Source organism: Tiliqua scincoides, chromosome 1, assembly GCF_035046505.1.
Source record: "Tiliqua scincoides isolate rTilSci1 chromosome 1, rTilSci1.hap2, whole genome shotgun sequence".
NCBI classification, from domain to species: domain Eukaryota; kingdom Metazoa; phylum Chordata; class Lepidosauria; order Squamata; family Scincidae; genus Tiliqua; species Tiliqua scincoides.
In genome coordinates, this window is record NC_089821.1 from 81,222,631 (window position 1) to 81,366,809 (window position 144,179).

The 144,179-nt window shown below is 44.1% G+C and overlaps 1 protein-coding gene, 1 long non-coding RNA gene and 1 pseudogene across 3 annotated transcripts; 1 reads left to right on the plus strand and 2 right to left on the minus strand.

The window, feature by feature from the left end:
- Positions 1 to 3,898: 3,898 nt before the first annotated feature.
- Positions 3,899 to 94,637, minus strand: ITGB5 (integrin subunit beta 5). Of its 2 annotated transcripts, XM_066632645.1 has the most exons (15): positions 94,130 to 94,637; positions 84,176 to 84,261; positions 72,527 to 72,731; positions 65,265 to 65,514; positions 60,432 to 60,600; positions 57,674 to 57,835; positions 55,239 to 55,334; positions 54,153 to 54,242; positions 50,351 to 50,485; positions 46,726 to 47,155; positions 14,779 to 15,001; positions 12,417 to 12,520; positions 7,233 to 7,349; positions 5,369 to 5,535; positions 3,899 to 4,473 (listed from the first exon to the last, which is right to left on the minus strand). In XM_066632645.1, the coding sequence occupies exons 1-15, from the start codon at positions 94,212 to 94,214 to the stop codon at positions 4,378 to 4,380; spliced, it is 2,415 nt and encodes an 804-aa protein (XP_066488742.1). In that variant the 5' UTR covers positions 94,215 to 94,637; the 3' UTR covers positions 3,899 to 4,377. The 2 variants fall into 2 exon arrangements, with proteins under 2 accessions (XP_066488742.1, XP_066488751.1); XM_066632654.1 differs by lacking the exon at positions 3,899 to 4,473 and having other exon boundaries at positions 5,421 to 5,535; positions 7,225 to 7,349.
- LOC136637557 (5S ribosomal RNA) lies at positions 81,688 to 81,806 on the plus strand (annotated as a pseudogene).
- Positions 94,638 to 107,843: 13,206 nt separating the features above from the next.
- LOC136634694 (uncharacterized) lies at positions 107,844 to 114,855 on the minus strand. The gene is made up of 4 exons (XR_010793351.1): positions 114,817 to 114,855; positions 114,120 to 114,207; positions 110,729 to 110,984; positions 107,844 to 108,529 (listed from the first exon to the last, which is right to left on the minus strand). It is a non-coding gene; the product is annotated as an uncharacterized lncRNA (long non-coding RNA).
- Between the last annotated feature and the right edge of the window lie 29,324 nt (positions 114,856 to 144,179).

Here is a 144,179-nt window from a genome sequence, read left to right on the forward strand (position 1 = left end):
TCTGAACAACAGTGCCTCTCCTGGGTTATTCTGTTCCGAATGGTGATAAGTTCCAAGTCTGAGGAACACATACAAAGCATGCATGTAACTGAGCTATAGATTAGACGTCATCCCGTGTGTGCATACTTTCAAAAACATGGGTTCTTTCCATTGCATGTGAAGCAACCTTAAAGTTTAAATTGTAAAAATGGATACTATTGAAAAAGACAGATGGAGATAATTAGAGAGGTTTTAAGGCTGCCAAGTTATCAACAATTGTTTGAATGAGATAATAGGAATTTAGTAGATGAAAACTAATCATGTTTTTTTCTTAAAAAATAAAAATAGGAGTGCTAGGCATGACACATTGATAGCAGTTATGCTGACCGTCTTTTACTGCCCATTCCAACCTCATTGTATATTCCAGAATTTCTTGTCATTAGAATGCTACAATAGCATTATACATCCATGACTGGCATAGTCTCAGGAAGTAATCAAGTGTTGCAGAAATAATCCTGTTCTTTCAACCACCTATCTATGAAGAAATCCATATCCCAGTGAATTCAGGGTTCAAGCCGCCCTGGGTCCCTTTTTGGGAGAAGGGCGGGATAAAAATAAAGTTTTATTATTATTATTATTATTATTATTATTATTATTATTCAGGGTTAATATCTCTGTGTCCCAACGGTTTACATTCCTTAATGCATGGTTCCAGCTGTTAGTTCAAACGGTCTTTGCAACATGGAAACTGGGTCAGAATTTATATTAAAACAAAAGAAAATCACCCTCATTTGCATTAGAATGTAGACATTTTAGGGCCCAATCCTATCCAATTTTTCAGTGCTGGTGCAGCCGTGCCAATGGGGCGTACACTGCATCCTGTGGTGAGGAGGCAGTCACAGAGGCCTCTTCAAGGTATGGGAACATTTGTTCTCTTACCTTGGGGCTGCATTGTGGCTACACCAGTGCTGGAAAGTTGGATAGGATTGAGCTTTTAGCTGAAACAGAGAACAAATCATGGGGATGCTTGAGATAGGCTAATATGGTAATCTTGACAAGTTTACAATATACTTTGATATTAAGTTTCAATGTACTCTTTGGTGAAATATGAGCATTAAAGAACTTGTTTAATTCTGCATGTTTCTTTTTACGGTTTTAGATTTACTGGAGTTGTGATAATCAGGTAATTGTTCCTGTGGACTGGTTATTTAAGCAGGCCTCCACCCTGAACAAATGCAGTAGCCCAGTGATTTTAAAATAGACACACGTGCGTGCGTACACACAGAGTAATAACTATAATAGACAGAGAGAGAGAGGAGAGTAATAACTATAGTAGCCTCTTTTCCCCCCCCCCTTTTTTTTTGCTGTTTTTGAAGAAAATCCCCTCAGATTTTTACTTGGTTTAGAACCAACTGAAGCCATAAAAAAAGCGGTTCTGGACAATTTACCATAAGTACTCATTACAGAATCTTGGAGAAAGCAACACAATCACAAGATGACCTTTTGGATCCTATAGTGCTGAGTGTGTTGATTTGTTCGTTCCTGATTCTCTGTCTTACTGTGTCAACGTGCTTACAGTAATCAGAAAATAAAACTGGCTTGAGCCAGTGTTCTCTCTGCTGCTTGGTGTTTCTTAAAAAGATTTTGAGATATTCTCCCCCTTTTGATTTGATTGCTGAGCTCTTTATGTTTGAGGTGAAGCTGAACAGTAAACCAGTAGTCTCTTCATAATTAAGGCCTTTGCATACAGTTGACTACAGTGTAATCTATTGTTGCTGGTAGTGGAAAAGAACTGTGTTCCATATATGCCACATTGGCTGTGCGGTTTAATGTTTGTGAGTAAATTGGTTAATGTGGTTCCAGAATGACAGGCAATTAGATGACACCCCTCCTCCTTCTGTAAATGAATCCTGGATTTGATTGGTGAGTGCTCTTTTTTTGATACTATGGGCTCTTTTATTGCTCATGTTGCTTTTAGGCCTGTAAAGTGCCTTGAGCCTAAGTAAAGGCATAAAAATGTTAACACTGCTGAGCAGTGCATGGGGAATAACTCATGCTTTCCTTCACACTAACACAGCTGAACATAAGCTACCAGCACAATCCTTCTCCAGCAGGGAAATGCAAGTCAAAACAATGAAAATAACTTTTTGTTCTCTCCTGGCAAATGGCCTGCAACAGATCAACTGTCCCATGTGATCCTTCCGGATTGTAGTGGGAGAATCAGTAGCAGCTAGCTAAGCAGTCTTTTATTTCATGCTGCCTTCTGCACTGGGCTTAATATGCAACAGTAGCTTTAAAAAATCCCAGCTCAGTGAGCATGAACAGGAGAAAGTGGGTTAATAAATGCCGTTAAGCTGCCATAAAAACATGACTTAATGTTTGAAATTAGGGCATCTGAAGCATGGGTCACTGAAGCCCAAACTACAGTTTGCTGCCATTGCTTTTAAAATGACTCAGGTTTATAAGCCTGTTGTATGATTCAAAGTGCTATAGTGGAAGTGAGTGCATATTCATAAAAAACTCCAACATTATGTCCTAAGGTCAAAGGTGTGAACTAGTCCTCAGCATTTTGAAGGTGATTCATTTGTGAACTATTGATGCAAAACTGTCCTAAGCGCTGCTGTTGTGATACTCATTTAGGGCCCAGTCCTATCCAATTTTCCAGTTCCGGTGTAGCTGTGCCAAGGGAATGGCTACACCAGCAGGGAACATTTGTTCTCTTGCCTCAGGGCTGCATTGTGGCTGCACTGGTGCTTGAAAGTTGGATAGGATTGGGTCCTTAGTGATCACCTGGGTGGGGGAAGGGGTCATGGCTATTTTAGATCAGCCATTTTCAATCTTTTTCACCTCATGGCACACTGACAAGGTGCTAAAATTATCAAGGCACAACCTCCCATTTCTTGACAATTGACAAGGCACACCACATCATCAGTAGAGGCCTTGTATCCATCAATGGCCCTATTAATAAATGACCCTCCCCAAAACTCCTGGACAAGTTTCTGAAGGAAAAATCCATTATGGGTTACAAGCCATGATGTATATGTGCAACCTCCTGATTTTAGAAATGGGCTATGTCAGAATGCCAGATGCAAGGGAGGCCACCAGGATGCAGGTCTCTTGTTATCTGGTGTGCTCCCTAGTGCATTTGGTGGGCCGCTGTGAGATACAGGAAGCTGGACTAGGTGGGCCTATGGCCTGATCCAGTGGGGTTGTTCTTATGTTCTCCCACAGCACATCTATAGACCAGTGGCTGAAAATCACTGCTTTAGATTATCTGCAGTATGATCATATGCTGCCCAATTGTCTTTGTGCCACAAGCTGGCTGGCTGACTTTTTCAATATGCAGAGACCCTCTAACCATTGCCATGTTACTTTACAACTGCTCAGGGTCTTTGCCATGCCCTGCTTCACTAACAGAACATCCTAAACCAGAAACCTGTTAACTCTCACACTTGGAGAAGACGATACAGTCATAAAGCTGATCCTTCCCTCTCTTTGAAATCTGATATTTGGCTTTGGATCAATTCTCTCCCATGAACTCACCAGCAGGGCTCAGGAAAGCCACTCTTGTTCAGCCTCATCTTCAGTAGGGGGACAATAGCAGCATATAGTGTTGTAGACAGGATTATGTCAAGCTGATCATGTGGTGTGCTTGGCTTACTCACTGTTATATGAATGCTTAGTATTATTCACAGTACCTTTGAGGGAAGTACAATACGGTTTGTCATGTAACTGGAGAGTTCACTAGTGTTCATCATACTTTTTATGTTCATTTGCAACAGTTTGTTCATCAATATACATTCCAAATTCTGATAAAAGATCTAAAAATGATCCTACTAAGCTTGTAGTACAACAGACCTTGGGGTGATAAATTTACTGAAAGAAAGAAAGGAAAAATGCTACTCATACCATATGTGCAATTGCTTTATTTTTTTTATAAAAAATTATCCTAAAGATGCAGAACACCTGGATGTTTAAAAAAATGCTTCCAACCTCTCCAATGCTAGTTTTATTCTAAAATCTGGCAATGTCACAATATTCCTATGAGTTTGGGCCTGCATACTGTTTTCCTACAGAGATATGGCTGAAGCTGCTATATGGCATGTTGTTCACTCTGCTAGTACTTCCAGGGCATCAGAACAGAGTCCTGCGTCAAGTAAGAACACATTCTGCACACATGAGCATGGCTTTGGGTTAGAGATCTGAAGAGCACACAGGCCATGGGCCACTTGTCCTTCATGTGCAATTAGAAGCCATCTCCAAATGTTCAAGTTCCATTTTAAGATATTCTTCCCCCCTGCAGAGGATTCTGTCTTCCATTTGAGAAGCCGCAAGGAAGCCAAGCAAGTGTCAAGCGTTCTATTATTTCATTTCTCTCAATCAGTTTCAAGCATGCTGTCAGTCAATTGTACCATTATAGGACCTATTGAGTTTGTTGAATGTGAAATCTAAGCTGTGCGTAGAAATCGGCTTGCGGTACAGAGGGTTGGAAGCCTTAAAAGAAAGGAGAGAAAGGATATAAACTGCTGTCCTCCTACAATTAAATGATATTTATACAACCAAGCAAAAGTTAGTTATTGCTAAATCTGCAATCAATGGAAGAAAAGGCAACACATTAATCTAACTAGCCCTTCCACACATGCTGTTTATGTCAGCTCTTCACAAAGGTCTCGCCTACTCATCCACAATCTGTATTAACTAATCTGCTGAACAATGGCCCATCAAAAGGAGTGTAACCAGCCCTTTCAGGATAGTTACAGATTTGGACACTGTTAATGTACAGCATATTTTGTTTATTCCACATTGGCCAGGGTTGCAAGAAGAGAGACTACTTGAGGGTATATGATTATGAAGTCAGACAAGGAGGTAGGTTTTGGTGATGAAAGTAAATTGGAGTTTGAAATCTAATATAGTAGTTCTCAAACTTAGGGAGAGTTTACTCCCTAAATAAGTCTTTGTGGGAGGGGGATGGTGGCTAGGGCTGCAGGCTGTCCTAGCAGCCTTCCGCAGGGCTTCCTGGTTGCTTGGCGACCAGTTTTTCTCTTTCTAACATTCTAAGTTAACATTCTAAGCATCAGGGAGCCCTGTGGAAGGCTTTTCGGGGCTCCCTACAGCTGCTTGCAGCCCCCTCAGTAAGTAAAAATAGCCCCCTTTCACCCCCTTTAGCAACATGATCCTGGTGATCATGTTGCTACCTCCTTCACTTCCCCTGGCCCTTAAAGGGACAGGGGAAGCTTTACACAAGCTGGTGGTCATGACCCACAAGTTTGAGAACCATTGTTCTAACAGACAAGATTTCTTTTATGAAAGAATAGCAGGTGACCTAAACATGAGTTAGGAGTGTTCTTCCAGCCATCAATTCTTTTTCTAAACCTGAGCCAATACGTACCACTTCATATCTGGCTCGGGACCGTTCGCTTTGGAATCTGGCAAATTCCCTCCTGTCATGAATAGTGACAAGCAGCTTCCAGATCCCCAGGAGGACAATCCCCAGGAGCACAATGCTGCCTATCACTGCCAGTAAGATCATCACAGCATCAGGGGCAGTGCCACACTCTGTAAGGAGAAGCAAGAGGAGAAGGCTGCTAATTGTGACCAATATGGATAATACCTCATTACCAATACAGATCCTGTTTCAGGTTGAAGCAAAAGTATTAATGGTGAAAATAAACCCCTGCACTGCTGCATGACTTCCAATTTGCTATGTAATTTTGCAAACATGAGACCTACATTTTTTTTTCCAAAGCAAATGATAACCTTGACAGACCATTAGTGCTGCCTAACTAAAAGTATAACATGCATGTTATGGGGATTGCAAGGCAATAATTACTGCCTGATCAGCTTTGCCAAATCATTTGTGTATACACACACACGTGAAAGAGGGTTGCAGAAGCAAAACTGACATACACCAGAGTCTAGCTATGGCTGCTTCCAGATACATATTCCTAGTTAGATGGGAAATATGAACAGATGTTTTATGAAAAAATAACACAGCCTGATTCAACAGCCAGGGCTGCATGTATGTATCTCTTTTAAAGGTAATATCCTGTTTGGGGGGGGGGGGACAGAGACTTGGATTCAGCTTTTTGCCCACTCCTATCTCCTTACCAAAAAATGTTTTTGAAAGGCCTGTGTTCACGTAAGTCATATTTGCTGGTTTTGTGGAGGAGTTGGCTGTGCCATACCCTTCACATATGTAATTTTCCATCCACTTAGGGCTATGGGCATGAAAGCAAAACCATCCCTCCCCATATTTGGGCACATAAATTGTGATTCTGTGCAGCAGCCCTCTCTTGGATCAGAACTTGAAATGCAAGTTTACAGCTATTAAATGCTCTTGCTATCAAGAGATGAGTTTTCGAATAGAAAACTCTTATTTCAAAACTGGGCCATCTACAAAGTTTGGAATAGTTTAAATCCATTGGGATTTGCTATGTATTTTCAATTCCTTAGGTCCCTTTGCTCAGTTCATAATTATATGTAAACCTAACTAGCATGTGGTATAAGTAAGAATTCTGGTGCACTCAATATACTCAATAACTTCTGGCAACTATGCTTGCAGCTGCAGCCTAGCTTCACCTCTTCTCACAAGTTCTTTGTGATATTCTGCAGATAACCCTTACTCTGTCTTCACACAGTCTCTCTCAGATGTCCTATGGGATGCTCCCACTGTTTAAAGTCCACTCCCCTGAGCTGACCTATGTATAATTTTCACTGATGAAAAATATTACCTAAATGTCTACATAGTGTGTCCTCCATTCTTCCTTCAATAACCAACTTATTGAAAATAATGCTGGCCGATGCATGTATGCTGACTCATGGAAGAAAGATTATGGAGGAAACGTCTATCGATGGTTATAAACTACCTCTAAGTTCAGCAGCTTGTGTGAATACCAGGTGCAGTGAGGTAACAGAGAGAAGTATGCCTTCCCATTTCTGCTTGTGTGCTTCCTTGTGTGCTGCACTTGGTGGATCACTGATGCTCAAACAGGATGCTCAGTTAGATGGGTCTTTGGCCTGATCCAGCAAGGCTTTTCTTATGTTCTTAAAAGCCTGGGTTCATGGGGTTTATTTCTAGAGTGTAATATTTTTTCAAAGCTACAGCCAACAAACAACACTAAAGTGTTTTAAAGGTAAAGCACATACTCTAAGGGAGCCTGCCTTTTCAGTTCTCCAGTCTAAGTTTACCTATTATTTTTCCAGAATATACATCTTAAATCAAGAAGAAGCAACAATCACACACACATAACAACCTGGTTCCTTAAGGACAGTGATATTGGTCTTTCCACTGGTGAGTTCTGAGTAGGTAAACTTCATCACACAGTCCTTCACTGGGTAAGCACACAAGACTGAGTTTGGGTCATCCGTTTCTGAAACAGGATTAAGAAAAGTCCTTAATACTTCTACAACAGAAGGAACCTAATGCATCACAACTTGTGCTGAAAATGGGTTCAAAGTACAGCATTTCTACAGCATTTGTTCTGTTGGTTTTGCTGGTCTACTATTCAGTGCATTGCAACATATGTTTACGATACCTATAGTATATTGGCCCTAGTCAATATAATTTACAATACTTATATTGGCACTAGCACAGGGAGACTACGTTGGGATTCTACAGCTCTTAGGATATAGCATCTTTTCAATATGAGAGGTTTTCCTGCTGGTACATATGGAGCACATTATGGAACCATTCAAGTGTTTTAAAAGTTCTAAAATAGGTGTCTTAACCCCATTGTCTCAGCCTCATATTTCCAGATATAGAAACTCATGGATCAATACAACTTCAAGACTGCACACAAAATGTAGATGTGGTTTTCGTTACCCTACTAAAAGGGGAACTGATATACATTTCTGAAAAAAAGGCCAAACAAAACCAACACTTGGGCAGATTTTTTTTTTCAAAAAGGAAGTTTCATTTCCTTCTATGTAGAGGAAGTAACTGCTTGGAAATGTTTAATTTTTCAAACTGTTTGGAGCACAGGGAGGCTGGAGAGGGGAATTAAAATATTCAACACAAATAAAGCTAATGACATGTATTGCAGAAACACATAATTTGATGGATACGTTTTGCAGAGAGTTAGCGGAGGACTTTAAACTGAGCTATGGTTTCAAAAAGTCCAGAGATCTAGGATAAGCAAGTGTCTTTCATCCTCAGGCAGGTCTCACTGATATCAGTGTCTCTTGTTTGATCATATAAGGTTGAGTTATAGTACAATTCAACAGTTATTTTCCTGGGAGTAAGGCCCACTACATTCTGTTGGACTTGCTCCCAGGAAAAGGTCTTACAAAACAATCTATGCATGTCAATTCAGAAATAAGTCTCACTGTGTTCAATGGAGATTTCTTGCAGAAAGTGTGCATAAGATTGCAACTTCTTTTGAGATTCCCTTTAGGAAATAAACCATCCGGTGTCTTCTAGCTCAGACAACAAGACAGTGGTGTTCTCAATGCAAATTACCTAACTCAGCAAACAACATTCAGGGCATAACACTTTATGAACCTAATTGTGGATTCAACATACAACGTATGGTAACTGCATATCTGTGATAAGCTGGGAATTAAAGTTCAATGAGGAACAGACTGCTGTGCAACACCCCAGTGTCACTGCTATATTCATGTTTCTTGACTTCATTTTTGAACACTCCACAGACAGCAGATCAATTCAGAACAGTATGGTTGTAAAGTGCTGACAAATGGAGAATTATCAAAACTTCAATCCCTTCATTAGGCTTGCATTCCACAAATGTGCTGAATGGTTTTCTCTCTGAAAATGTGGGAGGATAGGAGAGAAATGGGATATAACAACAGAGTGGGACTGGCGGGGGGGGAGGGAGAATTGTTTTTTGAGAAGTTTTCTAATAGATCACACAAGGCCACGTGCTCGACTATGAGAATGAAAAGTCCTGTCAGATAATCTGAAAGAGAAGCAACCATATGTACCATCATAAATATCATCACTGCATGCTAGAAATTGGTAGCCAACATAATGTACAAATAGAGAACCATAAGTGTGGGAAACTGTGGGTCATGACCCACCAGTGGGTCTCAACCTGATTGTTGCTGGGTCATGAAACTGACAAGCTAATAGCTGACAAGAAAAATATATTGAACCATATGAAAATGAAACTGAGCTGCATGTGCACATTTACTCATGAGTAGATGACCATGCCTAAGATCACGCTGAAGGGCAGGCGAAGAAGAGCGCAGTGCCACTAGAATCATCTTGATCCGATGAACACAGACCCCAAAAAACATTTGAGAAGGAAGTTGTCCCCCCAAGCTGACAAGGAAAATGTATTAAGCCCTATGGAAAGCGAAACTGAGCCACAGGTGCATGTTTACTTGTGAGCAGGCAAATGTGCCTCAGCTCCTATTGAAGGCCAGCTGAAGGGGAATGCACGGCCAGGAGAATGGCCTCAATCTGATGAACATGTAGTTCAACAAACACTCCAGAAGGAAGCACCCTGCCATAGTAAAAATGGTAGATACAGAAGCTTGAACAGCAAGCTGAAACTGTTTGTGTATTTTTAAAGTCTTGTAAAGCTAGGTGGGGCCCAACAGAGTGTCGTTTTAAAAAGCAGGTCCCAGTGATAAAAAGTTTTGGAACCCCTGGTCTAGGACATTTTTCCCCTCATCTCCTGCCTCATACCATGGATACAGCAAAATTGACTTTATAAGGTGTACAAAAGAGACTTCAGAGAAGATAAGTTATGAGTTCTGAATTTGTCTTAGGGCAGAAAGTGATCTCACACATTCCAGAACTGTGCTTTCATGGCCTCTTGTGATTTCTGCATTTCCTCTCTTGAAACCCATTTAGCTTAGCTTGAATATTATGGCCTACAAAATTAGCTCAAACACAAAAAGTGAATTTCATATTAGTGTATCGGACCAGCAAGACATGAGTTCTGGTTCCTGCTCAGGCATGACGCTTACTGGGTGACCTTGGGCCAGTCACTCTCTAATTCACCTCACAGGATAAAATGGAAGGAAGACGTCATGTGCATCATTCTGAGCACCATTCTGAGCTCCTGAAAAGGGGCAGTGTATAAATGTGGAAATAATGGTTGGCAACCTTCAGTCTCGAAAGACTATGGTATAAGCCTACAACACCCGGTATTCCCAAGAGGTCTCCCATCCAAGTACTAACCAGGCCTGACCCTGCTTAGCTTCCAAGATCAGACAAGATCAGGGATATGCAGGTTAACAGTTGCAACTTTTCCATTCTCCTGTAAAACCAAGCACCACATGTCATCACAATTTAAACCCCAGCTCATAGACAAAAATTTAAGCATTCTGTTTGCACCTCTGGATGTGTCACGTACCATTAGATGCCATTTTCCACTTGTGGTTGGTAAGTTGATAGATACCACACACAGGGAGAGTCAGTGGAAAAAGTCTGCTTGAAGGAGTTCAACACAATAGGTTCCATGGTCACTATGTCCTCAGAAAACTAGATGTTGTATTTTATCCAAAATATGGGGGCCACAGAATTCATGCCTTCCAGCAAACTTGCGCCACTGTGAATCCACCAACAGGCAAGACAGAGCTGAAAAGGTTCCTACCCTAGTCTTCCAACACTGGGGAACAAGAAAACCATTGACCAAATTTGGCCATCCAACCATTCATCATTTTTCTATTTTCACAGGAAGTGTTCTGGGTACAATTCAAAACAATATTTGGCCATGTTATCTCTGCAGTGCTTGGAAAGCATATGAGTGGGAAAGCTGGGTTAGTTGTCTGAAGTGAGTTTTTTGTGACAGGAAAGCATCTGTATTTGCAGGAGAATCCAGAAGGGTTTCAAGTGATATTTCAAAGACTGAATCGCTGCTAAAATATGCTGCCACAAAACCACTGCAGCATTTTTGGGTGCTCCTAATGAAAATGCTTGGAAATTTCCTTCCAAGGAAAGGAAATAGAGCTGATTGTGGAGTACCAGCAAAAGGAATCCTAGAGCAGATGACAATTCCCCCACAGGCGAATTAGAGAGGAAGACAAAATGAATAAAGGCTGCTTGCGCAACAACACTAGACACTGGCAAATAGTCACCCTTGTGAAATTAGGGGAAAAGACATTAAGCCAAAGCAGCTAATGCCACAAGTATGGCTGCACATACTGAGAGACGTATGCATGTTTTCCTAACCACACATCCGAGAAAAGAAATGTGACAAAATAGGTCACAATTAATTTTAACAGATAAACTACAATATATTATCATTGCATATAAGGTACTTTGAAGTAGAGTTGGACTAAGCCAAAAGATTATCCAGTGTCCCAAGGCCAAGCCATTCATGCACCAGGGACATCTCAGTCCCACACTGATCCATTTATTCAGTCCAGACCACAATGTGCTCCAAGCAAGGAGCAAACTGAACACATGAAGTTGTCTTATACTGCGCCAGACCATTACTCCATCTAGCCCAAAATTTCCAACTCCGGCTGTTCAAGTGGAGATCTTGCCCAGTTCTGTTGTTGCCTGGGATTCATTAACTGGGAATGCCAAAGATGGAACCTTAGGTCTTTTTCATATAAAGCATGTTTTCTACCATTGAGCAATGGAATTTCTTATGCACTTCAGAAAGTGAATCCTAACTTCTCTGGCTGATGGGAGTAAATACTGTAGTTTGAAATTGCAGATACAAATGAGCCAAGCCATACACAACATCAGAAAGACATTATACAATATCCCTTATCAATTATATCCAATCTGAGCTGAAGCCACTGGAGTTCTTTGCCTCCACAGCTGTTCCAGGAGTTTGGTCTATTAACTTCCTTCTAATTTCTAGCCTAAATATTTAAATCAAATAATCTGTAGCCATCTGAATACACACTCACAGCCCCCTTTAATTGAAATTGTTAATTCATGCACCTGTATATCTCCCTCTAATGTATGTGCAGAATATCATATCACCTCTCAGCTTCCTTTTGTCTTAGCTACACAGGCTGTGCTCCTTTAAGTTTAGCTCATGAGATAAATTCTCCAGTCCCACTGATTCTTTCAGCTGCTCTTCTTTGCATTCATTCTATTTTCAATTCAGTCCATCTAAATTTACATTTCAATTAAGGTTGCCAACTCCGATTGACCCCTTCCCCTGCATAAGATAATGTTGGACATTCCTGGAGTCACTGTTAAAATCTCCAAGATCAATTTCAATGGTCACCAGGAGATTCATGCTGATTCCTGGAGACTCCAGGGCAATTCTGAAGGGTTGGCAGCCCTAATTTCAATTCATGGTCAGAACTGGAGACAGGTACTATCACCAGTAGTTTATATCACAGATTCTTCCCTATCGCCACTGAATTAGAAGGTGTTTTTTTTATTTTCTGTTTCTTTTTGATAAGCAAGTTGCTTTCAATCTATCTTCTGTTAGTGATGCAGCTATTATTTTCAGCATTTGCTTATGTCCGAGTTCCATCTGATTCACCTTGACAGTACTTACTGAGAAAGTCCACCCGTGTAATGATCTCATCCCTGCAATGTTTTTGGCAGGTTTGGTTGTCAGCCAGTCTTCCTGAGTTAAAGAGCACACACTCAATGCAGTCCCTTTGAAAGATGAATGAAAGAAAATATGTATAAGCATATCTTCATGGCATGCTTTCATTTAAACATGGCAGTCAGACCTCTTCTCCAGAAAAAAACTTTTCTGCTGTATCCATATATCAACGCTGGCAAATTTAGTCTGGATGCAGGAGGGTATTACTAATGCATTTGCTTCCTATACAGTCAACCATCCAAGTCAGATGCTTCCAACTCAGGAACAGATAATCACTGTTAATATATTGTCACTGCATGTTAAACTAGACTCCAAGTGTATTTCTGCTTGAGCTCCTGGCACATTATGGAGATGGACAGACCAATCCTAAACTGCCTGGCACTCAGAGGAGCAACGGTGCCAAAATGGCTACCACTGAATCCTATGAGTGCCGCAGCAGCTCCCAGAGTCTCCTCGGGGAAAGGGGACATTTATCCCCTTACCCCATGTAAGGGTGCAGGTGCCACAATTGGTCTCCTTCAGTTTGTGCCAGCTATTTTGCCAGTGCAGACTGGAGGAGCTCTGTGTTGGGCTTTTCAGACATGGCGCATAGGATCCAGCAGAGACTTCCTCTGCCTGTCCCACCCCATCCTGGGCCTGATCCTCCCCTCCCTCCACCCCGTTTCACCCACTCTCCACCTCCCCCCCCGAAAAGCCTTACCACCAGCCTTACCACCAGCCTTACCACCAGCACTGCAGGAGTGCTGGCCAGCCATCCCTGCTACGCTGAGGCTCTGTGTCAGTGTTCTGTACTCCCAGGGTGCTGTAAACATGCTTAATAGCAATTTACAACACCCAGCACCAGTGGTACGCTAGTACCACTGGTGCTGAAGAGTTTGGGATTGGGAGTTATATTTCTCTTGCCAAGACTATACCCAAATATAAAGCCATCTTAAATTTTAGTATCAGCATTCTGAGCTCGTCTGTTATATTGCAATAATACTTCACATGAAACAAAATATAAACAATGGCTCTACAACTGAGAACCTTCTATTGCTCTTGAATCCATGGATTTTCATTTTTGTAAGTAGTGTTTATTTAATCAGTAGCTGACAACAACATCAGCAACACAAACAGGCTTAAGAATTAAGCTTAAGAATTAAGGCCTTAGGGCACAATCCTATCCAACTTTCTAGCACCAGTGCAACCGCAACACAACCCCGAGGAAAGGGAACAAGTGTTCGCTTATCTTGAGGAGGTCTCTGTGACTACTGTCCCACCATAGGATGCACTGCATGCCCCATTGGCACGGCTGCACCGGCACTGGAAAATTGGATAGGATTGGGCCTTTAGGCACTTATAGCTGTGTAAAATTGGTACAACTAAAGATGAAGAGTTGCTAAGTTAGTTTTGCATTCAGTAATTTCTCTTTCATATTATATGGATAATGAAAAATATTGTTACAATATACCTGCAAAACTAATGACCTCTATCAAATCAAACACAGATCATCTATCAGCTCTGTATGGGTGGCACCATAAATGATCTGCTTTTTATGCTGCCTGCCAGGGGCTGTAAATATAGGATTTCCCATGACTGGAACTGTGCATGTGTGCATGAGCATGTACATGTGCACATGTACAAGCATGTCATACATGGACTGGTGAGTCACAAACTGCACAGGCTTGAAATGGTTGGTTGGCAACCTTCAGTCTCGAAAGACTATGGTATAAGCCTACAGCACCCAGTATTCCCAAGCGGTCTCCCATCCAAGTACTAACCAGTCCTGACCCTGCTTAGCTTCCAAGATCAGACAAGATTGGGCATGTGCAGGGTAACAGTTGCTGTCACAGGCTTGAAAGAGCGTCAAATTAAATAAAAGTTAATAGTGTAAATAGTGAAATAGTGTCAAAATAAAATTAAATACTGTCAAATTAAAATACTGTCAAAAGTAAGAGCGAATTAAATTGCCATTAGACTATGGTTGTTTTAGAGGAGGTCAGTCTCTTGATCCATGAGCCTGAGATTGTTGTCTGACCATATGAGCTCTGCCAGTTCTCTCAAGCAGGGATCGTTCCCAGTTCTCTTGCCAATGAGCAACTGGAGATAACAAGAAGCAAGTTTGAGGTTTCAGACATACAAAGTACTCAGCTACGAATGTCTCTTCTACAGTCATGATGTCTGTTATGAAATGTCTGTTATGAAATGTTGTGTTATAACACATCGCCCTGAATCTCCATGGGGGTGGATAGCCACTAAGGCAGCTGAGAAACCACAGAATGTGGCACACAGTCATCAAGTCCATGAATGAAGCCAGCTGGCACAATACCTTTTAGTGCTGCAGACACCTGGGCAGGTAGGGCATTTCTCACAAGTCTCCCCAAAGGCACCAGGTTCTGTGCACTGACATTTCCCACAGATGCAGTTGCCTCTCCCGCTGCACATCTGACCATCATTGGAGAGACATTGTTCTGTCTCTGTAGAGCAGTTGCAGTTGTCCCCGATATAGCCACGATGGCATTTGCACTCACCGCAGTGACATTCTCCATGACCTAAAAGCAATACAAAACAAGGAGCAAATATCAGTTGTGCTGCCAGGGACATGGACATGGTTCCAGGAGACAGCTGAAAATCCAAGCCAGAGACAGTAAAGACAGATTTGAGCCTGGATCTGTGTTCAAGTGAAGACCTGCCACAGCTTCACCAGCTCACACCTTCAGCCCCCATTTGAACATGGGTATGAATACTAGTGACTCACCTCACAAAGCTGGAATGAGCAAACACAATAAAGTGGTAATAGCAGCAGCAGTTGCTATAAGTTGCTATAAGGGACAGGGCGAGAGATTGGTAGTGCAAAACTGAGGGTAACTAGTAATGCAAAATAGTGCCTGAAGACAGATGACAAAGGAAGTGTGCCATGGATACTGTAATGGGACAGGCCCTGCCGTGAGCTTGACCCAGAAAAGGTGGGGGAGAAAAGGTTGTAAAAAGGAGGGAATCTGAGGGATGGAGAGAGAAGCAGAGATTTACAGCCTGGGAGCAGGCTTATGGAGGGCTGATGAAGGCCCAGTGAGGAATTGGAGTGAAAACCTCTTGACTGGGCTAGGGTCTGGGTCTGTTCTGGCACAGGCTATGCAGAGCTATCCCCTGGAAACAGGGGCTTAGTATGCCACTGTGCCTAAGAGGACAGTTGTGAACTGGTGGCCACAAAGGCCTGGTTGAAGACGTTGTTTGCCACCCATTTTTGATCCTATTTTTGTGCCCCACACCAAGGAGATTGCCAGCTTTCCTGTCTTACCTACCCTACTAAGCCATTTCTTATTAGCCGGGTCAGTGTGACTGCTGGAACCCACCAATGTTGGCATGGAAGCTGCTAATCCTGACGTGCCTTCAGCACTTCCCTCCAGGCCTAATTTCACAGGCACACTATGATTTTTGCATACACTACAGTGTATGGTCTGTGGTCTTGTTCTGGAAAGCAGCACCTTTCCTTAGTCTTACATGTTACTGTATATTCAGTAACCTCTCTTGCCATTATTAGGTGTGCTCAGTTTGTTTCACCATAGCAGTTCACTGTTAAATACAACACAAATGAGCATATGAGGCATTGCCCTGCATCTCAGAATTATTCCACTTCAGGCTGTAAATGGAGGGTCATGCTACTGACCGCCCCCCCCCCCACTGCAGTCCTACACAGAAAACTAACATGACAGGGACAGGACTAGACTAGAACCAGGGTCAGCCCCAGCAAAAGGGGCCCTTGGCAAAGTGACCTCTGGCAAGACCCCTTACTGCCATGTGGAGACACTATATGAGGCACTGTGGAGGGGAAAAAAAAAAACATGGTGGGCAGCAGTAGCTTGCTAGAATGCTCTTGTTGCTGGCCTGCCAAGAATAAAACCTATGTCTGTGGTCTTGAAATCCTTTTTCAAGGATTTCAAGGGGGCCTGGCAAGCTGATAAGGGGGGGGGGAGAGTAGGGCTCAGCAGTACTTTTCTCCCCAGAGGACTTGAACTGATGCTGGCCCCAGCTACAATTTAGGGTGTGTGTGGGCGTGTGTGTGTGTGTGTGTTCCTTCCCAAGAGTAGGATACTCCATAATGCACCAACTTAATTGAGCAGTGTTTAATGGTATTTAGTAGCTTAATCGCCCAGTCCGGGGGGGGGGGGGCTTACAGCTCAAAGCAGGGAGCAGACTGGGCAGAAGGTGGTCCAGGGGTGGGAGGGGAGAATCCTGTCTGAGATCCCATCCCCCTTTTCCCACCACAAAACTTCCCCTGAGTCCAGGAACTACCAGCAAAATAGATTGTGTAAGTGTGAGTAAGTATGTTTTTTTCAATGCTCTTTGAGAAGTGGAAAGCGTTCACTTTAAAAATAGGTAAGCAAGTTAAGAAGCAAATACAGATCATAGATGCCACCAACAGACAGGGTGAGTCAACAACACTCTAAAAAATTGATCGATAAAGCACATGTCTCACAATGACAAAGCCAGCTTTGCCACACTCTACAGAGGAAAGGAATAAATCCAAACTTTACAGGTCTGAAAAAAAATGTTCTTTTGATAAGCTACTTTAATTATTACGTTTTTATCTCTCTCTTACTTTCAAGGCTAGGATATCTGGGAGTTACCTCATTTTATCTTTGTGTTTTGTCTTCAGCAATGCTGAGACACAGTAAATTGCCAAAAGACCGCCAATGGGTGATTTTATAAACTAGGGGAGGGTGTCAAACTTGTTCCATGTAGCAGGCTGAAGTTAGCATTCATGGCGCCTGCTGAGGGTCAGAGCCTTAGAGCCCAATCCTGCGTGAGAGCCCAATCCTGAGCATTTTAGCACCAGCGATAGGAGCATACCACTGGTGCTGGGTGTCATAAACATGACGAAAATGCATGTTTATGGCACCCTCCATGTAGGGCGCCAGCCCAGCGCCAGTCAGTACTGAACACAGCAAACAGAAAAAAGTGCTGTTTTTAATCAGGGAGTGATGTCATTAAGCAGGGAGTGATGTCATTAAGTAGGTGATGACGAAAAATAAGCACTTTGTTCTTTGCTAGGAAGTCATTACAGGTGCAGCCTATTTATCCACGGATTTTTTTATCTGCAGATTTGTCTCAATGCAAATAGGGTGGGGGAACTGAAAGTCACACACACCTTTGCCTCCTTTGCACTGTGCTGGCGTCTTGCTCTATTTCCAGGCAGCCCAAAACACTGCAAAAAGGCTCTGCCTAACCCAGGCAGGGAAATAGCCCTAGAAGAGGTTCCCCTTGCAAAGGAACAGTAACACTCCTGGAGCCCCTGAGCCAGCAAAGAGGCTGAAGAGGGGAAGGGGGGGCCGAAAATCTCTGTAGCCAGAACAAGTGCAGCAAGGTGGAGTTCTCTCTCTCTCTCTCTCACTCACTCACTCACTCACTCACTCACTCACTCACTCACTCACTCACTCACTCACTCACAAAGGGGCAGGTGTGGTAGCAACAGAGGGGATTGCTTTAAAAAATCCAGGGAGTGTTTGCCAAATTCCCCCCCCCCCCGTTGAGATGGTGTAGGCAATCACTGACACAAGCAACACCCCCCCCCCCATGGTGCAGGCTATCGCCGACACAAGCAAGCCTTCCCACCAAGCACAGCATGAGATTTAGCCTACAATCCTCTCCACACTTTCCTGGGAGTACATTTCCCATTGACTACAATGGGGCTTACTTCTGAGTAGAAACACATAGGGCAGGACTCTTAAAAGCTCAGCGGGTCAACTGGCAACGGGGAGGGCTGAGTACGGAGCAGAGGGGAGGGAACTGATAACAGCTGCCTTAGTTTCCTTCCATCCAGAAGTGTCAGGCTGCAGTGTATTTGCGTAACTCTATGGAATTTAGCACAATGCGTTTTTTGTTAATCGCGCCGCGTCATGGAACGGAACTAATGCGGATAAATAGGTTGCAACTGACAGAAGAGAAAATATGAAAATCTTGATCATATTTTCAAGTTATGGGAGAGTCCAGTTATCATATGGGCCACTCTTTCAGCAACTTCTCTTCTGCCAAGCTCTAATAAAGTTCCCTCTAATATTTTCCCTAACGTGGGGCAGTAGAGGGAACTGCAGAAACACTGGACCCTCCAGAGAGCCATAGCGACCCCCAGGTAAGTAGGAAAAGCCCCTTCCCTCCTGATCGTCCCAATTGCATTGCTGCCCCTCCGCCTTCCCCCTTCCCTCCCCAGCAAATATTTACCAGTTCCCAAACTCTCCCTGAGTTTGGTAACCACTGTGCTAGTACAACACCACTACAGTGGTCAGGTTATATAGAATTGTCATACATTATATACAGTGTTTCATGACCATTTGCCTCCACTATTCCAAACTGACAACAAATATCTTTCATCTTCTGAATGCTAGATATTCTACTAAAATGATAAAAACACAGATTTACAGCACAAGCCTATGCATATCCAGTCAAAAGTAAGTTCCATTGTTTTCAAAGAGACATACTCCTCTTAAAGTGTTATAGGATTGTTGCCTTAAAGCCCAATACTGACCTCTTTAGCAGTAGCAGTACAAGTGTACCACCAGCGCTGGGCGTCATAAATGTGCCATATATGGCACCCTCCATAGGGACCATGGTGCTGAGCCCATCACTGGATGGATGCCATCTAGTGCATCTGGAGCAAGGGAAGAGCTCCAGGTAGCGGTAAGGTTTGTTGGGGTGGGGGGAAGTAACTGGGGTGGGGCAGAAGGAGGTTTCGACTACCAGAGCCCTGCTCCGCCAGATCCAATGCACCATGTCAAGCTGAGAAGCCCGACACAGAGCTCCTCCAGACTGCAACAAAACAGGCGATACGGACTGGAGACGACTCATTGCAGGGCCTGCGCCCTTACATGAGGGAAGGGAACGAATGTCCCCTTCTCCCGAGGAGACTCCAGCGGGTCAGAGGGAGCCAATAGGATGCAGCAGTAGCCATTTTGGTGCCGCTGCTCCTCTGGGCACCAGCCAGTTTAGGATTGGCTGTTAGACTCTAAATTAGGGTCTGTTAACATAAATTCCAGCCCTATCTGGGCATGCCAAGGATGTCTAAGATTGGAGCTGGGAGTGGGACCTTATCCTTATTAAACTACCTTAAGAGGTTTTGTCTTCCTTTCTGCTTCCGGTTTAAACCATGTCTAATTTCATAAACCTACAGCTTCTCCTTGCCCCCCTTTCCCAAGCTGAAAAGCCCCTGATTTTAGTAGCCCTTCTTTGCACTTCTGCACAAGCTAAAGGGTTCTTTGTACCTTTCCCCATGATATTCTTTTGGTGGTGGGGCAAACAGAAGCATATTTCTATCTGCATAGAATGAAGCAGTCTGCTATCAGCTATCTGCACACGTCCGGCTACCAAGCATCACTTCTATCAGCGATCTGAACACATGGCCTGGCTTCTCTCCAGTGTTAGAGAAGAACAGAAAAAGATAAGAGCCAATGATAGCCAGCAACATCTTTCAGTTTATTACAACTTCTACAGCTCATCAGCTGAGAGCAGATAATTTCCCAAAAATTGAGAGAGCCTAAGGCATAATCCTAACCAACTTTCCAGTACCAGTGGAGCTGTGCCAATGGGGTATGCGCTGCATCCTGAGGTGGGGGGGGCAGTCATGGAGGCCTCCTCAAGGTAACAGAATGTGCTCTTACCTTGGGGCTGCATTGCGCCTGCATTAGTGTTGGAAAGCTGGTTAGGATTGGGTATTTTGTGGGGCTGGAAAAGGAGTTTCCACATGCCTTATGTCTGACACCCCTGAACTAGGGTCTCCCATTTTAATTTCACCACTGTATTCAGAATGCCACACTGGCCAATAGTGCAGTCCTATGCGTGTCTACTCAGAGGTAAGCCCTGTTGTATTCAATGGGACTTTATTCCATATAAATGTGTATAGGATTGCAGCCTAAATTTATCTGGTGTATAGATTAACTGCATTAGCAGCCCCACCCTAAGGAAAAGTCCCATTCTTCAGGATACCACTTCAATTCCCCCTTGCTGATGGATCATACACTGCATCCGAGGGGGGGGTGGAGCAGTTGGAAAGGCCTCTTCCCTTTTGTTCATTTACCCTAGAGCAGGGGTGTCCAAACATTTTGGCAGGAGGGCCACATCGTCTCTCTGACACTGTGCAGGGGGCCAGGAAAAAGAATTAATTTACACTTAAATTTGAATAAATTTACATAAATGAATATAGAGGTGGAACTTATATGAATGAATGAAGGTCTAGCAGTAGCTCAAGGCGTTGCAAAAAGCAAGGCCAGCCTTTCCTTTGCTGCCATTGCTGCATTACAGATATGAAACAGCAAGTAGTGGAGGAAGCCCTAATCCCACAATTCAGGTGAGAGGTTGAACAGTTGTCCTCACACTGACAGCAGTTGTGTCAGGCCAGCACGGGCTCCAGCAAGTCTCTGGAGGGCCAAAGGCTCATTGGAGACTGGGGGCTCCCCATGGGCCATATTGGGAACCCCCAAGGGCCACAAGTGGCCCCAGGGCCAAGGTTTGGGCACCCCTGCCCTAGAGGAAGCCTCCAATGCCGCCATGGGATTTTGCAGGCCTAAGTCCAAAGCATGTAATGGTGATAGTAAGGGATACTGACAAGGAAAGGGAGATTGTTCCCTTATCCCGGGACAATCCTCTGCTGCCCAAATAGGTCTCCTGTGATCTTTACCAGCCAGCTCTTTGCTGGCGCAAGTCCAAGAGGGAGGGAGAGGGAGGGGAAAAGGGTTAGGATCTGGTGTATGCCAGTGCTGCAGAGATCCAACCCTCCATTTCTGTTCTGCCTCTCGCCCACTCTCTCATCACCCACAAATTCCCCATTCCTCCCCCTTACACTCCATTCTGCCCAGCCCCTACACTTGCTACTCCCACTGCCAGCTTACCTTCACTGCTGGAGGTCGCAGGCAGTCTCGGAGGGCTTCCATTTGTGGCGGCGGACTTAAAATGGTCACTGGTTGTGTGGTATGCATGCCACTAAATGACTATTTATGCAGAATTGTGTTCTGCAGTTGTAAAGGGCAGCCTAATCCTAGTCAGAATTGGGCTACCTGGCTGTCAAATTCAGATTTCTAAAGCAAAGGCTATCCATTATGATCTGGAATAAAGGACAAACCTTCTCAATGGATGCTATCTCATAGCCATGAATCTCCATCTCCAATCTCCAATCTTCAGATACATTCCAGGCAAACAAATGTGTTAAACAAGATGTTAAAATAGAACACAGAGTTCCTAGTTGTTATTGTTACAGTAGAGCAAAAGTTCAGACATATTCTTTTCTGCCCTTGATTATTTCCTGATGCAGCCGAAGAAATATGCATTTAGTTAAACCGGAGCTGCTCTTTCCTTCTTTTTTGTCCTCCTTTATTCTACAATAACAAATATTTAATAATATTAAATATTTTTCATCCTCAAGTCTCTTCCTTTCTTTGACATAATACATACACTCTTGTATTACTTTGTGCCAACAACAACAGACATGAAAAAGCTACTAGAGACCTAGCAGCACTGCTGCTGACAACACTCTGCAAGAACCTATCCCTGAAGGGACTTCTTTCTAAACTGTGTATGACACAATCTATACACAGAGGCCACTGCACAAACTTTAGAACACTTGGAAGTTCAGTCCCTTAAAAAGCAGAAGAATATGGTCCTGCCAAATAACCCCAGGCAAACCGCTATGGGATGCTTGCAGAGCAAATGTCACTATCTCTCCTCCCTAGGTTTCTAAAAGAAAAATGAAATATGCGATAAACTCTGTTGTTGAGTTAATGAGGTTGCATTCTCATAATCTAAGACAACATGCTGCCTTGATTAATTTAGATTTTCCCCACTCCACCCTATCCCAAAGCAGAAGAGCTTGCAAAGTATTCTTATCTCATGTTATCCTCTGACATAGATTAGGCTGAGGAACAGTAATACATCCAGGCAGTTTTATGGCTGAATCCCAATCTCACTTCTATTTTCCTTGTGCAGACTGTAAGGACTCTGGATTTCTATTCCACTTATACTAAAGTAAAGAAAGAACAGCAGCAGCTGGAAGGGGCTTGGACCATTTTTGAAGAAAGATTATAGATATAGTGTCACCACCATTTCTGTGAAATATTTCAAAAATGTTCAGGCTCAACCCTGTGTTATTGTTTCAGCCATGCACTCTTACAAGTTCATTACCGAGCTACGCTGTTTGAATTCCCATAACTCCCTACTTGTAAGTGATGTGTTGCAGCTGAGCTTGCTGCCCTATAACAGACTGAAAGGAGATTTTTAGAACTAGGCTACCTGGTTTTAGACATAAATTTCCTCAGAATGCTAGGTGCAAGGAAGTGGAAACAGGGTGCAGGTCTCTTATTATCTTGTGTGCTCCCTGAGGCATCTGGTGGGCCACCGTGAGATACAGGAAGCTGGACTAAATGGGCCCTGGGCCTGATCCAGAATGGCTCTTCTTATGTGATCGGTCTGCACACACTGCAACACTGGAGAGTGGAAATGAAGCCCCATGAGCGTGCAGATATTGTGCGTACATGTGCAGGTGCACACACATGCCTCTTGAAATACTGCTGTTCTGAAAATGCCTGAGGAGAGTAAGGACTCCTATGCCAGAAATAGTGTGCTTCCAGAACACTCTTTTTGAGTCACTGCATTGCCAAAGCATGTGTTTCACTTGTAGAACAGTGTCTTGCTTTCTTACTCTCTGCTACCCAACCTAAAATTAGACTGCAGGGTCTTCAGAGCCTGGAAGTCTGGAAAACAGCAAATACACTGACAACACCATACAAACACGTTATAAACAAATGAAAATGCTTCTTTCTTACTAGAAAAATCACAGAGAAAACAGTTTACTACATGGTGGTTACTTAAACACATCTCATGTGGCAGCTTGAACAGCCTGGATTTAAGCTGTGGTCATGCAAAACCCGAGTGCCTGCTATGTTCCCACCATCACAAAGGAAGATAAACTATGTTAATGTTCAACTCACTGTGTGACCCAAGCCTAGCCTCCCAAGCCCAGCCATTATGTGAGAAGGACCTTAAAGTAGGAAATATGTATTCACTTGTTTTAATAACTAAGAACTCATCCAGATTTATAATATGCTGTTACTGCATCAGTCCTTATAAGACAGACCTTGCAATTCAAAGACAGCCATGTAATAACTTCAGGCCTGTCAATGCATGAAGGGAGGGAAGTAGCTCTACTGCAAGAGTAAGGCATAGCTATGTAACTCCTCCCCTCCCTCTTTTTATTGCAATGATTGCATAATGTACACTCCAGGAATTGAGAAGGAGAGGACTTGAAGAGAGCCGAAAACCGACTTAGGGCAAAGTCTAGAGAACGAGCACCCTATCAGTTTCAAGGAGCGGGAAGTCCCACTCAAGTTCTGAGGCAACTTATCGATTTCAACTCTTGTGAGATTGCCCTTTTGCTCACAGAATGTTGGTCTTGGGATCACAACATGGCACAGGGAGGGATGAGTATAAGTTTGCTTATAATTGGTGATGTGACGGACACAGTCCAATTGGTGCTGCAACGAATAAAAATACTCCAAATGAGAACAGCTTCACTAGCTACAGAAAGAAACACATTTTCCAAGTAGCCACATGTTGATATTTGTGATGGGAAAATAGAAATATCACCCAGACAGAACTGGTTCATTGAAAAGATGTGCAACAACCGAGCAAGCTCTCGCATTTGCAGCACAAGGAACAAATTTTAAATACAAATTGATCTTCTGACAGAGACAACATACATTTACAGTTTTTCCTTTATTTTTCACCTATTGATACTGCCCTTCCTCCAAAGAGCTCGGGGTGGTGTACACAGCTGCTCCCCTCTTTTCGTCCTCACAACAACCCTTGTGAGGTAGGTGAGGCTGAGAGAAAGTGACTGGACCAAGGTCAGCCTGGAAGCTTTGTGGCTGAGGGGGGATTTGAACCTGGATCCTCCAGGTCTAAGTCCACCTCCCAAACCACCACACCACCCTGGCTTTAAAGCAGCCAGGTTCTGTTGCTTTAAAGGAGCAAGCTCTCCACTGGGGAGGGAACTCCTACACAAACTGAAAGACTTGAGCTCCCACTGTGCAGCCGTGGTGGATTCATCATCTGTCCTTCCATCGCTGCTAGATTGAAAAACCAGAGGCCTTCACACTGCAGCAAATAGGAAAGGGCAGAGGGTGGAAATAGTTTCTGTGGTTCAGAACTTCTTTTGGACAAATGAAATCCTCCTTGTGTCCAATCTCTATGTGAAAGCTACAAAATTATACCTGCTAATGCTATTGCATTTTGCCTACTTCCTATTTAATGAATACAGACTCAGCCCTGAAGGTTTGTTTGTAGCAGCAGACCTGCCACGGAACAAAAGGGGCAAATGTCCTGGCCGCGGAGCCTTGCATGCCTCTAGAACTGCGCGGGAAGCCCCCTAAGGCTCCCAATGTGGTCTTAAACTGTGCTTCCAGTTTTCCAGAAGCACAGTTTAAGATCCCAGGGAAGCCTCAGAACGCTTCTCCGGTAGGTCCTGGAGTCGTGCAAGGTTCCATTGCAATCCAGTTCCCTATAAGTAGGGAGGCAGCTTCATGTAGGGGGTTTGCTCCAGGGCACTGCGGGCGCAGGCCTGCCACTGTTTGTTTGAGACTATTTCACCCTATGCTATGCAGATGGATCATACATAAATAAGGCTAAGGGATGTGAGCATAAAAACTGGATACCATTCCTAAGAAGTTCCAGAATTTAACAGTTAGGACTGGACACTATGTACCAGTCCCTCCAAGTGACTCGGCGTGGCTGGCAGAAAGTGTACAATCTCTGCTTCCACTGGTTTGGAACTCAACACCCTGGCACAGAGAAGACACTCAACTTAATTTGGTCTCCTCACTGGTAGTGGTTGAATTAATTGTATATCTGAAAAGAAACAGTATTTTTTTAAAAAATAAATTGTTGGGATAATTTGCAGGTTCTGATCCTCACTCGTAGTAACTTATGCTTACATTGGTTTTCTATTGCCAGCCTACTTGGATGTGTAACCAAACTAGAATCCACTTGATTGGTTAGTCAGTAAAACAGACAGTAAATTGCTTTCAGAGGCAATTGAAAAGCTTCTTCTATAGGAGGGGGCAGTTGACATATCACAGTTTTGTCCATGTGGAAGTGTTGGGCTGTGAAATGGGAGCGATTTCTGTTCCATGAAGGAAAGATCCAACTGTTATATCCTTTAATTGCAGACATAATTCTCTCCTCAAAGCTTCAGGCGAGCTCAGCTGAAATGATTGCTTAATTTGAAAAGCTTCTCCTGAATGCACACCAAAAAGAACAGTATGCAAGGTCTGGATGAATCAAACTCTGGTTCAGGCCACTGCCATCCATGTTGGCAACCTTCAGTCTCGAAAGACTATGGTATTGCGCTCTGAATGATGGTTCTGAAACAGCATCTAGTGTGGCTGAAAAGGCCAATTCGGGAATGACAATCCCTTCCACACTGGAAGCAAGTGCAGTCTGTCCCTGGTCTGTCTCCCTGCCTATGGGCCTTCCTTCTTTGCCTCTTTGCCTCAGACTGTTGGCCAAGTGTCTCTTCAAACTGGGAAAGGCCATGCTGCACAGCCTGACTCCAAGCGGGCCACTCAGAGGCCAGGGTTTCCCACTTGTTGAGGTCCACTCCTAAGGCCTTCAGATCCCTCTTGCAGATGTCCTTGTATCACAGCTGTGGTCTACCTGTAGGGCGCTTTCCTTGCACAAGTTCTCCATAGAGGAGACCCTTTGGGATCCGGCCATCATCCATTCTCACGACATGACCGAGCCAATGCAGGCGTCTCTGTTTCAGCAGTGCATACATGCTAGGGATTCCAGCACGTTCCAGGACTGTGTTGTTTGGAACTGTTCCAGGACTGTTGTTCCAGGACTGTTGTTGTCCTGCCAGGTGATGCCAAGAATGTGTCGGAGGCAGCACATGTGGAAAGCGTTCAGTTTCCTCTCCTGTTGTGAGCGAAGAGTCCATGACTCGCTGCAGTACAGAAGTGTACTCAGGACGCAAGCTCTGTAGACCTGGATCTTGGTATGTTCTGTCAGCTTCTTGTTGGACCAGACTCTCTTTGTGAGTCTGGAAAACGTGGTAGCTGCTTTACCAATGCGTTTGTTTAGCTCAGTATCGATATCGAAAGATATCAAAGATATCGAGATCAGGCCACTGCCACAGGTTTGCAGGTTTGCAATTTGCGTTTATTTAGCTCGGTATCGAGAGAAAGATATCGTGATATCTTCGAAAGATATCGAGATCAGGCCACTGCCACAGGTTTGCAATTAATGAACCAGTTTTCCAGACTCTACAGGAGCAACAGCAACAAACTCCTGACCCTGGATAATTCTGCTTGATATTTATTAGGCATATACAATATGTGAGTGAAGTGGGAGGTGGTGGGAAGCACCACCTCCCACTTCACTCACCCCCCCTTCTAGTTCTACAAGTAAATGCTAGACCAGAATGGTACTTTTCTACAGGCATAAATCTTATTGTTAAATATAAATGAGATGATATTCCCACTCCAAGAGGGAGAAGTGCATTCTAAAAGCCAATGAAAGGAATCCAAGCAAAATACAAAGACTGGGCAACTAGTAACTTTAGCACAGCATTTGGCTGACATTTACATTTTTTAATGCCTTTTTGTAGAAGGCTTTGAAGAGCCTGAAATGGAATTATTGCTGCATGGGTAAGCTAGTCACTGTGTTACACTGCTCTTGAAAAAAGGTGTCAGGAGTATTTTAGCACGAGATCATTTTGAAACCATTTTGCAACCGTTTAAAATGCATTTGTGTATACAAGGGCCAAATGGTTTTCAACCGACATGCAACTTCATAGGAAGGCAAGCAGCAGCCTTATGCTGTCCTCCAGTTCATCTGGGGTGGGGGTGGGGAGACCTCTGTATCTACAATCATAGGGTAAGACACTGGAAAGGAAAATGGAAAAATGCTCTTCTCTCAGCACGGCTGCAAGAGGATTTCTTGGAACAGAACAAAAGGTTTAAGGGAACAGGGTCTACGAAAATGGAGTTGCTTCATGGCTCAATTCGGTTCTGGCTTCACTCAGCAGTTATGTCACTTCAGGTGAGGCAGAGGATCCTCTTCAGGTCACTGCCTGCCTCTCTCAGGTTCTTTGTGGCAGGGGTCATGCAGGGCTCAGCTGATTTGTCAGCCTAGTCGCAGTCCAGGGGTAGTATAGGAAGGGTCTTCCCAGCCCCGATGAAGATTGTGGACAAAAGGGGAACCTTTCCCTCACTGGCCCTTGCCTCTAAAGAAGCTGGAATGGCAGCTGGAGCTATGCCCTCCTTTTCTTCACTCCTTCCCTCTCCGAGGGGGGTCACCCTTCCAAGTTCTTTCCCTTCTCCCCTTTCCTCCAGCTTTTTCCTGGAGCTCCCTGTTTTTTCTGCCTTTGCACCAATCCTTATTTGTTCTCCAGTTCCTAAGGGTGGGTTGACTTGCCCTCCACTTCTTTCGGGCCCCCCAGGGTTCCTTTCCCTCCTCTTTAATCTTCTGTTCCTTTTCCGGGCCTTCTCCTTGTCTCCTGTCATCTCTGTCTCTCTTTTCCAGAGTTCCAGTTAACTCCCTCCTCCCTCCTGTTTGCTCACTGTCTTTTCCTCTTTTCTGCTTCCCCTCCTCAGGTTCCTCTCCTTGTTACCCATAACTTTCTCTTCCGTGTCCCCCTCCCAGGCCCAGCTGGCAGCTCTATTAAGGGGTCAGTACTAGCTACCTAGAACTGCCTGATGAATGGCCCAATTCCATTTCTCATCCAGAGTTCTGCGGTGTTAGGCCCTTCACAAAGCACAACAGGCCGTTCTGTGTGGCCTGGCTGCTGCAAGCAGCTGGGTCTGTGCTCCAGTAGGTCATCCAGGTCCTCTGGTGCTGGTGAGTCAGCCCAATGTGTAGGAAGGAGGCAGGGAGGAGGAGGAACAGGGCAGGGAGGAGGGTGAATTGAAGCAGGGAAAAGAGCAATATTGGCAGCAGTGGTGCCACTGATATCCTACTCCCATTCCCAGCTCCACTCAAACTCATACCAGCTATACAGCTGGTGCAGGTCTGAAAAACCTCAGGCAGCAAGGGCTTACCCCCAGGCAATGGAAAAAATGTTTCCTTACCTGAAGCAGACCTTCAGGGCCTGAAACTTACCCATGGGATACAGCATGCTAATATAGCATTAGTACAGCTGCATTGCTGTATAGGAAGTTATGTAGGACTGGGTTGTAAGACAGCTGTAATGTGTGTGGTTGACAGACAGCATCTCTCTGATCGTCAACACTTGGCAATGATGTCTACCAACAGATGTGGTGGAAGTGAGCTGCTCATCACGACCACTCTAGAAGACCTCCATTGAGCCATGAGGGATTGCTGGGGGCTCACAGAGACCAGTTGGTCCACCTGGCTCAATGTTATTGATACTGACTGGCAGTGGCTTTCCAAGGTTTCAGACAGGACCATTTCTTTGTCCTACCTGGAGGTGCTGGGAGCTGAGCCTGGACTTCCTGCATGCTCTGCCACTGAGCTCCAGCTTCTCCTCCCCCAAGCTCCAGCACTTGTTCCTGTTAAATGAAGATACTCTACTTTTACAAAACCATTCTCCTTGTTTCAGTTTTGCATTGGATTTATTAAGGCTGTTGTGTATGAATTTGTTCGCTTCCAAATGTTATTATAAGAAGCTTCTTCTGTTACAGCTCTGACATTAAATATTAGGCCTTTTCAGCTCTCCAGATAAAGCATTAAGTTAAATGCTGTACTCAAAATTAACAGCCTATTTTATTAAAGTGCTCTTAAAGATGGAAGATTGTTAATTGGAACACTGCCATGCAATTATTCTCAAAAGCACTTTTCCCTAGATCACAGTGGTGCTTTAGAAAAACAGTGATTGGCACAACGGCAGTCCAAGCATATAAGCAATCATTCTGATCCAGTAAGAGGCCATGTACACATGGAAACAGGCTTCTGTGTATGTGGCTCTAACTGGGTAGGGAACTGCGTTAGTCAGACAGGAACAATGCCCTCACCTCTTTGTAAGAGGACATTCAGTTATGCTAGTGGTTCTCACACATTTAGCACTGGGACCCACTTTTTAGAATGAGAATCTGTCAACTTTTTAGAATGAGAATCTGTCAGAACCCACTGGAAGTGATGTCATGACCAGAAGTGACATTGTCAAGCAGGAAAGTTTTTAACAATCCTAGGCTGCAATCCTACCCACACTTACCCAGGAATAAGTCCCATTGACTATCATTGTTAAAAGAATACACATAGTAGCTTGTTAAAAGTACAGAGCTGTAACATTTCCCCAGATGCAGTCACATGCCATGGTAGCATCAAGTCTAATATATTAAAAATAAAATACTGAAATGAATGGGAACCCACCTGAAATTGGCTCGCGACCCACCTAGTGGGTCCCGACCCACAGTTTGAGAAACACTGAGTTATGCCAATCAGCTCTTTGGGAGAGTGAGGAAGGGACTGGATCTGAACTGTCTCCTGCTTCTCCCACTGATCAGTATAATTGGAACTACATGCCACTATACGCATGCATGCTTTGTTGTACTGCTGCCAGTGAACGTTATGGCAAGTTCCAGCAAGATGAAAGAAACCTCTTTAAGACTTCCCACGGGTGTCTTTTGCCATGTGTGGGCTACAGTTTGAGTGCAATGGTCTCCCATAAGACTTAGGTGATTTTTTTTCAACCACAATATCATAGACCGTTCTTGTTTCCTCTTCACAACAGCATGGCAAAAACTGACCAATCCTCATGGTGAAAAAAGAGCACATAAACACTTCATCAATGATGGTAGCTGCTATGCAGAAATGCTCACGGGCACAGCAGCAATATGCAAAGTGGCCTGGTGTGTCAACAAAGTTAAGACAGGCTTATTATATCTTCAAGTTTGATTCCTATTGTTATTTCTTAAGGAGATTAAAACATGACCATAACAGCTGTTCCATGACTGAAACTTGTAAGAAATATCTGCCGTTATCTATTGACATGATTAGTTTAACACAGGATGCAATAAACATAATATATGTATTCCCCCCTGACTTAAGTGTATGAAGAGTCATGCAAAACATAAAAGTGATACAATCCTTACATAATGATCTTACTATTTAAGGGTATGGAAAACAGAACACCGACACTGGATTAGTTACCCTCCACATTCTCTTGTATGAGATCAAGGCGATAAGCATGATTCAGGAATTCAAACCATGTGCGGGGGGGATGAGGAATGAGAGCATGCTGGCAAGCCTTGCACCCACCAACATGCTCCCAAAGGCCCACCCAGATGTACTGTGTGAGCTTGCACTAAGAAACACTGCACCCAGGGCATCTTTCTTCCCACAATCTGGAATGCTCTTTGTCCACCATTCCAGATCACAAGGAGAAAGACTGAGGGCTCCCTCCTATAGGCAACATGCAGAAAAGAATGCTGACCAAGCTTGCAGGATTACTGCAAGGATTCCCTCAGTATCAAAATCCTATGAGAGCCTATAAAATCCTGAATCCTTATTAATTTCCTCATATAATCGAGATAATGAGGGAGGCTTTAAAAAAGGAGCTGGAGACTCTTTTTTTCTCCATCTTTACCCATCATGTCCTCGAATCCTACAAACAATCATGAAACATGAGGTTGCTTGCACAAGGTTACAACACTCCTGAAGTAGGTGCAGATTAGGAATTAGGTAGCCTGCTAGGAATTAAGTAGCAGTCAATGTGCAGTTCTTGCTTGCATAAAATAGCTCTCCTGAACCGGATCAAGGTTGTAATGTGCAAGCACGGCACCATGAACCAAATGGTGATAAAATAAATCAGGTAAACGGTGTACTACTGACTCTTGCCAAACACACACGGAGATAAATTTGAGAAGAGAAGGAAGAATACGACATCCTCACCGGCTTCACTACTACCACTGGTACACAGGGTGGATTGCTCCCATTGCCCTGCTCTTGGCTACTTGAAGACATGGGTAGACCAGGTCTCTACCTTGTGATCCCTAGGGGAGGCCAGGTTTACTTTGAAGCAGCAGGTAGACCTTGAATTTGAAGCAGCAGGTAGACCTTGCCTCTACCTCAAGATCCCCCCCCCCCCGGGAAGCCAGGTCTACCAGGCATTCAAAGGGACAGGCATACTGACATCCCCTTACAGCGTGCATCCATGGTGGACTGTCCCCCCACCCTGCCCTTGAGCCACTACTGCCACTTATCACCTGGTCTCCCAAGTGTGGTTATTTCTGATATAGGCAAGGCAAACAAACAATATGCCTCTAAAACACAAACAATGCACACACGTTCACCCCCTGCTTCTGCAGTGATGTCTTAACAGGAACAAGAAAAAGTTTGTTGAAATCTTGTTCTTATCAGAAACATGCCCATCTCAGCAAGAGGGATGGGAATGTGGAATGAGTCAAACACGCATATGCCGAGCATTTGTGAAAGTCAGCTGATGATGCTTAAGCTTTTTTTTTTTTTTAAGGCAAAAACTGGAGTTCCTGTCGTGTCCTGTATTCAGAGTTTGGCAGCACACTGTCTTGGCCTCCTTTGCTCCCATTTATGCAGGAATCCTTGTTAAATGAACAAGGAACAGGCAAGAGTCCAAGTCCCTTCATCTCCTCACTGCCCCTTTCCTGCTCCCCACTCTTCTGCCTCTGCCTTTTCACAGTGGTGTCCAGAGCACAGCACACATCAAGAGATTTGGCACAGCTCTAGACACCAACCTCCACACTGCCGGTTTCAGCAATTTGTTGACAGGGACACATGCTGTTTGCCTGTAAGCTTGACAAGTGGAGCTGTGACCACTGGACTACATACACTGGCTGAATAACTCTTCAGATTTGTTTCATATTTGGCAGGGGTGGGCTGAGACCTGAAATGATGAGCTGGCCCGTCTTTCTAATCGACACGATGTCTTTTCATACTGCTTTTGCTGTTTTGTTGGAAGATTATCATGTTGATGTACTAGAACTATTTAACTGGTTATCTCTACCCAGTACTATTACAGCCCTGAGCCGTGCTTGGCAGGTAACAAATTTTTTAAAAATGTATTTGTATTTGTTTTTAAACATAAGAAGAGATGCTGGAAGCCACTTTGGAAAATCTAAGTTGTTGGGTATGAAAGCAGGTATAATTGGAAGCAGTGACTTCTCTGGCAAACCAGTCGAGCCACTTCCTACTGAGCTCGCTCTTTCCATGACTCAGACAAGACTGAAGCGTACCTTCTGTCTGCATTCCAGGAGGGCACAAATAATCAAGCATCATCACACTGCTACTTAACTGATGTGCAGCAAATTGGGGGCAAGCCAGCACTTGCTTTGCCAGATGTTTCTCATGGGCTAGCAGGAGCTACTGTGCAAAGGAGGAGCGGTAGGTATGTCTGTGTTCCGCTCTCAGTTACAAAGCGAACACCCAAGAAAAATCAGAATTACGATTTCAAAACAGAGGTAATAAAAGGATTCCAGGTGCACTACATATTAACCGGCAAGAGCGTAACACGAATCTGCCCTGGTTTGTGGCGAGCCACAGGTTGTGAAATGTGACCTTAGTGCAGAAACTAGGAGCTTTTGAAGGAAACAGAAAGGCTCACCACCTATCTTCTACGACAGGGGTGCCCAAACCCCGGCCCGCCACGGGTCCCCATCCAGCCCCCAGGGGGCCCCCCCACCTCCAAAGGGCAGTTGGCCCTCGCTACGCGAGCTCTGTGCCTTGCTTTCCCTCGCTGCTGCTGAGCTCAGTGGCAGCGAAGGAAAGAGGAGCCCAGCCAGCTTGCAGGGCCTTTTATAGTGGGAAGGTAACACGAGACTTGCAGGTCTCACGTTACTTCCCACTATAAAGGTCCCTGCGCGCTTGCGTGCTAGTCTTCTTTCTTGCCCAGGGGCTGGGCTGGGCTCTGCTCGCTCAGCTCCCTTCCCCTCTCCTCCCCTCCTGCAACCTGAGCCAGGGGGGAGAGAGAGATCACTAGGAAGGGGAACCCAGCCCAGCTCGAAGCATGTCTCCAAAGGGAGGGAGGATTGGTTGGCTGGCCGGCCAGGCAGGCAGGCAGCACATGGGCAGGCAGTTAGGCAGCCCAGGCAAGGGAAGGAGGGAGGGTGAGGGGACAGGTGAGCAGGCGGGTATGTGAAATAGTGGAAGATCCCCCCTCCGTGTGTGTGTGTGTGTGTGTGTGTGTGTGTGTATGAGAGAGAGAGAGAGAGAATGGGATCATAAACTGGCAAGAAGATCCCCCCCCTTACTAGGGTGGATGGGATCATAAAACTGGCATGAAGATCCCCCCCCCTTACTAGGGTGGATGGGATCATAAGCTGGATGGAATTCATTCATTCATTTTCGGTCTCTGATATATTCATTTATGTAAATTTATTTAAATTTGAAATGTAAATTCTTTTTTTTTTCCCGGCCCCCGACACAGTGTCAGAGAGATGTTGTGGCCCTCCTGCCAAAAACTTTGAGCACCCCTGTTCTACGAGGTTCAACATTAAAGTTGGCCAAGCTTTTTGTTATCATTGGTCCTTGTCTCTTTCCCCACACTTCACTATACTAACTCCAATAACTGGAGGAAAATAAAAATGCCACAAATCAAGAACGAAAGGAGGGGTTGACAAAGATTTAGAAAAATCAGCTGTTGGTAACAATTAGTTACCTTTTCCCTTTCTGCATATTCTGCCTCACCCCCATCTTGCAGATCTCTTGACTAAGGTATGCAACTTGTCCCTCAAAACGGCCACAGTGCCAGAAGATTGGAGGATAGCAAATGTCACGCCTATTTTTAAAAAGGGAAAGAGGGGGGACCCGGGAAACTATAGGCCGGTCAGCCTAACATCCATACCGGGTAAGATGGTGGAATGCCTCATCAAAGATAGGATCTCAAAACACATAGACGAACAGGCCTTGCTGAGGGAGAGTCAGCATGGCTTCTGTAAGGGTAAGTCTTGCCTCACGAACCTTATAGAATTCTTTGAAAAGGTCAACAGGCATGTGGATGTGGGAGAACCCATGGACATTATATATCTGGACTTTCAGAAGGCGTTTGACACGGTCCCTCACCAAAGGCTACTGAAAAAACTCCACAGTCAGGGAATTAGAGGACAGGTCCTCTTGTGGATTGAGAACTGGTTGGAGGCCAGGAAGCAGAGAGTGGGTGTCAATGGGCAATTTTCACAATGGAGAGAGGTGAAAAGCGGTGTGCCCCAAGGATCTGTCCTGGGACCGGTGCTTTTCAACCTCTTCATAAATGACCTGGAGACAGGGTTGAGCAGTGAAGTGGCTAAGTTTGCAGACGACACCAAACTTTTCCGAGTGGTGAAGACCAGAAGTGATTGTGAGGAGCTCCAGAAGGATCTCTCCAGACTGGCAGAATGGGCAGCAAAGTGGCAGATGCGCTTCAATGTCAGTAAGTGTAAAGTCATGCACATTGGGGCAAAAAATCAAAACTTTAGATACAGGCTGATGGGTTCTGAGCTGTCTGTGACAGATCAGGAGAGAGATCTTGGGGTGGTGGTGGACAGGTCGATGAAAGTGTCGACCCAATGTGCGGCGGCAGTGAAGAAGGCCAATTCTATGCTTGGGATCATTAGGAAGGGTATTGAGAACAAAACGGCTAGTATTATAATGCCGTTGTACAAATCTATGGTAAGGCCACACCTGGAGTATTGTGTCCAGTTCTGGTTGCCGCATCTCAAAAAAGACATAGTGGAAATGGAAAAGGTGCAAAAGAGAGCGACTAAGATGATTACTGGGCTGGGGCACCTTCCTTATGAGGAAAGGCTACGGCGTTTGGGCCTCTTCAGCCTAGAAAAGAGACGCTTGAGGGGGGACATGATTGAGACATACAAAATTATGCAGGGGATGGACAGAGTGGATAGGGAGATGCTCTTTACACTCTCACATAATACCAGAACCAGGGGACATCCACTAAAATTGAGTGTTGGGCGGGTTAGGACAGACAAAAGAAAATATTTCTTTACTCAGCGTGTGGTCGGTCTGTGGAACTCCTTGCCACAGGATGTGGTGCTGGCGTCTAGCCTAGACGCCTTTAAAAGGGGATTGGACAAGTTTCTGGAGGAAAAATCCATTACGGGGTACAAGCCATGATGTGTATGCACAACCTCCTGATTTTAGAAATGGGTTAAGTCAGAATGCCAGATGCAAGGGAGGGCACCAGGATGAGGTCTCTTGTTATCTGGTGTGCTCCCTGGGGCATTTGGTGGGACGCTGTGAGATACAGGAAGCTGGACTAGATGGGCCTAGGGCCTGATCCAGTGGGGCTGTTCTTATGTTCTTATGTTCATGTTGCAGGGGGAACATATAACAAGCCCAGCCAGAGCAGCACAGATATAGTAGGGTTGCGCATTTGGGCCTATGTGGTACATTAAACACTCTAGCCAGCCTTGCAGACACTGACTAAAGACTTACGGCTCTAATCCTATCCTTCTCCCCCACCGCTGATGCAGCCGTGCCACCAGAGCATATAATGTATCCTGTGTGGCGACAGTCTTGGTGGTCTATTCAGGGTGAGGGAAGTTCCTTCACCCAGGGTAAAGCTCTGAAGCCAAGACGGGTCTACTCAGACCTGTGCCAGCTGTATAACTGGCTATATAGCTGTTGCAAGTCCAAGTGGATGCGTGATGATGGGTCTGGGATTGGGTCTGGGAAGTGGGGGTTAGGATTTGGGGGATGCCGCTGCCACTGACCTCTAGCAAAAACTAAGTATTCACAGCAGCCATTTTTGCTGAACTGTGTCTCTTGATCATGTTGCTCTTGATGATGTTATTTTGTGGTGAATGGGCATTTTCCATTTATATAGACTCAGTTTTTAAAACATAATTTCCTAAATTCCCTCCTTCTCGCCTCCTCTCTTCTCATACACACCCTTGTTTTTATTCTCTCTGCAAGTGCTTAGCAATGGCTGGAATTAATTTAGCAGCAGTGCCTTGCAATTTTGCATAAAAAGGGACTCCATCCCAACTGTACTTGTGAACTTTAGAACCTTTGCCTCTGTTCAAGTTGAAGCCTTTCTGTATTAAACTAGCATGCCTGTATAATAAACAATAGCAGTTATGTTGGTTGAGGATAATAGAATTAACTCCTCCAAAGAACACCACACAGGAACCTGAGAGAGAAGTGTGCAAATGCTGGGGAATGGCAGAAACACTTGAGAGCTCCTTGTTCCCACAGCATGGGACTGAGAATATCACAGCTCAATTCTAACCTGCGCTGGAACAGGCAAGCTAGTAGGCCTGCGCTGTATTGAGTGCAGGGTTGGGACTAGCTGTGGCTCAGCCTGGGGCAAGGGGAATCAATTCCCCATACCCTGGGTAACGTGGCCGCAGCACCAATGGGGCTGCTCAGATCTGTGCCACCTAAAGAAGTGGTGTAGATCCTAGCAGCCCAGCACCAGGTCACCCAGGAGGGGGGTTAGGATCCGGCCTAAGTGCTGGATCCTGGTTTCACCCCCTACCAGAGACCAGCCCATCCAGGGGCCTGCCTGCCTCCCACTCTCCACCCGCCCCAGAATGCCCCTGTTCCGCTCTCCCCAAATCTCTCCACCAGCCTCCCTAGGCTGACACTAACTCACTGGCAGGGATCTGGCATGGGGGGGCAGTGCACATCCTTGCACTGGTCTCCCTGACTCACAAGAACATGCAAATGTCCTTATGGCACATTTGCGGCACTTCTGGGACAGTGCAAGGGACTTGCGCTGGTCCAAAGAGAGCTTTAGGATTGTGCTCTCAGACTAACAGCCTCTGAAACATGTCCATGAAAGGAAGAAAAAGACACCTTAAGACAGCAGTTCCTAAACTTACTGTGGCCACAATGCTCTTCTTTTGTTGAGACCTCTTATTCCTGGCTGTGCTGAGTGCCGCTATCTTGGATTGTGGGATAACTTATTTATTTATTTATTTTTCACATTTTTATACCGCCCTTTCTCCAAAGAGCTCAGGGCGGTGTACACAGCTGCTCTCCTCCTTTTGTCCTCACAACAACCCTGTGAGGTAGGTGAGGCTGAGAGAAAGTGACTGGCCCAAGGTCACCCATGAAGCTTTGTGGCTGAGGGGAGATTTGAACCTGGATGTCCCAGGCCTAAGCCCACCTCCCAAACCACTACACCACCGTGGCTCCACTTGAGAAAATTGCATGAGATCCAAGATGGCTGGGCCAGGTAGAGTTGGAAAAAGAGCTCGCCGGGGCATCCTGCAGTGCCCATGTGAGTTCACCGCAGCACACTCAGGCAGCAGTGTATAATTTGGGAACCTCGGTTCTAGGGAAAGGAACTTAAGTACTCTGTTCCATTCAGGGTTAAGCTACAGGAAAGCTCAATGGCATATAATTTGTCCAACCATATAATTTGACTTTTTTTTTTGTTAAACAAGTACAAAGACACGTGTAAAGACACAAGTACAGATCAAATCTCAAGTGTGAAACTGGCACGACAAAGGAAGTGCCTTGGTGTGTTTCTGTGGGGGAAAGCTGACTAGAGCAGCAGTACTGTATAGGATTCAAAAGGGACACATAGCCTTAGAATACTGCACAACAGTGGGTCTCAGCGTCCTTTGCCCCAGCACAGCAGAAGCCATACATGCTTGAAAGAATAAAGGAAAATCAACAGGTTATACTTCTGCACCACATAACTGCCCCCACACTCTCTGTTCTGCCTTACGTTTGACTGACTGCTTGCCATATGTCCCAGTTTCCGTGAAGCTATAAATTTATACATGAGAGCAGCTTAAGTGATAAATTTATAGCTGCTGTAAACTGGGAAGGGGTAAAAAGCAAGGATGTCAGAGGACAGGAGTAAGTGGGAGGTGGAGTAGAAATACATTCGAGATTCTGCTGGATTTTCATTGCTTTTTGACAAAGCCCCTTGCAGTTCAATAGTTAACCCTACTGTCTGCCAAGCAGCTTGCCTTATTGAGATGACTGGGTTTCAATAATAAATCAAAGTAGACACATAAAGTAGGTAATGTTATGAGCTGAATTGGAGAGATTTCTGGACTGCAATATTTTCATCACAGGACTATGGACGAAATTATTTCCCAGTTCTGCTGATCAGCCTTGGTTTTTCTCTTCCCTTGAAAAAAAGGGGCTGCAGGAATCACATGGATTTTATGCTCAAGGAAGTCTTTGTTCCTCTTTCATAAACACACACAATATTTTACAGGACATTGGAATACTTAATAGATCATCATCATTTCACCTTCCAAAATAGTCTTTTGGGTTTTCAACAGATGAAGAAATTGCAGCATAGTACAAAATATAAAGCATCTGAGACTGTGAAAATGTGATACCCCACAAACAGATATACAATTTGGACGGAATTCTCTGGACTCTGCAGAGCTACTACATCACAACTAGAAAAGGAAGGAGAAAATTGCCCCAGAGGTACTGGCTAATTAGATCTGATGAAGTATTGCATTTGAACCCTAATATGCCCATCTGTCGAGCTTCTGAAAACATTTTTCTCCTGGTACTGCATGACCAGGATTGAGCTTTAAACCAGCTGGACTGATTGCTCCCAGTTGGGCCTTGCACCTAAGGATGCTTTACACTAGGGCAGTGGTTCTCACACATTTAGCACCAGGACCCACTTTTTAGAATGAGAATCTGTCAGAACCCACAGGAACTGATGTCATGACCAGAAGTGACATAATCAAGCAGAAAAACTTTTTACAATCCTAGGCTGTAATCCTACCCACATCTACCCAGCAGTAAGTCCCATTGACTATCATTGTTAAAAGAATATACATAGTAGCTTGTTAAAAGTACAAATTTGTAACATTTCCCCAAATGCAGTCACATACCATGATAGCATAAAGTCTAATATATAAAAAATAAAATATTGAAATGAATGGGGACCCACCTGAAATTGGCTCGCGACCCACCTAGTGGGTCCCAACCCACAGTTTGAGAAACACTGCACTAGGGTAATCTACTCTGGTCTTGTATGCAATTTTATATTAAAATGTGCATAGATCCATTTGGTCCACTAACTCATATGCATTTTTAAGTGCACAATTGTGATTGCTTTCTATTCTACCAGAGATAAAAAGACTATAATAAATTTTATTTATATCTCTATGATTCTACAGACCTTGGCTGTAAACCTGGGGCCCCGCAAAAAAAAAAAGTTTCCAATTGGCCCCTGTAGCTCCTAAGGTCTGCCCTGATGACCTATCCATATTTGCTAAACACTTGAACCCAAAAAGACCATTTATGTTTTATGAAGCATTCTCATGTGATCAATTTAAAGTAGTGGTTTCCAAACTTTTTCAACTGGCAGCTACACTGTATAGGGTTATGGGTTTTTATGAGGATTCCATAGCTCCACAGGCAACCATGGCTCACAGCTTAGGAACCAATGGTTTAAAGCAGGGGTGCTCAAAGTTTTTGGCAGGAGGGCCACAACATCTCTCTGACACTGTGTTGGGGGCTGGAAAAAAAGAAAAGAATTAATTTACATTTCAAATTTGAATAAATTTACATTAATGAATACATTAGAGACGGAAAAAGAATGACTAAATTCAATCCAGTTTATGATCCCATTCACCCTATTAAGTGGGGGAGATCTTCATGCCAGTTTATGATCCCATTCACCCTAATAAGGAGGGATCTTCATGCCAGTTAATGATCTCATTCATACACACAAATGGGGGGGGATCTTCCACACTTTCACACACATACACCCGCCTGCTCACCTGCCCCCTCGCCCTCTCTCCTCCCCTCCCTTGTTTGCTTGGGCTGCCTGCCTGCTCACCCAGCTGCATGCCTACCTGCCTGCCCACCCTGCCTTCCTGGCTGGCTGGCCAGCCAACCAGCCCTCCCTCCCTCAGAGACGTGCTGCATGTGGGATCTCTCTCTCCTGCACTCCCCTGGCTAAGGTTGCAGGAGGGGAGGGGAGCCCAGCCCAGCCCATGGGCAAGGCAGGGAGAGACCTCATCCCCTCCCATCTCTCTGTCTCCTGCACTTCCCTGGCTCAGGTTGCAGGAGGGGAGGGAAGCCGAGTGGAGCCCAGCCCATGGGCAAGGCAGGGAGGGAAGGGAGCCAAGCACAGCGGATCGGAGCCCAGCCCAGCCCAGCCCATGGGCAAGACAGGAAGAAACCAGCTGGCAAGTGTGCAGGGTCTTTTATAGTGCGAAGTAACGTGAGACCTGCAAGTCTCACATTACCTTCCCACTATAAAAGGCCCTGCGCATGCGTTGGGCTCGTCTTTCCTTCGCTGTCACCGAATTCAGCGGCAGCGAGGGAAAGCAAGGTGCGGAGCTTGCGCAGCGGGCCAGCGCAGGGTGGGGTGAGGGCCGAGTGCCCATTGGAGGTGGGGGGACCCCCTGGGGGCCGGATGGGGACCCGCAGCGGGCCACAAGTGGCCCGCAGGCCGGGGTTTGGGCACCCCTGGTTTAAAGTATTTAATTCACTTTAAAAACTTGAGCCATCTTCTGCTCTTACAAGTTCAGGAGAAATTTGTTCCAGTGTTTCATTCACCAAATGAAAGGAAATACTGAAAGTTGTTCCACTGTTTCATTCACCAAATGAAAGGAAATGCTTGAAGTTGTTCCACTATTTCATTACCCATCCTGGGATTCAAAGGAAAGGTTGGCCAGTTCCTCCCCGCATAGGACTCTTGAAGCTGGGAGGCTGACTACTTCTTTGCGGTTGGGGAATCAGCCTCAGTTGATATGCTGCAGTCCTTCTGGATCATCTTGCCCACTGTCTTCCTGGAGCTACTGGGCAAGAGGAGCCGACATGCAGCAGCTATATCCCATGCTTCTGAAATGACACCTAATCTTCTTGCCTCTTGAATTCTCCTTCATGGATTAACCTGGCAAGAAGGGAGATTGTCAAGTGGCAGCTGTGGAAAGAGAAGTGGCCTTGGAAAATAGACATAAATCCACCTCAGAACCAGACCCAGAATAAACAGGATGCACACTCAAATGTACTACAGTGTGGATGGTTTAGCTGTCCTGCATTAATGTCAGTGAAATGCACGCCCTGATGCACGTTCTAATGTGCATATATCGAAAGCTATACACTGCAAACCAAACATCTGCACTCACACTTGTGTTGGGATAAACATCCTGACAGCAGGATGGCTGTCTGTCTATCTCCACCGCATTACTTTCAGTGAAATGATGCACATTTGGGTGCTCATGTATGTGAATTCAATGGAAGGCAATGCAATGCAATGCAGACCATTCACATTAGGATGCACAGCCTTACATGAATTGTTGGACTTTTTTGAGGACCTGCACTTGAATAATCTATTTCCAAGTTGAACTAAAGTGAGTGACAACAGATGAGAGAAGGGAGTTCAGAGCTAAAGTTGCACAACAGCGACTGCATAGGCTGTCGCTACATGTAACCCAAGGATCCTGTTAAAGTTGAGTCACTGTATTATTTTGAATGATTCCAGTATCCAGACAGGCCATGTCTGCGCTAGTCTAGTGTCATGGAAAAATATGGTGCTTGGCCATGCTGTGGTAAGTGGAACATATCCAAGCTGTTCCTGTTTTTGTTTTTCTTCTTCAGACTATGTTTGTCATTACATGAATGACATCTTCTTGCATTATTGCAAGGATAGACAGCTCTCAGGAGCCAAGAGATCCTTGACCTTTTACAAATGGAATCCAGAAGAAGCAGAAGGAGGATTAGGAAAAACAGTGTGAGGGGAAATGTCTGCAGGGTGTCCGATTAGACCTCTATAAAGCTTGAAAGTGAGAGAGCAGAGTTGAAAAGTCCAAGACACGTCCAGAGACCTTAAGTTTCTGGGACCCTGGATTACAGTTTCATCCTTAAAATCTAACACACACACACAGCAGAAGCTGTCCCACTGTGTCCAAACCAAGCAACAGGAAGCCACTTCCTGCTATTCACATCAGTCCTTATTACCATCTGAGGGTCCTAAATCTTGACCTCACATTTCTCCAAATTAATCCAAATGACAACAGTGAACAGAAACATGCAAGACCCCAAGACCTTTGAAACTCATTGTGAGTGAAATTTAATGGAACTACGCCAGCAGGCCCCAAGTTTGGCTCCCTTGCTTTTAAATATGTTTATAAGAAGCCACATATCTCTTTTAAGTTAGCCAAAACTCTCAAGGAGTCAGAGAACACAGCCACCACAACCCCCACTCTCAGACACACCCAGATGTGATAGCCATATAGCAAAGTGACACACACCTGAGAAAAACAGTGAGGTAATTTAAATATTCAGTCAAGATTAGTTGATTGTCTTCATACCATCGTTTTGGGAAGCTGATTGAAAGATACAAAGTAAAGCTGACTATATCTTACCATCAGTCCTTGCTGGAAGATTTAAAAGCAATTGTGAAGAAGACAGACACAGTAGTGGTTATACACATTTTAAGATCACACATAAGTGTAAAAAGAAAAATCCACCAACTCATCACTGTATTAAGTCTGCTGTGTGCATACCAGTTAGGCTCCAGGGGTCTGTATGTTAAATTGAAACGTATGTAGCTCGAAACATCCAACTTTTGCCAGTTCAGCACTATCACAGGTGCGTGGAAGCACCATCAAAGGATGTACTTTCTGTTTGAAAGTTCCGATGCAGCTGTCCGTAACTTGGACATCTGTAATTCAGGAAGCCAGTGTATTGGTTACTAAGAATCTGAAATAGAGCTAAATGATTCACACACAACTCTATTCTGATTTATTCAGAATATTAAAATTCCACTATATGCAGTGGAGCTTACGCCCAGGGAAGTGTGTATAAGCTGCCACTTTAATTTTTCTTGCAAGGACTGGAGATGGACAAACATACACATCATTGTGCAGAAAACTGATCTACCTTATCAAATAGTGCATGCAATCAAGAGTATTAATTCAGCAGATATTATCTAACAGAATTAAATGTTAGAAAAAAATGTGACAGAGTCCCATAAGAAGAATAATTCTACGTGAAGGTGGACACAGTTGTAGCATCAAGTTAAAAATCCTTAAACTAAGATAAATGCTGGCATTTCTACTGTGAAAAATGTTACCAGGTCAAACAAAATACAAAGACCTCTTATCTTAGTATACATTTCCTGGGGTGAAATTTAAGAGATATACATAAAAGGGAGAAACATTAAATGCAGAAATTAGAAGGGGAGTGGAGGGGGATTTATAATTTTAAAGAGACAGATGCAAATGCCATCTCAGCTGTGATAGCCTAATGGGCTGCCCCTCTGGTGGAATGAGAGTTCTGGAAACTTCCTGCAAGCAGGAACAGGTAAGCCAGCAAGGGAAGTGGGAGGGGTGGGGGAAGGGAGGAACAGGAGTGAGGATCGGGCAAAACTGGATGGGGAGGCTGCAAGATGGGGTGGTTCTTTCGACAATGAAACACGCCAGGTTCTACCCTCCTTTTTCAAAGTATCCCCTTCCCTTTCTTTTGTTTTGACTTGCACCAGCTAAAGAGCTGGTGCAGATCTGAGGAGACCCATTGCAGCGTGGAAGGCTTATGGATTCCCCTTCCCTTCTGAAGCATCCTGATCCGCCCCCCCCCCCCAAAAAAAAACAGTACATACCTTTTCAGTGTGGCTGCACTAGGGGAGGGGAGGGAACAGATAGGATTGGGGTTTGAATCCTACTAGTTAAGCATTAACACTTATGCAGCCATAACCTGTGCAGATCTGCTCAGCTGCCAGAAGGTTGGTGAAGTGGATTACAGCCTCACTGTGCAAAGTGCTGAACAATTCTGCAAGGGGCTACTATCCAACTTTGTCCAGTTTATCCAGTTCAAACTTTGTCTATTGCTTCCAGTCAGAATCTACTTTCCTTAACACTTTTCAAGCCCGTTTGCCTTCTCATGCCTTCTGCAGCCCTGTCTAGACACATTATAATGTGTACCAATAATCTAAATGCTATTTGGCCCAGAAAGAATATTAAAGTCTTCAGCTGTTTAAGACAGCTTGTCCAAACTTTACCCCTCCACAACTTTTTCTATCCACTTCCAAATCTACAAAGAAATAAGTGCATCTCTAGGAACCTTTAAAGTGTTGCTTATAAATGGTTTTGGATCACAATCTCTAAGCAGACAGCTGGCACCAAGATTTTGAAAGATGACACTTTTGACACTGTGGGGGAAGTTTTCTGTCTTAATCAGCAAACTGAGTCATAAAAGGTTTTGTTGCATGGGTTTATCTGTCCACAGACTATTTCCTCCTCTCCTCTACTATTTATGATCCGTGAAGAATTACCTAAAGTATAGGATATGACTGAACTTGTATAGCAGAGGCATTTCATTGCCTTCATTTGTGGTGAAATGAATCTACATTATGCCAATTCATCGGCAAATTTTGCCAAATCATAACATGCAGAAATATTTTAAAGGAGATTTTATCCCATATCAAAGAGGCTATTTTGAGCTTCCATAATAACCCTTTGGTTGTTGCCATAATTATCTTAACGTTCTTCCCATAAAGTGTATGAATAATCTTATGTTATCTGCACAAAATATAAATACAGTGTTGACATGACTCAACGCTCCATGTGGTTTAGGATTCATTCCTCACATGTATGCTGCTGTCATCCACAAACCACAGGGCCCATTCTGACTTGCACTGCAATTAGACTTCTACTGAATGACTTCTGGGAAAGCCTCCAGATACCCGAGTAACCATAGGCAAACTACAAAATAAACTTTCACCTTCTTTCCCCATAGTCAAAAAGGAATCCCATACAAGCCCTGCAAGTTCACAATAAAAATGATGTTTTTATCATGATAAGGACCCACCAGAACCTAAAATCTAGTTCACATAAATTTTTGCAGAACCTGGTAAACATATTTCATGATCAGTACCTCTTTTGCCATGGGGCAGCAGAAGCAGCCCACAGAGGTGCTGTAGCAGAATTTCAGCCACAGCTGAAATTCTATAGCTATTCTATTCTATTCTATATCACATCTATAGCTCCATGAAGGCTTAGTATAGGGATGGTCAAACTCTTTTCATGCAGTGGGCCCGAGTAAGCATACATGGTGCCTGCTAAGGGCCAGAAGTGATATCATTAAGCAGGAAGTGGCATCATTAAGCAGGTAATGACCAGAAATAAGCACTTTGCTCTCATGTAAGAACTCCACTACAAATGATAGAAGAGAAACTTGCAAGCATCCCAAAATGTTCTCACAAGGTAGGCAGATTCAAATGGTGAGAGAGAGTCCTTTAAGTATCTAAATCCATAGTTTTAAAAGGGTTTATAGGTCATCTCCGTACAGGAAGCCACCAGTTGGTGATACAACAGGGGTATGTCAGAGTCACAACCCCTCACATGACTCTGTAGCTTACTGGTTGCATTTTGTATTAACTGAAGTTTCCAAACAATCTTCACAGCCATCCCCATGTAGAATGTGTTAACACAGTCCAATTTCAACTTCACCAATGAGTGGGCAACCATAGCCAGGTCAATAACCATAACCAATGTAGATGAAGTGGAGGCACTCTCTCCTTCTCCCCTCCACAGTCTTACTCAAATTACCTGTTCCTCCTCCTTGCTCTGTCATTTTAAAATAGTCCCAACTCTACTTTGCTGCACAAGGAAGGGCTGGGAGAAACAAAAATGGGGTTGTGCTTCTCCCAACTTCCTTATTCTGACTCCTGATGGCACAGGTCCAGGGTAACTACAAGATTGTATTGTTCATTCCATAACAATGCATTGCACACCCTGCTGCTCAGCAGTCTCACTGCCTGAGCTGACCATGTTGGTCTCTTAGGTGCTCTTCTATCCCTGAAAGGGTTTGCCCCTGTGACTCAGGTGAGGTGGAAACAATTGAACACGTTCTGTTTCACTGCTCATTTTATCAGGGGATACGTGCCAAGTTTATTATTCCCCTGATTAGGAAATTCTCAGGCCTGCCTGATGAGGAGACAGCTAAGGAACTTCTTAAAGGAGCTAACTCACAAGGTGGAGTGCTAGTTTCTTGGCAGTTGCCTCCAAAATCCACAAGGATATCATTAGCTATGAGATTTCTAATGGTCACCTTTTCTGTTTTCAGTATGATGCGCACTTAACCTAAAAAATTTTTAAAAACAGGTGACTTCAACATGCGCAATGAGATCCCCAAAACAGCGCATCTCAAAGCATCATGGCTGCCATGACAATTGTGGACCTGTATCAAACAATACCTGTTCCTAAACATCAGGCAGGACACACTTTGCGACCTGGTATTTGCCACTGGGCAGTTTACTGGTAAACTCTTAGTGAAGGAGGTTAACATTGCTCATGTCCAAGTTCTGACAACTTTTTTGGGCTGTACAAGCTGGAAAGGTTAGTCGATATTAGGTGATCCTACTTACCTGAACAGAGAACGCCCTTATATCTTGCACACGAGAAGTCATCACACTCGCAGAACGGGCCATAGATCTTCCCAAATTCGCTCTTGTAGCAGACACAGTGGTTGCAAGTGCATTCTCCCCGGCCATTGCACACACGTTTTCCTTCAGCCTCACGACACAAATTCTGATACATGTTTCCACTCTCTCCCTCCTCACATTCACACTTGGCTCCAACATGGCCTGGGTCACAGTCACATAATCCACACACGTGCGTCCCGTTCCCACTGCACTTGCTGCTGCCATGCTCAATCTGCTTCGTACATCCACATGTGCAATTGTAGGTGACGACCACCTCTAGGGTGTCCCGAAACCAGTCTGGTTTGATAGTAAAAGTATGTGTGGTATTTTCAGCAGGGCAACTCCGAGCTTCTACTGATATCTCAAAGGAGACCTAAGAAAGGAGAGCAAGGGGTAAGAATGTTAGAAAGTATAAGACACCTGAAATGTCAGTTTAGTGGTAAAGAGGTGCCAAAAGCAATTCTTTGCATTATTATACAAGTACATCATTGAAAACTGCTCAGCATTCTGGTTGATAGAGGATCAATATTTTTATGTAAATAAACCAAAATGGAGATATGACTAAGGGCCCACTCCTATCCAACTTTCCAGCACTGGGGCAGCCACAATACAGCCTAAAGTTAAGGGAACAAATGTTCCTATACCTTGAGGTGGCATCTGTGACTGCTCCTCCACCAAAGGATGCGGCACACAACCCGGCTGCACCAGCATTGGAAAGCTGGATAGGATTGGGCCCCAACTGTTTTTAAAAGACAAAGTTAAGATTCTTATAATTTTAGATTATATAACTGACAAGTGCTGCAGCACAGAAAGACACAAAGGCTTCAATACAGCCTCATCACAAGGGAGGTCCCTTGGAGCCTCTAGGAACAATTTCAAAAGGAAAAACAGCAGCAAATCTACCTCTTCCCCTACAGCAATCTCCTGCCATTCCATAAAAATATTCTTCCTTGTTTATGTTATTTTTTCCCTTGAAGAAAAGCTCCGCACTGTCTTCTCCAACACTGAAGCACACATCTGTCTTTCTTTCCTTGCTCTATTTCTAGAAAGGAAACAAGACTCTGCCCTTCAAGACTATTTCCACTGGAGCAAATCTCCCATCTGGTCCATTTGCTTTGTACAGTTATCACACTTCCACACTGCAGCTAGAGTTGCAGACCAGAGGCACTGAAGTGCTTTGAGAAACTGCTCAGAAAAAACTACTGGATTGTATCCTAAGGTCTTCTTCCATTTGTGCAAAAAAGGGGGCAATTTTTGCAAATCGCTTCCTTCCTGCTGGAGCCTCCTCATGCCACTTTATCCTGAAGGGTCCTGCAACCATCAGGAGCCAATTTTCAGAAACAGTGTGTGTGTGTGTGTGGGGGGGGGGGGTTATTAAAGGAACAGGGAAATAGCAAACATCCCCCCCCCATGAACAAAAGGCACTTCTGTTCACAGTAGGACAACTTAGGATGCAAGCCACTGTTTTCAAATCCATTTAAGGTACTGCACTACATTAATTTTCATTCTGTTACTTTTATTCCTACCTTATTAAATAGTTTTATAAAGAAAAATATAACGCTAGAAAATTATTGTCCTCAAGCTCTCAAATGCTCTGGCCTTTATGGTAAAACCAGCCTGCTTTCTGAAAGCAGATTTCTTATTCTGACAAGCAGTAACACCCATTTTGAAGACATGCAAAGCACATAGATACCAACAGTCCTACCAATAGGGAAGGGAGTTCATAAAAACAGGGGGCAATGTGTCCTTTCTAGATGTTGATTGACAGAATCATGTAAAATAGATACTACTAACAAAACAAGGTGTTTGCGAAGATTGTGAAGACGATGGATTCAGCAGTGACATTAAGCCCTGGGCTACTCAATATTTTTCTCCTGGAGAAGTGAAGACCCATGGCTTAGACTACAAATTAGTGCTGCTTTTTTAAAAATCAGCACACATTTACAGGCCACTTGGAGAATGCAGCATGGTTGCTACACAAAACAAGGGGCAGGCTTCAAGAAAGCTGCCTGTCCTTGCAAAATGGCAACACAAATTGAACAAAGAAACTGATTTGAGAAAGCCGAGGGAAAGTACATATACAAATACAGTACATCAAGTTTATCTATAAGCCTGCTTCTCGTGTGCTTTGAAACAAGCTTGGTTTGAAAACTATGCAGCCCGGGTGGGGGGTGGGGAATCTGCTTTCTTGGAATGCAGTCTGTTCTGCCCCTGCATGCCAGATGGCAGCATGCAGATGGGACTCAACAGCAGCCAGTTTTGCCATCAGAAACACTTGCAATGCTGTCCTGTCTTCTGTAAAGGGGCAGAGAAACCTGGTTTGCAGGATAAAGAGTTCCCCTCCTGCATGACACAGAAAAAACAGATCACCAAGTCAGAGCAAGGTCTATTGAGACATTCCAGGGTTACAAGGATTGCTAACAGGTTTCCCAAGAGCTCATTCACGGCAGATTAGGACTAATATACCCAGCTTTATCTTTTTCAACAAATTAATGAGCCAAATGCTGCCACCTCTGCATGAGTTAACCATTAACTTTGGCTGGAAAGGGCTAATGCATAGAAAATACATTTGAACACAAGATACACCTGTATCACTTGAAGACAAGAAGGCCCTGTCTATGCCACCTGTCCACCCACTGGGGCAGGACAAGGATGCATATCTCACAGTATTTGGACCATCTCACATAGGTGTTTATACGTGCAGGATCCCATTCACAGTGAAAGTTCTAAACACAGCGAGGAAGATGAGTAAAGCTAAGTCTTGTTCCCAAACTGCAATGTGTGTTATACCGACATGTTGGGGCCATGTGTGGACATGTCTTGCAGCCTGTTTATGAACATAGTTATTCTGGCTTCACTTCTTCAAAACAAGAAGAAGTTGTACAAGCTTTTTATACAAGCTTTTTCCAAATGCAAATTGATTGTATACATGCATCATAGGTTAGCAAAAGTAGCTGTAGTAACAGTAAAGGTATCTGTGGCTATCACTTACTCCATCGCTTCTTGTAAATGACAAAGGAAAAAATGGTGAAAAGGTATGAAATGGTTGATTAAGGACCCAGTTCTATTTAATTTTCCAGTGCCGGTGCAGCTGTAATGCAGCCTTGAGGAAAGAGAACAAATGTTCCCTTACAAGGAGGAGACCTCCATGACAGTTCCCCTACTTCAGGATGCAGCACATGCCTCATTGGCATGGCTGTACCAGCACTGGAAAAATGGATAGGATTTGGCCCTAAGCCATTACATTTGGAAGGTTATAATAAAAAGTACGTCCACGGTCCAGAAGGATAAATGGAGGTACAGAATAGTATACTGGTTCTCTAAAGCATAACACTTTGGTAGAACACAGGTTTCCAAGCAAAATTCACCCACAGAATATTGCCTGTGTCCGAGACCTTTTGATCCTTACCAGTGCTTAATTTGCAAGTCATTCCCTCAAGTTCCATTTCCATAGAACTCCTTTTGGAATTTTTCAAGTTCCAAAACAACCATTTCAGGTATGTAGCTATCCCACAGGAAAGTTTTCCATAATTCCATCTCCCATCCAATGGACATGCCTCAAACTCACCGTATCTCCTATTTGAAGATCTCCACACTTTTTGACTCCAGGGTATGACAAACCATCCTGACAAGTGGCTGTGAAAGCCAAGTTGATGTCCTCAGGATTATCCCAGACAGTTAACTCTACTTTAGACCGAATGCTCTACCAAAAAAAAATAAAAAAATGATGATGACAAAAATTGTTCCATCGGTTATCAAAAGAAAGGTACATATAATATCTCCTGTTTCACATTCTGCATTTACCCATCATTTCAGCACTGCAAAACAGTGGCAGTCATGGCCACTGTGCCACCAGGGGCAAGCCTGGAAGTGCCCACCATCATGTGAGCTCCAGAGGTCATGTGAGGGTTGGAGAGGCCACACGCGGACTTTCCAGCGTTCAGAAGGCATTCTAAGGATTCCAGCCTTGAAAAATCACTTCTGATTTTTCAGAGAAAAAAAGAAAGGGCCTAGAAAACCGGAAGTGATGTTTTAAGGACCTCAGAAGGTCTCTGGATGGGGAGGCAGCAGGTGCAGGTGGCCTTCAGGGCAACATGGCTGGGGGAGTCTGAGCCCTCCCAAACCACACCACCTGGGAGCACTTGCACCCACCGAACCCCCCCCCCCCAGGTAAGACACTGCTGCAAGATATTTGTGGGCAGACAATATACAATAATGGGCAAGTACAGCACAGTTTCTCCATTTCTGGATACATAGGTCTGTTTCTGTGAGGAAGTCATAATTTTGAGTCAGGTTTGGGTTTTCTAAACTTGGAAACATTAGCTGGGCATTCAGCATATACATGTAAGCCTGCTGAATGCCTAAAAAACAGGTGACCAATGCACCAGGTGGAGAAAAAAACCTCTTAGTTTGGACTCATGCATCTAACCATAGTGTGACCACCACCAAAAAACAAAATTATGAAGATGCTGCACCACCTGGACAATGTTTTTGAGAAGGGGACTTCCATGTGGCTTGACTGAATTCTTTCCAACAGCATGTGCATGGAGTAAACATGGGAGCTGCTTGAGCACAAAGGGAAAGGGATTAAGCAGGGAAAAATGAACACATGAAGGACTCCTCCAAGCTCCTGTTCCACCCTCTCCCACTGCCCCCACTGTTTTACCTGCTTTGGCAGGTGGCTAGCAATTCCCATGGGAAAAGCCTCCTCTGCAAGCGGCCAGAGTGCCCTTTACAGCTGTACTGCAGCAGTTGCCACAAGCAAAACACATGTTCCACTGGCGACTGGGTCCAACAGGATTGTGCCATAAAAATACTAGATAATATGTGCTAGAACAGATGGCCACAATCTGCTTCTCACCGATATTGTAAAGAATTGTAACAATTGATTTTATCTAGAACCAAGTGCTGCATGAAATCTCAAGGAATGAGCTGAACCTGGTGATGGATGCCAAAAACAACAAAAAGGATTTTTTTTTTTGTTGCTGTTAGGGCCAAAAGAAGAGGAAGATCAAGGAAGTGGCAAGCCAGTTGTGTGGAGAAGATGGGGAAGTGGTAACAGATGTCAGAGAGAAGACAGAGTCAATCAGTTCTTACTTTGTATATGTCTTCTCCCACAAAAGGGAAAGTGAAACAAACTAACAGTCACATGAATGAAGAACTGGGGGTATCATTATTCCAGAGGTAAAGAGATGGTAAGAGAGCATCTGGTCCCCAAGTCCAAAATATGAATGGACTGCTGGGGTGCATCAGCAGAGTGTATAATCCAGATCACAAAAAGAACTTGTGCTTCACACTTGTGCAGCACTCTATTCCAGTGCTGGAACAGTCTATCTCATGCACTTGTGGGCTCTTGCACATTGAAAGTTTTCACTCAAAGGCTGGAAGGTCATCTGTTAGGGATGCTGTAATCATCTGTGCTGAGCAAGGGGTAGGAATAGATTACTTCCAAGGTCCCCTCCTAAATCTTGCGTCCATAATTCTATGTGTATTAAAAATTAGTTTTTATACTATAATTGGCAAGTGCCATCTGACACCTTTCCTTTCTGTAGGAAGGAAAGAAGAATGCCTCTTCTAAGGCAATGCCTCTTGTAACCCATGTACGTAACTTCTAAAAGACCAAAGAAAGGCTTTTTTCTCAAATGCAAATCTATGCAGAGTGACAGTCCAATCCTATCCTGGCCTTAAAATGGCAGCATTGTGATCCACCACCAAAAGTTCTTGGCCGATGGTGTGAAAGCTGCACTACTGTCATGATCTCTGGGGCTGCCAGTACAAGAAAACTTGAGGCCTCATTTGTGAAACAGTGGCTTGCAGATGCAGGTAGGTCAACAGCAGAGGGAGGACTGTAGGCAGTTTGGGGTGGGGAGTGGGCCAGACAGGGATTTGATAAACAAATTTAGCAAACCATTTAATTACCTGAACAGTCAGGGAGATAAGAAGGGTATTACTTATTTTCATAGATGGCACCCCCGTATCTGTGAATCCTGTATCTGCTGTTTCAAGTATCCATGGATGTGGGAGCCTCCCCCCCCCCCACTCTTGCCTCAACAGGGTTTTCCGAGAACCACAGAGGCCACGCACATCTTTCAAAGGTACAAAAACGTCACTTCCAGTTTTTCGTCAAAACAGAAAAGGCTTTTTCCTGTTTAACAATCATTCTGAGGCCTACAGAGGCCACGGTCAGACATGCGCGGCCTCCGCAAGGCTCAGAAGACCTACTCCTCGCCTCTGGAGGATGGGGGCATCCACAGTATCCATGATTGCTCATAACCATGCAGATACCGGGGCACACCTGTACCAAAATCTCCCCAACAAGCATAATAAAGATTTATCAGTAACAGGTATCAGAAAAACAGTGACTATCCCCAGCAAACAGGGACAGTCAACGTTTAAGCTGCTGCATGCACAGCTATGAAGCTATTAACCATGCTTTACGGCAGGGGTCTCCAAACATTTTGGCCAGAGGGCCACATTAAGTATCTGGCATGGTGTTGAGGGCCAGAAAAAAATTTTAAATATAAAATTTATTTAAATAAATTAGAGATAGAACTTAGATGAGTGAATAAATGAATGAATGGGATCAGTCATTTAACCTCTCTGGCCCTTGAACACACTCCAGATGCAACCAGAGCATAGTTCCAGTGATGTTTGACCAAGTGGGCCAGAGGTTTTCATGGGACAAGAGGCTGGCCGCAGGCCGGATAGAGGCTCACTGCCGGCTGCATCTGGCCCCCGGGCCGGGGTTTGGAGACCCCTGCTTCATGGGATGAGTCTTAAGTTGCTGCTCTGGCATTCAGGGGGGAAGAGGAAATAATCAAAAGGAAGCAAGAAATGTTCTGGCAGAGTGCTTATCTGCCTTAAAACAATTAGAAAAACATTCAAGAAACAGGATTAGTAATTCTAAACCTGAAAAGAAGGGGTCAAGCTGAAATATGAAAGCATGAGCAGTTGCTACCTGGCGTTGGCCCTAGTCCACGGTACAACACATACTCAGCTTTTCACCAACTCGATGACATTTCTTGCTTGTTATCTATGTACTTTTCACACAAAATGATAATGGAATTCTCTGGCTGCTATGATCCAAAATCTCATCTCAATAAAAATGCCTTTGCTGATGAACTCACACCAATTCCTTCCTGTGAGGTTTGCTGATTGGTGGTTGTGTCAGTAGCCAGATTCAGGAGTCCTATCTATTGTGCTAATTACTATATCTTATTCACAGCAAAAGTAGTCTTAGCTTAAAGATTCAAAGTGGCAAAAAAAAGTCAAAGATAAGCAGAGTAAACAAAAGAGAGAAAGCAAAAGGCAGTCTTACTATATATACACTGCAAGAAAACATCACCATATTAATGGGGAAAAAAACTTACATTGTAGGCCTTGACTATGAGCTGAATGATATTCCTGGAGTCTTGATACAGGACTTCTACTGTTGTGCCAGGAATTAGGGCTGTAATATTCTTTAAAAACAGAAATGCACAAACATAAGAAATAGTTACTGAAATATGAATGAGGGTCTTCTTTGACAGCCTAGTCCTATTCAGAGCCTTGCAATGCTTGCAATCCACTGCCATAAGCCCTGTTCTGCTGGTGCAAAAGCAGCTCATTGCCATGAGATTTGGAGCCACTGGTGCAAATGGTAGGGGGCTTTGTGCATGTACCAGTAGCTCCCAGATGTCCCGCTGGAGTAGGTGGGGCACACAGGAGAGAGTTGCCCACAGTGCAAGACGGTTCTTTTTCTTTCTTTAAATCATTTTTTCAAGTTCAAGAGAAGAAGAAATGGAGCTCTTTCCAAAGGCTGCCACCCCGAGGTCACCATGGTTTGTTTCTGCAATACCCCAGTTTGAAATGGCACCCAAGAAATTATTGGGGGTGGGTGGACATGGCAGCCACCAAAACTCTACTCAAGGCTCATATGCTATTTTGTTCTTTCAAATTTGCAAGGTTTTTGTGCAACTGACAAATGTCAAAGAGAATGAAATATGTACCCAACTTGGTTCATTTTTTCATTACAAAAACAATACACACCCCTACTTTCACATAATAACATTAAGTAACAGTCAACTGAATACACTTCTGTTGGCAATGTTACCAAAATAAGGATGATGCCCGTGGCTATTTTTGGTGCTCTCATGATCACTAACATTTATCTCTTTATTTTAAGAAGCTTAAATGCTTTTTGCTAAAGTGTCATTTGGACATTAACTGGAGAATGAAACAGGAAGCAGAGGAAGGACAGATGAAGTTGACACACATAAATAAGACTTCCCTGGCATTAAAATACAGCACACAACAATCACTTCCTTAAATGCCTCTTAATGTTGTTCAGAGCTGTTTTCTCTTTCTCCCAAGCACCAGGCTTTTCGTACTTTGCTTAAAAGAGACTAACAACAATGCTTTAACCAGTAGGTTTCATACAGGAAGCAGGTCTCTTCTTCTTTGCTCCTAGACCTTACCTTGTAAAGAAAATAGTGATTTTTGGTCACTGCAAAAATTAGGTGAATATTGTTCTCGGCCAGTTTCTCTCCAAGAAGTGCAAGGGAAGGATAGTCCTGGAGGGACAAAAGAGCAAGCCAAAAAAAGTAGAAACAATTATAGTTCTTCCATAATGGTAAAAGACTGCACATGCACTTACAGTTTCTTTTTTTAAAATTATCGATGAATAAAATACATTTTCAAATGTATTTTAGTGGAGATACTTTAATGTCTGTGTATATCCACTCTTAGTCTATAAAAGTTATTCACACATTCCATCTACGCAGATACAATCTGTGTACAGTATACACAGACGGTGTCATTTAAAAATGAATCCAGGTAGAGTCCTTCACACAGTAATGTGTACAGCATAACATGGGAACAATCCACCACGTGTTTCACTCAGTCCACAGGCTGATTGGTCAGCCTTTGCAACACAAGCCACACCGACGCTCCCTCAGTATCATGCTTACTGGGATGACTCCTCATGTAATTGCCATGCTGATGCACCAACTGCAGGAATCACCAGCGCAGAAGTGTATCTGTTTGCTTTGTTTGCTCAGGAAAACAAAAAAGAGTTCTGTGCTGGAACTCCAGCCTACTGTTATGAGAAGAGCCAGCTAGAGAAGCTTTCCAACATGGAGGTGGAGAACATGACATGCTCATTAAAGGACACAATAATAATTTGGGTTTGCTTGGCCTGCAGAAAACACTCAACAGCTACGCAAGCTCACAGCAGTTCTTCAGTCAGAAAGCTGGGAACCATCCACAAGCCTCTCTGCTGAGTCACAACTCAAAGTTTATTTTGTTCTTTGTTTTATGTTTGCTCGTATATAAAGAAAACAGGAAGAGGAGCTCTAGAATAATGGACAAACTGATAGTGTACTATACATTAACTGAAACATAAGGCTGCTGCTAAAATGTCACCCATAAGGTAACATGTACTAAACATTACAAAGAGGGATAGAAGGAGTCGTGCTATTGCCATTTCCAGTGGCAGATGCATGATTTGGGGTAACATTTCATCCTGAAATAAAATATGACAAGGAGTGTTGGTGCAGACACACTTATAAAGGGACAAACTGCTTATATCAGACAAAAATTGGTAACCATTATCCATTATGGCTACCATCTTTGGGCCTCTGCAGTACTGGAAAACATGAAGGAGAAAACATAGGGTTTGTTTTGCAGAATGGTATTTGTCCTATTTTGCCTCACACAGGGCATTTGAGACTTAAACTGTCTCTTTGAAATGACTAATGGACCAATCCTATCCCTCGTCAGTCCACAGCACAGAACCACGCCAATGGAGCACAAGATACATGCTATGGCTATGGCTCTACCCCTGCTAATTGGGTAAGAGGCACTTTTTCAAGTGGGTACTCCTCTTTTTTTAGCAGGGGGAGAGTAACTGGCCCACCTCACCCCAGCAGTGTCTTTTCTGGTGGCTGTCTGCTGGTATTCTTTTTGCATCTTTTTAGATTGTGAGCCCTTTTGGGACAGGGAGCCATTTAGTTATTTGATTTTTCTCCGTAAACCGCTTTGTGAACTTTTAGTTGAAAAGCGGTATATAAATACTGTTGTTGTTGTTACTATTATTACTACTACTAATAATACTAATAATACTAATACTAATACTAATACTAATAATAATAATAATAATAATGATGATGATGATGATGATGATGATGATGATGATGATGATGAAGGCGGGGGGGCATCAGATGGCCAGCTTTTACATATCTCCTGGTAGGTTGCTTGGCCTACCAATGGATCTCCTTGGACCCGTAAGTTTGAAAAGAGTAAGGGGTCTTGTCAGGTCAGGGAACAGGGATAGGGTCTGATATGCACTAGTGCTGCCAGGACCCACCCCCTCCCACCCTTGAACCACACCTGCAGTCCCCCTCCCTGCCCCAAACCTCCCCTGAACTGCCCAAAGCCCACCCAAGGCCTGCCCCTGCAGGCACCTTATCTGCTTGGGCACAGGCCAGGTCTGTCTGTAGTACAGTGGAGCAGCTGACCATTTGCATTGGCAATTCCAATGCACTCAGAAGCAGCACATAGTTTATGGCAGCACCATGGCATAAAAAATGAGTCCTGCTGTCATTAACAGCCATAAGATTGGGTCACTGATCATTTGTTAGGCAAAGCAACTCAAAAGCAGTTTTGCAGAACTCCCTTAGAATTATAGTCAAGACATTTCACTTGCTCATTTTAAAGTGGGCAACAAGTTGTCTTGGGTTTGAGTTTTAGTCCAATATGTTCAGTTTGCACTTTATTCATGAATGCGATCAGAAAAGGGGAATATAGAAATCAGAAGATCAAGTTGGAGTTAAACATAAACATAAGACTGCCACTGTGAAGCTGCCCAGTAAAAAGTGAAGCAAGGAGAAAAAAAATTGCTATTTATTCTCACCAGCTGATTGGCTGCAGTATATTCATTGGCCTCATTCAAGTGACACTGTCCATCATGTGGCTGCACCAATCCACCCAGCTTCCCATCCAGAGCAATGTGCGGGACGTCATCTGAAGTGAAGACCAATAAATGAGAAGCCTCCTTCCGCCATCCAATCTCCTTCTACGTGAAAACCAAGTCAAAAGAAGATAATTGTCACCAGTTTTCATGCATAGCTTCTCCCTGCACCAAACCATTACATGAGGAGATGCTAAGAGTTACCTTAACAAGAAAAAGGATTTTGTCAGGTCCCTTTAAACTCTGCATAGAAAACCCAAACTTAAAAAAGCTAAATGTAGACAACCGATCCAAATATGTGACTAAAATAAAAATATACTTGGAACATGGAAATACTATGCCTAAAACCTTTAAATTCTGTAACCAGAAACTCCAAGGCTTGTGACTGTAAAAAAGGAAACAGAAATATTGACACAATGTAAGCAAATACATGCCAAGTCACATACTTGGGATCATTTGGAATGCATAACTTCAGCTGTGCACAATCAAAAGATGGTCACTGCACTAGCGGTAAAGATATGGAAATACTTTGAAAATTCTATTCAACTCAATTCAATTCTATTCAACATGCGCCATCCTCTTCTTCTGCCTCATTCACAGAAACCTTCCTCAACTCTTGCAGCGCCTTAAAAAATAAACCAATTTATTTCAACATAAGCTTTCATGGACTGCAATCCACTTGAACTGGATGAAACAATATCAACCTCCTCAACAACTAAGGTTGTATACTAATCACATATACCTGGGAGTAAGTCCCACTGAACTCAAGCCAGCCTTTGCAGCTGGCTGCCTTCCAGCATCAAAGTTGCCACTGGGGAGAGGAAGAAAGGATTGTTCTTGTGCAGAGGCACAAGATGTTAGGAACAAGGGCAAGATCCTAGCAATTGCTATTTTTGACTTGACTATATAGAACCTCTAAAAGTTATGGACCCCTGGTATCTCTTAGCATTTACAGAACACTTTCAAACATCAAACAGTTTCACATACATTATCCTGTTGCATTCTTTACAACCATCATATAAGAAGCACAGTAGTCTTATCACCATATTGCAGGGAGGTGGGCTAAGGTTAAGAGAAAGTGGTTTGTCTAAGGCCACCTTGTGAGTTTATAGCAAAGGTGAAATTTAAACCAGGGCATTCTCGATTCATAGATTTGTCTTGTATCTACTACACTTTCAGCTCTCATCTTAGAAGTTAACACTGTCCAGACATGCAGCCCCAAAGTCAGGCCATGCATGACCACTGGCATTGTACTGATATCCTGGAGCAGGGGTGCCCAAACCCCGGCCCTGGGGCCACTTGCAGCCCTCAAGGCCTCTCAATGTGGCCCTCAGGGTGCCCCCAGTCTCCAATGAGCCTGTGGCCCTCGGGGGATTTGTTGGAGCCCACATTGGCCCAACGCAACTGCTCTCAGCATGAGGGCAACTGTTTGACCTCTCGCATGAGCTGTGGGATGAGGCAATAGCCATGAGCTATTGCAAGACCATTCATTCATTCATATAAGTTCATCTTTAATATATTCATTTATGTAAACTTATGTAAATTTATTTAAATTTTAAATGTAAATTAATTCTTTTTCCCCCCCCGGCCCCCGACACAGTGTCAGAGAGACAGTGCGGCCCTCCTGCCAAAAACTTTGGACACCCCTGTCCTAGAGGGTGTTATCCTATCACAGAGCCTGTCTCTGGAATCCAAAAAGTGGCAAGCACAGCTACCCTTGCAATCCAGAGAAGCATCTTTATTTTTCCTAGAAGAAAACCAAAGGTGTGCAGTGGACTATAAAATAATTAGCGGCAGGTGCAACAAACCAATGCTATCTTTGGTTCCTCCTGTTCAAAGCAGGAAATAATTCCCCCTCCCAGGAAGTGATAAACCTATTATCCTTTGACTATGCTGACAACGGTTTGAATCAAAGTTGTCGTTTTGCCAGCAATGGAACTGCTGCCAAGGCAGCTGCTGAGAAGCAACTGTGTTCCCACATTTAAGAAGCAGGCTGTGTTTTGGACAGTGCAGAAGCCAGTTGTATAAAGGAGAGGGAGAAACAGAAAGGGATGATTTGCTGAATGGATGTACTGTATATAACAGGTTGTATTTCTTAAAAATAAGACAAAAAGTGAGTGTGACTCATTTGTGCTTGTCTGTAATAGTAGCATCATCCATGGTCAATGTTCTGAAGAACATCTTCTTTCTGAAAAGGGTACTACTTGTCGCTTTGGCTGTTCTGTTCATGGCATCTCTTGCCAATAGTTCTTGCCTGTGCCTCCTGTATGAATACTGTGTTTTACACTGAGATTTTGATGCAGTATTAAGTAAATATTCTTCTGTGCCCCTTTTTGTCCTTGAAATTTCTTAAGTATGGCATTATAAGAAATATATAATGGCATAATAAGAAATATTTCCAAGTTGTTGGCCATTTGGGAAGGGCAAAGTAGTGCATCTATCCCACAGGGAGACGTATAAGTTCCAGGTGTGGGAACTGCTCATAATTCTCACTGCAGGAGTGATTTGTAACTTTTCTACCTAGCCCTGAAGTACAAATCCTTCATAATATGCAAAAGCCTCCTAAGAATTCATGTAGATTACTTAATTTTTTAAAAAGGCTTAAATTTCTTGACTTCCTATTTCCGATATTTCAACACATCGCATGAAGTTAGAAATGCATTTGACCATTCATAACTCATTGTGCCTTAGAGTTACTCACCTCACACACAACAGCCTGCAGGATTGCATCAAAACCACCTTCTGGGGCATCTCTATTGCGGGAAACCCTCTGCTTCTGAACTTCCTCATTGAATCGGTCAACTTTATCCGTAAGAGACAAAAGATGTCGGAAACCAAAGGATGGGACACAACTTGGAAATACTTTGTAACTAGAAAGTGAAGACATAAAACACATGAGTCACTGGAGCACACACACACACACACACACACACACAACTATAGTGGTTTAGGAATACCAGACTGCTTCTAAGTGCATACCCACCACCCAACTTGAGAAAGCAAATTTAGGCATTCCTTTCAGTTTTAAATAACTCAGATTCTGAATTGTGGGTGATGTACAATACAGTCCGTGGAAACATTGCTGTCCACCTATACACTTTCATCATAAATCGAACAGACTAACAGCCCAATCTTAAACTCCCCACTCAGGGTTGCAACTGTGCCAACATGGCGGCTGCTGAATACCACGACGGAGGCAGGAGATCAAGGCTGGGAAGTAGGTAAGGATATTGGCATGAGCCACTGTTGCCGATATCACCCTCTTCCTGGCCCTTCTCTCCACCTAGTTCCTTCCCATTTCATTCCCTGTGCTAACTTATTGGGACTGACAGGTATCCTGTTCCACGAGTGCGCAAGCTCAGTCCTTACTGCTTACAGTGGTGGCCAGACCACACTAAATGGTGAATCACCTTTTGCAACAGCTGTCTTTATGTCACTGGAACAAACATTCTAGCAGAACATGGCCCAATTAAAATTGAGCTGTAAAGCATTCAATATCAGCAGAATTTCTGAAGATTTAACTTCAAGAAGGGAGGGCTGTAATTGAGATAAATTGTGCATGGAGGGGAGAACCTGAAAAAAACCCCAAAACTGCACCAGAGGATGGAGAGGATTTAGTGCTTTATGCAATATCACCCCTTGCCATCTTCTAGTTTTATAGGAAAAAAACTTCCATTAGTGGAAGCATTTTTCCCATTAACAACAGCACACTGCTGGGGGGGGGGGGATAGCAGAATAGCAACTGCAGCAAGGGAAGAGTGCAAAAGTCCCCCTGGTCTCTGCCGCTGGTTCAGGCCATTTCATATCTCCCTCCTTTACTATTTGTTTAGTAAATAAAAACAAAACATGGATGCTCCAGTGTCATGTTTAGGATCAAATCTAGTTTCAACCTGGAGGGGTTGTGCTCAGGTTGTTAAAACTTCAAAAAGGAGCTACTGATTTTGAGAGCTTTTGCTAATTAGCTAAAGGGACCTCAAACAGTCCTACTAAGAACCCAAACAAAACAATAAAACCACCAAATAACAAAAGAAATGACAGTAAAAGGGCTGTAAGAGATAAAAATAAAACTCATCATGACAAAAGTACAAGACAAGCAACATGACATTTAAATACCTTAAAGCACAACAAAAGAGCATTAAAAAGCCGGGTATCATAAAACCATATAAAAACTAACTGCGACTACAAATGAAAAGACTTGCAGAATGAAAAAGTCTAGTCAGCTAGTGGAATGCTAATTCTAATTAACGCCCAATCCTAATTAAATTCCTGCACAGTGATACGCTTCATCCCTGTGGGAAGTTTTGGCTGCTGGAGGTTTCCTCGGGCTTGCCCCAGCAGCCACAATGGGTCAACTTGGATCTGTGCCAGGTGGACTGGGCCTGGGAAGGGGAATACATCCAGCATGTCCCAGCACAGCCGATCCCAACCCTTTCTGGGCCTGATCCATCCATCCCACACTCCCATTGCCATCTTCTCCAGACAGCACACACATGAATGAAATTAACAGCACAATCTTATGCATGTTTGCTCAGAAGTCTCATTGACTTCAGTAAGACTTACTCCCAGGTAAGTGTGTAAAGGATTGCAGCCTTAGTTTCTCCACTTTAGAAACGGAAGAATAATTATCCTGTTTAAAACCTTTGTTTGCTCCATTTGCTTCACAAGCCCTATGGTTTCAGGGGAAAGGCTTCAGTTTAATCTTACTTTCTCTAATAAATGAGAACAGGAGCCCCTAGTAGCTTAGCAGCTTCAGGTTCACTTAGCTAATACTCTGTGATTTGAAGCTTAGGGTAAAGCTCCCTGCAGAGTTTTAAATGTCAGACAAGTCCTAGGTTGAAGGGAAATTGGCAACCAAACTCAACACAGATCTTCAGCGCTTCCCAAGAGAGCGCTCTCTTGTCATAAGATCAGACTGTACAGCCCGACACGTGAAAGTGCTGACTCATGAGGTGAGGAGGACTCCATCAGACATTATTAAAAAGTGCAAAGGCAGTGTCAAAAACCAGTCTTTCTTCACAAAAAGATCAGTACCAGATCAATCATGCTGAATCAAATTGGTACCTCACGCAAGGCAAAATACCCTTAAAAAGCCTCACTCTCTTTCCCTTCCACCCATTTAATTTATTACAGTATTTATATACTGCCTTTCTCAAAGATTCAAGGCGATTGACATAGGCAGGCAGACCATAAACCCCATTTTTCAAATGGCATTTTTACAAGTATCATTCCAAGAGAGAAACTCATAGAAACATCCGATTCCCCAGATGTTTCCCTTCATAGAGCATTTGTTGTTCTGGCTGCAGCTCTTGCCTCCCAAGCTTCCACAGGCAACCGCAAATCCTGCCTCAGACTGGGTTCTCAAGATGTTATCCATTCTTGCAGCTGACTCCTTCACAACTCTGCATTCCTCCGCCAGTGGCTTTCCAGTTACCCATCCAAATGGATCACAGCTGATCCTGCTTAGCTTTTTCAGGCAAGGTGGCAGCTCAAACTCTAGCCCACACCTTCTACTCACACCTATGCCATAATCACTCAGTACCCAACTCTTCGGTCCTGTAGTTTACAGAGCCCATAACATCTTCCTTTCTCTACAATTCTATTAGATTCTTCTCTAGGTTTCTGTAAAACACTTGCAAACTTGATTCAGATTGCTTTCCCTAACAGCCAGGAATGGCAAACTGTGCAGACAAAACAAGTGCATACACTCCAGGGAGACTTAAGCCAAGTAAGAAATAATAGTATCCAATATCACTGTAGTCTTGTGCATCAATGACTAGACCAGGTGAGCACAACATTCAACATAATAGGCTCTGACTGAATGACACGAGACAACCTCTGGAGGGAGACTGCTTGTCCCCAGAGCCAAGTATTCATTCACTGCCAGTTTCATTTCATCAGTTAAGCAGCTGCCACCATCACACCCAGAGCTACAGACCCTGGATACAAACATCTTTATATGAGAAAATAGGAGCTCCAAAACACAGAAAGCTTTATAACAACTGTATACAGTTTAATAAATGGGCAGCTACCAAGGATGCAATTCCGAGTTCACTTACTTGGAAAAAAAGGCTATTGGTATTATGATTCCGGCAGCTGCTCCCAATTCCTGCACATTTCAACTTTAAAAAAAATTTAAAAGTTTCAAGCCCTCATGATTATGGGGCTAAGACTGCAAATAAGCACACTTTGTTGACTGCCATAAAACAGAACTTTAGTCTGCAGTGCAACTCAACAGTTTGTACAGCTGTATCAAAATATTTCTCTGGAAGGACAGCCCCCAGTTAACCAAAGACACATCTACACATTTCCATTTTCTTAATATGGTTAACAGGTTGCCAGAAGCCCACATAAGGGAAAGTTTTTCTTACACAAAATTAAATAAGGAGAGCAGGATGGGGTGCAGGATTCTGCAATGTCTTTACTGTTAAATGATCCTGAAAGCTACAAAGAGACTTGCAGGTTCTCCCTTGCAAGGAGTGCTCCTACTGAGTAGCAAGTGTTCCTACCAACCACTGGCTTACAGAATTGCCGAGTATTAGATTTGGAAGGAACATTTGAGTCATCTAGTCCAACTCCTCAATCTGTGCTTACTCTGCCCAAAATGAAACACATACTCTTATGTGCCTGAAAGCAGTACCAAATACAGCAGTAGCAAGGGGCCCCTTGCTTACTGTCATGGGGTGACCTGAGTGCTGTGGCACAAGACCAAGCAAGGATACAGTTTGGCAATCCAGAGCCTGGCAATAATGTCATCACTGAATGCTCCTGATGGCTTGGCCACAGTAGGAAGAAGCCTGACAGATGGTAGGGTTTGGCAGAAAAAGGCAGGATTTAAGGAGGATCAAGGCAGTCAGAAGGGGGAGGGAAGAAGAGCAGGAGAGAGGCAGAGACACGGCAAGGATGAGTGCGAGAAGGGAAAAGACGAATGTTGGATGGAGGGGAAGAGGGGGGAAGAAAGAGAATGAAGGATGATGACAATTGAAATAAAAGTGGAAAGGCAGGACAGGAAACAGAGACAAGAAAATAAATGGGGGGAGAGAGACTGGGAAAGAGGAAGAAGAGAATGGCGGGAGCCAAAGAAGAAGGTTAAACCAAACCCATGGCAACAGTGGCAGTGAGCGGCCTCAGAGAGCAAGCAGGGTAAGAAGAGCCTCTGTGTGAGGAGAGTTGTGAGGAGCCCAGTGGAGGTGGGGAAAAGGACTGCTTGATGTGTAGACCCAGACTAAACCAGAATAAAATGCATTGTGGAGCACCTTCAAGAGTGCATACCATAAATCTGTAAAAATCTGGTAAGGGTATTCTTTTCTAGATTCTTATAATGACTGACTCAGGGCCCAGTCCTAAACACGCTCAGCACAGGCACTAAGCTCCAGCACCAGGTGTCACAAACGCGCCGTTAACGCGGCTTCGGCTGTGCTGCTAGATGCAGCAGTAGCCGTTTCAGTACTGCTGCACCCAGCAGAGCCACCAGCTTTAGGGCTGGGCTGCCCCATCTGAGGAATAGGGGGACTGGGGGGAATGCAATGACACTTACCCAGTGCAGGGATTGTCCTTGTATCTGGGTGCTGTGTAGGAAAAGGGAGAAATGTTCTTGTCCACAAAAGAGCCAAACCCGAGGCGGAAATTGCTTGTGAGTTTTCTCATTTCTTCAGCCAGCTTGGTTCCCAGGTTCCGAATATTCTCCAGGTCATCCTTCATGGAAAGGGAAAGATCCATCAAATAATATAAGTCCACAGGGTAGTCTTCTATCTGCCGAACCTGCACCTGGAAGGAGGCGGGGTCACCTGCGGAAGCAGTGGATTGGAACATGTTATTAAGCAGAGCAAAGCAAGCACATTCTTTTTCCTCCTTTGATTCTGGATCTATTCAGCTGGTGATGTGAAATTAACAACCTAACCATTACCAGAAATAGCCACAGATTCATAACTGAAACACACAAGTACTCCAGTTTCCTGTTACAACATGTAATTGATATAATATGCCAAAAGTCCAGACAGCATACTTTCCTTTTTGTTTTATACAAAAGTTATTCCTGCATTTGCATCCAGAACAGCAACAGCTTGGCCACTGGGGAAAGAGGAATACTGAAGGGAAGGGCAAATGAATCTCAGTCAAAGTTTTGGCTTTATTTATTAACATGTCTAGCCTGCCCATCCCAATGGCTGAAGTTGGCAACAATGGATGCCACTGACAACCCTGTTAAGCCTCACTGATGAGAATGCTTCTCTTCCAAAGCCAGTGAAGGCAGCCAAGCCCCGACAGACTTCAGGCATTCCTGCCAGCCAGGATACTGCAGTGTTTCAACAAAATGCTGATGCTTCTGTCCAGTTCAGAGATGTTGCAACCATTCTTGACCAAGACCTCATCCAGTTGTGGATGAAATTGGATGCCTGAGGCTCACAGTTTTTTTATGTATTTACTGTCTTTCTGGCAATACACTCAAGGTGATTCTGATTTAGAATCACAGCTTATAACTGAACACACTAAAAGGGGGGATGTAGCCCCGCAATGGGGCTACTTGATTGAATCAAAGAGTCCCGTGTCGGACCCCTCCCGCTCCACTCCCTCCTCCCTGCCCCCATCCCGGAACTACTCCTCCCTGCCTCCTCCCACATCCCCACCTACCTCTCTGCCACCAGACGGTCTGGGTGACCACTGGGCAGTGGAACGTGGACCCAGTACCAGAGCTGGCCCAGTGCAAGCTTGCACTGGGCCTGTAGTAAGGGCTTGCAAACACCAGAGGTGAATCCATGTGGGCCGTTCAGAATCGGGCCCTGAGTTGGTGGGAGCACTGTCAACACAGCACTGTCTTATGATTCTAGCATCAGTGTGCAGTCAAACTCTGTTCTGAACCACTAAATTCTAGATCCAAAGAAATGTGTTCCTAGGATGACAGGAAGATTCAATCTTTTTAGATGTATTTTCAAACACCACAGACCAGCAATTTTCAACCACTGTGCCACAGCACTTTGGTAAGGTGTGAATAGTCTGCAGGTGTGCCATGGTGTTTGGGGGGAAGGTCATTTATTTGTAGGTCCATTGGGGGAGTTTGAGGGAGGGCAGTCTAGCACTGGCCAAACAAAAGAACTTCCATTTGCACATGGAAGTGAGATGCTATCTTGAGGGACGTGCTTTCAAGATTGTATGAACTAAGGGAGAAGCTTCTAATTTTTTTTATAAGCATCTGAACTGGCTGCTCCTGCTCAGTGATGAGACTTGGTGCAATGAAGTTGTATTCTTAGCTGATATTTTCCAAACCATCAGTACAGGTCTTGCCTCATTATCCACTGATTTGACATCCACTGATTTGACTCACCACTGATATCACCGTCCACCTTTAAATGCCTTGTAATAAGGAAAAAATAAAAGCACCAAAATTCCATTTCCTACCTTCATGCTGTTAAACTGCTTCTAGTTTTCCTTCTATTTTTCATTCTTTCTGTTTCGGAACCTTCAGTGGATTAAAAAAAATCAGTGGATACCAAATCGGTGGAAAAATAGCTTTAAAGACCCACTACTGGGTTTCTTGCTACTCCGCTGTTGCCTCAGAATGTATCCATATAGAGCAAGAAACCTGAAAGTGGGTCTTTAAAGCTATTTTTCCACTGATTTGGTATCCACTGATTTTTTTAAATCCGAAAACGGAAAGAATGAAAAATAGAAGGAAAAAAAATGAAAGAATGAAAATATTCTTATGTGTTCTAAGAAAGTTATCTTCTTTAAGAAAACGCACGCACAGGGGAGCCAGAATGAAAAAAGAACAAATTTGAAATGTTTGAACTAGCAAAAAGTTACAGACTGAACAAAAACCTTGTTGATTTAATTCTACAAAGTTTGCCACTGTTGAGTAAAGACATTGAAAAGTATTACCAGTCACATGATGTATCTTCCTTGGACCAGGTAAGAGATTCATTTGTGTTAAGATTTCTCACTTTTTTTTTTTTTAAATAACACAGTGATTAAAATTTTAGTTACTGAACTTTAAACACAGTCTTCATACTTGTTTTTAAAATGATAAAATATACCGTGGGTCCTCCCTATCTGCAGGCTTCACATCCACGGATTTTACCAGCCACAGACCAAAAAATACACTGGGACTTGAGCATGTGTGTACCCATGCAGAGTCCTGGAACCAAACCTCAGCACAGAGTGCCCAATGTATCCTTAAAAAACTGATGGTGTGCATTGAAAATTTTAACGCTTTGTCAGTGTGCAGCAAGATGAAAAAGGTTGGAAATTGCTGCTGTAGACACTTGAACACTATTTTTAACTGGAAAAGCAGGATAGGCATTTTTTAAAAATTAAATAGCTCAATCCAGATAATCGACATCTCTAATGTTTGGCCTTGCCTACGGAAACATATTGCAATGTGGCATCAAGTGACTTTTCAAGCCCAAAGATTCCCAAGCTCTTCTATAGCCGAACGAATTATAGCCAGCTACCCAACAACACACAAGAAGATTTCCAGCTCATAACCTTCATGGTAGTAGTCAGGACAGAGGATCAACTCCATGTTCACTAAACAATGCTGGTGCCAGTCTGCAAGGGTGGGAAAGCAAAAGCTCAGGCTAGTTCAGGAGATGAAGGTTTCTAAAACACTTCCCTCCCACTAACATCAAAGGCCATTTCCAAACCAGCCCAGCATAAGCGCAAGAGAGTGATTTGATCATGGCCACTGAAAGTTTGGAGAAAACTGCAGTAGACCAATCCTCCCTCTTTATCAACATGTAGCCATGTATGTGATCATAGTGCCGCTAGTTGTGACTCGCAATAAATGACACAACTTGGGCATAGCCAGCTGAATGTTACGGGTCTGGTGGGAAAGGGGGACAAAATGAGGGAAAAGACTGAGGAAAAGGAAGGAGAAATAGGCAAACAGACCAATGAGAGGATGGACAGGACAGTCCATTCCAATCCAACTTTCCAGCACTGACGCAGCTGAAATACAGCCCCAAGATGAGGGGACAAATGGTCCCTCACTTTGAGGAGGACTCTGTGACTGCCCCCTCAACCATTAGCACCAGCACTGAAATGTTGGATAGGAATGATCCCAAGAGGGAAGATGAGAAGCGCCAGGAAATATGAGCTAAACCTGAGCCAATGTTTCCACATGCATGACCTACTCTGCAAAAACTGGCATTACAAGTCAAAGTAGCTTAAGTGATGTAGAAGGTATACACATGCATAATAAAAAGGGATTTGCACTGTACAACCCTTTCTACAATTTCATATTTTGTTACCATTGTCTTCAGAAGCCACTGCACTTTCTGAATGGGGCTCCTTTCCCCAAGTACGAATTTCACCTGCAACTAAAGATTCACTGTGTAGAAATGATTGATTTGACAGATGGCTCAGCTCAAGAATAGTTTTTTTTTTTAAACCCTGCAATTGCTAACAAGGGTGATTTGTTCCCCTTCAGTGATTATTTTGTCCACATAAATGCATTCTGCAGGGCACTTGGGACACATCACATGGAATATAATTTAAACTAGGTGAATTTGTTTTGAATCAAATGTGAACCTTTGCCGATGGGGAAAAAAATGTTTTAAAATCAACCTTTGTATTTTAGGCAGCATTAGTCTGGGATAGGCAGACCAATGTACTGATTTGTCATAAAGCAGCACCATATGTTAATATGCAAGTCAACAAGCAGGCGCTGATCTAAGGGAGTTAAAATATGGCTATTGTACAAGAACTGCTGATGAGGACCCAATCCCATCCAACTTTCCAGAGCTGATGCACCCATGCGAATGTGGTGTGCACTGCATCCTGTGGGCCTCCTCAAGGTAAGGGAGCATTTGTTCCAATTACATCAGGGCTTTGTTGTGGCTGGATCAGTGCTGGAAAGTCGAACAGGATTGGGCCCTAAATTCCAATCGATACCTACTTGTTTGGAGGATATAGTTCTATCAAGGTGAGGAATGTTTGTAACACTGTGCACATTCTCCGAGTCCTAATATTATTTATACAGTTTGGATAATTACTATAAAGCTTTTAGGTGTCTGAGCAAGCCAATCGTCCTCTTCCCCTACCCTCCATTTTCATGTGCTTTCCCCCTATTCATACCCTAACATTTGGGGTCTCAAATGATCCTAACTATAGACCTAAGCTGAAAGACTCACAGAACTCCCCAACTTCTGGTTCCTCTAGAATTTTCATTTTTCTCTTCTCCCCAAGGCACAAGTGAGAGCTGCCCATACAAAATGATGAAATCAGGATTTTAGTGTAGTTGTGACAAGTAGTGGCAGCAGTGTCCCACCCTCCATTCCAGGAACAGCAAAGAAAAGAGTTCTTGCTCTCCAGATAATGAAATGACACTACGCCATTATCTCCATGCTCTCAAAATGCCTTAAAATCCTGGAAATTCAAAGCCATTCAGGAGTTTTAAAACAAAAGCATTTTTTCTTTACAAATGTATATACTGCTGACCCCCCTAGTTCACAAGTATGAGAAAACCACTGCCTTATTTTTGGGTGGACTGGTTTCATTTCCAAACTGATAGGACTTCAACTGTCTGAGTTTGCTCCTGGAATATAAAATTATGATGATAAACCTAAACCTTTCTCTTGTGATACTTGCAGAAAGTGAGGGAACTCATTCTCTCTCCAGTTTGCCTGTAATACAATACAAAAATTCCAGGCACGTACACAGAAGTTTAATGAACCGGGCTTTTTTTCTCTCTTGCCTTTAACTTCACTACAAAGAGTCTTTTTCTTCCTAAATATCAAAGGTCAAATATTTTCTACAAAAGTTGAAACCACACTAACGCCTCTTTTCTACACACAACTTGCCACAGCAAAATCCCTGCTTTTTCTGTATTATTTTTCATTTCAATAGAAAGTATGAATAATTCCAGCTTTCTGGATCACAAGTTCAAGTGTCACTACATCAGTATACACAAAGCCAATTTTGTTATTTCAGTTCAGAGGGAAGGTGGGACTAATACCCACCAGTATGTACCAAAAGGGGGTAACACAACTGGAGAAAAAACTTTGTTGTTTCTGGAAATGAGTGATAGGCCGGCTACACCATTCATTCTTGGATTTTTGTTCTCGCGTGTCTCACTGGGAATGGGAATACAGCATAATTTAGCAGAACTTCATAATAGTCTTTACTCCATATTTCAGAATCACCTCTTTGGTTCACCTTGGATGATACTCTTCTCTGGCCTTGTTACCCTTTTAGAGAGTAAGCACTACGTAAAACAATGCAGACACAGGAGAGCTCCAAGGGAACAAAAAATCCTTGCTTTGGTTTATAAATCTGACTTGGATTGATGGCTACTGTGCTGGCTCATATCATTACTAATATGAATGGATCAGTTCGCTCCTGAACGATCTGGAAGCCAGTAATATTATTCTAACCTTATTCCCATACAAGTGGAGATAAAGAGGATCTCAACAATTACATATTGATTAATCAACATTGTGGCTTGATCTGAAATCCTGTTTTGAAAGATAAGTACAAACCACAGTTTGCTGGCTCATATGTAACAGGAAACCATAGCCTTGTGCAGACATTATCTACCTATGGTATCTCTTCACAGTTAGACAAAGTCACAAGTATGTTGGCAAGCTATGCCCCTACTATCACCATGCTCAAATTTGTACCACTTCACACTTCCGGGAGAGAGCATTAGTTTGAAGAGGCATTCCAAATTGTATATTCTGTCAACAGGGAGAGCATTAGCTTCTTCAGACAAATGCTTTGGGGGGGGGGGCTACGAGTACAGTAGTAGCGGGGGCATGGCTTGCCAGTGCACTCATGTCATTGTCTAACCATGGAGAGTCTCTACGGTTAGGTAGTCTCTGCACAGAGCTTACTGTTTGTTGCAAAGCGGAAAAATCAATAAGAGAAGTGTGAAAGGGAGGAAGGAGGAGCATGCAAATATAGGGCTCCTCCCTGTAGCAGCAAATCATGGTTTGATGTTAAGTACGGGTATAACCAAATTATCCACTGATTTTTCACCCATGGTTTTACATGATGAGAAGGGCCCTTTCAACTAAAGCAGGGGTCTCCAAACCCTGGCCCGGGGGCCAGATGCGGCCAGCGGCTAGCCGCTATCTGATCTGTGGCCAGCCTCTTGTTCCCTGAAAGCTCCTGGCCCACTTTGCTGAACATGACTGGAACTGTGCTCTGGGTGCAACTGGAGGGTGTTCTAAGGGCCAGAGAGATTGAATGAATGAGCCCATTCATTCATTTATTCACACATCTAAGTTCCATCTCTAATTTATTTATATAAATTTTATATTTAAATTTTTTTCGGCCCTCCAAACCGTGTCAGACGTTTGATGCGGCCCTCTGGCCAAAAAGTTTGGAGACCCCTGAATTAAAGGAAACAATAGCCTTGTTAATGTGAGAGAGGGCAGCCGGCTGACAATCCATCAATCGTTCTCTCTCCAGGTGCTGAGAACAGCTTTACTCTGAAGCAAACGGCCCCTCCCTTCCCCCTGAGCATGTGAAAGAATACTAAGTAGAAGTGATTATCACCTCCTCCATTCTTTCCACTGCACTGCAGTGAAGGGAGGGATCACTGCTGTGAAGAGAGGGATCACTGAAAGTGAAGCCTTTCTAAGTGTCTGGACAGAGACCGATTGTCTGCGTGATGCATTACAAAGGTCAGCAAGGCTGTTTTTAAATTGCTAAGCAAAGAGACATTGTTTTTTAAATGGATTTGCTTTAAAGCAATTTTTGCCATCTATGTGAGCTCTAGGAACAGAACCCTCATGGACGCTCAGATAGTAATCTTGTTACTTGCAAATTATTCATACCAAGTGACATTCACAACTCACTTACCAGGTCGCAAATTTAGTGAGATCTTTTGAGGCATTATTTGGGTAACATCCAAATTTGCCATACTAGAGCCTTTACTGCTCAAAGAGACGTTCTTCACTACGTTCATGGTGCTTTTCGTACTCTCGAAGTGCCCTGCACAACCGTTGGCAATTAAATTTTCTGGGAAGTCGCACCTCGAAGTGACGGATTTTTTGCTGCCAAATTCCTGTGAGGAAATCAGAGTTGAAGAAGGGAGACAAAAATAATCAGTTTGTCCAAGGACTGTCACTTCAACACAGATTGAGCTGGAAGGCCATCCGTATCCTGCCCATCCCACAAACAGCTCAGAACAGCCAATCTGAAGTTATGCTATTTTTCCCTCCTAACTACCCTATGTTAGGTCAGCCTGAGCGACTGTGACTAGTCAGCCCATGAGTTTCATAACTGATTGGAAATTAGAAATCAATCACCCTGGTTCATAGGAAGGCTGCTTACCACATCATGAACTCACAAAAGATTTATGTGAATATCCTGAAAGAGTGGGGGAGGATGCCACGCTTCCCTACCCCCACCCCCACCCCAAATACACATTCAGCATGCAAGCAGAGCTCCTCTACACAGTCAGGAAGTGTAGGTAACCAGAGTCCCAACTGTGAGGAGGAGTTGTAGTTGCACAGTATCCAAACACAGAGCATGAGTTTATATCAGGGGTGCCCAAACCCCAGCCTTGGGGCCACTTGCAGCCCTTGAGGACTCTCAATGCGGCCCTCAGGGAGCCCCCAGTCTCCAATGAGCCTCTGGCCCTCCAGAGATTTGTTGAGGCCAACACTGGCCCGATGCAACTGCTCTTAGCATGAGGGCAACTGTTTAACCTCTTGTGTGAGCTGTGGGATGAGAGCTCCTGCCCCTGCTTGCAGTTTCACGTCTGTGATGCAGCAGAGTCAGCAAAGGAAAGGCCAGCCTTGCTTTGTACAAGGCCTTTTATAGGCCCTGAGCTATGGCAAGACCTTCATTCATTCATATAAGTTCATCTTTAATATATTCATTTATGTAAACTTATTCAAATTTTAAATGTAAATTAATTCTTTTTTTCCCCGGCCCCCTGGCACACAGTGTCAGAGAGATGATGTGGCCGTCCTGCCAAAAACTTTGGACACCCCTGGTTTATATGATGGGGTGTAGCCAGCAGGTGTGTCCATCAGCACAGGGAAGCATCCCAAGAGGGAGCTAGAGATTACCAGGATGTAAAATTCTTTTTTTAAAAAAAAAAAGCGTGAAACAGCAAGTGTTGAGGTGGGACTCCCACCACAGGGATGACACTTAATAAGCAATTGTTTTTATGGACCATTGAATGAGCAGGATGCTGTATTGATTTGAGATGGAAGCAGTTTAGACACAGCAAAAGAGTCACTGAATGACAAATTGATGGTTACTCTACCTCTTCAACCAAAACTCTTGCCCATGATGGGTTATCCACATGGGCTTTTTTTTTTTCAGCTTTTCCTCCACATTTTCTCCAGGGTTGGGCACCACGACAAACCATGAGTTAGAATGAGGAAGAATATTTTGTTTTTAAGAAGCAACATATGCAGGCCATGCCTTTCTCTCCCGCCCACATCTGTGCATTCAGCACAGGCATGCAAGAGGCTGTATGAACACTGAGCTCCTCTACACAAGAGAGATGTTTGGGCAACCAGAGTTTCCAATCATGTAGAGGGACATGCTACCAGCAGAGTAGACATTATTAGGCTGGATGAACAGGGGAATGCTGCTTCCTATGTTTAAAGGCAATTGCACTAACCACTTGGCTGCTGCTTATGGAACTTCCACTACCTTCCTTGCTTTTGTAAATTTAATAATAGTAATAATATTGACAATTTGTAAAGTATTTCTACAATGCTTTCCTTAAACGCTCAAAGTTCCTCCCAAACAGCATGCTGACAATCCTTGCAACTGTTCTGTATGATGGGCCAGCATTATCATGGAATTATTATTATTCCCAGTTTTACAAACAATGGACAGAGAGATAAAGGCTTACCTAAGACTCCCCAATGTACTGAGATTCCAGCTCATAATTTATGTTTTGTATCACACAAGGACGACACCAGAGTGCTTTAAAAAAAAAATCTGACCTTAAAAATAAAGCGCTTCTCTTTAACATTGTGATGAACATTTTTGAGATATTAGAGTTTATTTAAATACTATAGTCCCAGTACAGTACTGCAATTTAGGAGCAGAAATCCAAGTTCCTGTCAAAATGAATTTAAAGGCCTTTGGCTAGAAGTCATATTTGGGATGTGAAATACAAATCTAACCTGTTCCAAATAGCACCATTCTGTTACTGTATTGAAACAAAAGTATGCGAACAATTTTTCAACACATACATGCATCAGGGGCTGAAAGTTGAATCGGTTTTAGGAGGAAAAGGTAAATATTGCCATTTCAAATCCCAAACTCAAAATATGTAGATGAAAAAAAAGCAAAATGAGACTGTTGCCCATCAGCAGAATGGAGTCTGTTGTGTCCTTGTTATCTCAGCATCCCTTCCCCTCTGCTTCAACTTCCTTCCAGTCTAAAAAAAGAAGGCTGCATTAATTTTTTTTAAAAAGAAAATGTTTCCTCAATTCAACTTTATGTGAAAATACATGAGATAAGCCTCTGTGACAAAAACAACAGAAGTCTATTTGCAAGCAGGCACAATAACAACCCGCAAATATGTACTTGCACAATTCTTGGCAGGGATTCTCAGGAGGAGTAGGAGGGGGAAAGGCCAAGAGAATGTCAGACATCGTCTTGTCCCTGCATTGTCAGCAATACACACAAACCATAAGACTAGTTCTCCCTGAGGTGGTAAACCTGGATCTGGCCTGTACCACAGCAGACCGAGTGTAAAGATTCAAATAACTAGGCGTTCTCCCACAACAAACACAATTTTTACATACAGAAAGCTAGCATGTCGGGATAAAGGCTAGGGCAGTAGTTCCCAAACTTTGAGCTGTGGATTCCCAGGGAGCAGTGGAAACCAGCCAGGGGAGCCATGGAATACTAGCAAGAAACCTACCATCCTATACAAAGTACAGGATTGTAGCCCTAGGGAGATGCAGCCAATGGCCCAGTAGGTCAAGGAAGCCACCAATCAAAAAAAGATTGGGAACTAAAGGGTTAGGGAGACATTTACTATATCCTTTTATGTGGGATTTTGTTTATACAGAGAAGCCTCAACATGAACGTCCACCTGTAATCTGAAGTGGTACAGCCAAGGCACAGGTTTACTGATTCAGTGAGAATGCAGCACCCTGACTTTGGCTGTTGAGAGCTTCCTCCACAAACAAAGGAGCAGGCCATTTGCACAAGGGATCCTTCCATTCACAGTGAGATCTTCCTTCGTGGAAGATCTACCATTTGATAGAATACTACCTTTTTTTTTAAAATGAAAGTAGTAGAAGGTGGCATGGCAGAGCCATTGTTACCCATTATTATATACATACAGTATATGCAAATAAGTTTATTTTGTCCCCATGTTAGCTATGAAGCATTACAAAACACTTAAAAACCTGTTTGACCAGAGATTATAATGGGGCTTATGCAAGGAACAGTGATAGCTCTACCATATCACTTTTAACTGTGAAAAACAACAGTTGTGCCTGCAACACTAAAAGATGTGGACAAAGGATAAATTTCTAATATGGAACTGCTGATGGGAGCATGGAAATTCATTAAGTGTAAGCAATTGATTCTATGTGGCTGAACTCTCAGCCCCAAGGCTTTGAGGGGAAGGGGATTCTCCATTCACCCAATTCCTTCTCCCTCTTGGTCCTTGGACATTTCCACTCATGGGCATTTGGCCATTGCATGCCTGTCATCATCATCAGGCCCCCTAAATAGTGATGCATTCCGAGTGCATGCACAAGTACCACCCCCCAAATCTAGAGAGAGAGCCAAGCTTTCCAAGCTCTGATGCCACAAAGCCTTTTCTCAGACAACAGCTTGCCCTCCAGCGTTGCTCCTCTAACAACAGTGTTCCACCTCCACTTTTCCCCGAGCCTATGAACTGAGAGCTGCAGCTTGTATTCTTACTGGGCTATGGGCAGCCTATGGTTGGCTGAGGCTGTCACCCAGAGAGGCAACCTGTGTATTGTCCAAATCCAGCACCACCAATGTTGGACAATAAGCAACACAGAGCTTCTAACAAATGTGAGTTAATTTGCAGGGAACATATGCCTATATTTTAAGCAAGGCCTCTATGATGGTAGAAAAGTAGCATTGTGAGCACAGCACAAGGGCATGAGAAGAAACAAAAGGAGTTTTGAACTCCTAACCACTGCTGCTAGAACCCGAAAGAGGTTAGTTTCAGTGATCTTTTTGTATTTTTCTTTGCTCTAAAAACTGACTAGAGATCTTTGGATGCTAAAAAAATAAATTCTCCATCTCAGTTTTAACACTAATGGTAAATATAGAGAACGTATGACTATGATATTAAGTGGTTAATAAATTATCAGCAATCTTTCCTCTCACCTGATGGCTGCTGCATGAACATGCCAGACGGGCTACTGTGAGTAGAGCTAAAATATGATGAAAAACCTGAACTGTCAAGTAACATGATATGATAATTACAAATCACCATATGAAAACATGACCATGTGCATCCACTCCAAGACATTCATTCGACTTATTCATGTACAGGCATGTTGATCACAGTATCAGGTTTTTAAAAATCCACACTGCCTACCATGACTGTTTGCATAACCATGTGCTGAGAGACAGAAAAATAAGGAGAGAGACAAGGGATGTTTTGTTAAGGGAGAGAAGAATAAAGTCAGAACGTCTCAGTGATCTCTCTTCTATGTCTGTAATATTCCTATGGCTGTAAAAAAAAACCCACACATGCTTTTGGCACAGCTTACAAAACAAAGCATACTGCCAATTCTTTGAGTATACATGATACTCTACAGGCCACAATAAAGAATGAGCAATTATTATTGTAAAAAAAAAAAAAACCCAAAATTTTAAAAATCCACAAGAACCAGTAATAGGCAAACCACACACACACACACACACAAAACAAACAAAAAATAGTCTTTAATTTTGCAAGGGGAAAAAAAAAGATGCCGGGGATCAACAGCTGCTTGGTCATTCAGGTCTGAACCATACTACTATATAAACAAAGCTATACAGCATATGACCCAACAACCCTAGTCAGAAATCTATAAAGTATCCATCCTTCTTTACTATGCAAAAAAAAAAAAAAAAAAAATCATCACACTCAAAGTAGAGGGAAAAACTGGTAAGCAAATGTAAATAATTTGTAAGAGATTGCATGAGAAAGGCAAAGAAAGTTTCCGTGGTTCCCAAAACATGTTGGGTTAAAAGACAGAAAAACATTTGCTATATGCCATTCCTGGGCATTTGCATTATGGCAGAGTTCTTCCTGCTGAAAATGTCTAACTCACAGTTGTGATGAGGTAATGAATGAGACTGATCACCACAGGTTGGCCCATGTGGGCCAGACTTCGGCACTTGGGCTCCTGTTTACCTCTCCTATGATGCTTGTTCCCCTCACTCAGTAGATTAGAAGCAAAACCACAAAAGTGCACAGAGTATTACTATTACTGAGAGCCAGGATGGTGTAGTGGTTTGGGAGGTGGACTCAGACTTGGAAAATCCAACTTCAAATCCCCCATCAGCCATGAAGCTTCCTGGATGACCTTGGGCCAGTCACTTTTTCTCAGCCTCACCTACCTCACAGGGTTGTTGTGAGGACAAAAGGAGGGGAGGAGTGTGTACACCAGGAAGGATAGTATAAAAATGTGAAAAAAATATAACACATGTTTTGGACAGTCCCCAAACAAGGTATTTCTCAACCAGTGGTACCACTGGTGGTACTTGAGGTGGTATCTGGTGGTACCCACAGGACCCCCAGACCCCCCACCGCCTGGCAGCAAGACCATTAATGCAGCATGACAAGCAGCAGTAGTAGGCTTGGCTCAGCGGGCAGGGCTCCAGTGTGTACTTTTCACATGCTCAAAAAAAAGCCCTCCCATCTCCCCTGAGCCTCTTGTCCTTATTTGTTGTGTCACGTAGTTTTGCCAAATTTCCATTCCAAGCTTTACCTGGAGAACGTATGCCCACTTTAAGCTAATTAGTTTCCCAGCTCAAACCTGGCTCTAGTGGTGTACAAAACTACTACTGACCATCAGCGCTAATGGGAAGGTAACCAGTAGGCAGCTTGCCTGTGGGGCTGCAGGATCCATTTTCCTGGTTCTTAAAGCAACAGTTCTTCTGGGTACAACAGTGCCCCCCCTCAACACTCCATCACCAAGTAGTCTCCAGCCATCCCCATTCTAGCAATCCTCAGTAGTCCATTTGCCTGCCTGCCCATCAACCAGTCAGTTAGTTAGTCAATCAGTCCATTGGTCAGTCAGCAGGTCCAGTCAGTCTCTTAGTCCCTCAGTCCATTAGACAGTCCGCCAGTCAGCTAGTCCATCAGCTAGTTCTCTCTCTTTTCTCCTTCTGCTACCCACACAATTACCCTGGTGTTAACCCCATGCTTCCAAGACCTGACAGAGCAAGGGGCCACTGTTGACACCACACCCTGTCTCCTTGACAGATCTTGCAAGTTTCAGCTACACGTGTCTGGACTCCCAAACCAGAAGTAACTAGCGATTACCTCATCACTAGTTACTTTCAGAAGTACTTCCAATAGATGGACTGTGTGAAGTGGTACAGAGGGAGACAAACATTTATCCCTGAGGGATAACACTGATCTAATATTTTATACTCAACAGTATAGCCTGCACATCTGATCTGCAGAGTATCTCCCAGTATCCTGAAGCACTGCTGCCAGTACTTGGCAGATCCTGCATACTCAAAATCAGAGCCACTGAGAGGAATTTTATCAAGGTAAACTTTCTTTTGGGCCCCTTCCGTTTTTCCTTCAAATGTGAATTTGGCTCCTGAGCCCCCTTTTTGGGTCCCTATGACTCCCGGGCCCCATTTTTGACCCCAGGTCCAGGTACAATATATCTCCTACACCTGCCGCCTCTCAGAGGCCCTGCTCAAAATGACAGTGTACTAATACAGTAAACTCTGCTTAGCAGAGGGCAAAACCAAGGTGCCCCTTGACTGTTTATGTTTAATCATGGTTGTGTTTCATTAACAGCTGCCGGCCTTCCAGAAACCAGAACAGAGCTAAACGAACATCTACTAATAAAGCAAAAAACCTACTAAGGATATCCACAACACCTAGAGAAAAGCAGTTGCATTTGGCGAAGCAGGGAACTGGAATTGCTATACAAAAATCTCAAAAAATTTTGGATGAAACCTCAGTGAGGCCTAGCCCCCAATATAATTATGAGAATTTACTGCCTCATGCAAATCAGGGTGTAAGAAAATATGTATAAGAAGAGACCTGCTGGACTAGGCTAAAGGCCCATCTACTCCAGCTTCCTGTATCTCATAGTGGCCCACCAGACACCCCAGATCACACAAGGCGATACCTTTATCCTGTACTCCTTGCATTTGGCATTCAGAGAGCCTATGTCAAGAACCAGGAGATCTCATATACCCATCATGGCTTATAACCTGTGATGGACTTGTCTTCCATAAATCTTTCCAATTCCCTTTTAAAGGCATCTAGGCCAGGTGCCATCACCACATTCTATGGCAAGAGTTCCACAGATTAATTACACTCTCGGTAGAGAAATACTTCCTTTTGTCTGTTTTAACTCACTTGACATTAAATTTTAGTGGATGTCCCCTGGTTCTGATGTTGTGTGAGAGAGAAAAGAACATCCCTCTATCCACCCTATCCATCCCCTGCGTAATGCATAACATACTCTGCCTTCAAATATTACTTACTTGTTCACATCTTTTTTTAGAGTAAACCCATAGGCTACAATCTGATCAGAAAAGAGTTCTTGAGTAACTGGCACCACTGTAATCCATGCATTGGGCACTTTCTGATTGATCTTCTCTTTCCCACCCCCCACCAAGCTCTGATTAACAGTCATTCACTCTCAGTAGTTCTCTTCCTAGTCAACAGTTTCTCCTGCAACGTCTTGCCTGTTTCACACCTTAGCTCACGGCATAAATACCAGAGGCATGCAATTTCCAACCACAGCTATATTTTTTTTCTCCTGAAAATAGAGGTATGTATAAATGGCAGCAATCAATGCAGAAAGAAAATGCCTCCAGAGCTGTCCTATCCAAGGATCTCAACTGAAACATACTTCCATCAAATTACTGTCTCATTCTTTGCCTTCATAAATGCAATCCTATAGGTAATAGAATCTGCAGTGTATTTTATGAGCCTGTCATTTAAATTGGTGTATATACCCCTATTCATTTCCTGTTACTGATGGTTGCTTTCCATTTGTTTACATTTGTTGCTGTTCGAAACTGAAACCACAGGCTCCAATTAGGTTATCATAGAAAATGAGACATTCAGGGGTCAGTGATCCAGCCAACACTGAGGCCACATTATGCCAAATTCAACATCAAGGCAAGTCTGGTAAGTGTTATTGGGAAATGGCAATGGTTCTTTTCTTCAGCAACACAGAAAAAAAGTTACCCTCTGAAAAATGGACTGAAGGACATGATGAGGCATAGTCACACTTACCTCCAAAATTTGAAAACACACAAACCTGAATTTGAGCCTAGTATAGTATTTCTCAATGTCTGTCCTCCGCCATACCACTTCACGTGGTCCACCTATTCGAAATACCACCAGAAGTAACTAGTAATGACATGACATTGTCACCGGTTTTCTGGGTTGGGAGACCAGATGTGACACAACAAACACTAGTAAGAGGCTCAGGGTGGACGGGAGGGCTTTTTCAAGTGCAGAAAAGCGTGCTTTAGAGCTCTGCCTCCTACTGCTGTTTTCTGTGTTGTGTTCCTGGTCTTGCTGCTGAGCAGCAGGGGCCCAGGGGTCCAGCAAGTACCACTAGACACCACCTCATGTACCACTGGTGGTACCTGTATCACTGGTTGAGAAACACTGGCCTAGTATATACTGTGGTTCTCTCACATTCACACATGCAGGAAGATCAGTATAAACAGAATTGTTTGACATTCAGTTAGGCAAGCAGATTTTTCACCCCAAATCTACCACTGGGGACTGGAAAATGAACTGAACATAGAATTCTGCCTCTGTGCTGCAACACGCAAACGTTTGATTGTAATCCTGAATTGAAGTTACTCTGCAGATGCCTGATCTTGTCTGATCTCAGAAGCTAAGCAGGGTAAGGCCTGGTTAGTACTTGGATGGGAGACCGCCTGGGAATACCAGGGGCTGTAGGCTTATACCATAGTCTTTCGAGACTGAAGGTTGCCAACCAATCCTGGGGGAGAAGGGTGGTGTCCTTTAAACTTGGATCCAGGAGGTGCATTTCTCTACTTGCAGTCAAAACTTTGTGAAGTCAAACTTGTTCCCAAGTTGAAATTAAATGTATTTTTTAAAATTCCTAGCTCCAAAACATATGGTGTGTTTTTTCCTATCAGAACTGGCACTCAAATGCAAAGGGGTAGCCAAGGATGTTTTAATGGTCTGCAACAACTCACTGCACGCAGCTAGAACAGAGATGTCAGCTTTTTCACCACCACTTCAAAGCTTCTTGTTGTTACTGGCAATGGCATCATTCAGCAAGGACACTTAAATCAAGAGCTCCTATAATACAAGCCTTTTCTCTTCTATACCCTCTGGTCGATTTTGAGGGGAGAAAAATCTGAACCAAATAATTGATTTGATAATGCAACACTCTCAACTGCAACTGAAAGGCTGACCTATAACTAGCAGTCACAACCTTCCCCCCACCCCCCACCCCCATAAACATTTGTGTTGGCAGAGCTATTCCAAACTGGCCCTCTGTACCAGGAAAATAAAACAAATCCAGCCCAACACTACTGGATATCCAACAGCTCACAAGCAATATTTTCTCATTGTGATGTCACCACCAATGTACTTGGCAGAAGCACATTTCTTACAGCTGCATACAAGATGTCTTGGGGGGAAAAGGGCTGGGAGTGGGGGGGCACTCCCTTTCTCTATGTACTGTATATCTGCTCTCTTTCTACAAGGACATGTACATGATTAAATAAATCCATTTTCCCCTTGCCCTCGCATGTCACATAAATAAATTAGAAGAAATATTTTCTGTTACTGTAGGTGGCAACACTCCAGTATTGCTGCTTCAGATGACAAACCAATTGTACAATCCTGTAAACGCTTTCTTGGAAGTAAGCTGCACTACATTCAATGAGACTTGGGGCCCAATCCTATCCAACTTTCCAGTGCTGATGCAGCTGTGCCAAGAAAGCATGCACTACATCCTACGATGGGGGAGACAGTCATGGAGGCCTCCTCAAGGGAATGTTTGTTCCATTACCATGGGGCTGCATTGGTGTTGGAAAGTTGGATAGGACTGAGCCTTTAGTCTATTGCAGTGCTTCCCAAATTCCTACAAGGGAGCTGGGAGTAAGTGTGTGTGGGAGAAGGGCTATGGCAGCAACATGATCCCCAGGATCACACTGCTGGGGTGGGGGGGAGAGGGTAAATTTCCAATGTACATGAGGGAGTGCCGGCCTTCAGTTGGGGGAGGATGACTCTGCAGGGCTCCCCAAGCATCCAAAACAGTTTTTAAAAAGCAATTGAAAACCTCTTTCTGTTTTCAATTGAAAACTGGAAGTAGTTTTCAATTGCTTTTTAAAAAAAAAAAAAACATTTTAGACGCTTGGGGAGTCCTGCAAATGTATCTGCATGGCTCCCCAACCCTTACCCTTCCAGAGGTTGGTACTTCCTCAAGTAAGTTAAAACCCCACCTCCAACAGCAGTGATCCTGGGGATCAGGATCACTGCTGCCTTCCTGCCCCAAGCTCCACCTCTTAAAGGGACAGGGACAAGTGATTCCCTGGCCAATGGGTCGCAACCTATCAGTTTGGGAACCACGGCTCTATCTTAAGTGGGTTTAGGATTTCAATCTGAACATGATGACTGTGCTTGTTTAGAAGATCTCACCCAGTGTACCCAAGACAATACAATCCCTGTGTTCCACTGAAATCTCCAAGAATGCCTTCTAAAGAATGCCATCTTGGTGCCAGGGTGTGGCAAAAAGGGTCCAAAGAGTTCATCTCTTTGGTGCAGTAAAAGATGTGTTTCCTTATCAAATGAAATGCTACCAGGAATGACAAGGTGCTCAGGCTGTGTCACAGAAAATAAACAAGAAACCTAAAATTCAGCTTGCCAGTAATTGCTAAATACTGGTTCCATCACTTTTTTTTTTGAACATTTATTGTACATCTGAGTAATAAGGATAGTACCTCTCTGATTTATTCAACACCAAGGCTCATAATGTTGCATTTGAGCTTTCATGTTACACAGAATTCTCTGGGACCTGGATATAAAACAAAATTTAAAAGGCAGGGGTATAGTTTCTGGCAGAGGATATGGTCTTATTCCTTATTTGTAGTTTTTTCCCCCATGTTGACATGGTAACAGAGAAAGTCCTAGAAGTGAGGTTCCACTGACATAATCATGTAAACATAAGTGAAAGCACAATCTTGTCTACTCAGAAGTAAGTCCTATTGTCTTCAATGAAGCTTACTCTCATGAAAGTGTGATAAAATTGCAGCTTGCTGCTTTAAATTAGATAGAGAGAAAAAGTGACAACTTACCTCTTTAAAGCACCAAGCACACTTGGGATGAACGAGCAAGCACTCTTCACAGGAGGTAGCACTGCCACTAGTACACATATTGACACCTTGAAAGAGTAACAGAGAAAAAAAGTTTTTAAAATAACTGTTTGCTACTAATATCCCAATAAGAAGGATATCCCAATATGAAGGACAGATCAGAACCCAAATCACAGAAAGATCCTTATCTCCTTGGGGAGATGGATGGATTTGTAGCTTTGGAAAACAACTTGGGATCTTATTTTCACACATGGGAAGGAAAAACATTGATTTTTCTCAGTAAACCGCTTTGTGAACTTTTAGTTGAAAAGCGGTATATAAATACTGTTAATAATAATAATAATAATTCTCTCTCCTGGCCTAAGTAGTTATGGAATCTCTGGCATTAGAGGTTTCTAAAAACAGTTTGGATAAACACCTGGCAGGAATGCAACTACTATGGTGGTAGAGATCTGGGGGGGGGGGAAGCACCTAAACAACCATTGATGGATTCTGGCTGCAATGCTTTCAAGAAGACAGCTTTGAGGGTTTTCAAAATCAAGCTGATCACAGAAACAGTTGAATACTAACACCTGATCCCAGGAGGATTTCACTGCACTGAAGCCTTCCCTTAAGATTCCTGCTAAGTGGGCAAAGAGGTGCCTTTTAAAGTGGTCACTGTCTTATATTTAGCAAGATATTGTCTCTCTTCATCCATACAGAGCACCTTTTCTATAGGCTGCTGCTGGGGTCTTCATTTTACATGGTGATTTCCTGTTGGGGCAGGGAACCTGTGATGAATGCCATTTTTCCCCCCCAAGATGAGAGATGCAATGATGGGGAAAAGGTCATCTGCTGATTTGTGCCAGAGCCCTGCTAGAAAAAAAACCTGAAGCATTAACCATTACCTAGACCAGAATGGGGGGGGGGGGAGAGAATTAATGGTGCCAACAGCAACACTTCTAGCCTTCAGGCTTGCTTGTTGGGGCTAAATATTCCAAATTCCTAGGCAACCAGATGTCTGGGGTTTTCCAGCCTTGCTTGCAGTAACACAGAAGAAGCCGTAATGAATTAGCATGCTGAAGGCGCTAAATATAATATACAGCCAATAGAACTTAAGCAACTTCCGATACATCTGCCTTTCTCTGATGCAGGCTCATAAGTAATTCTGTAAACCATTTAACTATCTGAATAAGGATAAAGTCAGAATTTTCTTTAGAATACAAGACTCAAGCAGCTTTTAAATAAACTACTAATTTGGTAATCTGAATAAAATCAACTTATTTTTAAACAGCTACAATAGAGAGTCAAAGACATTCCATGCCTTAAAATTAATTATATAAATTCTGAAGGGCATTTCAAATGCCCACTTAAAAGGGCCCTCTTAAAGACTGGCAAAACACACAGACTTAGAAATTGATCTTCTAATAACAAAGGGATGACTCTAACCAATTTATTTTTAATGCATTAAAATAATATTTCCACAGGACATCCATGTTGAACAAGAAGTTTTATATGTATGTATGGGACCTTCACAAAAGAAGTTTTGTATATCCTGGGCATTGCCCCCAAGACAGAGTCCAGTAAAATATAGTGACCTGAAATAGGCAAACGTGTTTGTTATGCACAAGAAAGTCCTCTCATTATCTCCCATTAATCAATCAACTTCTTCCACACCACAACAAATAAGCTGTGACAGGCCTTAAACGCCTGATAAGAACTCTGAAGGGATTTCATGCATAGAAATGAAACCAACACCTGGTACTGGATTCTTAATTTGTCCCAAACATTGATGAACACAATTATCTTATTCTCGGGTGCAATCTTGCTTCCTCTGTGACAGGCTCTTCACAACACACACCAGCATTACCTCCCTTACCAGGGGCATATCACCTTCAAGCTTTGCATGCCACAGTTGTGTCCAAAGTGCTCTGATGGGTCTTAACTGGCCACAGATGGTCCGATCCATTGCCAACACCCTTGGCACAACTGTGACACTTCCTGCACAGATACACCATGACAGGAGAAGCAAAGGTGATGCTGATGTCCCCTTTCGCTCTGCTCTCCACACACAGTGGGAACAAGATTGCAGCTGTTCAATATCAATATATCCCATGACAGCATATTCCAGAGGTGAAGGACTTGTCAGCCTGGGAAGGCAGCTCATCTGAGAGAAGGAAAACTCTGATCCCAAACCTCCACTGCCTTGTGGCTACATCCAGGTATGGAAAAGGCTTCGGGAGTCAACCTCGAGGCAAAATCCGGAGCCGGAGTCCCTGAGGCAGTTTGTGGCTGAACACAGTCACGTTCTGGCAACTCCTGCCGCTGGAACCAACCGTATTGGCCTCTGCCTTTCCATTGGACCATTTCAGCAACATGGAGAGGGGGGGTTTGCTGCATGGGTAACAGCCTATCCTCCATACCTACTTTACCCAGGCTTCACACACTGGAGAGGACACTCTGTTCCAGAACCACCATTCAGAGCGCGATACCATAGTCTTCCGAGACTGAAGGATGCCATCACTGGAAGAAGTATTTCCATTCCCGTTTTAGGCCTGCAGCCTATTCATTTCTTCAGGCATCACTGAGTGCTGACCTGCTGGTTTTCTCTAAGATGTCCAATGCATCTCTATTGCTTTTTTTCTCGTGGGTAATCTTATTTCTAAATGACAGCTTCGGCCATTACATTAACAGCTTTGGATGCAGCCAATTTAGCCAATGCAGTGAAAATGAAAGATAATTGAGATCATGATTTAGAACCACCAATTAGACTAAAGTGCCTGAAACCCCAGTAATTCAGTGTGGGTTATGGACCATGCTGCACACATAGTACCTGAATAATTGGGTTATGGATCAAGTTGCAAAATTACATATCTCTGTTAATCATCACATTATGTTCAAATTCTGAAAAATTATTCCTCACGTACCTAAGAATGTCTGTACAAAGCACTGCACTGTACAAAGCAAAATTAAAAAGCTTTGCTGCAGGCTCAACAATCTAAAAACTGAACATGGAAAGCAAAGGGAGGTGCTCTGCTTTGATCTGCATAGCTATAAGGTAATGGTATTTGTAGACAACACCAAAGCAATCAATATTATTGACATTTCTATTTTTCCTTTTGCAGATATTAACATTGTCAAAATCTAATTAAACTGATCCAGCAGATAACACTGTATTGACACTATTCTAAAAATGACCCAAGGCTGTGGAGTGAAGCCACTGTGGTATTTTTCCACACTAAGCTGTTGATTCAATGACAACATGCACAGAAACAACAATCTAAAGATAACTTTAATTCTAATGAAATGTATTGTAGTCTGATGAAATGCTTTCATGGACTAGAACCCATTACATCAATTCATGAAGTATAATGCTCAGTTGGAAGGTTTGCTACAAGGCTATTATTCATCTTACTACAACAGACTAACATGATCCTGGAAATACTGTATACATAGAATCTTCCTCAATGTCAAGAAAAGTATTGATCGGCTTCCTATGTAGCTTTTCTCCTTGCAAGCAGACGATGCAAGTAACGAACAACTGACCTACATAGCAAGTTAGACAGTGAATGTAGTAGATCAAACAGACCCAAATGTTTTCATGGTAAATTTCAAATTTCTCTTGTTATAAAGAACTTTTGATTTTCTTAAAGTTTCTTCATCATAAGTTACAACGCTCTTACAACATATGTCAATACACATGTATGTCACTTAAGGATGGGGAAACGTTCTCCAATCCCTGTTGTTATGAAATTAGGTCATTAAACGAACACTCAGCCCAATCTAGTGCCTTTATTCTGTAAACAGACACTCCCTGCCAGAAACTAGCTGGCTGCACAGGCCATTGGAGACTGATTGCCTCTGCTTTGCATTAAGAGCCTCCTTGTGTAAACAGACACTCTGCTGCAGGCTATGGGAGATCTGACTGTGTCATTAAGAGCCTCTTTGTTGTGCTTTGACCACTGTCATATATGCATGCAATCTGTCATTAAGCAGAAGCCTGAGAAGCAATGCATGTCTGTATTTGAAACTGCAAAACTGGGTGTTGGCTAAATGAATCATTTCAATGTGTATGTGGATTATGCCAGAACACAAGATGTCTGATTTTCTCTGTAAACTGCTTTGTGAACTTTTCTGCAGTATATAACTACTGTTAATAATAATAAATAAATAAATAAATAAATAAATAAATAAATAAATAATGTTTTTATGATATGTTATGTTTTTATCTGCTTTTAAATTATGTTTTTAACTGTTTTAACCTTGTTTTGTAAGCCGCCTTGAGTCCCTTCGGGGAGAAAGGCGGGGTATAAATAAAGTATAATAATAATAATAATAATAATAATAATAATAATAATAATAATAATAATATAGAATGAATGTGGAAACTCATGGAAATAATATGGAAAGCATATTCTTTAAAATGCAACTAAAATACCAAATTTGCAGCAGCTTTCCAATTTACATATTGATCGATCACACCCCTCATTATTAAGCAAATTGCCGATTTCTGTGCCAGTATTTAATTTCATTTATTGATCTATTAGTGGGGAATCAACCCCTGAATTTATTATAGCAATATCTGGAAGTACCTTAACAGATCCTATGTAGAAAAGAAATATGAAGCATACCAATAAGCTTTTATAGCCATTTGCCAAAGTGTGCTCAGCAGCTAATTAATACTTGGTTAACAACACTTGCTGAATTGCAAAAAAACACACACAAAAGTAAATCAATGAAAAGTCACTCAATTGTATTCCTGCTTTTAAAAAAGAAAAAAACAGCAGGGAAAACCATTAAGAGAATGCAGAGCAAGACGCAGATGCATTTACAAAATGCAGCTATTTTAAAACGCCTTTCAGAAGAAGCATACAAGCATTTCTACCGCTTCAATGGCTGTTCCCTGGAGCAAGTGCATTCTCTTGACACAGAGCTGATAACTCCATCCCACCCCATCCCATTAGCAGAAGGAAAGGAGGTTATCCATGTCTCCCACCCTGCAAGATTAAAAGACGGTCGCCCATACCAAGACTAGGGATACCAAGACTAGGGATACCATATCCGATTCCAGGTTACAAGACTGCAGCAACACACACAGAGGAAAAAGGCATGAACATGAAGACATGTTCTCTAGAGCAAGGATTCAATCCTCTGCACATTTACTTAATGGCAAGTCCTGTTGAACTTACTTCCAAGTCCGATCCTTACATAATCAGGCTGCCCATCCTGGCTCAAATTAAGCTCTGCCTCTAAGGACACAATCCAGAGGCACCCTTGGGACGGCACAAGTCCATTGCACTGGCCCAGGAGAGTCGCAAACGTGCCGTAAGGCCATCACCCAGCTGTTGCACAGAGGTGTGCCAGCCTACGGAGGCCAACACAAGCCTCCACGCCTGCTTCCTGGCTGGGCCGACACAAGCCTCTGGGCTGGGAGGAGGCGGGAGGGAGGTGTTTCTAGGTGGGGGGAGGGCAGACGGTCCCTCTGTGAATTCCCAGGATCCTTCAGTGATTTTCAGTGTTTTTCTTCTCATGGCATACTGACCTCTACGGTATTCGCCTCTTGTGATGTCACTTCTGGGAGACTCTTCTGGGTTCTACAGCTCTGTTTCTAGGCCAACTGTCTGTCTATAATAATTAATTCTCTGTCCCAATTCCTCTGCCAGGTCCTTATGGCCATCAAAAGAAGAGAGACAGACAATTAGTTACTACAGACAGATTTTCAACCACTGTGCTCCAAAGTCCCACAGGACACCTGAGGACCATACAGGGTATACTAATTTGCCACGGCACACCAGATGAAAATCACTGCTATATATGCCTCCAGATAGGTAAAGGATACACAATTCAGTGCCTGTCAAAGAGATTCCAGTTCAGCTCCCACACACAAGTTAAACAAGCTACAGAGTGCTGACACTAGTAAATTACTCTGTGTGCTACATACAAAGCTCAGTCAGTTTACAACTTCATTTTCTCTAAAGAAGCTTAAAGGAAAGGAAATGTTGAACTATACGCAGTGGTGCCCAAACCCTGGCCCTGGGGCCACTTGCGGCCCTTGAGGCCTCTCAATGTGGCCCTCAGGGAGCCCCCAGTCTCCAATTTGCCTCTGGCCCTCTAGAGATTTGTTGGACTCCGGTCTGGCCCAACACAACTGATCTCAGCATGAGGGTGACTGTTTGGCCTCTCGTGTGAGCTGTGGGATGAGGGCTACCTCCACTGCTTGCTGTTTCACGTCTGTGATGCAGTAGCGGCAGCAAAGGAAAGGCCAGCCTTGCTTTGTGCAAGGCCTTTTATAGGCCTTGAGCTATTGCAAGACCTTCATTCATTCATATAAGTTTATCTTTAATATATTCATTTATGTAAACTTATGTAAATTTATTCAAATTTTAAATGTAAATCAATTCTTTTTCCCCCCGGCCCCGGACATAGTGTCAGATAGATGATGTGGCCCTCCTGCCAAAAACTTTGGACACCCCTGAACTATAATATCAATGTATGATCAGAACCTAGGGATATTTTTCCCCTATAAAACTCTCTCCCAAACAGGAAAAATTAAGCAGCTGATTCCAGTACCAGCTCCAAATAGCTGATATAGAAGCCATCCATCTCATATCCTGTTTGAAAAATCTTAAAACACTAAGAACAAAAACTCACCTACCAATTGCCAGGATGAAAAGCACAACACTGCTCTAGAACATGAAATAACAACTCTGACATTACCTATGTAGCAACAAATTAGCCTGACCACTGATCAATTTTCATGTCATAATAAATGTTTTCGTCGACTTTGTTTGCATGCAAATTGTGAGCCACATGGCAATTGCAGCTCAGAAACATGGACCAGTCTGGTGTCATATATGTACATACGACACAGAGAGTGCTGATTTCATGGGGAAGATCTACACAATCAGCTCGGCCCATGGGGCTGGTTCATTTGAATGCAATGCCCAGCCACAGGAGAACCTCTCACAGATAAGGGGCCTCCAGCATCATCTAAACATCTAAAGGGCTTCATAACGTGAAACAACTGGTTGTGTTCTGGTCACATGCTTAGTGCTCTCAGCTAACTGAAACACATCAATTGGTCCCATACAAGTGGATGCCCAAACCATCAGCACTAGACTTTGCAATAGCATCCAGGAATACAGTTGTGTGTGGAAATCAAAAGAGCAGCCAGCTGGTATGAGGTAAACATACATTCCAAAAGCTTCATAAACATGGGTTAAACATGGTAATGGGCAAGGGATTAGATGGTCCAGATCAAGACAAGTACATTGGTGACCTATAGATATCAAGAGCTCAACATAAGTCTTCTTGAGCACTTCTCCCTGCACCAGCTTGGAAGACAGGAAGATAAATTGGGTGCGGCAAATCATTTAGACTTAGTCATTTGCACACAAGAGGAATGTCTTGGCAAGCAAGAAAATGCTGGCCCTGGTCTAGATCTACCACAAGTCATCTGCATTTGCCCCAATTAAAAAGTAAACCATTCCAAGAAAATATTGTTTCTCTGATGGATGTTAAGTTTCGTTAATTAACAAAAAAGTTAAATTTTTCACACACAGGCAATAATCTGATACTTTTTAAGGAATGTAACAATGTGATAGAATTTTCACTATTTCCTGTGCACACAACTTCCAAGGACAAGCTGGGGAAGCCAAGCAGAGGTGGGTGTTGAATCACAGCTTTTGAAGAATTCCTAAGGTGGTGGCTGTTAATTCAAGTTATTTGGGGATTGGCAAACTGTTTATAAGAAGACTTTGCAAATGTAAAGGTTGTGTTTTGTCCGTTCTTACACTTCAGATACATTAGTTCCCACCACAGGTGTACCTAAGACAAGATCCTCTGAGAAGAAAAAGGATGACTACAACTGGCCAATTTAACTGGTGGCCAGAGCAATCTGAGCGATAGGCTTCACAGCGGTCTCACATGGTGCCTGATTGCCCCTTTGCTTATCTGTGGCTCTACTGATCAATAGTTTGAAATAATATACTTATTTTTTAACCATAGTTTTCTAGCCTTACTTTCTCCATTTAAATCAATGGGATCACAAAGTAAAAGTTAGGATGACGTGACCCATGTGTCAATATGCAGGTTGTGCCAGTTTTCAATAAATTAGGAGTGGGGACAATGAAAGTGTTGAACGGGCAGTGCTGAGAGGAGCGCTAACCCTTTTGGGGCTTACTTCCAGTCTCAAAGCACCACTGTAAGAAAAAAAGTGCGGGAGGAGCAGTCATAGGAGAGAAAGCATTCCCTCCCACCCATTCATGCTCCACCACGCCCACCTTCACTTTACAGAACATTAGATGCAGTCCAATTCCAACACATAGGTATGTCACTATCACATCTAGCATGCCCCTTGCTTCCAGATAAATCCTGAAAATCCATTTCAATATTCCCTGGTAATTCATCTGGATCCTACTTTAACAAGGAAGACGTCTAAAAATCTCAAGCTGTTTTTTGGATCAGATTTCACAAACAACCAGGCACCTCCAAACCACACTTCTCTCCTCTCAAACAAAATAAAGCAACAGCCATTTCTATTGCTTGGTTGAATGGAAGCAAAATACAAGATTTAAAAAATCATCTCGAACTGACCTTATGAGGTTTCTTTCTTGAGCTTTTGGTGACCATTGTATCTGTTAAACTCACAGTGACATTTGCAGTGTATGCACTTACTTTGTAACCAGCATTTCTCAGTATACCACCACTGTGCCTTCCACGATCAGCTTTCCCTACCTGGACAGGGAAATATGGCTGAAGGAAGGACAGTGACAGGTGCCTTTTGACAGCAGTGTAACTACTGTGATGTGCCCTGGGTATAATTGTGACAGGGCTGCAAAACGGGTGTTAAAACCACGTGATAGATTTCCCAGCCACTTTCCTATATACATTTTTAAAATAGTAGTAGTCATTCCCCCTCCCCCCAAAAAATGAACATGCCTGTGCAAACTCTCCTCCTTTATAAAGGCCCTCTTATAAGACAGCCAGCTCTAACACTATAAACACCTCTGCAACCCACACTTTTTCTCTGCTCTGATGGAAAAACCCACCACAGAGGCCTCTTTTGTATCGCAGGGTAAACATGACCCATCTTTAGTGGCTGCTTTTCTAAAGTGGTATTTGCAAGAAACAGATGACAAATGAAAGGAAAGACTTCATACAATACCTACAGTTAGGAATTAATACAGAGGTCATTTAAAATGCCTTTTCTTTTCTTTTGGCAAATGAGACAGGCTGGGAGGGGATCTTCAAAAAGTACACTCCAAGAGTACAAGAGCATATCCTGCCTCAGCATGAAAACTTGGCACCTGCAAGTTTAATGTGACATGACCATAATGTGGTGTCCATTTCTGCAACCTTTACGGGCAAATGGTTGCCAAGACTATGGCTAACCATTTGGCCACCTGCCTGTTTCCAGTCCCTGATTTATTCCAAAACAAGAAATCATGATGGTTCTCCCTCACTTCTGCACACTTTTCAGCACTCCTCAGTAAATAAGCATAGGATGGGCCGCACAACTGTTTAACTTGGCTGCATGGTACCTGAATATTTGGCATGTTCAGACCACATCAGCTCAAGGGACAGAAAGTAGCTCCAAGATGGACATCCCCATCAACTAACCATTCACTGCGTTTTACACAGCGATTACTGACTAATCTTGACTTGCTCTTATTTACTCAATCGATCACTGCTTTGAGACACACACCCCACTATTAAATGCTTAAGCCACAGCCACAGATTGCCACAGATTGCCACATTCTTATTGGGTATGACACATTTTAATGTTGTTGTTGCGGGGGGGCGGGGTTTTCCCTGTGCAAAGAAACTTTCCATGTCCCGCCCCCCCCCCGAACTCCTAGCGATTGCTCAATCCACCCCCGAATACCTCTCCAAACGCATATTTCATGCATTCTCTCCGGGATCATGCTTTGGGTCACTGGAATTCAATCCACTCACCTCCAACAGTGTGGAGAAAGGAGGAGAGGATGCAGATGTAGGCAGCGGCGGGGTAAGGCAGGAGGAGCCCCCTCCCCCGGGGCATGACGCTGGAGATGGGGGGGGGAGAAAAGACCCCCGAAGTCTTTTGTGCGGCTGGAGCGAAGAAGGGGGAGCCAGCCGCGTTCCTCCCTCTAGCAAAGGCCACCTCTGGAGTCCCCGATGGGCTCGGCCGCTGGAACAGGAGCGGCTCTGGGCATTCCCGCTCCAGCCAGGAGGTCAGATCGGCCACAGCGCAGGGGGAAGCGGGGGCAGAGGAGCGCTCCTGCCTGTCTACTGCGCGGCAGCCCCGTCCTTTGCGCGCCGGGCAACTCTGGCGCGCTGCTCTCCAGGGTCTCCAAAGTTGCGGGCTCGCCCGCTGCGCTGCCTCCAACTCAGCCGCGGAGCTCTGCGGGGCGCTGGCCGGGTGGGGAGCCCCTCACCATCCCGCGCCCTGCTTGGATCAGGCTGGTGCCCGCCCGCCTGCCTGCCTTCCCTTCCCGGCCGCGCTCCTCCGCCTCGCTCCCTTCCAAGACTTTCTTCCTCCAGTATCTGAATGGCAAATCTCCGCTCCGTCTGCCCAATAGGCGTCCGGGGAGGGTTAACTCTCTGTGGCCCGATCGGGATTCCCTTCCCCGCTGCAGCCTCTCCTCCGTATTTCTTTCTCTCCGCCCCGCCCCTGCCGGGCCCCGCGGGTGCCAGGTCAAAAAATAAGTGCGCCCCAGGAAATGCCAAGTGCGAGGCTGGCTGGCTGACTTACTCCTAGTCGGCACCTTTAGGAGTGCAGCCTTGAGCGACAAGTCACACCATGTGTGTTTACTTGGCAGTCCCGTTGCGCCCAGTAACACTGAGTAGCTTCTGAGTAAACATACTAACTGAACTGGACGCTGCTTGGAGAAGAAGTCCAAACAAGAGACAACATCGACAGTAAAGCCTTTGTGGAGAGGTTGATCTATACAGGTGGAAGGCTGCAATCCTATCCGCACTTACTTGGGAGTAAGCTCCGTTGACTATAATGGTTCTACTTCTGAGTAGACATGCATAGGATTAAGCTCTTAGGCTGCAATCCTATTCACACTTACCTGGGAGTAAGCCCCATTGACTCTACTGTGACTTACCTCTGAGTAGACATGCCAAGGATTGGGCTCTAATGCTCTGAAGAAAACCACCACTGCCACCCCCAACTGATTTTGCCTTGCTTAACACACATTCAGCCTGGCCTTTTCACTTTTCCATGTGTTGATAAAGTATAAAGAATCTTGTAAGTAGATGACCTAGCAGAACCCACTGACAGGCAGATATGTATTTAAAATGTGTTAAGGGTTCTTCTGTCAGTCCCAGCTATGGTAGGTCATCTTCCCAGCAGACACAGCAGCTCCAGAGTCCCTTGTCCAGCAGCACATACCTGCACAGATTGGATGAATGACCTCAGGCTCACATGACTAGCAGTTCAGGCGTTTTGCAGAGTCCTCCTGGCTGTGTGAACTCCTCTTGTCTTAGTAGGCACTAATTTGGGAAGCACTATAAGAAAAGGCATCCTGACTGACTGAAAAGCCTGGCCTGGTCAAATGCCTGTCAGTCTGGTACCTAGTAAAGAACCTGTGAATTTAAGGGGGGTGGTTAGGTGGCTTGCTGAAATATCCATATTATTCTCTTTGGTCACAATTTAGCCTATGAATGTTCATAGGCAAGTGAAAGAAATAATGTGCTCTGAGGCAAGTGACAAAGTTATGTACAAGTAACAGATAATGCAGCTGTAGGTTACAAGCACATTGTCTAATATTGGCCATTGGTCCATTCAGTCCAGTCCCTGCTAAACTGAAATAATCCATAAAGTAGACCACACCTTTAAGTCCTCTTTTTTGAAGACACACTACCACTAGTGGCCCATTTAACTGATATATAGGGATGGTCTGAATTTAAATGTTAAAATACACTCCAACTGCCTTCCTTTATGAATGGAAAACATGTCTTTACAGAACTGGTTTCTGCACAAGAAACACAGGAATGAGAGACTGATCCTTTCAAGGAGTCGCTTCCTTTATTACCATGAAAAACCTTGTAAACTTATAAGACACTTAAAGCTACGCCTTAAGAAAAACAGCTTATCACTGATGGAAATGAACACAGATAAATGGAAATACACAGGTTTGGGTCACAAGTGATCATGCCCTCCATGTATTTTGCTGTTTATGCCATTTCTGCCCAACGTTTCGTGTATGTAATGGGGATAAAACGTATACACCTGTGGGCTGGGCAGAAATGGGTTAAGCTCAGGCACTTGTTTTCAAAATGCCATTGTGAGTCAGCTCCCAGTTCTAAGAGCTTTTTTTTGCACTGTGGGATATATTGTGGTTGCAGACATGTACCTGCACACACACCCAGAGCTGGTTTCTCTACAGTCCAGTAACAGTACACTCTTTGGGGCCCAAGCAAGCCTTTTAATAGTGATCTTCATCTGCATCAACTCAGTGCAATTCCTAAATGTGTTTCTTCAGAAGTCAAATGTGTGTTTTGTGTGGCTTCCCCCAAATGTATTATTGGTTTTAAATTTATTCACTTGTTTTATGATTCCTGTGTTTGAAAACATACAGTATATTGTCGCATCTGTGTTTCTCAGGGCGCAATCCTAACCCGCGCTGGAGCAGGCAAGCCAGGAGGCTTGTGCTGCATCCAACACAGGATTGCAGCGAGCAGTGGCTCAGCCACGGGCAAGGGAAAGCTCTTCTCCTCACCCTATGGGTCTCCTTGGACCTGCACCACCTCCGGAGGTGGCGCAAGTCCAAGGAGAGTGGAGCGGCTTGAAGCCACTACGCTCTCCCCGGGGACGGGGGTTGGGATCTGGCATAACTGCCGGGTCCCAGTCCCGCCCCTGACTCCCTGCGCGCCCACCCCCGGGCCCGTCCTCCCCCGCCTAGTAACACCCCCTCCCGCCCCTTCCCCATGCCCCCACGCCTACCTTTGCTGCTTATGTTGGCGCACTCCTGCCAACAAAAGTGGCGGCACTGGAGCCGCAGCAGAGGCTTCTGCCTCCGTCCGCACGTTGGTGCATCTGAATGCGCTGACGCAGCTCCCGCCTAAGGAGGCGCAAACATGCTTTACGGCACGTTTGCGACCCTCCAGGGCCACCTATACCAGCATAACTGCCGGTTAGGATTGCGCCCTCAGTGTAATCTAAAAATCGTATGTATTACATTGTCCTCTGAGATTGTAGTACCAAGCTCTTACAGCACAATCCTATGCATGTCTACTCAGAAGTAAGAGTGTATAAGAATGCAGCCCTGTCTTGTAATGTTTATTTGGATCTTCATACCTTATCAACAAACAGGATACATTCAACTGCAAGTTGGTTCTTGATTTCTCAAGCCAATCATGAGAAATTAGTTCCATTAGGCCAGAGTGATCTTGGAAGACTGGCAAATAGCCTCAAATCTACAACCATCTGCTACTTTAAAAACAAACAATTGATATTGACTCTTCAGTCAACTCTCATTCCAAAGTATTTATTGTCAGGGTAGTTGCTTGACAGATTTAGTCCTGTCTTGCTCCTATTGTTTAACTATTGAATCCCCTACAAATCTGACTTTCAGTTTGAGCATAGTGCTGAGGCCACATCTGTGACTCCGGTTCACTGTCTCCACTAAGAAATCCATCCTGTCCCTACGCCTTTTCAACACATATAAAGAGATACTGGTGAAGTAATCCAGAATTCAGTGCCATCAGTATGTTTACAACAAGCCGGCACATCCTCTTCCCATCTGACTCTGGCTCTAAGAACTCTGTGCTTATTCCTCATCTACGTATTATAGCTAGGAATGCATTTAACTATCTGCTAATAACCCAAATTCACAGTTTTGCTAGATCCAACGCTGCACCTAAATACTTAGATAGACCTAGAAGCTGTCTTATTCCAAGCCAAACCCATTGACCCATCTAACTCAGTTTTGTGTACACTGACTTGGCAGTGGCTATGCAGGATTTCAGACTGGAGTTTTCCCAGCCCTACCTAGAGATGCCAGGGATTGAACCTGGGACCTTCTTCAGGCAACCCGCATGCTCTTCCACTGAGCTACAACCCCACCTTGCACCCTGCATGCAACAAGCTAGTGTTGTGACTGAAAAAGATGAGACTCTTCTTTGGCAAATCCAAAAGTAGCCTACTATAATATGGTTCACGCAGGATGCTTTTGAAATCTATATGTGATCTTCAACTGTACAACCCATGGCAGTCTGCCTCCTGATGACAGGAGCATGTAGCAACACTTCCTACTAGCACTTTAGCACTATGTCTCCTCCCTACAGCCTTCCTCCACCCTATAGGTGGGGTTGTCCAGAGATTGCCAACCCGGATTACTTGAGCCTTAATCAACACACTGCCAGCATGGCTTTAGCCTAGTCTCTGCTGCCAAAAAGTCTATGAAGTTGCCAACATGGCTATAAATGCTAAGATGCAGATGAATCATAATCCTCACTGAAGTGCAATAAGTATCAGGCAAGGTTCAGAGCTCAGCATCTATTTCACAGAGCCCTGTTCTGCAACTTGTTTTATGAGTTGCTGATCCCTAATGTAGAATATCACAATGTAATGAAAACTTGTTCTGCATGTTGATATATTTAAAATTTTACAAGCATGTGGCTTTAAGCCAGACCTTTGACTTTACATGGACATATCTTCAAGAGGAAGTTCAATCATCCTGCTTGTCAAGCAAAACAAACATTAATACTCCCAGTGCTTGCTTTGCTGGCCCAGTTAGCTAGTCTTTGACTTCCATCATATATATTATCTCCTTTTATCTTAAGCAGACAATGTTGTGGCTACAAAAAACAGCATGTAGCCTTCTGCAATTGAGCATTGCAGAAATAGGGTCCAAAATATCTTAGCAAACAATGTGTTGGGAAGGAGGGAGGTTGGGTAGGTTTTTAATTAGGCCTTGGGATAATATACATAGTTGAAAAAGAGATGAAAGCTCTGTTTTAGGGATTTTGAGAGCTTCCATTTTTTTCTAAAACAAGGGTCAGGTGTTTGGTGATGGAAGGTGAGAGCCAGGATGATGTCGTAGTTTGGAGGACTAAGACCTGGAAGATCCAGGTTCAAATCCCTGCTCAGCCCTGAAGCTTCCTGTGTGACCTTGGGCCAGTCACTATATCTCAGCATCACCTTCCTCACAGGGTTGTTGTGAGGGCAAAGGGAGGGAAGGAACTATGTACACCACCCTGAGCTTCTTAGTGGAAGGACAGTATTCAAAAAATGTGAAAGAGTGGCTTATTTGCTGCTAGAACCTGGGCTGTCTACTGTGCCAATCCGGATTCGCCTGACCCTAATCTGAGCAAGAGGATAATATGTGTGTCAGAAATGCATTACAGGCACTTCCACAGCAGGCTCACCACTGAAATTATGTACATTTGCATTATGGGTGAGGTCACTCATAATGACCTTAGCTCAATTGCATTTTTTTTCCTCAGTAGTTGCCTTTCCACCCAGTGTCCCTTGCTCCTTTTATTTCTCCCACTTCTATAGCCAACAAAAATTGCTGAAGTTAGATCCTGATTCCCTGTTGTTGACAAAGGAAGCAGGAAGCAATGTCATATGGCAAGGTTCTGTGTGGCCTGAAGCAGGATTCCTTAGAGGCCGTCAAATAAATCCTTCCTAATTGCCAGCAGTGATGGGGTCTGACCAGTCTGCATGTTGCTGTTACTCTGGAGGATTCAGCGGGAAGCCGAGAGCAGCTGCCAGAGAAGTAATGCGAGAGCTTCCCGCATTCCTGCACATGACAGCATTCAAAATGAGCCATTTGTCTTCTCCCTTGTTCAAGATAACTGTTAAGGAAAAAATGAAAACGTTGGACACAAGCAGATGTACTAGAACTGGAATTTTTCAGTGGAATCTTATGATGATACCACACTGAGTAGTATCACCACAAGATTCCAATGAAAAATCCCAAAGGTTTGGTTAAGTAGCCAGTTTCTGGTAAAGATGATAAACGAAAAGGGACTTCTCACGCATTCAAAAGCATACCTACAGAGGGTTGTTGGTTGTTGTTCTTTTTAATATGGAAGAACATTAAAACATAGCTCCTCCGTGGCTGGAAGTGTTACCATCCAGGAAGAGCTGTATCATGTGATTTCTTCCCATTTTATTTCTCTCTTGTTCATTTTGGCACTACGTCTAATCATACATGCAAAATGTGTGCTTTTGACTCTTTAAGTATTTCATGTATGAACAAATAGCATGAAGGGTTCGCAAAATGGCCCAAAACTGTGATGAAAGGGAGAACTTTAGTACCTAGCCTCAACCATGATTTGTTGTCTGACCATGCATATGCTTCCCACCCCCCACACACATACATTATTTCTAGATGAAAAAAGGATTTGATTGAAATGGTAAGTCTTTGTTTTCCCCCAAAATACAGTGCAAGGTAGAAAATACAGTGGCTGACCTATAAACTGTGGTGAAGGCTAAGAAATAAAGCCTGTCCACAGTTTGGGGGGTTTTTTTTGGTTTTTTTTGCTGGCCTTGCTTTGATACTATTTGCTTATACAGGAAATAATTACAATGTCATAAACATGTATTTGCATGTATGTCAGGTTAGACTCAGTAACCGTTCATTGTGTTTTGTCAACTCATTAGCAGAAGGCATGTGGATGATGTTGTTCTTACAGACACTTTCTAGGTTTTGACTTATAGTTGTGCAACTATAAGTCTTGTTTTGACTTATAAGTTGTGCATGTCCAATGAAGTATCAAGATTGATTGGAATCTGTTAGATGGACTCAGATCTTGAGCTTGAACACCAGCTCCATAAAACCACAGAATGAATCCAACATATAAACAAAACCATCACAAATGCAACAAGGTTGGTGTCGGGGGCCAGCCACCACTGTAAGTGGCGAGTGGCCAGGTCCTCATGAAGACAGATGCTGGACACCTACCACTGCAGATAAGCCAGTGCAGGGGTTGGAGTGAGGTGGGTAGGGGGTTTAATGAGGTGAGGGAGCAGAATGTGATGGTGCAGGGGAAGATGACCGGGACAAGGGGCGGGAATATTGGGCCAGTGGTGGCAGCGCAAGCTGAATCCTGACCCCTTCCAGGGATCTGATCCAACTTCATAGATCAACTTGGACTTGCACCAGACAGCAAGTTAATCCTTGGCGGATTCTGTGGGTTACCCAAAGTAGTCAAAAAATCTCCCACAGAAGCTACACTGGCGCAGCTACATTGTCACACAGGGATTTAGTTAGCGTTGAGCTGTATGTTTATTTTGAAGGCTTTGTATTGTCCTAGAAGAAAGCTTCCTAGTAAATTAGATAAAAGGATTCTTTAACATCTGTTGCTAACATTCAGTAAGGAAAAATACCAGAAGGATCTCTCTCTCTCTCTCTCTCTCTCTCTCTCTCTCTCTCTCTGCTGATTCCTCCCCCCCCCCCCCACACACACACAATATAGGTACTGCAGAAAAAATTACGTGGATTATTTTATTGCAAGAACATTTTTTCCAGTCTCATGCTTATTCTACTTTAAATCAAAAGAGTCTTCCCTGACAAACCAAGGAAAATTCTGCAGAGAATCCTAAACCTTAGAATTCAACAATGTGAATTCAGATTAACCTTTGGTTATTATTTGTAGACATTGTGTGCACAGTATGGGATTGCATAAAAGGGTGTCCACGTGAAACTGGTTCCACAGCCAGTACACTTTAGCCAGATAAATGACCTTTCCAAGAACATTATGACCACAGAACCAACAGTGACCCAGTTCCATGTGAATCCCACAGTGCAGTGTGAAAATTGGTTTTCTGAATTGAAGGAGGCCCCAGTGTTGAACGTGACATCATAACAGTCAAGTTGAATGAGCAAATGAATTAAGCTCAATTAGGGGCTAAAAAGATTAGCAACAAAAGGAGAGTAGCATGAAATTAGTCATGCTTTCTGCCTGAATAAGCAACTCAGGAATAGAATGAACTCTGCCATGATTTCAGAATGGAACCATTATTGAGTTACAGGGTTGAGATGTGCATGTGCTGGTTTTGTAAGGTGCTTAGCCACTGCAGCACAGGGACGCCACATTTGATTCTTATCCTGATGAGAGTTTGGCAAAAAAAAAAAAAAATTGCAGTGAATCAAAAGTTTGATAACCACATAATTCAGTTTCTAGAGTTATTACAGTACTTTGAAGTGACACAGCACCACCTTGTGTAAGATGTGGTTTTCACAGCCTTCCACAGTAAATTTGAAATTCTTATAACAAAGTTGTTGTTTTTTTCAAAATCCATAACAAGTGCAAACTCCAAAACGATTTTCTAACTGAAAGCATTATTGAACTTGACTACATCAGTAGCTCAGCAGTCAAAAACCAGGAAGTCAGCAACAAGGATATGATAATCTGTAACAGTTGATCACTTTTCCTGATGCACTTGTATGAATATTTTACAAGCAGAGAATACAAATATATAGATTCTTGAAAAAATTAGCACACAAAAATGGGATAGAGGGATTTGACTTCTTGTCTTGCCTATACTTTGAGTAGCATGAGAGTAGAGACAATATCAGTTCAGGGGGAGGGCAGGCGGCAGGCAGTGCCAGGGATGGGTAGGAGTCAGGGCCTGACCCCATTCGTGAGTGGCGCGGATCAGCGTCTGGCTGCTCTGGTCTACTCAGATTTGCACCATCTCCCGAGGTGGCTCAGATCTGAGTAGACCCTTTGGGGCTAGTGCTGCTGGGTAAAGGTAAAGTTTTCCCCTTGCCTCGGGTTGCACCGATTCTGGCCCCAAACTTGCACTGGATGCAGCACAGGCTCACCAGCCTACCTGCTCCAGCACAAGTTAGGTTTGCACTCCTAATTAATAAACAGCAGAGTGGGGTTTCATAAATAAGAGTGTGTGGGAAAACTATGCCACGTTTGAATAATAATTCAAATATAATGCAAATCAAGACATACAGGAAAACACCTGTGTGCCAAGTTATTTGCATGAAGAAAGCCACACACTGAATTTGTTTCTTGGTAGTGAGTAGCTTAAATTTTGCCTGTGCAACAGAACAAGATAATAGAATGAGTTGTTGTTGCAGTAAGCAAGCAGCCAAAACCTCTGTGTCTGTGGCTCAAGGCCAGGCAACGTACTCCCAGGAATGAAGACGACACACGGCAGTTGTCCACCACCAGATGTCCTTTACTATGTACAAGATATCTACAGTTTCAAGCAGACTTGCAAGCAAACAGTTCAGATAGCACTTCTTTCAAACACACAGATCACGATCCTCACCGACGTAGCTCCCCGCACACAATCCACTTCTCATCTCCCACAACGCAGCTTGCACAGGCTGCAGTATATACTGGCGCTAGCTAATCAGGGGCGAGCTACTGTCTGGTGATGTGCTGACTCACCATCTGGTGATACATGGGGTGACATACCAGGTGACAGGTATTGCATCAGCCACTCCCATGATGCTATACTGTGTGTCAGGCCAAGACATCAGGGCCTTGCTCTATCCAGCCTGTAAATTCCCTGCAGGCCTTGGGCTGATACCATAACAGTTGTTCCACCTCAGATGGTAGTAAGGAGATATTGTTTTTGAATGTTTCCCCCATGTAAATCTCCTTGCACATTTAAATGCCTTGTAACATGGGGAAAAAGTGCCAAAATCCCAATTTCCTACCATCATGCTGTTAAATAATTGTAATTTCAGTCCATTTAATTCCATTTACCTCATCTAGTGACTGAATATGTCTATACCAATGCTTTCTAGGGTAACAATGGAGGAGTAAGGAATCTGAAAGTGGGTCTTTAAAGCTATTTTTCCACTGATTTGGTTTCCACTGATTTTTTTAATCCACTTGGGGTTCCAGAATGGGACCTCAGTGGATAACAAGGCACAGCCTGTATTGTTGTTAGACACCTTGAACATCCCATTTTATTAGAAGAAAGGTGGGATATCAATGTTTCAAATCAATAAATAACAATAGTAGTAAGAGAACCATTCCACATGGGAAAATACTGAATACATGCACAAGGACTCAGTCTCAACTGGTTAACGCCTGTATAGATTATTTTACCAACAACGCCCTGCAGTTAAACTATGATAAGTCCAAGGTTGTGGTGTTTGGGCACTCTTGGAAACCGCAGTCTTGGCTTTTTAGTGGTAAATCAATACAACAAGTCAAGGAATTCCAGTATCTTGGTCTCCAGTTCCACTACCGGCACTCCTGGTCTTCCCATCGCCTCACAGTAATTAACTCATCCAAATTAGTTGTCCAGGCTATAACCCGCTTTTTCTTTTCTTGGGGTAACTCATTTGTTCCAGCTGCTCTCCAAGCGTTTAATGCTAAAGTTACACCTCAAATTTTGTATGGCATTCCTATATGGATGCCAGCATTAAATGATTTGATTGAAAAGATCCATTCAAATTTTTTATACAAAGTCTTAGGTGTTCCGCATTGCGTTCCCTATGCGGCACTCTGCCTGGAGACAGGCCAATATAGGCTGGAGTTTCTAGCATGGTCCCGTTTCTTAAAATACTGGGCCAAAGTGTGCTTCAGGGCTGATCAAAACCCCTTGTTAAAAGGGATACTGTCTGACCCACTGTTATCTCCCTGGTTAGCTCTTTTCTATAAGAAAATCAGACAAATGGGCCTCGAGGCAGATCTACAAGGAGCTGCTACACCTGAGGTTTCTATTAGGCTCCTGATAACAAGATTAACTGATATAGAAAGGCAAGAGATTCTGGGTGCAGCACAAAAAAAATGTTCGCCCTTGAATTTCCACCTAAGTATTACATTTGGTCAACAACCAAAGTATCTGACCTTCTTGGAGTGCCCCTTCGCAAGGAGGGCTTTTACATTAGCTCGCTGCAATGTGTTGCCTTCTAAAGACCTACTTGGCAGGTTTAGAAATGCCCCAAAGGAAGAATGAGTCTGTAACTGTGGCCTTAGAGAAGTAGAGTCTCTTTTACACATTGTTTTGCACTGTGTTGGCAATCAAGTGCCTAGAGATCAGTACCTTCTCCCATTATTAAGAACTAAAAAAGGTCTTTCTGAGAATGTTTGCCTACAATTTTTGTTAGTGGGAGATTCTAAACTCGTGACCCTTCCAGTTGCGAAATTTTTACACCTGAGTAACTTCAAGAGGGCTAATCTGTTGGTCCTAAGCAACCTGGAGTTACCGCGCAAGTAAACTGTTGTGTTTTAACCTTTATCTTTATTTGCTTTTTAACATATATTTATATATTGGATTGTTTAGAGATATTATGTGTTAATTTTTATGCCTAATAAAGTTTTGATTGATTGATTGATTGATTGATTGACTCAGTCTCAACTAAGTATCCATGAAGACAAATAGATATTTCACTCAGATCGAACTAACACAGACCATTCAGTTTCTTGTGACCTCCTTCACATTTAAAAGACAAGGTATTTCATGCTGCTACAGTGTGGACAGAAGAAAGCACATGGTGTTCTGGCCACATTCCAGGCAGCACAAGAGTCAAGGTGCTTGAACAAGTTACAGAGCTGTTTTCACATCTCATAAGAGATGATAGAGGGCCATTTCACATACAACTGAGGGCCATTTTGCATTTTATCTTTGTGAATGTAAACAACCTGTGTGCATACCAATTTATCACATGTGAATTATTGCATTTATTTGCCCATTAATCATTATAGATTACATTTTTATCCAGCAATCACTCCGAAGGGGTCAAGACAGTATAAACCATCTCCACCCCTCCAACTCAATTTTCATTTGACCTCTTTGAGTTCAGAGCTGGCAAATGGCCTTGGGTCATTGAGAGATCTAAATGGGTGACTTCCAAGTTCTAAGTACAACATTCTAACCGCTCGCCACAGAGAGTTGGTTTGGATGATACATCCAACTAGCCCCTCCATTGTGTGCACATTTCACCTGGGCTTGGCCCTGTCTCAATGCCATGTAATCGTGCTCAAAAAGCCCCACACTGCATGACTTAAAGACAGCTTTAGCCCAGTTTTTCCCAGCCTACACATTTGGTCTCTGTTGCGTATATGCAACGTTGGGCAGAAATGGTTAAAGTAGTATTTAAACTGCATGGTAAGGAATAATTCAGATGATGCACTGGGTGGGGGAACTGTGTATATATCCTTCTCCCCACATGTCACCAGGTTTGAATGAGGCCTATGGCTTTTTTCTTTTCTTAAAGATGTATGGTGGGAAATAGGTAGTAATCCCCAATATTTACATATGTGGCAAAGCAGACAAAAATGATCTTCACACATGACATATACTTCTAGACATTTATTTGTATACCCATTTGCACTAAGCTACTGTTCAACTTTATTTTTATAAAGATCAGCTATGTACACAAAGAAAATTAAGCTCTCTGAAGGACATCATGTTTAAAGCCACCCACATAAAATTTGCTTTAACAGAGCATAAGGTAAGCATAAATCTCTAAACTTTAAAAATTAGATAAAAATATTTTACACATACTAAGCATTTAAATATATATACACGTGGCTGATGTATGTAAAATCAGTACAAATCAAAATAAATAACACATTACAACTAATGTTGACCGGATATAATTTTAAATGAGATTTATTGACAGAAAAGAGGCCCAGGAAATACAACTAGTAACAAAAAGGTAAAATAAGAGTTAGGGAAAGAGGGACTATTGGATGAAATCCCATGCACCCCAGTGCTGCATCAATCATCTTCTGCAGGCAACTGGTGTTGTAGCAATGCTGTCATGCAATGGCGGGGTGGGGGCGGTCCGCCCCAGGTACCAGACATAAGAGGGTGCTAAGGGAGTGCCAGTGTTGCTTCTTCTCCAGTCATGCCAACCCCAGATATGTCACAGCCCAACTGGCAGGAGGCTTGGTTGTTGCCAAAGAGCAGTGAGCAGGTGAGCCAGCGGCATTCACCATTACTGGAGCCGGCATACGCCCACCTGTCTTTTGATTCACTGCCGACCTTTTGATTGGCAGTGCATTGAGTAGCCCCATTGTGGGACTACTACTTTTACTTGGACGAAGTGGACAAAAGTCCCCTACTCCTGAGGTGCCGCCGCTGGATGCCCAGAGTGTGTAGGATGCGGCGGCAGCCATTTTCAGCGCCGCCACAGCCCCATGCCACGGGATTGGGCTGTCAATCTGTGTTAACACACTCCAATTATGTTGTGTTCCATGCTCAGCAAGTTAAGTGTCAAACAGCACAGTCCTTTGCATGTCTATTCAGAAGTACACCGCACTGTGTTAAATAAGGCTTTCTCCTAGGAATATGTGTATAGGATTGCAGCCATAGTCTGATAATTCCTCTCCTGTCCCTGTTCTTCCCTTTATCATCCCATTCACCATCACATTCATTGTGATCCCATGGCAAAGACTGTATACAGCTGTGGCATTGCTAGGGGGGTGGGCCGCACTGGGTGTCGTGCACACAGGGTGACCAGATCCAATGGAGGACAGAGTGCCTGTACCTTTAACCATTGTATAGCAGAGGGAATTTGGGCAGGTGAAGTTTTTTAAACCCTTCCGTGCTGAGCTGCCCCTGTCCAAATTCCCACTGCTATACAATGGTTAAAGGTATAGGCATCCTGTCCTCCACTGGATCTGGTCACCCAGCGTGCACAGGGGGAGTGACATCAATATTGGTTGAAATTTTCTTAAAATCTTGATATTTTTGAGAGGAATTATCAGACTATGGCTGCAATCCTGTACACATATTCCTGGGAGAAAGTCCCATTAAACACAGTGTGACATACTTCTGAGTAGACATGCAGTGAAACAAACCTCATTGAAATAACTCTATCAAACGTGATAGCCAAAAAAACCAGTGGGGGTGGGGCAATGGTGAAACACCACCCAATGCCCAGGACTTTACCCTGCCCACTGCATGGGAGGAGGTCCATCATGGCCTCCCGCACCGGCTGACACAAACCCTGGTGATGCCACTGCATACAGAGTTCATGAATATTAAGCAACAGGTTCTGCCTCTGGATGCAATCAAGGGTAGTCATAGCAGCCCAAGGAAATATTATGAGAGGTCAAGCAGTGAAGCCATATTTGTCTTCTCTCCTTTCTCTTCTTCAGTAGTGACCCATAGGTTAGAAGCATTGCAAAGTCATGATGCACAACATCTGTTTAGATAGGCAACATCATTCTGCCTATAAACAGAATGTCTCTGTGTTCTACCACTTGTTGAATGAGTCTGAAGATATAGGTGGAGTTCTATCCAAGGAGCATGCACTTATTTCTAATACACCAATATTTCAAACAGTCTTTCAAATAACAATAGGCCAAGTAGATGGAGACAGTGTGTTGGGTTCTTCATCAACGTTTAAATGTTATAAACATTATCAGTCCGTCTTACGGCTGGGCTCAGAATTTGCCTCTTGTTGACATTTCCAGCCAAGGATTCTGTAAATATTAACAATTAAAAAGGGGGGGACACAGATATAATTCAGGTATGACTGCAGTAATTGTGCGTCCATTGCATTGGAGACTGCAACTTTTTTCTATTTGTTCCCCCAGTCATATTTCACCCAGCCTAATCCTATCCCCCACCATTTCACGCAGCCATGCCAACAGAGTAAAACTTTTTTACTTACCTCTCAGTAAGTAGTCTGCCTGGTCAACAGTGGGTCTTCTTGGACCATGCCAGCAGTGTGGCTGGTGTAAGTCCAAGGAGAGGAAGGGGCATTTTCAGGCAGCAAAAGAGGGGGTAGCATCCCACATAAGTCACTGACATCTGGATCCACCCCCTTCTTTCCCTGAACCACCCGGTCTCCTCCCTGTTCTGACCCAAAACCACCCATTCACCTCTAACACTGTTGATGTACTTGCTCTGTTGTGGCATTTGGGGGGTTTCTAGCACAATCAAGTAGCTGCTGACCATTGCCATCAGCAGCTCCATCATGCACAATGGCAGCACAACATTTGCACTGTCACTGGGCCTTTCACGGATTGGATTTGGACAGCGGATTGGACAGCGGATTGGATTTGCTGCCATACATGGCCCATAAACTTGCAGCCCAATCCTTAGAACAGGTATAGTTTGTTGTTTGAAAGAAGCAATGATGAGTTCCTTGCTAACAAATTAGAAATATAATTAAGCAACAGTGTTTATTAATCAGATCCAGCATCAAAAGGTAGCATCCTTGGGCAGCGCCTGAGGGTTTAAGCACCCTGGGAGGTCCGTCACTGACACCTGCCCTGGGCCCTTCAGGGCAGATCAGGCCCATCCACCAGCCAAGAGCCAGTGGCTGTGTATGTACCTCTGCACTTATCTTGGGGCAAGGTGTAGGCAGTATTGTGGGTTTCTTGCAGCAGCAGCAGAAACAATGGAATTTGAGCTGGGGTAACGGCCTCCTAGCACTCACTGTTTTCCCCCTACATTATTCCCATCTGACACAGTGCCTCTGTATCACTGCCCACCTGGTGAGCTAGAGCAGAGGTTTTCAAGCAGTAGGTCAGGCCCCAGAAGAGGGTTGCAACCTGATCTCAGGTGTGTGGTGACAGAACTGCTTCAGGCTGGAGTCTGCCCATGGGTGCATGGGCTCTGCCCCTGTATCACTGGGCTTTGTCAATAAGTGCACAGGCTCTTGAAAGTGGGTCCCATGTTGCAGGCTGAGATACGAGGTGGGTTCCAGCTCTGGAAATGTTAACATCCATTCATGTAGAGGGTATGCCAAAAATTGAGTGGTAAGTCTAATCCACAACTCATGATTGCGAAAACATAATAGTGGATTTAGTGGCATAGCAAATGGGGGCTGCGGGCAATTGTCATGGGCTCCATGTCTGGGAGCGTGCCTTTCTGAGGCCTGGGAAGGCCTTACAACAGGGGTGCTCAACAGGTGGATCGCGATCTACCGGTAGATCGCGAGGCAAAATGAGTAGATCGCAGAGTGCCGACCCCCCCCTTCAGGTGCCTCTGGGAGGAAATGCCAGGAGTAAGGCCCATTGTACTCAATGGGGCTTACTCCCAGGTAAGTGTGGCTAGGATTGCAGCCTCACAGCCTAATCCTAGGCATGTCTACTCAGGAGTAAGTCCTGTTATACTCAGTGGGGCTCAAGGTACACCAACATACATTGTACACATAAATGTTATATGTTATGATGGCGTGAACATTGTAAAAAAAAAACTCTGGTAGATCTCCAGGCCTTGCTGGGTTTCAAAGTAGCTCTCGAGCCAAAAAAGTGTGAGCACCCCTGCCTTACAAGATCTGCTAGAGGTCTTAGAAATGCACTTCTGGTTTTTTGCGAAAGTAGGAAGTGCATTGGAAGGGCATTACATTTTTTTTGGCCCCAGTTGCCAGTTGGCGTGGCGATGCCACTAGTGGATTAGAAGTAGGACCTATCTGGAATGAACATGTGAAACTGGCTTATATTGCATTGGATCATTGGCCAATGAGCTTAGGTTGATACTGATTAGCAATGACCTTCTGGGATTCACACAGGGACTTTTCCCCATCCTACCTGGAAATGCCAGGATTTGAAGCAGAGGTGTTATGTATGCAAGACATGCGTGCTGCCATTGTGCTATTATCCTCTTCCAGTGTGTAAACTGAAATTTAAAGTTTAGATGTTTGAAGATTATCCCCTGAAGCAACTACTTACATCATCATCATCATAGTCTCGCTCAGGGATATAAGCCTTGTTTGCTATCCCAGGCTCTTGGGTGTTTCTTGCTTGGCCTCCTTGGCTATCCATGACTGTTTTGTTAACTGCTGTAGGGTTTTTAGCTTGGACTCTGGGGAAGATTTTCTCTCTTGTGTTAACATTTGTGGCATAGTTGTTCTCAGGAACTCTCCCTGTACTTGAAAAGTCACTGTTTAGCAAACTCCTTGTCTCAGACGAAGTGTCCTTTTTGGCTCTATATTCAACAAAAAATTAAAAAATTAGTAGGCTTAGAATCATAGAGTTCAAAGTGGCCTATGAGATCATCAAGTCCAACACCCTGTTCACTATGATAACATCCCCAATGTGTTAAAACACATCTAAGCATATTTCCTACCTGGACAATATCTGAAAGGTGTAATAGCAGCAAAAAATTGCCTATCTTCACCAAGTCCAAAGCAAAACCATATCTTCAAAGGTATAATATAAACTAGAAGTAGAGCTTGGGATATTCATTTTTGTAAAGACATGTGGTGATTGAGGTGAAGACTCTGGTCCTAGCACCTCCCTCCCTCCCTCCTCCAATCCATGCAAGGTCCAAAATCAGTAGACTCTGCTGCCACCAGGAGGATGAAGTCAGGCAGAGCAAAACTGTTCTTGGATACTTCCCTCCCTGCTACATGCAGAACCACTCCAAAACCTAGATTGTAGCAGGTAGCCAAAGGTCCAGGATGGGCCAAGCTGGGCTGGTCCATCCATGAGGCCAGCTGCAGCCATTGCCTCAGACGGCAGACTGGCTGGGGTTGTCCACCTCCTTCTATCCACTGCTCCTCCTCTCACTCTCTGGACTGTATAAAGGAGGGCACAAAGGGAACAGAAGAGGAAGTATGGAAGAGAGGCTTGTACATCATCATGGGAAAGGGGGCAGCATTTAGCTCACAACTTCAGGCACTAGGAAGCCTTGGGCCAGCCCTGGGGTCAAGGCTCTGACTGAGTTTAACAAACAGGCAGGTTAAAACATGAAAAGATATTATTAAACTACAAAAAGGTGGTGGTGGGGTAATAACACAAAGGAAGAAGACACAGAACCAGATTGGAAGATGGCTTGGACACTGGAAGTGCCCATAGGCAGATCCTAGCAAAAATGCAAGCAGGTAATTGCAGGCAAACTTAATAATTTTCTAACCAGTCTTAGCTCACAGGTCCCTAACTATACTCAGAATCTTGGCCGTAACGTAGCATCATTACGCTCCGCCAATCTCCAATCAAGTGAGTGGACACACACAGATTCACTCTGAGAACTGGATCAGAACACACATGAGCATTCTTGGACTCGACCAAGGTTCCAGTATCCCAGGTTCAGTGAGGCATATCTGACTGGATGGGCTCTTATATGATTAAAGACACAGTCCTGAGTCACCCTTGGGCCAGTGCAAGTCCCTTGTGCTGGCCCAGGAAGCTCACAAACATGCCATAAAGCACATTTGCACATCCTTGTGAGTTGGCTGGGCTGGCACAAGGATGCACACTGGCCTGCGGAGTTTGAATTCAACCTCTGCACCAACTTCATGGGGAAGCTTTGCGTCAGCCAAACTCAGCCAATGCAAGGATCTGGGATCGGAGGGGAGGAGGCAGGGAAGGGGTGGAAGGGAGATATTCCAGGGTGGGGGAGGGTGGGCGGAGGGCAGTCCTGGGTGTGGGCGGGGAGTGGGAGGCGGGTCTGGGAACCAGCTCTTCTGCCGGATCCCAACCCCATTCCTGAGCAGCACGGAGCAGCTTCAAGTCACTCCTCGGACTTGTGCCACCTCAGGAGATGGCACAAGTACGAGGAGAACCATAGGGACTGCAATGGCTTACCCGGTAGTAAGGGGAAGAATTTCCCCTTGCCTCAGGCTGAGCTGCTTTGGTGCCTATCTTGTGCTGGATACAGCACAAGCCTCCTGGCCTGCCTGTTCCAGCGCAAGATAGGATTGCACTGGAAGACATACACATTCCACAAACTATCTCTCTGCTTGACCATGTGGTCCTTCTGCCATACTGCTGATTTCAAAGTGTCTCAAGGAAGCCTCTTATGTGGAGGCTTTTCTTAAGGGGAATTGATGGTGAAAACGAAGGGGAGCTGGATCAGATCAAAGATCCATCTAGTCTATTATAATTATAATTCCATTTCCCACAGGTGAATCTGAGAAGCCACAAACAAGAAATGAAGGCACAATCCTGTCCTGCCATTGCTTCCTTGCAACTGGTATTCAGGGACATGCTGTCTCTAAATCTGGGACAGCATATAGTCATCAAGGCTGGAACATTGATAGACCTGTTCTCCACTAATTTGTCTAGTTTCCTTTTAAAGTCATTAAGTTAGGGGCCATTACCATAACTTGTGGTAACCAATCCTACAGCTTAATTATGCACTGTGTGTAGTAGTACGTCCTTTTGCCCACCCAGAATGTCATGTGGTCAGTTTCACTGGGAGAGCCCAGGACATATTAAAAAGAAACTTACATACAATCGTAACAGAATTCAAAAAGCACCTGTTGCTCTGCCAAGTAAGCCTAGAAGCCCCTCCTTTGCTTCCATTCAGCAACATATGCCAAATGGGCAAAGACAACTTTATCAGAATCTAAAATTAGGCAAATCTTTAAAGTGCCCAAACCTATCCAACTTTCCAGTACCGGTGCAGTGACATCAGTGGGGCATGTGCTGCATCCTGCGGTGTCAGGGGTTGTCACAGAGGCCTCCTCAAGATATGGGAACATTTGTTCCCTTACCTTGGGGCTGTATTGTTGCTTCACTGGTACTGGAAAGTTGGATAGGAATAGGCCCTTAGTCAGTTTGAGAATACATTGTGTTGGCAGAAGCTCCAAGATCCACCACTACATGTGAATCTACAACTACAGAGATAGTGAGACCTCATCCAACCTGTGATAAGCATCTCTTATCCCAGTTGTATAGCTTCAATTTATTTTCCCATCCAGCCTCTTACTGACTGCAGTCAATCGAGAATGATTCTGCCACACTGGAGGACACAGAAAAGAGAAATAGAGATGGGTGTCATCAGCCCCAATTTCTATCACTCACTTCCATCTCCAGACTAACTTCCTTTTTCTTAATTACATTTATGGCTGCAATCCTAACCTCACTTTCCTGGAAGTAAGACACATTTAACACACTAGGACTTACTTCTGAGTAGACCTGGTTAGGATTGTGCCCTTAGTCATTCATTCTGGTATGCTGAGGAGGTTGCAGTGGTGCAATGCCAGAGTTTCATGCACACCTCTGGCAACAGAATGTGCAAATTAATCAGATGAAGTTAGAATAAAGTGTCCCATCCAATGCGACAAACTTTGCAAGGGCATATGCTCAAAAAAACTCCAAGACTAATTATTTGTACCTCAATGATTTGTAAATGAGTACTCCAGTTAAGACTATGATAACAACTCCACAGGCAACGGCCACTCCAACGAGAATTGCCAAGAAATCTGAAAAGTTAGAGATTAAAATGAGCATAGCACTACCCATTCAGTATAAACGCACTCTGCATTAGGAAATGAAACACAATTATATTCAGTTAAAACTGACTGCAGTGATAGAACTTTTAAACCTGTCATGGGACTTGAGATAACTTTTATGACATTGCAGGGACTTGCCCACACCAGCTTAGCATCAACAGTGCTATACTACTGGGTGCTTCCAGAGTACCTCTTTGGACCATTTAAGCCACCACTTGAATTTAGTGCCACTGATTTACGAACCAACCAACTTGTCAAAATGAGCAAGCAGCCAGCACCAGTATAAAGTTCTTCAGAATTATCTCCATATTCCAGAAGTTATGCTAAAGATACATCTATGAAGGAATTTAAAATAATGGCACAGAAAGGGAACGTTATCTTGATGTGGAACTATACATGCTCACAAGACTTAAAGGTGAATACACTCTCTTTAACCCACCTTAAAACATCTCCCCAAAATGGAATGAAGTGTTATGTACCTCCAGGAGTCAATTATGCTAATTCTGGTGCTGTATATTTGACTTCCCTTGCTGGAAATGTTTCCTGGCTTTATATAAAACATCAGATAGTCTTACTTACTGTTGCTACAATCTTTCCCAGAGAAGCCGAAACTACACCTAAACAAACACAAACAAGACATTAGCTTCTGTTCAACTGATGATGAGTAAATACAATCTCTCCTCTCAGGTCCAAGTCACACAAATCAATAACTGCTTGATATCCGAACTACATAGAGATTCATCCATGTGATGATGCTTTGATGATACTTTATTAGCTCCCAAAAGGGAATAGAGTAGTGCAACTGCCACAATTTGTCCAAATTCCTGTAATGACCCATCAAAAATGGTACTCTCAAAAGCAGTTGGTGAATCAGGAAAGGCAGGTGACAAAAGCAGCATGTGGCTTACTTTTAGAGAATCTGTTACAGATTTTCCACAGATTTTTTTGGCCAGAAAAAAAAAAATCATCTCATTCTCAAATTCCCAAGAGTCTCTGGGCAACCTTGAACAACTTGGTGATCCACCAAAATGAATGCCACAAATCAGCCATGTGTGACTAACCATTGGAGACCATACATTGCCAGTATGCTGCAATCATTTTGGAGGTTCAATAAACTCTTGTTTTGGCTGCCCTCCTGAGACGGCAAAAAGAGGGCCAGGCATTGTCAGGCCAGAATATGTGTTGAGAGAATTTAGTAGGTCACAAGTTGTGCAAGTTTCCTGTAGGGCAGGGATGTCAAACATAAAGCCCCCAGAAGCAATTTATCTGGCCCCTGTTATAATTTGGCTCTCCCAGCATGCTAATTAGGCTCTCTCATATCTTGAAATTATGGACAAGATTTGCACTTTTTCTCTTCTGTCATTTGCAGCTAATGACTTTCTATATGAGAACAAAGTGCTTGTTTCTGGCCATCATCTGCTTAATAATGCAGATGCATTATTAAATCCAGATAATTAATTAATTAATAATGCATTAATTAAATCTGGATAAGACAGAGGCTCTCCTGGTTCGGAAATCCTCGATGCAGGTGCTGGATTATCAGCTTGCTCTGAATGGGGTTGCACTCCCTCTGAAGGAGCAGGTCCGCAGCTTGGGGGTCCACCTGGACTCGCAGCTGCTCCTGGATTCCCAGGTGGCGGCTGTGGCTAGGGGGGCCTTTGCTCAGCTTCAGCTGATGCGCCAGCTGCGTCCATACTTGGATCGTGCAGACCTGGCCACGGTGATCCATGCTACGGTGACATCGAGGTTAGATTATTGTAATGCGCTTTATGTGGGGCTGCCCCTGAAGACGGTTCGGAAACTGCAATTAGTGCAGAATGCGGCGGCCCATGTGGTCACTGGAGCTAGGCGGTTTGACTCTGTCAGCCCGCTTCTCTGGGGGCTACATTGGCTGCCCATTCGTTTCCGGGCCCAATTCAAGGTGCTGGTTTTGACCTTTAAAGCCCTATACTGCTCTGGGCCAGGTTATCTTAGAGATCGCCTACTCCCGTACAATCCGGCTCGTCCTCTCAGGTCATCAAAGAAGGCCTTTTTACAAGTGCCCCCACCTAAGGAGGTACGTGGGGCGGCGGCAAGAAATAGGGCCTTCTCAGTAGTGGCACCAATGTTGTGGAACTCCCTTCCCCTTGACTTGAGAATGGCTCCCTCTCTTGAGTCCTTTCGGCGAGGCCTGAAGACCTTGTTGTTTAACCAAGCCTTCTGACGTTCTGGCCTTTTTAACATCTTTTATATATCTTTTAGTTGCTTTTTTACAGGCCCGATTCCTCTAAGAACTGCTGTTTTATGCTCTTTTATTCTGACTCTTCTGACTACTGTTTTTATGGGTTCTGCTAATGTGTTTTTTAATATGTTTTTATCTGTGAAATTATGTTTTAATTTGTTTTATATGTTGTTAGCCGCCCTGGGTCCCTTTTTGGGAGAAGGGCGGGATAAAAATAAAGTTTTATTATTATTATTATTATTATTATTATTATTATTATTATTATTATTATTATTATTATTATGCCACTTCCAGTTTACACTGGTGGAAGTGACATCACTTCCGGCCCTCTGCAGACACCATGCATGCTATTTGGTCCATTATATGAAAATAGGTTTGACACCCCTGCTCTAGTGCAGGGGTCTCCAAACTTTTTGGCCAGAGGGCCGCTGCAAATATCTGGCACAGTGTTGAGGGCTGGAAAAAAATTTAAATATAAAATGTATATAAATAAATCAGAGATGGAACTTAGATGAGTGAATAAATGAATGAATGGGCTCGTTCATTCGACCTCTCTGGCCCTTCAGACCAGACGCAACCCTCCAGACACAACCAGAGCACAGTTCCAGTCATGTTTGGCCAAGTGGGCCAGAGGCTTTCAGAGGTCAAGAGGCTGGCCGCAGGCCGGATAGAGGCTTGCCGCGGGCCGCATCTAGCCCCCGGGCTGGGGTTTGGAGACCCCTGCTCTAGTGGATGGAATGACTCAGTCCTGACAGAAACAGGTACTGCAGTTGGCAAGAAGAACAATATTTGCTTTCATTGAACTGATGTTCTTTTTGAACTGTTTCAAGCTGGAAACACAAAGACCAAGAGGACCTCTACCTTCATATTGCTATTTCCTTCAGAAAATCTTGGAAGTAAATGATGAAATTTCAACCTGTGATTGCATTTCTGATAGCTCTTTTTCCATTTCACCTTAAAGATCACCTTTATTTTGGAATGAAGCAACTGCTATTGTGGGAACCAAGGGCACAATCCTAACCAACTTTCCAGTACTGGCACTGCAGTGTAAGTGGGGCATGTGCTGCATCCTGCAGTTGGGGTTAGTCACGGAGGTCTCCTCAAGATAAGGCAATGTTTGTTCCCTTACCTCAGAGTTGCATTGCCCTTACCTCAGTGCTGGAAAGTTGGTTAGGATTGCACCCTAATTTTGTTTGCTATGGAAAAGGTTGGGGAAGAAGAGCTATATTGTTTCAGCTGGGCATCAGTATTATCAAGACTGTCATTTTCCTGTGTGCTTTGGAGTGCCCCTTCAAATCAAGTCCAAGACCTGGACATTCGCAACAGGTATGCAGAAGTTCCCAAAGTTCTAGAAAACTGTGCAGGCACAGCTTACAGTTGCAGGCCTTGCAGGCCTTGGAGCAAATTTCCTGAAGAAGGTCTGAGTTTCTTTGACCAAGTTTAAGTGATAAACAACTCATTTGCTCCAAAGGCACAGGAGGAGCTTCCATGAGTTGTTCCCTGTGGGCCAGTTCGGGGCAGGGACATGCCATGACTTCTTGTGTCAGTGAGGCACATGATGTCATAGTGCCCCCCTGTGGTCATCTCCAGAAGAGACCTCTGTGACCGTGTCCGGAGGTGTTCTGAGGGCTGGAGTGGCCACACATGGCCTCTGCGGACCTCAGAAGGCTTTCTAAGACCTTCCAAAGTACTTAGAAAGGCCTTCAGAGGGCAGGAGAGGCCGTGTGTGGCCTCTATGGCTGTCAGAACACCTCCAGATCCAACCTGTCAGGTCCTTTTTTGGGGGGGTGCTGCCAGGGTCGGGTCCCTGGTTTGGGGACCTGACCCTGGTCCCCACACATCCCTGGTTTGCACGTCCCTGGTTTGGGCCTACATATTTCCCCCATGCCTTAAAATCCATCATGTTGGGGCCTTCGCATAGCTACTTATAATTTCCAAAACTTGGACAGAAGTTAAACACTTTTGAGTTTCATGTAATTTGTCCAGCTGTTCACAAAAGGTTCAACAGCCTCATCAAACATCTATGTTGTGGCCCCAAAATCAAAGCGCACAAACTCTCAGCTCAATTCTATGGAAAGGTCTTAGCTCAGAGCTAGCTATGGGAATGTCAGCACCCTCCTGAACCCCGTTCCACATTCCAGGCTTGTGAATCTTCCAAGAACCAGGTGCTTCTGGCTTATCTGGCCATGGTGGTTGATGACCTGCTAATCTGGGTGTTGGGCTTACCACGAAAAATGGTTAGCTGAGCAGAGGTTTTAAAGCCAGATATGGTTATTTGCAGGCTAATCAAAACCACCACCAAAGATTTTAAACCTCTTCGTAAAATGAGAAGTCATGAAGAATACTGAGTAGCACAGATTGCTGGTCAATATATGCTGTTTTCATTAAAGATCATTTTTGCTCTAAAAGGAAAATCACCCCTGCTAATTGGGTAAGAGGCACTTTTTCAAGTGGGTGCTCCTTTTTTTAGCAGGGGGAGAGTAACTGGCCCATCTCACCCCAGCAGTGTCTTTTCTGGTGGCTGCCTGCTGGTGTTCTTTTGCATCTTTTTAGATTGTGAGCCCTTTTGGGACAGGGAGCCATTTAGTTATTTGATTTTTCTCTGTAAACCGCTTTGTGAACTTTTAGTTGAAAAGCGGTATATAAATACTGTTAATAATAATATATAAATACTGTTAATAAAAGGAAGGCAACAGTACAGCATTCAGAGTTGTATTCTGTTCTATTCTGCACTTACTTACAGCAGCCAAATACTTACCGCTCACATTTCCTGTCCTTGACTTCATAATAATCAGGCTGACAGATACAACTTGGAACACCTCCCTCTTTCTGGAAACACTGTTTGTGGTTCTCTGAAGTACACTGGTCATTACACACTGCAATCAAAGTAGGAAGCAACAAATCGTCAGAATTTTAGCATTTTATATAGCAAGTGCTGAGTGCAAATTTCAAAACCCCAATGAATGTACTGGTAGGCCCTTCATAGGCATGAAAAGTCAGTGAAAGAGGGGGCATTTGGACTGAATATGAGATTGGGGCGACAGCATGTATTCACTGGCTGCCATTTCTCCACTCCATTTACTGGTGGTTACCTGTACACTAACATGATGTACTGTATTCAGATAGTGCCAGTATTCAGGCTTTGACTTCTAGAAAAAGAGATAAGGCTCAGTTCTGCCCAGAAACACCTCCTTCCCCCCTCCCCCACTTATATACAGAGACTCCTTGGAGTAATTCAGTGGCAAGGAGCATACATCCTGCACCAACTCAGAAGCACTGTCTTTTGTGCCAGGATTGAGCTCGGAAGCTAAGAACAGATTTTGGCACAAACTGAACCCAGACCATATTTACATTCTGCCAAGCTCATCATCCTTGCTGAAGACCAAATTGACCATTTGTCAGCGTGTGCATGAATCCCATCTAACTATGCAGCTCTTCTACACAAAAGAAATAAGTATGATCATGGTTCATACAGTATGAACACACATGTGCAACGCTGTTCGCACATACCTCTGAAAGGAAAAATGGTCATACACACAAGAAGACTTGTAAAGTTATAGGTTGTATATTACAGCAAATAACAACCCAATCGTAACCAGGGCAGGCCCAGATCATGCAATGTCATTGATGCAGCATGCACTGGAAGCTATTGGATGGCTGGAAACCAGGCAGCCCAGGAGAGAATGTAATTACCTCTGCATAGGTTGCCTGGTCCCAAATGAGTCTCCTCCAACCTACAGTAGCTCTTTTGTTGGCGTACATCTGAAGAGCCTCTTTGGGTGTGTCTGGGCCAGGAAGGGAGCACACCATAAATTTTGGTGCGCACTAAGATCCACCCCCACCCCCAAACAGCCCCTGGCCCAGCCCAATCCCTGCCACAATCCTCCCTGATCCAACCCACTGCCAACTCACTGGCAATGGAGGAAGTTCTGCAGGCCGCTCTTGCCTGTGCACTGGTAAGAGCTCTTCCCATGGGATGTGATAGTGGATCATGAGATCCACCATCATATCATGCAAATAATGGCCCAATCTTATGCATGCCGCATGCAGACAGCACTCCTTCTATAAAGCAGTCAGTACCAATTGTAAAAGGTGCTCAGACAGCGCACCACTTAGTGTGCTGCCAGAACTGGTAAGTTAGAGAAGGGAGGGGGAGGAAGGTAGAATGGGGCTGAGGAGGGGCCAAACAGGGCAAGGAAGGGTAAAGCGTGGGTGGATTTGCTCTGGGAAGGGGGTGGGTTCGGTGGGTTAAATAGGAACAATGGCCGCTTCCTTGTAATGTGGGACAATGATGGCTGAAAAGCAGGGATGAGCATGATGAGAGGGGAAGCACAGTTATCCTTAACAAGGTCTTCCCAAACACTTACATAAACAAGCTTTATCCTCAGGGTTCTTCTTAGCCAAATCAGATATACAATTACATGTTGGAAACTGGTGAGCATCTTTTGGTTCAATGCATTCTGCAGTATTTTCATCACAGCCGTAAACATCACACTGTGTTGCACCTGATAAAAAGTATATTGAGAAGCAACACCATTATCTACAATAGGTATGTCTACAAGAAAATAATGGCATAACAAATACAGATTCAAGAAAAAAGGAATGGGAACAGCTGCCAGAGCAGCTCTAATGCTGCTGCCATTTCCAGCACTGGGCTTGGACTAGCTCAGTGGTGGTGCACTCCACGCACTGTCGCAGGGCCTTTTACAACAGCAGGATAAGCATATGATTGGGCCTTCAACCACACACTTCATCTGTACACTGCGCCCACACAACTTTTTCCTCCCACTCTCTGCTACATGCATTTCTAGATCATCTCTGCATCAAGAGCTTTAGTGTGGAAACCAGGTACCTGGGTGTTAAACCCCTAGCTCACTGTACCCCTAGATAGCTAGTCAGAGGGAGGAAACTGCAGGTCCTCAAACCAACAAGCAGAAGCATCTGGGCCAGTATTCCTCAAACTGTGGATTGGGATCCACTAGGTAGGTTGCGAGCCAATTTCAGGTGAGTTCCCATTCATTTCAACGTATATTTTTTTTAACAGACTTGATGCTACCATGGTATGCAACTACTTTTGGGGAAATGTTATAGAGCTGTAACATAGGCTATTTAATAGGCTATTAAGTACAGTATATGCTTTTTTAACAATGATAGGCAATAGGGCTTACTCCTGGGTAAGTGTGGATAGGATTGCAGCCTTAGGGATGCTTGGGGAATTCTTTTTTAAAAAGATCAGCAACTGCTTGGGAGGGTTAAGAGGGCTCTTCTTTATTTGAAATCAATTTTTAAATTTGTAGTTATTGTAAACTTTGTATTGTAAACTTTTAATTTACTTAGGGAGCAATCCCAACCTTAGGTTCGGCCAGTTTGCGCCAGCCCAACAGTGTTGCAAAAGTGCCATGAAACACTTTCATGCCACCAGGAGAGCAAGGAGGCCGATATGAGCCCCGCTTGGCCGGCACCAAAGGTAAACCCGCACCAGCCAAGCCAGACCAGCGTGAGGGTTGGTGGACAGGCAGGAGGCATTTTGGGGTGGGGGAAGATGGGGGAGGGTAGGCAGTGGACTAGACCGTGGGCGGACAGAGGGTTAGCGGGTTCTGGCATTTATGCTGGGTCCTATCCCTGTTCCTGGGCAGCGGGGGCTGCTCTGGGCTGCTTGGATCTTGAGGTAGCAAAACCCAACTAGCCCATTGGGGCTGCTGCACTTTTCCTGGTGTAAGGGGATGCAAATCCCCTTGCCCCAGACTGAGCCACTTTTGGCCCCAACCCTGCTCTGGATGCGGGGCAGGCCTCCTAGCCTGCCTGCTCCAGGGCTGGTTAGAATAGGGCTATTACATACATAATAAAGGGCGCAATCCTGAGGCACCCATGGGCCGCAAACATGCCATAAGGCACATTTGGGCCTCCTCGGGAGGAAGCCAGGCTGGCACTCAGAGGCACCGGCTTCCTCCGCGAGTCTTGCGTTGGCCCGGCTGGTAGGAAGGCGGGAGGGAGGTGTTCCTGGTAGGGAGAGGATGGGGGGAGGACAGGCAGTGGGCGGCCCCAGGGGCGGGTGGGTGGGGAGCGGGCAGCGGGGCTGGGATCTGGCAGTTATGTCGGATCCCAACCCCTGTTCCCAGGGAGATTGGAGCGGTTTGAAGCTGCTCCGATCTCCTTGGACTTGTGCCACCTCAGGAGGTGGTGCAAGTCCAAGGAGACCCATAGGGGAGAAGGGGCCTTACCCAGGGGTAAGGGGAAAAGTTTCCCCTTGCCTTTGGCTGAGTCGCCTTTGGCCCCTATCCTGTGCTGGGTACAGCGCAAGCCTGGATACAGCACCAGGGTAGGATTGTGCCCTAATTTGATTTTGTCATATGAGGGTGTTAAAAATTTTCTTGCTTGATTATGTCACTCCTGGCCATGACATCACTTGTGGTGGGTCACAACAGATTTCTCTATTCAGTTGAAATTTCTCCATTCCAGGGGTGCCCAAACCCCGGCCCTGGGGCCACTTGCGGCCCTTGAGGACTCTCAATGCGGCCCTCAGGGAGCCCCCAGTCTCCAATGAGCCTCTGGCCCTCTGGAGATTTGTTGAAGCCCACACTGGCTCAATGCAACTGCTCTCAGCTTGAGGGCAACTGTTTGACCTCTCCCGTGAGCTTTGGGATGAGGCCTTCCTCCACTGCTTCCTGTTTCAGGTCTGTGATGCAGGAGCGGCAGCAAAGGAAAGGCCAGCCTCGCTTTGTGCAAGGCCTTTTATAGGCCTTGAGCTATCGCAAGACCTTCATTCATTCATATAAGTTCATCTTTAATATATTCATTTATGTAAACTTATGTAAATTTATTCAAGTTTTAAATGTAAATTAATTCTTTTTTTTCTTCGCCCCCAACACAATGTCAGAGAGACAATGTGGCCCTCCTGCCAAAAACTTTGGACACCCCTGCTCTTTTCTATCAAACATTATAACCAGAAACCCATAAAAGGAAAACACAACTGCCTTTTATATATAAAAAAAGTGAATTTCCTTTACTCAAAACTGACCAATGAGACTGAGGGTGCAATCCTAACCAATATTCCAGCACTGAGGTAAGGGCAATGCAACTCCGAGGTAAGAGAACAAACATTGCTGCCCCCCTGACTACCCCCCAACAGCAGGATGCAGTACATGCCCCTCTGGCACAGCTATGCCAGTGACGGAAAGTTGGTTAGGATTGTGCCCTGATTGTTTCAAGAGCCAGTGAGGTGTTATTATGACATAGCAGGGAACCAATAAGGTGTTAGTATGAGTCAGCTCTCATTTCCATAGAGCAGAGCTAATACTAGAACTCTTATTCAGTTGTTTGAGTGTCATCAAATTGGTCACTGGTTTTTTGTTGGTAACTGATTCGTTGGGTGACCTGTACTATTTTAATTAAAATAGATACATTACATAAAATAGTTAATGGGGGTTACACCAATCTTAGGGCGCAATCCTAACCCACTTTCCAGCAGTGGCATAAGGGCAATGCAGCTCTGAGGTAAGGGAACAAACATTCCCTTACTTTGAGGAGACCTCCGTGAGTGCCACCCAATTGCAGGATGAAGCACATGTCCCATTGGCACAGCTATGCCAGTGCTGAAAAGTTGGTTAGGCTTGGGGCCTTAGTGATGCTACTGCATTTAGGCTTTGTGCATGATATTGTAATTTAGTCTTTGTGGTCTGACACAGGAGGAGGTCTATCATGGGAGTGATGAAGTGAGGTCTCGCATCAGGTGACTAACCCTTGTGACACCTCTGGAGCTGTTCACCAAGTGTTGCAGTCTTTCTCTATTTTATTTGTTCCTCCTCATTTTAAAGAAATAAGATGTTCAGTAAGTGTTGCACTGTTTGTGTGTTTGCTCCTGTTCATATTTATAGAAATAAACACATAAGTACATACATTTAGGCTGTGTTTATATCGTATTTTAAAGGTACAATTTTAATGATACAGGGGTGGGGCGATGATGCATCATCATGCCTACTGCCAGGGGGTGTTGCCCCACCCACTGCATGGAAGAAGGTCCATCACTGGAGTGATGCACTGGCCTTCCGCACCAGGTGACTTAACCCCTCATGATGCCACTGCTCCCAGGGGCTTTGGAAGCATCTGGAAGGCCTTTGGAAGCTTCTGGAAGGTTCCCCAAAAACCGGAAGTGATATTCTAAGGTCTCCCAAAGGCCTCAGAACACCCTCCAAATGCAAGGGGGGCAGGACCCTGGTGGGTCCTCCAGAAGGGTGCCCTCCAGAAGGGTGCCGCCCAGGGTCTTGTGACACCCCCCCCCCAGCTACACCTGTGCTGTAAACCAGTTATTGATGAACTGGATGAAAGAGCATGTCAGCATTCCCAGTATGGTACTTACTTTTAAAGCTCTTGACAAAAGTTTTGTCTGCACTCTGTATAATCGCTGTCACATTGTTTTCGGTTAAGTCTGTGCTTTCAACAAATATATTAATGATTTTAACATCAGGTGTGGCTCTAGCAATAAGCAGCCTTCTTGATGGAGATTGCCTGAAATGTAGATACATATATATCTCTCTTTTAAAAAGTGTTATAAGAGCAACATTTTAATAATAGGATACCTTATTATAATCTTGAGTTTTTAAGACTTATCTAAAAGAATGCAGCTGCAATTGGACTATAGGCCAAAAAGTAGCCATCTGTGGGCCCAATCCTATCCAGTTTTCCAGTGCCAGTACAGTCATGCCAATGGGGTGTGCACTGCATCCTGTGGTGGGGAGGCAGTCACAGAGGCTTCGGAAACATTTGTTCCTTTACCTCGGGGCTGCATTGCTGCTACACCAGTGCTGGAAAGTTGGATAGGATTGGGCCCTGAGTCCACAAGCCTGGGTCTTTCCCAATATCTTGAAAGCAATGGGGGACCCAATTTGGTGAGGAGAAACAGTAGGTGGGGGGAGAGAAGCTTAATCCTCCTCCCTTGATTTGTTCTGCCTCAGCAACTTTCCCTCAGCTGGAGTTTCCAGACTATGCTTCTGTTTCTGCAAGGAAAGCACAATAAACACATGAAGAGATGTTCACACACATAACCATATCTGTAATATCTTCAATATATCCATACGTAGAGATAAAAGGCTTCCCTGGTTACTAGATGACCCCCAGTGGGATAGCTGGGGCTTTTCCCATCCTGGGTCATACCTCCAGATGCCACCCCTTGCCCAGCTGCCCCGGATGTAACTGCGGTGACATGATGACATCACCACAATTACTTCTGGTTGTATGCTGCAGCTGGCAGAGCGACACTCTGGGTGTTGCCTAGATTGTCGCTCATCTGTCAGTGGCTGCAAGGAGCTTTGCTCAGCCGACAGTGACTGCAAGCCGGGGAGCACTTCATTGCCACCCCTCATGGGGAGCCACAGAGCACTGCCCGGTACCTGTGTCCCCCTCTCAGCTATGCCACTGCTGACACCCACACTTCAAAGAAAGAAGTCTACAAACAATGGCACTGAGAGCAGACTATTAGGGATAACAAGAAGTGGGAAGTGTGGAGCAGGACACCAGAACTGGAAAGTGGCAGGAAATGAGACAATTACCCATGAGGTACATAGGAAGACAGCTAAAAAGGGTGGGCAGATAACAATGAGTGGCTGATTCAAGGTGTTACCTGGGCTCAGAGGAGACATCCCATTAGGAAGAGAGAGAAAGGCTAGTCTTACAGCACAATTCTATGCCTATCCACCAGAAATAAGTCCCATTTATTTCAAAGGGCCTTACTCTCAGGCAAGCATGTATAGAATTGCAGCCTTAGCATACTGCCAGAATATGAACCAGTTTTGCTGCCCACTCCAACTCCATCAAGGACTTGGGGTCCTCTGGCATATTGTGGGGACAGGACTGGGCCATTCAACATCAAGGTGCTTCAAGGTGCTTAAGGTGCTACATATCTTCACTCTCTTTTGAACCTCTTGAATTTGTCTCCCTTTCAAGCAGGGCAGGAAAACAATTTCCACTGGTGCCTGCCTGATTTTTTTTTCTAAAGGTGCTGCAGGTGAACTGGTGATGAATTCAACTTAAACTTAGTATTGACTGATGGCCAAGTTATAATGGCCATACTATATAATATATACTAAGTATACTAATATATACTAATATATACTATATAATAGATACATAATATGTACTAAGCCTGTGGATTGTGCATTAACACAAGCTCAGTCCCATTCACTGTACTTTAGTGGCTATAAACTGGTTTTGCTAATCAATGAGCAAACAGATAATTACATATCAACAGATTTTTCACACTTACTGCACGCTCACAAGGACTGTTTGTTCGTAGTCTGTATAGTTTTCAAATGTGTTATTGAACTGTAAAAAAAATGAAAAGTAAGAATTACATAAAAGAAAATCTGTACGGGGAAAGATACTGAAAAACAGTATATAAATATTCTTAACAATAATGGTAATCATGGTGGACCAAAAATTGTATCCTGAAATGGGGGTCAGTGCATTCCCATCTAATAGTTTCTTGCTTCCATATTTCTCAAGCAGTTATTCATTTAGTTCTCATCTGCCATTCAGCCCTATTGCATCCAGGGTAGAAAGTTTTTCTTAGGTTAGCAAAAACTGGCAGAGCAGATCATCACCGCCTTCAGATGCTTTATTGTTTGTTGTACAGAATATAAAACAGACATTCAGACCTTCTGTTACAGCAGTGGTTCCCAACCTGTGGTTCAGGGACCACAGGTGGTCCGTGAGACCCTGCTAAGTGGTCCATGAGGTCTCAGGGAAAAAAAGATGATCACCTTTGATCACTTCCAGTGTGTCTCCAAGTGAGTGCTCCCCCACGGATCACTAAAGTGTTGGCTGCAGCTGTAGGTAGTCCATTCTCCTCCCTCTCTGGTAGTCCAGTGCTTGCTGATGTGCTAGCTGTGGGAGGGTCTATTCTCCACTTTTTTTTTGTAGTCTAGAGAGGAGTGCTCACTCAATGAGATGCTTCCCCATGGACTACCAGAGACAGCGAAGAATGTTCCCCCCCACAGCTGGCATTTCCAGTGTCTCACTGAGTACTCCCCCATGGGCTACCAAAATTGAATTGAATTTTTTTGTGTGGTGAGGATGGAGAGGGTTGCATGTGGTATACAATAATTCCAATGTTTGCTTCAGTGATCCATGGACTCCTAAAAGTTGGGAACCACTGCGTAACAAGAAATACATGGGAGTGGCAATAGAAATGCACTGATTAGCCACACCCCTTAATCAATACATGCCCTGGCCACACTCCCTCTATTCTCACTTTCATCCCTTGTATGCAAGCACAGAACTCAGGAAAAGTCTCTCCCCATGACTTCAGACACTGGCAGTCTCATATTGAGAACAAAATGGCTAATATTATAATGCTGTTGTACAAATCGATGGTAAGGCCACACCTGGAGTATTGCGTCCAGTTCTGGTTGCCACATCTCAAAAAGGACATAGTGGAAATGGAAAAGGTGCAAAAGAGAGCGACTAAGATGATTACGGGGCTGGGGCACCTTCCTTATGAGGAAAGGCTATGGTGTTTGGGCCTCTTCAGTCTAGAAAAGAGGCGTCTGAGGGGGGGACATGATTCAGACATACAAAATTATGCACAGGAAGGATAGAGTGGATAGAGAGATGCTCTTTACACTTTCACATAACACCAGAACCAGGGCACATCCACTAAAATTGAGTGTTGGGAGAGTTAGAGCAGACAAAAGAAAATATTTCTTTACTCAGCGTGTGGTTGGTCTGTGGAACTCCTTGCCACAAGTTGTGGTGATGGCATCTGGCCTAGATGCCTTTAAAAGCGGATTGGACCAATTTCTGGAGGAAAAATCCATTACGGGTTACAAGCCATGATGTGTATGTGCAACCTCCTGATTCTAGAAACGGGCTATGTCAGAATGCCAGATGCAAGGGAGGGCACCAGGATGAGGTCTCTTGTTATCTGGTGTGCTCCCTGGGGCATTTGGTGGGCCGCTGTGAGATACAGGAAGCTGGACTAGATGGGCCTATGGCCTGAACCAGCAGGGCTGTTCTTATGTTCATATACAGGGCCCATGAGAGGGGGATAAAGGGGGTAATTTGCAGGGATGGGAACTCAAGTCAGGCGACTTGAGTCCAAGTCGCAAAAACATGTTTTTTGCTTACTTGTGTACACTTGAGTAAGGTTTGTCACTGACTTGGGCACTAACTCGAGTTTGAGCCACTGACTCAGAAATGAGTCCCCAAGTGTGCTGTCTCGAGTCTGTCTGTGCCTGGGTGTGTTCGTTTACTTTTTTTGGTGTGTGAAGCACCTTGTGGGGCCATAATTCAGACAGGGTGAGCAGCAACAGGAAAGTTCCAGCCAGAAGGCAGGGAAGGGTTAGTGTTCTGCATCAAGCAGGAGGCAGGGGAACGGAGGTGGGAGCAGGCTCTCTTGTCCATCTCTGAAGGAACTAATGAACATTGGACAAAGGATGGGTGGTCTTTTTCCCCCCTCTGGACAAGGGAAGGAGGAACCCAAGGGGGATCTTGCCTTAGGATTGGCTGGAGGGGGAAAAAGGAAGCAGAGAAGCCAGGAAGCAGTTCCTCATGGCCCTGACCATTGTTACCTGGGAGGAAGAAGCTGCCTCAATGAATAACAGGCAATGGGGCTGCTTCTGAACAGAGCTGCAAAGTATTGGTTCATACTCTTAATGTAAGCCTCCCGGTTGCTGCTGCATGACCTGCTTGCTGCTTCTGTCCACTCCCACTGTTTGTCTCGCCCTCTCCCACCTTGCCAAGCTCAGACCCTCCCAGTCCCTTTTGGTCTGTGCCCTGGCATGCTTGACCCAAAAGATAATAACTTGAGTCAAAATGACTTGGGAATTTTGGGGAATGAGCCAGTAAAGGGTGCCCATTAAGACTTGTGCACAAGTCAAGTTGCAGGGGGTGGAGACTTGGGACTCAGCTTGAGTCTCACTGTGGTGCCAAGTTCCCATCCCTGGTAATTTGTACCCGGGCCCAGGGTCAAAAAGAGAAGCCAGGACCCAAAGGAGAGGACCCAGAAATTTCCTAGAACTTACATTGGCCTATCTCGTCTGGACTTGCTGCCCTTGTGTGATGCTGGGGGCACTACTGTGGTCATGGTAGTGGCTGCAGCCACAAGCCATATGCACTGGGGTGGAGGAATGCATACATTATACTCCTTAACAGTGTCAAATCTGGGACGAAACTGCGCCTGCAAAATAACTCTTTGGCTTGTGGATTCACTGACCATGAAGGAGTATATAGGAGCTCAGGGACAAAGCTGCAGAAGTAAGTTCTGATACACTAAGGACACTTTCCATTCTAGTATGAACCTAAATAAGATGATGCAAATTTTCTGCAATGTTTTTTCTATATTTAAAAGATTTTAGAGAGTCTTAGGGGAGTGTGTTTGGTTTTCCATATTACTGTATCAAGCTGCTGATACCATGCAGGCAGGTAGACCTGGCCTCTGGATCAGTTAGTCCAGTAGACTTGGACCAACAGTTGTTGCCACCCTGCCTCACCCCGTTTCACACACTCTTTGGTTAGGGGAATACTCTATGTACCACCTGATAAAAGTCCTTTCAGAGGCCCTGTCAATTGGATCCTAACTTTCAGCAGGGTGCCACTTCCTCATTAGCTTCTCTCAGGAACAGAAGCAGAGCTGTACTTACACAAGGCATGCTTGCACAAGTGGAAGGAATTCTTACATGAGCATAATTTCCTCCACTTCCAGAAAGACAAAAGAGTGAAACACCACCAAAAGTTCAGATCCAGTTTAGTGTGTATCAAAAAGCATCCATGTGACACTTTCTCTGCATAACTTAGGGCGCAATCCTAACCCCTTATGTCAGTACTTTCCAGCACTGACATAGCGGTGCCTGTGGGACATGTGCTGCATCCTGCAGTTGGGTGTAACTCACAGAGGCCTCCTCAAAGTAAGGGAATGTTTGTTCCCTTACCTCAGAGCCGCAATGCCTTAGGCCAGTGCTGGAAAGCACTGACATAAGGGGTTAGAATTGCGCCCTTAGACTACAATCCTATGCACACTTTCCTGGGAGCAAGCCCCATTCAACATAATGGGACTTATTTTTGAGTAGGGATGGGCAGTTAGGCGTTCTCTCAGATGTATCTATAGCTGTTAAAATATCTACCTGTATCTTTTTTTTTCAGGAAAAAAAATATAGTAAGTCACAGGTTATAAGAGAGGATGCATACATATGGATAAATTTTGACCATTTGGAAGTCTTTTTTTTTAAAGCTATTTATATATAGATTGCTTCTTAATAACCTTTGGCTGCAATCCTATCTACACTTTCCTGGGAGTAAGGTCCATTGACTATAATGGGACTTACTTCTGAGTAGAGAGGCATTAGATTGGGCTCACTGTAATCTTTATGTGTTTTATTTATATGATATATTTCCCCCTTTTTCTTTTTCCTTTAAAAAAATTGTTTATTCACCAGTAAAAGAGAAGGGGAAAAAAATAACAGAGAGGATGTTAGAAAAAGGAAACTTACAAACTGGGTGACATTGTTGTATAATTCCTGGTATGTAGAAGAGCTGATGATTTGCATACTCCCAACATATGGCACATTCAGTTGTAGTTGTCCTGGAAATATTTTCCCTGCAATTACATCACACACTACAATTAATTACACTGCAATGAATAGACATCTTTATACAAAATCTTTTAAAAATCCGCCTCCTATCCTCTCCAGCTATAGTAAGCCTCCCATTTTTCTATGTAATTCTATATTTTGCTAAAGGATGAACTGTCCTAATTTAGATACAGAATGGAAGACTGAATAAAATGGACAATTGTTGGCCCTGTGTCTGCAGCGGCATTCATGAGAAAGAGCCTGTTGTTGCAACAGAGGTGAATTAGCACATAAGGTTCTTTCAAACTGCCGCAACTCATTTGAAAAATTACAAATGAAGGTGTGTGGGTGAATTATGGTAAACTATTCCAATTGACGGTTCAGTCCTATGCAGGATTTATGGAGTTGTTTACGACTATTGTAACTATCATAAACTGGCTTCCTGTGGCATGGACAACATGCCACCAGTGGCCATTTTAAGACTGCTGCCGCAATTGTTGGCAATTGTTGGCAACACAGAAGAACCATTGCTGGACCTGGGAAGGTAATTCTGACGACAGAAGGAGCAAGGGGTGGGCAGAATAGGGAGGAGACTGAGTGAGAAAAGAGGCAAATTGAGCCTAGGAAGGGAATGGCATAGGCAGCAGAGGCATTGTCAATATCCAATCCCCTTTCCTGGCCTCAGTCCACCTTCCCACCTTGGACTTGTGCTGACTTACCAGAGTTGGCTCAGCCCAGGCTCTGCAGTAGCAGGGCTGCAAAGCTGCCACTGTTTTGCAGTGGTAGCTGCAACAGACCCAACAGCAGTTCTACTTTTGTGCCATTGCTGGGCCTTTTATGAAAGTGCAATGGGAGATACGCTGTTGTGAAAGGCCCATAGGATACTTTAATATTTTAAAAGGCACAATACTTTCATACTTCTAAATACTTGATTTTAGTACTGTCATATCTCTATATTATTCATTACTGTGTACTCACATCAGTTTAGCTCTGTAATGTGCTTTGAGCATTACAGCCCAATCCTGATTAAATCCCCCATGCTGATGAGCCGCACCAATGAAGTATATGTTGTATCTTGCAGATAAGTCTGGAGGGGGAAGTCTGGGGGAAGATAAGTCTGGGGGAAGTCTGGAGGCCTCCTTGAGGTAAGGGAACTTTTGTTTCCTTATCCCGGGCAAGCCTCTGCTGCCCCAATGGGTCTCTTTGTATCTGCACCAGCTATTTTGCCAGCCCAAGTCCAAGGAGAGTAAAGGAGAGGGAAGGTGATAGGGAATGGGGTTAGGATCTGACACACACTGGTGCTGCCAAGATCCACACCCTTCTTCTCCTTTTCTGTCAATTGCACACCCCTCCTAGAAACTCCCCTTTTCCTCCCTGCCCCATTCCACCCACCCTCTACCAGCCCCTGCCTCTGCTGCTTGCCACTGATGATGGAGGTAGCCAGCAGCGGCAGCAGGCCACCGTTTGTGGCAGGGGACCCAAAATGGCTGCTGGCAGCGCACAGCACACACCACCATATAGCCATTTACAACAACGAACCGCTAGTTAGGACTTGGTTGCCCATATATGGAAAAAATGAAAGTGATATAATGCTGGATATTGGATACCACACATTTCATTTCTTTTTTTCAGACTGGTTCAGCGGCAACATCACAGTCACCGTAACAGAAATTTCACAATAGAAGCTCAGTGCTGATTGCTAGACAGATGCTAATCTCTATTCCAGATTTTCTCAAACTGTGGGTCAGGACTCACTAGGTGCATCACCAGCCAATTTCAGGGGTATCCCCATTCATTTCAATATTTTATTTTTAATATATTGAACTGGATAGTATGTGACTACATTTGGGGAAATGCGACAGATCTTTACTTTTAACAGGCTACTATATATATGCTTTTAACAATGATAGTAAATGGAAAGTGGTAAGTGTGGGTAGGATTGCAGCCTAGGATAGTTAAAAATTTTCCTGCTTGATGATGTCACTTCTGGTCATAACATCAGATCGGGTGGGTCCTGATAGATTCTGATTCTAAAAAGTGGGTCCCGGTGCTGAAAGTTTGAGAACCACTGCTCTATTCTTTTCAACAGAATTCTCCAAGCATTACATATATAACTCACCTTGCTGACAACCAGATAAGCCATAGAAGAATCCATAAGGACACTGACAGACACGTTCTGTCAACAGATTGATACATGTAGCACCATATTTGCATGGTTGTATTGCACAAGGGGTAGATCCTAAAATGAGAACATGACAACTGGTTTGTTTTTCTCTTGACAGGATAGACTGTACATGATTCAGAGAATTTGTAAAGCCCTAGCACAGGAGACTTGAGTGTACTAGAGGGTCCTTTGTAGATGCATCATTCATGACACAGAATAAGAGAACTCTACACCATGGAAGCATATGCCATAACAAATCTTTTCCTCTTCAAGGTGGCATAAGAATCTTTGCTGTTTTTGCTGCTTCGGATGCAGCTGCCACACTGATAATTTGTCTTCATATGGCTTTATTTGTACAGTCTTTTGTACTTTCTTCATCCACTGACGTATGTAAATTTGTGAAATTTTACCATATCATTGTTAAATTGAGTATTGAGTAAATTTGGAGTATCATTGCCAAGCTATTTGGAATTCCCCTCTGGGAAAAGAAAAACTAGATGCAAATATTGGGTAAGAGGCACTTTTTCAAGTGGATGCTCCTTTTTTTAGCAGGGGGAGAGTAACTAGCCCACCTCACCCCAGCACTGTCTGTTCTAGTGGCTGTCTGCTGGTATTCATTTTGTATCTTTTTAGATTGTGAGCCCTTTTGGGACAGGGAGCCATTTAGTTATTTGATTTTTCTCTGTAAACCGCTTTGTGAACTTTTAGTTGAAAAGCGGTATATAAATACTGTTGTTAATAATAATAATAATAATAATAATAATAATAATAATAATAATAATAATAATGCTATGAAACGTGTGCAAGACAAGGCTGCCTTTTACTGAGAGATTATTGTCTGATATAAGAGATTCAGGGCCTGATCCAGAGGCCCAGCTACTGGCCTGGCACCGGCGTGCAGTGTCGCAAACGTGCTATAAGTCACGCCTCCAACACTTACTGCTGGGCTGGCATGGACACTGGCTAAGTGTGAGCCTGTGCTGAGCCAGCGCTGGGCAGAGGAGTGACAACCACTGCCCAGAGCTCTGGGCGAGTGCCAGGTGGTGGAGAGGTAAGTTGGGGTGGGGGGAAGTGTTCTGGGGTAGGGAGAGAGCCGGGGAAGGCATGGCGGGGGAGAGAGCAAGGCAGGATGGGGCAGAGATGGTGGCAGACCCTGCCACCATATCCTATCCCCCCTCCTGGCCCTGAAGACCTGACATGGATCTCCTTGAATCTGCGCCCACTTCCTCAGTTGCATGCCTACCATAGTCCCATAGGCATGGGACAAATGCCCTGAGCACCAGCCTCTAGGGCCCCGCGGAAGCCTCTCTGAGGCTCCCGACAGGGGCAGAAACTGTGCTTCCGGTTTGCCAGAAGCACAGTTTATAGTGCTGGGGAACCTCACAGAGGTTTCCCTGGTGTGGGAGGAGGTCGCGCAAGGCTCCGTGAGCCTCTGGTAAGTAGGGGGTGTGTGAATTTCTGCCCAAGGGGGGGCGACTGACCATGGGGGGGTGCTGTCGCGGAGCTTTGCCCAGGGCGTGGTTCTGCAGCTGCACTCCATAGTGGGTGCAGATTCAAGGAGATCCATTGGGGCCACCTGGGGATTAGGCCCCAAGTAGACCCCATGTTGCTCCCCAGCTCCATGGAATGCAGTGGTAACCATTTCAGCACTGCTGCAGCCTTGGGTGCTGAGAAGCACAGAATTGCGCTGTCAATAACTTACAGTGTTGTCCTATGCATGCCTACTCAGAAGTGAGTGAGTTTCCATGGACTTACTCCTGGGTAAGCATGCATATGATTACAGTCTAATAAAATGATGAGCAAAAGGAAGACTAAATCACCAGACGTCTCTAAAGCATTTTAATAAAATAATAAAGCATCATAAAGTGCTAAGGGATTTCAGTGGGTGGGTCAGCAACAATGGCAGTGTGGGAACTAATGTGAGCAGGCTGACAGTCACGTCCGTTGGCTGACATCATCATAGTTGATGTCCTGAAATATTTGTGAACATTCCATATCCTGAAATAAATTTTTGCAGAGAATGGATTTGTGAGTTGAAGTGAGAGGTCAGTTAAGAAAAATGGTCACTTAAGCCCTGAAGACAGGATGAACTGGGTGGGCAAGACATGGACATGAGGACTGTTTCTTGGGATACAGCGCAAGGTAAACCCCAACACTGATTTCATTCAATTAAAAAAAAGTTACACTTTCAAAATGTCAGTGTTCTGTTTCACATACTTTTGGGAGCAATTCCTGCTATATTCCCAGACTGATAGCACTACTGAGTATACACAAATGTGCATGTATATTCAGAAATAAGTCCCACTGTGTTCCCAATAAGTTCACTGGGACTTACTATGGCACCTTTAAGATATGAATTGACTGTTCTCCAACTATCTCCTGAATATTGTTATAGTCCAATATTTCTGTTCTGCCAAATTTTGCACTTCAGAATTGAATGCTTTCATTGACAATACCAAACCACTCTGCTTAAAATAGAATCTTGCTATTTGTAATTACTAAGAAAAAAAAAAAAGTTCAGAGCACTGAAAACAAACAAAATAAAACTAGAAAAAAAAGTTAAAACAAGGAATTTGGAAGAGTCTTTGAAACAAAATGACAAATACATTCTGATTCAGATACAAACATGATTATACATAAGCAAAAGGTTAAGTATTCATTTGTATAATACTTATAAAAATAGCTTCTTCTGCTTTAAGAATCATTATCAATTTTTTTTTAATCACCCGTTTTGTTGAGCAGTTATAGCAGGTGTCAGACTAGACCTATTCAGCCATTATTGTACCTGGGTGCAAGAACAAGCCAGCTTTAGCCAGGCTTGATTCCTGCGCTGGGATGCTCCACAACTATATCACATCTCTCCCCAGTACATAGTTTATCTGCAAAGACAAATGCTGCACTTGGAATTTCTATTCATGAATGTTGGATGATGGCATTGAAGAAGGACTATCTGCTTCCTTTTGGTTCTCTTGGACAGCTTCAGGGAGGACTGGGACCTAGTGCACCAGCCCATGCAGTCCCTTTGGACCCCCACTCCTCTCCCAATGGTACCCAGCTACCTGGGAAAGTCAACTGGGCAGTGAACAGATGCACCTCTTTCAGTGTCACTGCCACTACAAGGCTAAAGGAAGGGGGTCTGTTCACTGTCTGGTTGCTTTCCTGGTCACCATTGAGGGTGGCAGTGTGTGTGCATACACCATAAAGGATGGGGTGAAGAGCAATAGCAGGAAACTCAAGACTGTTCCACAATCTGGTGCCGACTCTGTTTGAGAGTGAGCAGATACAAATGTCAGGGACATTGTTTTAAAATTGTGAATGAATATACAGGGAGCCTATTTTGATCACCAGTCCCTGCTTTGTTTCCCCCCCCCCTTTGCAAAGGGGCCCAAAAGAAACTTTGTACCCCCTGATAAAATTCCTCTCAGAGGCTCTGCCATGGGGACCCCCTGCACACCCTCCAGGGCTTCCCTGGGCCTCCTAATGTCTTATAAGGCATTAAAATGTCACTTCCGTTTTCTCCATGAAACCAGAAGTAATTTTTTTTTAACTGCAGGGCTCATTCTGAACTGACAGAGGCTGCTGATAGATGTCTGCGGCCTCTGCTGGGTTCAGACAAGCCTCCGGAGGGTGTGGGGCAGGTGTTTGCCTGTATTCACAGTTTTAGGTAACTGTGGGGGTTCCATTCTGTTCCAATAGGGGGGCACACCTCCCTAGCCCTCTGTGCCCTCCAAAGGCCTTTCAAGGCCGTAAAATATCACTTTCCAAAAAAACTGGAAGTGTCCTTCTAAGGCCTCCCAGAGGCCTTAAAAGGGCTTCTGAGTATCAGGGAGGCCACGTATGGCCTCCTTGGCACTCAGAACACCCTCCGGAGAACACTCTCTGGAGGGTCCAGGTTGAGCCATGTCTGGTTCCATGCAGGTCTAGAGGATGAAAAATCTACGGATAAACAGGCTCAACCTGTACAGTTTTCTCATTCAATATACTGTTCTGCTTAGTTAATGTCTAGTCCATCTGAACATAATAAACCAGAAACCAGTAATTATTACCTTGGGTAGTTAAAGGCATATCAGTGGCTTTGGATGCTGATGTTGCGGGACCACCAGTGGTATCAGTTGCTGGCGCTGAGGAACTGCTGGTGGTTGGGGGTTCTGATGTTGAAGTACTACCACTGGTAACAGTTGCTGGCGCTGAGGAACTGCTGACGGTTGGGGGTTCTGATTTTGAAGTACTACCACTGGTAACAGTTGTTGGTGCTGATGAACTGCTGACGGTTGGGGGTTCTGATTTTGAAGTACTACCACTGGTAACAGTTGTTGGCGCTGACGAACTGCTGACGGTTGGGGGTTCTGATTTTGAAGTACTACCACTGGTAACAGTTGTTGGTGCTGACGAACTGCTGACGGTTGGGGGTTCTGATTTTGAAGTACTACCACTGGTAACAGTTGTTGGCACTGACGAACTGCTGACGGTTGGGGGTTCTGATTTTGAAGTACTACCACTGGTAACAGTTGTTGGCGCTGACGAACTGCTGACGGTTGGGGGTTCTGATTTTGAAGTACTACCACTGGTAACAGTTGTTGGCGCTGACGAACTGCTGACGGTTGGGGGTTCTGATTTTGAAGTACTACCACTGGTAACAGTTGTTGGCGCTGACGAACTGCTGACGGTTGGGGGTTCTGATTTTGAAGTACTACCACTGGTAACAGTTGTTGGCACTGACGAACTGCTGACGGTTGGGGGTTCTGATTTTGAAGTACTACCACTGGTAACAGTTGTTGGCACTGACGAACTGCTGACGGTTGGGGGTTCTGATTTTGAAGTACTACCACTGGTAACAGTTGTTGGCACTGACGAACTGCTGACGGTTGGGGGTTCTGATTTTGAAGTACTACCACTGGTAACAGTTGTTGGCACTGACGAACTGCTGACGGTTGGGGGTTCTGATTTTGAAGTACTACCACTGGTAACAGTTGTTGGCACTGACGAACTGCTGACGGTTGGGGGTTCTGATTTTGAAGTACTACCACTGGTAACAGTTGTTGGTGCTGACGAACCGCTGGTGGTTGGGGGTTCTGATGTTGAGAGACCTTCTGAGGTGCTAGCTGGTGGTGGTGATAATTTTAACATAGTTAACATTGCAGTTGAGCATAAAGGGGAGAAATGCCAATAATAAACAAATACATAGAAACTATTTATTTATTTATTTATTTATTTATTATTATTATTTAAACTGAACATATAGTATACAGGTTGAATCTCTTTATTCGCGAGGGTTCCGTTCCCAGAACTCCAGTGGATGGCAAAAGTCACACAAAAGCAGATCCATTTAAAAAAAAACAGTCCTGTAGACCTTTTGTAATGCACAAGAGGCAACCAGTTGCTCTTCAGGCACTTAGAAAGCCTCCACTCTAAGGCAGCAACCCCTCCCATCCCCAGGAGCCCAGTGCAGGGAAAGAATAGAGGAGGTGAAAATGCATTCTTTCATATGCTCAGGGGGAAGGGAGGGGTCCCTTGCCTGGGAGTGAAGCTTTTCCAAGTGCCTGGAGAAAGAATGATTGATGAATTGTCTACTGGCTGCCCTCTCCCCCCCCCCCCGTTAACGAGGCTATTGTTAAATGTATTTTTTCCTTTGATTTAAAGGGCCCTTATCATTGTGTTGCAATGAAACTGCAGGTGAAAAATCTGTGGATAATTACATTACCCCTGTACTGCATTTGTACTGGTTTCATTCATTCCATCCATCCATTTCATCCATTCCATCATGGATGGGAAGTCACTCTATTAATTCATTTTAACCTCCATCTAAGGCCCAGAGCAAAAAATGCAGCTATTCTGTGTGTGTGCGGCCCCCCTGTAGATGGCAGGCAAAAGAGGCAAGCTGCAGGGCCAGACAGGCTTCACCAGGATCATGTTAACCTGATGGGGTAAGCAGATGTTCACAGCTCTGCACTTCTTAATAAGTACTAATAAAATTGAACTGCTGCCTCCTCATTGGCTGCCAACAAGGCTCATGCCCTGCCCTTTTCTCCCTTTCAATTTTGCCCCTACCTCCCCCACAAGGCTAAGATGGAGCAGCCTTGTCACTACAGTGACTGGGATGTCAGGCACACTTCAGGTGTGCAGCTGGATTGGCTGGAACACAGACCGCTCCTGCTCCACCAAAGGTGGTGCTGAATGGCACACCGCATGGAGCAACTCACTGGCAAGCTGCAGTGGCCCTTCATTGCCTGTGCTACTCATCCCCAACATTGGGAAAGCACATCAGTGAGTCATATCCATAGGTTTCAACTCACGTGGGTTGCAACCGCACATTCTGTGCAATCCAGGGCTTTTTTGTGGCATAAACCAGTCTCTTCTACTGAACTGCCAGCCATTTCATTGGCATGTATCCATGCAAGCTCAACCCATCACCCCAGGGCAAATCGTTCACATCCAGTGGAATAGATCAAGCACACTACAAATTCTGGGGGCTGCAACAAGTGCAAGGATGGGAGAATTCTCAGTGGGAAACAGGAAGGAAAGTGTTGCCAAGAAAGAAAAGTGTTGCAAAAACAGCACATACCACATGCACCAATTTCATATTATTTTCTTTGTGTCTGGGAAAAACAAGCTCCATGACCACCTGGAGCATTTTTATTCTGCGTATTGGAGGTATGAATGCCCACATGCATGACGGGTTGCTCATTTCAGGGCAGTGTGCCTCTAGGTCCTTCCATTTCCAAACCCTGCAACAGTGGATCCAGGAGTAGAATACACCCATTCCAATTTTTACACCAATGGAAACTTTTATACGTTCTTGATAAGTTCTGTTCTTTACTAATAATGTGAGGTTCCCCCCAAGAGAATCCCCAATGCAAAAATTTTATGGGGCACCTTCAGGTCTGTAAAATCTACAGAGACATGCTGAATGGAGGCTAACAGAAATCTGTTACATTTGTGACAGGCCCCACGTATAACGCGATAACTATTTGAGTAGAGAAAGAGACCCCCCCTCAAAACCTTGAAATGGGTGGTGGGGTAAAGAGACACCCCTCCAAAATGAAACAATTTGTGGTTGATATTTAAAAGGTAAAGTGTTAAGAAAGAAATGATGTCCTGAGATGTTCTAGTCCAGGTATTTACATAAATACATAGCCCAATCCTGCCTCCTGCTGGTCCAGAGCATACAGCATTGCTGACAGAGCACGCATTGCCTGCTGGGACCAGACAGGAAAGGTGAGTAAAGGCATTTTCTACTCAACTCCCTGTAGGCCACCTGGATTCCAATGGGCCTCCTCAAACTATGCCAGCTCTTTGGCTGGTATGAAGAAACTCTTGGGTGGATCTAGGCCCGAAAGTGGGGGATAGGATCTGACATATACCACCAGGTTGTAGAGTAAGTTTTGCTTGGGTTCCTGGAGACGTTTGTTGAGACTTGTTCAGCAAGCCCCTCTTGACGTTTTTGTTATCCCTTTGATACAGTACATCAGGTTTTTTCAAACAGGGGCATCGTGATGCCCCATCCTGAGGGCCCTGGCTACTTTCCCCTTAAGGTGCAGGGGTGAGGGGGAGGCTAAGTGAAAGCAGAGCAATCACACTCCACTTCCAGTTTTGTGGAGGCAGGGCGCGATTACTCCGCTTTCGCTTTCTAAGCCTCAGGGAGCCCTGTAGACGGTCGCTGGGCTCCCCACACCCTCGGAAAGCTGCTGCAGGGACTGGTAAGTAAATGCCAGCCCCTGCAGTCCCGTTAGTCCCTCCCCCCACCCCCCAAAAGGACTTACTGTGGCTCAAACTCTCCTAGAGAGTTTGAGAACCGCTGCAGTACTTCATTACTGAGTATCATAATATCAACACTCCTAGAGAAAGAAGGTATAAAAAAAGAAGATTCTGGAGATTTCAATGGCTGCAATTGAAATCAGACATTATGCCTACCTTTGCAAATTTTGCAAACAGTGCACAATTTAACTGTGCTCAAAATGATGTGGTTTCTCCAACATTTTTCTTTGTTCTCAGGCTATGATGGGGTCACTACTGGGCCCTATGTTTTTACCAGTCCCCCACACTGCCTCTGCCTTTGTACCTGTATGGTAATTCCCCATTATTCAGTGGGTCAGTAGTCTTGTGACATGATCAGAGTGGGAACAAGATGAGGATTCGGGTATCTTGCTGTCTGTCTGCTCCCAGAGGCATCTAGTGGGCCACTGTGAGATACAGGAAGTTGGACTAGCTGGGCCTTTGGCCTGATTCAACAGGGCTCTTCCTGTGTTCTTAAATATTGACATCCTAGTATTTTGTTCCACAAAAAAAGTAGAAACAGCCCACAGGTTTTTTACTTCATCTGCTGATTGTAAAGAATAGTCTTAAGTCAATGTGAGTGAACACTTGAAGGGACAGCCCAGCTTCTAGTGCCCAACTAACTGATGGCTACCTGCAGGGTGCAGAGGCACAAGCATGGACTCCGCTGCATCCCGCAATCAGGCAGAGACCATATCAAAGCAGAGAGGTAAATAAAATAAGTTTCACTTATCTGACTCTGCCATGCCATCGTCCCATATGGGTCTACTCAGATCTGTGCCAACTCTTTGGCTGGCATAAGTTCAAGTAGAGCCAAGGGGGTATGTTGAGTCTGGGCAGGAGCAGAGGATATTGGCAGAGCCACTGCCACAAATATCTGCCCTCCACCTGTGACGACATGCACCCTTGGAGGCTCCAATCCCCGCCCTCCCCCTGTCCCGACTGCTGGCACACCTTTAGTGGTGGAAGTAGCTGGGTCCAGTAGCTGGCTCCAGCACCACCACTGTTCGTGGTGTGCCTCAGAAAGGCGGAGGCAGTGTCACTGCAAGTGAATGGATTCTCAGAATCTCCACATGAAGGAGACAAGCAGAGAGCTCATCTTCTCCTTGTGGGCCTTTCATGCACCCAACTGTGAAGAGCTTTCTCTGGCTAGAGAAGGGGACTGCAGTGGCAGCATGTCCTTAGGAAGGAGCAAGACTGACATGTAAACATTCAATTTCCTTTTTTACCCGTTTTTATTCATTTTATTTTATTCAACTCAATCCAATTCAATCCATGTATATAAATTGGATTCCTGTTTTTATTGCCTTTCTTGTCTTCTAGTGATATTTTCACTAGAACAAATATTACATGCATCAGCAAAGTGACACAGATGAACAAGGAGAAAAAATTAATCATTCACTGCAGAAATTGCCACATCTCCTATAACACCTTCCTGATAATGTGTCCATCTTATCAAGTTGCTTCACAGGTGTCAGTGGAACATGACTTTATGCAAAGTGTTTTCACTGCCATTTCAAAGTCTAAGTGGCTTTTGGAAGTAATTTCATGTTACAGCTGAGTTAGATTTATATTTGCACCAGAGCAGCAGTTCCCAAACTGTGGGTTTGGGATCCACCAGTGGGTCATGAACCAAGTTTTGGTGGTTCACAAAACTGAGAGGGCAGATTAGGCTATGTGGATCAAGGGTTAAACAAGCGGCTAATTGTGTGGGGAAGCACTGGTACCAAATCACAATTATAGCTTCACCCCTTGGCATTTGGACATGCCTTGGCATTTGGACCCCTTGGATATCTGCAAGAGGGATCTGAAGGCCTTAGGAATGGACCTCAACAGGTGGGAAACCCTGGCCCCTAAGCGGCCCGCTTGGAGGCAGGCTGTGCAGCATGGCCTCTCCCAGTTTGAAGAGACACTTGGCCAACAGTCTGAGGCAAAGAGGCAAAGAAGGAAGGCCCATAGCCAGGGAGACAGACCAGGGACAGACTGCACTTGCTCCCGGTGTGGAAGGGATTGTCACTCCCAAATCAGCCTTTTCAGCCACACTAGACACTGTTCCAGAACCACCATTCAGAGCGCGATACCATAGTCTTTCGAGACTGAAGGTTGCCAACTTGGCATTTATAAACAAGACAGCAGCCTCTAAGGACTTTAACAAGTTTGAGAACTACTCTTCAAGAGAGTAACCCAATCCTGAGCTCCCCGCAGCGCCGAGGCTTGGAGGCTCCAAGGAGGGCTGCCACCAAATCCTGCACCTCCCGTGCTATCGCGGGAGGCACCTCAGGAGGAGAGGGTGTTCATCCCCTTCCCCCAAGTAAGGTAAGCAGCCCCACAATGGGGCTACTCTCTTTAGCGCTGACCAAAAGGTCGGTGCTAAAGTAAAGGCGCTCGTGTAGGGCGCATAGCCCTGCAGGATACAGCAATGGCCATTTTGACGCCCTTGTAGCCTGCAGTGCCAAGAGGGATAGTATCGGGCTGCCCAACGTTAGATTTTTGAGTCAAGTTTAACCCTTTCAAAATTTGCTGTGGGTTTCTAGGAAAAGCTCTCTAATTTTTGAAATGCTCCCGTTTGAAAATGGGATACACCGAAGAAGTCGCTGAATACAGGCAGCCTGGCAATGAAGCATTTTTTTTTCTCCTGGTAGCTTGGAATGTTAGCATCAAATGTTTCTCTGGTGGCCAATTTCATATAAAATGTTCAGGTAACTTTCTTTTCCTATTAAAAATATAATGTAGGGTCAGGGAGGTTGTCTTTTTGGCAGGAAATAACTATCGCCCTGCAGATGACTATGAGAGCAATCCTGGGCAGACTTTGAACATAGTGGGGTAAACATGCTGTTGGATTGGGCTCATAATAAATTCAGAATGAGCAAATAAGTTTAATAGCCACCATAAGGAAATGGTGTGTGCTAACAATTACAATGTCAGCTCAGCAATGAGGAACTGCAATGACAAAAGAAGAGCCCAGCCTAAATGTAATTAATATGAAGGAGCTTCCAATTTAACCTTAACGTATTCCTTTAAATTCTATTTCAGTTGGTCAGACTGCAAAGGTCCAATAATCACCAGTTCTGAAACTGTGAGTTTACCTAGATTGTTTATCCGCAGGTGTGATGGCCTGACCATTGCCTCTTATAATTCTTTTATCCATTACAACCACAAATGAGAATACCTGTACACTATAGTATTATTCAAAGTCAATCCACAGAAAGTATTCAAAGAAGCC

Bases quoted from the DNA above. Each gene is read 5' to 3' on its own strand.
- ITGB5 (XM_066632645.1), bottom strand. From the start codon at position 94,214: ATGCCCCGGGGGAGGGGGCTCCTCCTGCCTTACCCCGCCGCTGCCTAC. The intron at 65,515-72,526 runs GTAAGTGAGTTG...CTGCTTCCGCAG, and splicing joins CTCACTAAATTTGCGACCTG to GTGACCCCGCCTCCTTCCAG. The intron at 4,474-5,368 runs GTACGTATTGGC...CTTTCTTTTAAG, and splicing joins CCCGAGCCAGATATGAAGTG to GCTTCCAACCCTCTGTACCG.